The sequence below is a fragment of the Alosa pseudoharengus genome, unplaced genomic scaffold (genome assembly GCF_046254945.1).
Source record: "Alosa pseudoharengus isolate Yale_2024_CS ecotype anadromous, Long Island Sound unplaced genomic scaffold, YU_APseudo_1.1 YU_APseudo_1.1_scf_1, whole genome shotgun sequence".
Lineage (NCBI taxonomy): Eukaryota > Metazoa > Chordata > Actinopteri > Clupeiformes > Clupeidae > Alosa > Alosa pseudoharengus.
In genome coordinates this window covers 8,759,466-8,879,865 of record NW_027468564.1, presented here as the reverse complement: position 1 = coordinate 8,879,865, position 120,400 = coordinate 8,759,466, and the positions used below count along the sequence as shown (strand labels likewise).

Here is a 120,400-nt window from a genome sequence, read left to right as displayed (position 1 = left end):
GAATAATTTGAGGAATGTTTCATTTGCATAGAACGTGTTGTGTTTCTTAACGCCGTCATGCACCTTCACGTGAAGTAGAAAATCGATTCCGATGCCAACTAATTCAGCACCTTCACTTGGGACAGCGCCTTTGTAACGTCGAACGTAAGAGGCATCGTGTTAAAAAGCTTCCTACGTAAGAGGCAGCGTGTTAAGAAGCTTCCTAAGGGACACTTCGGGGAACACACTTATTTTGGGTCTAAACCAATGAAAATCTGTGGTTTCACCAATGTAATTATGCTTTGCTACTGATTGGATCCTGATGACCCAATCAGAATGCAGTTATGACCTGTAACTTGATCTGAGAGCACCTCAGACATCAAACAACACAAGCATGGCTCTGAAGCTAGATAGGAACAGGAGTAAGCATCTTTTTTCCCTCATCAATATGAATTTATGTTTATGATAAATAAACCAATTTGCACTCAGTATAATTCTAACCATTGCAGGTGATGATATTTGAAGTTAGTTTGAATATATTTCATAACAGTGTAGTACAGGATTTTTTCAAAGTTTAATGTCCATCCCAATGGACACCAGGTGTTGGGAGATGTTAGCCAACACTCATTTAATTATTGTCACCAGGCAAGGTTCTGACATCCTCAAGACCCAAGCTATAATTCTAAATATATTTTTTATTTCAGCTTTTTTGGATGAATGTGCACTCATTTCACTAAAATGTGTGGTCGGTTGTACTAAATCGTCCTCTCATTTTACTAGATTGTGCACAGAATTTAGTACATTGTGTGCCCGGTTTACTAAATAGTATCCTCATTTTACTAAATCATGGACTTATACAACTACATATTCTGAGCATTTAGCTAAATTGTGCTATTTTTTGTGCAAAAGTGTGGAAGATTTAGTAAAACGAGCACACTATGTAGTAAAACGAGCGCAAAATTTAGGGTGCGTTTGTAAATTCAATCTGACACTGAGAATAGCACTCTGAAGTTAGAAAAAGACAAGCAGTCTAAATCTCTGTGAATTATTTTGGGTTACAAACAGTTTGGTTTAGGCCTACAATATGGACACCACTACATCACTTGTGAAACAGTGTTTAGGGCCACTTCAACCTTAGGCTGCTTCAACCTAGCCTGACGAGCCAGATCCACATTATTTGCTGCCGCTAGGGTGTGTCTAGATTTCTAGGCTAGCTTCAACCCTCTCTGGTATAACACTCTCTCAGCCTACTGTGTGATGTCATGCTCTGCCACTCCATCCCTTCAGCTGGAGTGCCCAGAGTACGCACTGAAAGCTCCAAGATTGTGACACTCTGAATAAACGAATAATCCGACCCACGCTCCGAATTACAAATGGTTAAAAGTTTCAGTGTGTGCATTTGGAGTTGCAATTTAAGAATGCACTCTAAGTAAAATGAGTGCATAATTCAGTAAAAACAGTGTATATTATCTTGATATACAAAAACAATCTTGCAATGACATCTCCTGGGGTGTGTCATTGCAAGATGTTCTATGTATTGAGAAAACATACACTCGTTTTACTAAACCATGCGCTTGCTTTACTAAATTGTGCACTTGTTGTACTACATTGTGCACACAATGTGTGTATTGTGCTCTTGTTCTCATTCTGCTAAATTGTGCACTTGTTATACTACATTGTGCACACAATGTGTGTATTGTGCTCTTGTTCTCATTTTGCTAAATTGTGCTCTCATTTTACTAAAAAGTGCACTCATTTTAGTAAATAGTACGCTTATTTTACTAAATTGTGCACTCATTTTACAATGTGATGTAGTGAAATGAGAGTGGAATTTAGCAAATTAGCCCACAATGTAGTAAAATAAATGCACTGTTTAGTAAAACAAGCACAGGGTTTACTAAATTGAGCAAAAATGTAGGAAAATGTGAGCACAATTTAGTAAAACGAGCGCACAATTTAGTAAAGTGAGCAAACAAATATGTTCCAAGCATACCTCTGGTGTTCTGTATTGGAACATGTAATTACCGGTAAACAGTTCAGTTCACAAGACTGTGTGAAAACAACAAAATGCAAAAAAGTGTGTATTGAAAACGGCTAAACATTTAGCACTAGCACCACAGGTCTATTGTGTGGACACAATCCGGCACATTACTTTTTTGACCTGCAAAAAAAAAAAAAAAACTCTTTGAACCTAACAAAAAAAAAAACATCATTTGAACTGTTCAAGTTCATGTTCCATGTCATGTCAATGTGAATTATAAGACAAAAAATAGGTATGAATGTGAATTATAAGACAAAAAATAGGTATGATGTTGTCATATGATGTTGGTATTTTAACAACTGTTTGGACCCGATGTCCATTGAAATGGACAAAAAAAATAACAATTAAAAGGTTGTGATAAAACATTTTTTTTTATTGATTCTCATTTATGGTTGCATTAAGGATGGGAAAAAATCATTATTATATTTTTCACCACCTTGGAACAGGGTCTGAAGGGGTTAAGAACATAAACAACTTTGGTAAGACCGGCCCCAGATGTCTATATGGCAGCCATACTGAAGTTAAATAAATGGCCACTGTAAAATTTAAAATCTAAACCCACACTGTAAGGGTCAAAGAATCCAATAGTGCTAGTTACACTCTACCATATTAACCCTTCGATGCATGAGTAGGTAACATATGACCCTGTGTGGTTGTTTTCTTTGTAATTAAAAGTGTCATATTCCAGCTGTTCTTCAAAAAAAAAAATAAAGTCTTTTTTATATCACTCATTAAAACATTTAACATTTATTGTGGGAATGATTACAAAGACATGCACATTGCAAAGCTAGTAGAATGGGTGCTGAGAGTGATCCACACACAAAGTAGCCTGGCTACATTATGCTAATGTTTATTTGAATTTTAAAAGCCATTTGATAGTCTTCCCTACCAGGGGAGATTAAAAATAAACAGCAAGGCAGATGAATATACAAAATAGTCACAGAGAAATAACTCTAGTAGGGTACCAAATAGCCTATTTAAACTCCCCACAAAGTGGACTCGTAAAATGTAGCCAAGCCAGCTGCCATGTCTCAGAACTATTTGTTCTATTCTGTGTGGTCTAATCTGGGTAAAATGTAGCCAAGCCAGCTGCCATGTCTCAGAACTATTTGTTCTATTCTGTGTGGTCTAATCTGGGTTTTGGGATAACTTTTTTCTCTCTCCCAGTGCTCCTGGAGTAAGTGACGTGCATGTCAGGGCCTGGCATGTCATGTCCCCTGTATTTTAAGGAATAACATGTATTTATTTACAATTCATTCACAAAGAAAATTGGTGTCCTTTAACTCATTGAGTGCCAAAAACTTAATATTACGTTTTTCCTTCCCATGCGTTGAGTGCCAAAAACGTAATATTAGAAAATCTGTGGACATGGGATGCTAAATGATAACTTGCAATTGCTATTAAGCATATTAACACAGCTAATGTCAGTATTAACAGGCATTACTAAGACACTTTATCACATAGAACATGTTTAGGTAGGTTAGGTAGCAAGCAAACATGCTAATAGCTAGACCAGCCATGAGAACACAGAATAGGGCTTATCACGGTTTACAGTTTTTCTCAATTGCTAAAAACACAATTTCTGAAACCTTGCTCCGTTCTCTTAAAACATTAAACACAAAACCTCAGTTTCAAGCACTATTTACAAAACCTCTGACTACTCTTGCAAAATCAAACTTTCGCCTCAAAACAGCTTTACCTGTGCTCAAAATGAAACTTTTTTTGTACTACAGTGTCAAATAGAAATCCTTTTTCTTTCCATCCTCCCCTTCCTCCTTGTCCCCCACCTCACATATGCACTTGCCCGTCGTCCTCTCACATAGTTTCTTCTATCCATTCTCATTCCCACATTCAACAACCTGTTTGCTCTCTGAACTGGCTTATATTGGTTTTGTCACATCATTTGAAACAAGTGAAATCAATTTTGAGTGGTTGTGTTTATTCAATGACATGTGTAGGCCTATGTCTATTTCTATTTAATTTTTGCCACTTGTGTTTACCAGTATGGATGTATGTGCATTAGAGTGCAGAAAGTGTTTTGAGAATGAGAATGTGTTCAAAGTTTTGCTAAAAATTGTAAGTGAGATCTGCAAATTGTGTTTCTCTCTCTGCTTTCCCAGGCTCTCTCACAAATAGACTTAGTTTTTCTCAGGTCAGATTGGTAATTCTCAAAACTGATCAAATGCCATATCATCTTATCATGTGTGCACATCATTGAAGCAGTTTCTGCTTTTTTGAACAAATAGGTTTCATGCATCTTTACAACTGATTTTTGTACAAATGTCTACTTTTTTATTATTATTTTTTAATATCATAAATCAAATTGGCCTTATTTCATCGCTTGTGTCATGACATTGAACTAGTTGTCATAGTCTGTGTAGCATGTAAATGCATGTGACCTGACAGACAGGAACATCAGGATAGAAAGATGTACAGTGGTGCACAGTTCTGACCAAAGATTGTTTTACTGTATATTGCTTCAAACGATAAATGATGTCCACCAATATAAGCGCGAGTGATCAGCTGATCAATCAGCTGGGTAGACAGCTGAGCAGTTAGCCATGGGCATGACTCTGTGGCCTGCCTGAACTAACGCTATGCTCCATTGGTGGTAGAATTGTAGTGTTCTTACACAAGGAATGGAAATAGTTATAAGGAACTAAGTATAAGTATATATACACTTTTGATCCTGTGAGGGAAATTTGGTCTCTGCATTTATCCCAATCCATGAATTAGTGAAACACACTCAGCACACAGTGAACACACAGTGAGGTGAAGCACACACTAATCCCGGTGCAGTGAGCTGCCTGCACCAACAGCGGCGCTCGGGGAGCAGTGAGGGTTAGGTGCCTTGCTCAAGGGCACTTCAGCCGTGCCTACTGGTCGGGGTTCAAACCGCCAACCCTCCGGTTACAAGTCCGAAGCGCTAACCAGTAGGCCACGGCTGCCCAACTGTTGTCAGATGTGTCTTACCCTGGTTGCCTTGGTGACCAATACCCTCACTCATCTACTAGCAGGCTACAGTATGGATGCGTGATCTTAGTTATTATACTGCTGCAATACACTCATATGAAATGAGAGATGACCTTGGTGGCCAATGCATGCCATGACCAACTCACATTTGAAGAGAAAGTTTGAAAAAGAAAAAAATACATCCTCAATTTTGTTATGGCATAGAAAACAAAAAAAAATGACAACAGATTCATCACGTCCTTTCAGAATCTTTATTTATTTTAAAGGCAGAAACATATTTTATGTCAGAAAAACAATCATGTTTTATAGTTCTGTGTCAACACATATAAATACACTGACACCTCCGATCAATCATTTTTCAAAGAAATTCAGCAAATACAGTGGGTACTAGTTAAAAATTGACACTTCATTCACGAAAAACGTGATTCATGCAGCTGTGTGAAATGTACAACTGCAGTCCGCTGTGGCGTTCCTTGGTCGAACCGGACGGAGCATTTGACAGCAAGGTCTGTGATTGGCCGAGTTTTCAGTGTGTTGTTTGTCAGTGTTTTTAGCAGTTCCTGCAACATGCTAGTCCACTGTAGCCTATACGCTTTGTACATAATGTCAAACATAGTTTTGGATTCAGTGGCAGGATTTCTTGATTGTACAGTGCCTGTCTCTCAGTAATGTTTTAAAATGAGAGCTTCGTCAGCTGGCAGTAGGTTACTTTGTCGGCATTCATGAGAAGTTCACTTGCTAAGAGAACATAAATAGGCCTATAGCGTCAGTAACATTTCAATTTCAATTTATTGTGCTTAGGAAGATCAAACCTTATCTGACACAAGATTGGGCTACTTTGAAACTTCTGCGGGGTAACAGGAGCATTTGTTTTTAAAACATAACTTGCATCTTTCCATTCCAACCATTATTAGGCCTACGCCTATTTTTATCATTTTTTTTCAAGGTGTTGCTCCTGGCAAGACTTGTTTATAAGACATTTGGTGATTAATTGATAGCTGTTTTTGGGACACGTTAAACTTTCTTTATAATGAGCGCACAAAATGACTGGTTGCCATTTTGGGACATTAAGCTACGTTAAGCTTTTTCACGTTAATAATTTTATGTCCTTAATTTATTTATATATTTAGGCTACTTGTGCAAACCCTGGCATATGAAATGTTTAATGGATTATTTTCACTCTTGAATCTTAAAATGTGATGAAATTGTATGGTAAAGAGCTGTACATCTCAGAAGTTAACTGGAGCCACTCTAATTCTTATTAAGTTGTCTTGAATATGTGTTTTCTGTATTTAAGTGTCATTTTGGGTAGGCCTGTCTTGAATATTCAAAGTGAGCAGTGTTAGGTTACACCACCATCTTATCACAGCTCCCTGAATCACTTTAATCTAGAAATACATCAATTAGTGATACTGTATGAACATGTCTGTATCAGGAGAAAAGGAAAAGTCCACTGATGAGAAATATCTAAGCCCTGATAAACCTTCAACAGAAGAGAATTCTAGAGGCCCAGAAGAAACAGTCTCTCGTGAACGAAAGCTTACAGAAAAAGGCAAACAATTGTGTGAAGAGGAAGCTAAAAGGCACGTAAAGGTATTTTTGAGAGCTTATGAATTTTGGAAGCAGATTACACGAGAAGCTAGAACTAGGCTTAACAAATTCTGTTTGAAGGAGGATCTTGATAAAATAAACCAACACATTCAGAGTGGATACGACCGTGTAAGTCAAAAGTATGAGCCACTTCAACGCAATTCTCTTAGCACACCAGAGATTGTGCTGAAATTGGATGCTTGTAACACACTGACAACAGAAATATGTGACCTTGTGAGTTAACGGCTTGATGTAGGTCTAGTTCAAGAGACCTTTAAAGGGGAAGCTAAAAAAGAAAGAGTGCAAATGATTTTAAGTTGTGAAGAATATAAATCTGTCGTTGGTGGGACAAGCACTGAAAGTGTTATTTCAGAAAAATCCATAAAATTAGATTACCTGTCAATCACAAGCTCTAAGGCTTCTAGCAAGTGAGCAGATGCAGAAACAGATCTCGCAGCCAAATTAGAACAGGCAAAGTTTATTGAAGAGATACAAGCTCAACAGGCCAAACTTGTAAAGCTGGAAAGTGAATGGAAACTCCATGAGTCACAAATGCTGATAGAAATGAAGCAGAAACAAACAGAAGTGGAGCTGAAGTTAGAAGAGGAGAAAACAAAGCTGAAAATGTTGCAAGCGAGCATGGATGTGAAAGTGACTGCAGCTCGAGTTAGAACTTGGAAGGTGATGTGGAGAACATGGTGGGAGAACCCAATACAGCCTCTGTTCTCAGAACCACTCCAGACTACTAGATACGGGAATCTCCCTGTTCCAATCGCAACCATCATCTCAGAGTGTAACAGCCAACTTAGCTGAAGCAATTGCAAGTTCATTAAGTCTAAATCGTCTGCCTGTTCCTGAACCAACCATGTTTGCAGGTGATCCTTTGAAATTTGTTGACTTCTGGATGTCGTTCACAACTCTGATTGACAGGAAACCTATCTCTGCTAGCGAAAAAATGCTCTTCTTGAAAAGCTACCTCTCAGGAGAGGCATGGAAGGCTGTGGAAGGATTCTTTTACCAGAGCTCTGAGGATGCATATGAAGGTGCTTGGGAAGTTTTAAAGGACCGGTACGAAATCCATTCATTGTGCATAAAGCGTTTCAAGATAAGCTGATGAAATGGCCTAAGATTAGTCCTAATGATTCTCTGGCACTTTGCAGACTTTTTAAAGAGCTGTGTAGAAGCTATGCCCCAAGTGAAAGGATTTGCCATTTTAAATGATTGTGAGGAAAATCATAAGCTCTTGAGAAAATTACCAGACTGGATTGTACGCAAATGGAGCCGAATCGTAGTAGAGCAGCTTGATGCATCTGGATAATATCCAATCTTTGAACACTTTACTAAGTTTGTGCTGAAGGAAGCCCGCATAGCCTGTAATCCCATCACTTCTTCCTTCTTGAACTCCAGCTCAGTACATGAAAAGTTTCCCAAGAGGGCAAAGGCCCTCAGTAAAAGTGCCCAAACAAAATCTCATGCATTTAAGTCAGAAAGTTTGTCTCCCTTCAAGCCAAAGCTGCCATGCCCTGTCTTTAAGGATGAGCTGCACGGCATTGCTAAGTGCCCAGTCTTTGCTGCCAAGTCTATGGGAGATAAAAAAGCATTCATACATCAAAATGATCTATGCTTTGGATGTTTGCGTAAGGGACATATAACTAAAGATTGTAAAATGCGGCATGTCTGTAGCCTGGGTTTTCCCATCCTGCCTTACGCGCGCGATTTTATCCCAATCACAAATCATTTAATATTACAACAATAAAAATAGCTTGTGTACTGTCTTGCTTGCATGCTTTACGCACAAATGATAGCCTAGGGCAACGAGAATGGACATCTCAACATAAGGATACATTAGACGATGATGATTGGTGTAAACTTTGTCACACAACGTTATAAGCAGTTCTGGCGCTTAAAAACGCAACGTTCTATTCAGTCATAAATCATTCAAGCGTAGGTCTAGTGCTCGTCATGAAAAGAAAACAGCAGCTTAATATTTTTCAGGTGTTCAACAGTAGGCCTAGGCGCACTGTTAGCAGTTATGCCGAAGGCAGTGAGTTTATTAGGCATTGCATCCTGTCACTCTATTTGGAACATCGCAGTTCAGGTTGATAAGATTCAGTTAATGCGAGTATGGATCGTCTCAAAGTTTGGGACAACCAAACAGCAGAGTAGGCAAAGCAAATCCTAATTGTTAGGTTACCAATAGCTGTATTTTCTCTAGGCCTAGGCCTATCGGAAATCGCTACATAAGCTCATTGGTTTCTTTTTTCTTTTCTTTCTTGTTCGCGTGTTGGGTAAAGCGATAATGCATTTAAAGCAATGTACATCAGAGCCGATATGGCCAGAGCTGCTGCTCTGTAAAGGTATTTCTGTCCCACCCAAATTTGCTGAACCACTTGCGAAGTAGCCTATTCATCACAGACATCACATGTATCACACGGAAGAGCTTTTTCTCAGCTTTTAAACGATGCGCCCGTCTCCCTACCCATTCATCTTGGTGGAATACTTCGCAAACACATGACACATTATATCAGAATAAACAACAGACCTTACCAAACACAAAGGTGTAAAGCAGCGGTCCCCAACCACCGGGCCGCGGCCCGGTACCGGGCCGTGGGACATTCCTAACCGGGCCGTAGCCTACGACATGAGTTGCAAAAAATGCATGCAAACTAAATTAAATTTAATTCGCAATAATGTCACGTTTTTACATGACATATGCCTATATGCAGTTGTTTGATTGCACGCATGTTTGCATTTTGCAAGGTCTATTTTCTTACGTCTGTCTGTCCCTCCTTCAACACTTTTACATATTGCCTTCAGCACTGCGCAGCCTCAGGTCAGGTCACTTCACCTTCTTAGCGAACGGTAGTGTCACACGAAGTTAGCTAAACTGCTAGAATGAGCAACAAAAAACAAGTATCTTTAGCAGGTCACTGGCCAGAGAGTTTGAGTTGCGAGAGCCGCTGCAGAGATTTCTTACAGAAAAAAAGTCACCGTGAGCTGCACATTTTAGTGATGAGGACTGGGTGTCAAAACTCGCTTACCTGTGTGACATATTCGGGTTGCTTAATGACCTCAACCTGTCACTCCAGGGGAGAATGACGACTGTCTTTAAACTGGCAGATAAAGTCGCTGAATTTAAAGCCAAGCTTGATTTGTGGGGACGACGAGTGACCGGGGTGTATTTGATATGTTCCACAAACAGTAGTGGGGGTTTTGGGAGAGACTGAGGCAGGGCCCTTTCCCTCGCAGGTGGTGCGCGATCACCTTGTTGCGCTTTTAAATTAGTTTGAGCGTTACTTCCCATCCTCCAAAGATCCACGGCAAACCAATGAGTGGGTCCGCAACCCATTTGTCAATATTGAATAGTTCTAACTTGTCAGCGCAGGAGGAAGAGCAGTTGATCGAAATTGCAAATGACGGTGGTCTTAAGAGTGTGTATAAGGAAACCTCTCTGGCGGGTTTTTGGATCAAAACCAAAGCAGAATATCCCGAGATAGCCGTAAAAGCGCTGAAAACGTTGCTACCATTTCCCACCACGTATCTATGCGAGGCCGGGTTTTCGGCAATGACTGCAACTAAGACCAAATTGCGCAATCGACTGGACATTTCAAACACACTGAGGGTGTCACTGTCTTCCATCACCCCCAGATGGAACCTTCTTGTTGCAGGGAAACAAGCACAGGGCTCACACTCATTATATTCGTAATGCACGTTTAGTTCCCATGTTTTGTTCCCATATTTTGTTAAGCATGTTCACATTTATAGATGTAGCTTCAAGTTGTTCAATATTCATAGTTCATATTGTTCAATTTTCACTTCTTCAAGTTCACGTTTTACACATGTTTAAGAGATTGTTACCTTCACTGTTCATACATAACTGGAGCTAGTTCTTTTCAAGTAATGCGCATGCACAACACATATGGAACATGGAACATGGAACCCCCCCCCCCCCCCCGCCGGTTCGTGAAAAAAAAATAGGAAACAAACCGGTCCATGGTACATAAAAGGTTGGGGACCCCTGGTGTAAAGCACTCCCCTGTACATTTAGCCATTCCAGAGTAATCCGGTTTTAAACTTGCAGCAATGTCTCTATGTCTCCAACTTTGGGGTTCACAATGTGTTTAAATTGTTCAATAGGCCTACATGATTTTATAACAGGCCAAATACAAAATAAATGTTACAAATATCGCCTAGATATCTGTAAACATTACAATCAGAGGATATACATATAGGGCAGACAGACGCTCATGAGTTCATGCTTTGTTTTATCGCTGGATTTTAGGATAGCCTTTTATGGCAACCGATTGCATTCCAAGCTACAGTCAACTCTAGCAGGCATTAAATGACTGGGTCGGGTGGGTGCGGATCGACTCTCCTGACAGGTCGGGTGGGTGCGGATGTTAAAAAACCTTAACCCACACAACACTACTCCACACATATCCAGGCAGGTGTGCATGCTGTGAGGATGTCATTGTGCGCGCCTATCGCGTGGTTTAGACTCGATGATTTCGGTTGAGTATGTGGGGATTTTTTCGGTCGCAATTGGTTTGCACATTAAGTGACAAAATTCAAATTATAAATAGTGGTGGGGACATGTCCCCCTTTCCCCCGTAATCTACGCGTATGCTGTTAGTTCAATAACAAGTGTTGCTTGTTAAAACATATGACTAGTGAAACTCAAATGATTTTAGAAATATTTAGCCAAAGCCAAAAAGTGTTACTCTGTGCCCGCGCTCCCCCACTGCTTGTGAAAGAAGGGGGTGGGGGAGGGGGGCTTAACGTGAAAAAGCTTAATGTCCCAAAACGGCAACAAGTCCTTTTTACTCCCTGCAGGTCTTCATAATGGTAGGCTAGAGGAAGTGGGGGGAGGGTATGGGATGACCAGAGCCGTCTTCGCTGGAGCTGGACTATGGACAGACTAAGCCTATGCGCAGAGTTCCTGACACAAGAAAAAGTGTGTGGTCCACCATGAAAGCCTTATCCCTCACCCGCGCATCCTAAATGGAAAAAAGACTATACCATTATGTCATTATAAGACTTAGTTTTCTGTCTTTGACTTAGCCTATTTTATGGAAACAATTGGGAAGAACATTTGTGCTATTCAGAAAGCATCTTCTATCATCTTTCCAGGTGCGGTAATACTTTATAATAACTACACGCAATTCATCATTTATTAAGCCTTTGTTACTTATTAGTTAATGGTTTCTTCATCATTAGTAATTTCTTGTTCATACATAATTTATCATCAGTAAAGCATTTGTTCACACAATTATAAATGGTTTGTTCATTGTAAATAAGCCTATCCAAAAAATATGTTTGTAAGTACATGATTTATACTTAATAAGTAATGAAACAACCACTTAAAATGAAATCATTTTCTTATTATAAACCACTTGCAAACTATTACAAAATGCTTTGTTCATCATTTGTAAAGCATTGTTCCTATGTTAATTCTTATAAATAAAGTATTTGTACACACAGTTATAAATGGTTTGTTCATAGTAAATAAGCCTATATCTAAAATATGCTTATGAATTATTGTTAATACTTAATAAATGTTGCAATAATATTTTGTTGATGACGTAATATTTCCATTATTTAACAGTTGTTACATACACATGCACTAATGATTAGTTAGGGTGAGGATACATATTTTATAAACCACTTCCTAATACTATAATTCATGATTTCAGGAGTTACAAGTGGTTAGTTAATGATATTTTGTAAGCTTATCTAAAGTGAGGACTTTCTATGCCTTGTAACACATTTCCAAATGAGTTGTAAAGATTACATTCACATTCATTCATTTAGCAGACAAGCGACGTACATGTCAATTAAATTGAAGGCCATTGGCATAACAGTGAAAGCCGGGAATCGAACCCCGAACTTTTCAGGCTACTGCATGCTAGTCCTGCGCCTTATCCACTACACTACCTTGGCCCAGATAGAAACCCCTACAACTATGCAAGAGTTTCTGTTTTCTTCTACTACACACTGTTATTAAACATCTGTAAACTATTATTAAATGCTGTATTCTTTGTTTGCAAAGCATTATTCCTACATTTATTCTCATTTGTAAATCATGTTTACACACAGTTAAAAATGGTTTGTTCATAGTAAACATGCATATCTATATTATATTTTTTAATTGACTGTTGTAATATCACTGGGCAGAGGTAGTGTAGTGGATAGGGAGCCGGGTTAACATGCAGTAATCCATAAAGTTGGGGGTTCAAACCCCAGCGTCCACCTTGCCTTTTAATTTCATTGACATGTGTAAGTCGCTTTGGGTGAAAGTGTCGGCTAAATTAATAAATGCAAGTGTAAACTTTATAGCCTGGAAACCAGACTCCTTTGTAAATGTGTTGCAAGGCATAAAACGTCCTCACTTTAGATGAGCTCACAAAATATTATTAACTAACCACTTGTAACTCCTGAGTTAATTATGAATTATAGTATTAGGAAGTGGTTTATAAAATATGTATACTTACTTAATCAAAAACATATTATTGCATAATTTATTAAGTATTAACAATAATGTATACAAATATTTTAGATATAGGCTTATTTACTATGAACAAACTATTTATAACTGTGTGAACAAATGCTTTACTGATGATAAATTAGAAATTACTAATGATGAACAAACCATTAACTAATAAGTAACAAAGGCTTAATAAATGATGAATTGTGTGTAGTTATTATAAAGTGTTACCCTTTCTTATACTAAATAGGAAATGCAAACAATGACATGCCCAACCCTGGAACTGACTGACTCTCTGTCTCTCTCTCTCGTGCATGCGCGCGCTCTAAGCAGCCTACGTTTCAAATTATGGTAGCCTAAGGTAATGTTCAAGTTAGATCTGCTGCATGAAGGAGAGTGAGAGGAAACCCGTGTCCTGCTTTTATATTTGACAAATAGGTCCACCTCTTCTCACAGTTCCAATGATCCGAATAATGGTATATTTGTTAGTCAACTTTTCAAAATACATTCGAGGCTACACTCGAAACATTCGGGGCTGAAGCCCCGGCAAAATCGGCTGGTGACGCCACTGATAAGATATATAAACTCACGCTATTGTATTATCATATATGTTTGGTAATGGCTCACCTGTCTCTGATTGTTAAACTGACTTGGACTGACTTGGAAACTGCGTCATGGAAGCAGTAAGTCAAGTCGCATCAAAAATAGTAGTGGCAGAACTCCCAAGTGACAACTTGTGGTTGTTTGTGTCAACTGCAGTTTGTGCCATTTCTGCCGAGAATATGGTGTGCGCGATTGATGCAGGAAACCGTCCAAACTTAACTGATACCCACTGTAACTAAACTTTAAAATAACTAAACTTTAGAGAGAACAGAATACATAATATTGTTGTAGCTGAAACATTCTCATAATCCACACATTAATTTTAAGGAAAAGAGCATAATATAAAGAAAGCAATATCAGCATTTGTTTAGTTTCATCAAAACAGTAGTCTATATATGAATATATTGTATGCGACTTATATCTGAAAATGTATATATATAATTGAACATGTTTTTAAATGTTAATTAATTAACTGACATGAACCTACATTAAACATTACCGTCTACAGCCACGAGAGAGCGCTCTCAAATGTACAAGTTCTGTGCACTTTCAATCAGAGATTAGTGCTTGCACTATACCTGAAACACACATGCATACCTAAATCCTCAAATTATGGTTCGGGATTCTAGCCGGGCCTCATTCGGACAAATATAGGCCAGTAGGTCTAATATTGTAGGAGGAGGAGCTCATGTGTATGTAGTAAGTATAAGTATAAGTAGGAAAGTATAAGTATAAGAGGGAAATTTGGTCTCTGCATTTATCCCAATCCGTGAATTAGTGAAACACACTCAGCACACAGTGAACACACAGTGAGGTCAAACACACACTAATCCCGACGCAGTGAGCTGCCTGCTACAGCGGCGCTCGGGGAGCAGTGAGGGGTTAGGTGCCTTGCTCAAAGGCACTTCACCCGTTCCTACTGGTCGGGGTTCGAACCGGCAACCCTCCGGTTACAAGTCCGAAGCCCTAACCAGCCACGGCTGTCCCTCAAGCACAGGGACACTGAGGAGCCAGAATAAACATAAAACCCTGGATAGAGGGGCTCAGTGAGTGTGAAGTGGAACGTGTGCAGGTGGGTGAGTGTGTCAGAGGAGACGCTGTAGAAGGACAGAGTGCCGTCCGGCCAGTCCAGGTAAACTCCTACTGTTCTGGAGCGGGAGGAGGGGGCAGGTATGTCAGTGCGTTTCTTATTGTGGTGGACAGAGTAACTGTAATCAGGAGAGCAGATCAAACTCCAGGACTTGGCATTCTGTCCCATTAGGACGTCATCAACCCACCCTTTCCTCTTGATGCTTTTATAGGCCACAGATATCTCAGCTCCACCTCCACTCCACTCAGCCTCCCAGTAGCAGCGTCCAGTCAGACCCTCCGTACACAACACCTGATGCCTGCAGTCAAATCTGTCTGAGTGTTCAGGATACGGCTGCTGCTCACTCACAAATGTCACCTTTCTGTTCCCCTCAGAGAGAGAGAGATTTCTGTTTGCTGTGTTTGCGTCCAGTGTGAGATCACAGGCATCTGCAGACAAGAGGAGAGGAGACAATATGAGAACACAAACACACACACACACACACACACACACACACACACACACACACACACACACACCCAGCATTTCACAGTGGGGAAAACGTTTTCTCTCTCTCTTAAGCGAGTCTGTGTAGCACTCTAGAATCTTTGTTACACAAACAATTAATCAGAAAGGGTTAAAGCGGTAGTAATCAAGGATCTTTGAATTAATGTTTGAATTCCGCATTGCTTAGATCTTTATTAGGCGAATGGCACCCAGCCATCATCCTTGTCAGCAGCAAAGTGAATAGACTGCTAGGCTATTTATTTACCAACCATAGTCATTACAAACTGCTGCCTGCTGTTGTCCAGTAAAGACATGCAATTTAGTGCATATCATATTGAAAGTGAACAAGTGCACTCAGGTATGGGTTTATGCAGAAATATTTAGGCTATCGGTTGCCTAAAGCCCTCCTTACACTGACATGGAAAGACTTTGGAAAGATTTGCAAAGATTTGGAAAAGATTTTTGAAAGACTACAGTCTCAGACCCTCTCACATCTAAAGACAAGTAGTAGAGTTTTAAGTCACAGACTATGATTTTGCAATGACTAGGGATCTTGCAGGGTCACTATTTACAAGACTGCAACTAGATTCCTTTAAATTATTACCCATCATGCAATAGATAAACAGGAACTGAAACGATAGCCTACTAAACTCAGACTAAAGTCATATTTTCATGTTTCTGCAGCATTGTTTCATGCGTGACATCCCTAACCGATATAGAGTTGTTCTGTCACGTGGAAGAGCCGACTAAATATGTATAAGAAATGACAAATATTATAAGAATAACAAATAATCATATAGGCTACAGCTGTCGCCTACTTTGCCCCTTCCTGTTTGGTGTTGGAGAGAGGTCACTATTGGTTTTCATATTGTTCACGTCACTATTTGCATGAGCCACGACTCAAAAGACTTGTGATAATATCAAACATGTTTGATATTGTCGTAACAGCAAAACTAGAAAAAGACTGACTCCGACTGACTTAAAACCGCTAAGATTGGCCCCTTACACTTAACGATCTAGTTGACGGGAGCGCGCCGCGATTCCAGTACAACTCCCATGATTTCTGTCCGACTTTGGAAATTTAGTCGCTGACTGTGAAAACAGACCAAAATCGTACAATGTAAGGCCGCCATAACTTGTGTTAACCCTTTAGCCGCCAGGGTTTAAAAAAATAAATTGGATTTTTACATCAAAATTTCAAAAGGCCATGGCTTGTAAGTGGTCAGAGATAAAGTCCTACTGTAAATGTGAAAATCATTGAGTATGAACAGAAGTTTATGAAGGGGGTAAATTTACTCATCTAATTTGCATATTATGACGTCACTGGATGGTAACCACCGTGAATTATGCACATTTCAGTAAATACTAGATGTTGAACATATTTGAGCAGTTTTACTTTCTTTTTTTGTAATTTCACCAACATAACAAATGAACAGGAAAACACATGTGTCACATGTAAACCAACAATAGTAAACTATTACTATAATTACAAACCCTATGCTACTATACAATAAAGTAGCCTGGTCAAATCAGTTCCATATCGCGGGTGACTTTCTTCAGAGCTTGTATCGCACCCCCTCACTATTTGTTCACACAATCTGTCAATCAAATCACATAGTGGACAGCGGTAGGATACGGTAGTAGTCGAGAACGGTCGGGGAAGGAGAAGCAGAAGCAAATAATAAATGATAAAGTAAAATGTTATAAAAGACACTGGTAACACATGTGGCCTTGCCTTTTAATTTCGTTGACATGTGTAAGTCGCTTTGGGCGAAAGTGTCTGCTAAATGAATAAATGCAAGTGTAAACTTTAGAACTCATTTGTAAATGTGTTGCAAGGCATAAAACGTCCTCACTTTAGATTAATCATGAATTATAGTATTAGGAAATGGTTTATAAAGTATGTATCCTCACCCTAACTAATCATTAGTGCATGTGTATGTAACAACTGTTAAATAATGGAAATATTACTTCATCAAAAACATATTATTCCATCATTTATGTAAGGGATAATGTATAGAACGCCGGTCATTATGGAGAAAATAAGTCCCGACAGGGCGAACCGGACCCCGATGCGCCAGCGGAGGGGTCTTGTTTCGCCCTGAAGGGGCTTATTTTCCCATAATGACCGGCGTTCTATACATTATCCCGCTTATTATACGGCTACTTGCCAAAACGAAAAAATAAACTCCATGATATGTCTCTTTACACTTATTTGTTACCGTTTCGTCGTGGCTTTTGCTGAGAAACAAATAGTTCGCAACACACGCTGAACTTGAATCAAACATTCTTTAGAACACAGCTGATCAACCGTCTGCTTTCACTTTTGAATGAAGTTCCAAGCGCAAACTCCGTTGCCATTGACAGCGGTCATTCTTGTTTTCAGAGGTCCTTTCCCAAGAAATAATGACCGCTAGAACTTTCGGAAATCCCATTCAAGTCAATGGAGCATTCTACTTGCATTGTGAAGAGCCGTATAATAATAAGTATTAACAATAATATATAAACATGTTTTAGATATAGGCTTATTTACTATGAACAAACCATTTATAACTGTGTGAACAATGCTTTACTGATGATAAATTATGTATGAACAATAAATTACTAATGATGAACAAACCATTAACTAATAAGTAACAAAGGCTTAATGATGAATTGTGTGTAGTCATTATAAAGTGTTACCAAGACACTATTATTTTTAATTTGTTTGAAAATAGTTAGGCCTTCAGAAAAGGCGGTCTGCCACTGCTATCAACACATACACAAACACACACTCACACACACATCTGCAGACAAGAGGAGAGGAGAGAATATGAAAACACACACACACACACACACACATACACACACACTTCAACACAAACACACACAGAACACATTTGAACATCCTCATCAGAATATGGGGAACACACACACACACACACACTACTTCAACACAAACACACACTCCTACACACCCTGCCATCACATACACAAACACACACACACAAACACACACTCACACACACATCTGCAGACAGGAAGAGAGAACATGAGAACACACACACACCAAACTCAACACACACACACACCACATAAACACAAACACACACACACACACACACACACACCGCTACTCACCCTACAAACACACACACATACACAAACACACACACACCACTTCAACACAAAAACACTCTTATACACCTTACCAACACACACACACACACATACACACACACACAGCTACTCACCCTACAAACACACACACACACACACACACAGGCCATGTCAACACAAACAAACACACATGCACTTACTCACCCTACCAAACATAAACACACACACACAGAAACACATACACAGGACCACAAAGAACCACACACAAACACACACACAAACACAAACAAACACTGTCACACACACACACAGTCATACACACACATTGCTATTAGACAACCGTTCACACATTCAAGCATACCATGCTAAAACACGTGAATGTGAATGATCACAAATACTGAATAAACAATAATAAAAAATAAAAATATCTTACATTTCTGCAAACGTGGTCGTGCTCTGCTTAGAGAAGCATGGTCAGTTCTGTAAGAAAAACTAAATGTCACACACATGTACCATCTGACAGATGTCAACATTGCTGTTTTTCTGTTTGTGCCACCTGTGAAATATATGGTGATTTTTTTATCCCACAGAAAAGTCTGCTGCCATATGTTTCCCCTGATATAAAGTAATGAAGTAACTTTCTTTCCAGCTGTCTTTTTCACATTCAACCCACTTGTCCCAAGGTGCCACTTCAAGGCCCCTCTAGTAGAGACAATCATGAAGTAAAAATCCCTAACACTGTCTGTCCTGTACTAAGATTTGAGTTAGTGAGCAACCTGAGGAGTATAAGTATTAGGGAATGGCATGATTAATCGATGATCGATAGTTGATCATTAGGAATTTTGTCTATCATGTTAATTTGTTGTCGATTAAACTAACGTTAGTTCACTGCAAACACTGCGATGCAATAATTGCCTACCAGTATTATTTGTGCACGACCAATAAAATACATTGTTTCGATTTAACTCAATGAAATGAGATCTCTTCTTAATATTTTATATTGTCGGTTGGTTTAATACCTTGTTGTCAATGAAAAGTCATGACTGGAGGCATTCCAAGCATTCCTACGAATTTAATAAAGTAAATCATGCAATTGAAACTTAATTTAGGCTACTTGGCTACGCAATAAGGTTTCCATTACAGCACAGTGCACGTTTTAAATGAATGAAAGCGGCTGCCTTGTCTCACAATAAACAGCGGGTGAAAATCTCGACTCTTTCAATTACTATGAAATGTAATAGTGAGCCATCAAATACCCCCCCCCCCCCAGATGTCTGTGCTCATCAGTCCCAACATTGAGCAATTGAGCAATATAATCAAACTGTCCAAAAGTAAATTAAATCCCAAACCAAACAGAAAATCTTCTGTTTTTGATAGCGGTATGCGCTCCAAACGAAAACTCATGTCTCACAATAAAACGCACATAGTAATAAAGGCCTGCTCTATATAGCCTATGCCTGTCCCAAATAAAGCCCTGTGCTTTGAGCAGTCTAAGTAAATAAAAGACCCTGGCCATAATTTGAGGATGTACGGTAGTTATTTTTTTATGAGGCTTTGTTAAATAGCCTAATTTATTGTTATAGGCTAATCTCTCACCCTCTTTCTCGACTCCGTGCCTTAGATAGTTTTGAGTTACATTTTGACAAAACCTGTCAGATCTAAGCATTTTTATGTTTTTGGTTAAGTTATTGATTAACATGATTCTTTTTAAGAATTTATTATTTTGGAACAAATGAGGGTCTCTGTTTAATCTGAATGCCGGCTTGTATTCCGCTGCTTTAGAGCTCCGCAGCGCTTAATATCTTCAAGTTTAGCCTAACCAAATGTCCAGTTTAACTGCCACAAGTTATTCTTGTGATAAAGATAGGGTTCCCACTCTAAGTCAAATGTAAAATTCCATTCCAGGACTTTTCCCTGACAAAAAAAAATAATTTCCATGACTTACTATGGTACAATATACCAACCAAATATTTCAGAGCAGGAGATGAATAAATGGGCATTGAATAAACAAAGTTGGATTAACCACAACTACTTTGGGAAATTTGGTCTCTGCAATTATCCCAATCTGTAAATTAGTGAAACACACACAGCACACAGTGAACACACAGTGAGGTAAAGCACACACTAACCCGAAGCAGTGAGCTGCCTGCTTCAGCGGTGCTCGGGGAGTAGTGAGGGGTTAGTTGCCTTGCTCAAGGGCACTTCAGCCATGGATGTTGGCATAGGAAAGCAGTGATCAACCACTTCCCCTGCCCACATTTTTCCTACTGGTTGGGTAGCCCTATCCAGTAGGCCATGGCTTCCCTCAAACTACCTCTGAATAACAAATACACTTTCCAAAAGTGAAACTCCATTATTTAATGCATGATCAGGGACCAGCAGCAACACCTTCACGGCCCACCTGTGGGTCACGGATCACTTGTAGGGAACACTGAATTAATGATTGTTTGTTGTACAACTTTCTTTGGTTACTGTTGTTACTGACAGTGATTAAATTTGATGTACTTCATGTACTCCCGATATACAGAATTAATAGCCCCCCTGTCAGACAATCAGAAAATAATATTTCTTGTCTTCCAGAGATAAACAGCTCCCTGTCCTTCTGCTCACCTCCCTGTCTTTCTGTTCATCTCCCAGCCTGGAATCTGACAGGCATTCAAATTTGGAAAACAGTGATGAATGTTTGTGGCAAATATGCAAATATGCTCTCTCTGAACAGCTACAAACCATACAGAAAACTGTTTGCAAAGGTTCCTTAACATTCGGCTATGCTTTCGAATTTGAATGCACCTCTATATATTTTCATTATTAAAAATAGGCCTCTACACTCGGTATGGAGAAACAACTATGGTCTACACAATGGATACAATATCTAAATGTGCAACACTGAGGTTTCTCTCTGAACATACTTAAGTATCTCCAGTTTACAGACAGGATCCTCCAGTCTAGCAGATAACAGCTTCAGTCCTGATTCTCCAGGATGATTGTAGCTCAGATCCAGCTCTTTTAGATGGGAGGGGTTTGAAGTCAGAGCTGAAGCCAAAAAACCACAACCCTTCTCTGAGATGAAACAATCAGAGAGCCTGTGAGAGAGAGAGAGAGAGAGAAAGAAAGAAAGACAGATAGAGAGAGAGAGATATACAGACTGTAGTTAATTTAATATGATGACTGTGATGCGAAGTATGGAGGAGATATCTATTGAATTAGTACACTCTCCTGTTTAAACACATTTGCTTTTACAGTTGTCAACATTTGGCTGAAAAAAACTTCCTATCAACACTATACCTATTCAGTACCTAAATTACATTGTTGTGCAGTGGATTTTAAGAACAGGCATTATTATTATTATTATTATTATTAATATTATTATAATAATATGATTATTATTAATACACATTATATAAAATATCAATAAACTATAAAGCTGCTCCATGCTCTAAATAAATGTTCAGGTACCCTGTAAAACACACTGTAACGGATGCCAGCTAGCTTAGCTGTGTGTGTGGAATGTTGGTAAACCTCACTCCCTGACGCCTCAAGAGTGCTGCTGGCATGAAAGCTAGTAGCCTGGGCTTTTAGCTTAACACTTGGCTGTGATTTGCAATTAGGCACGAGGCCAGAGGCCAAGTACAGTGTGTTTTACATCAGTGTTTCCCAAAGACTGGGTCGCGACCCACAGGTGGGTCGCAGGAGATTTTATTTGGGTTGGTATTTATGTTGTCTAATAGGCCTAACTTATACCATTTAGCCTGGAAAGCTATCATTTTTCTATTAGGATAGTTTACCACAGTCACGGCCCTCTGTGCAATTTTGCATTTAGAATAGCTCTGAAACTGGGGGGCGAACACGTCGCAGAGGGGACAGCGTGGACATCTCACTCGCAAAATGAAACATTTCTGTGGGACGCCTGTCATGGACCTCACAGTTGCGAAATGCAAGGGACATGAATCAGCCTATTTGCACGAACATTAACGGACACCAGCTCTTCAACTTGACCAATTAAAATCTACATCCGTATACCGGACATGGCTATTCAATTTGCGTCATAGGCTGTAGATAGTTTCGATTGTAGATGCAGTCTTTAAAATTAATAGCAACCTCCTCACATTCCTTATTATTTCGGATTTAAAACGTTCAACAGTGCATTATATTAGGCTACAATTTAAATGGACATTTTAAACACTATTATTTCCTCTCATTTTTCACCTCGCAAACTCTATACTGTAGGCTACGGTAAAGGCGCATTATCTTTTGACTATTGCGCAAAAGCCTCTTGTTCTGATATTTATTCATTTCACATTCTTACAACATAGCTTGTCACAACATACACGGCCTTGGTATACGGCCTACAAACCAACGTTTAACTCCAGAGGAAAATGCGGATTCAACTTTCCAAATAAAGAAACCTCCACAAATAGGCTACAATATAACGACTTGAGTTACTTGCTATGATTACATAGGAATTGACGGTGTTATGGATCCATTTGTCTGCAACGCAACGTAGCCTACAACATCACTCTTTAGAAATACAGGAACAGCTTACTATGCAGAGTGACGACTGCGTAGCATGCAAGAATACCCCCAAGAAAAGTTTGAGAACCTGTGGCCTAAAACAATATGGTTGCATGCAGGTTGCATGTTAGATCTGAAGAGAAATGGGTCGCGATGGTCTGTCATTTTTAAAAAGTGGGTCCCCAGAAAAAAAGTTTGGGAAACACTGATCAGCAGTCTGACTAGGATAATTATAAAATGTAACCTACCATAATATGTGTATTTTGCAGTTAAAACTGGACAGTCCTTTGGAGAGAAGCTGAACTCCAGAATCCCCCAGATGATTGCAACTCAAGTCCAGCTGTAGCAGGGAGTTTGGTGATTGTAGAATTGAAGTAACAATCTCACAGGACTTATCTGTGAGTTTACAGTCAGCAAATCTGCAACAACATTCGACAGAATTATGACCAAACTCAACATACAGTATTACTATGCAAGGTTACTTTGAATCAAATCGACTAAATTTTGTGAAATGCACAGAAAATGATAGCTGTGTAAACAGTGTAGTCGGTGTGGCATTTAGATTTGCTGATTATTGATTGATTCATGATTCATTTGCTACCTGTAAGCAAGTAGCACTATTTTACTACATAGTCCTTCTGCAGTAACAGCAACAGGTCACATACTGAAGCCTACTTGTTAAGCAACACTAGAATTACATTGAAAGTACATTTACTCCTGGGTTTCCCGCTTATTGTTGTTTATGGTATCTGCCATAGGTTGGAGTAAGTCACACAAATGCAAGTCACAAGCAAGTCTCAAGTCTTAACCTTGTAACCCCGTCATAGCTTGGGCCAAGCAAGTCAAGTCAAGTCATAGCTTGGGTCAAGCAAGTCAAGCCAAATCATTCATGTTCATGATGTGAATCAAATTCATGAATCAAATTCATGATGATTTACCCACGTTTTCATTTTAAAATAAGCTACAGTACGCTAGTTATGAACTGCTGGAGTTTTATTTGTAACAAACAAATAAACATTGCATTCATTCAAGCCACATACATCTGAGCAGTTTATAGAATGAGATGAAATGTATACAAATGAAAATAAATGTATTTCAAGTAGACCTATTATAAAATAGCCTATTATTGTTTCAATATGCCTCAAATATTAAGTAAGCTACATCAAGTCATGAAAATATATTCAAACAGTTCAAGTTATACCTGTCACCTCGAGGGACCCAATAATGTGGAGAATGTAAACTAATCAATGAATCAAATGCTGCCGCCGACGTCACTGCCAAACTTTGACAAGCGCGATGGCGCAATGGGTTTTAGTAGGGTTTAGGACTGTCAGTGCTGTATCATATTATACATGAGCCTAACGTGAAGTAAGGTACTTTTATATGCTGATTGCTGGCAGTTAGCTAGGCCTACTGACTGTTGTTACTACTAGGCTGTAATGTATGGAACAGGGACATGTTTAAGAGGGAGGAAGAAAGAGAGGCGCTTACTTTAGGTTATATTAGCAACATTTTCACTAGCATATCAATATTAAACTTAGACAAGAAAATGTTTCACTTTACTATTTCACACATTTTAACCTAATATTGTGTGAACTAAAAAGCATAATAGATTCAAAGCCAATCCATGCCTTAACATGCCTTCAATTTGACATTAGGTTTCTAACACTAATAACTTCTGATGGATAAAAATCGACGTGGTGGTGGTTATGTCGCTAATTTGCACACTTGTACACTGCTGTTCATTTCTCCTTTGAGTTGTCAGATAAATCATCTGTGTAGCAAAGCATTATTATGTTTTGGTGTAAACATAGAGCCTTCCATATTTGCAAGTTAGCCTACTTCAGTCTGTCTCATTTGATCTGGCACTTGCTGTTGGTCTGTTGCATCACTTGGTAACAATGGTTTGCTTACATGACATATGCAACAGCACCTAAGCATATTCTCTAAAATTGTAAAGTTAACTCCTTAATATCTATGAAAAAATAAAAAGTCAAGTTGTCTCAAGTCTAAGTCAAGTCTCAAGTCATGAATAGCAAGTCATAGTCAAGTCAAGTCTTTTATATGTTGAAAAAGTTACATGTTTTTGTTCAAAATAGTTTTTTGCTTAAAGATGAACTGAACTGAAAGAATCAATGTTGATAATGTGTTGATTATGACAATTAAAAATAAATTACACAAAAAAGAAAAAATCAATACGTAGCCTTTTTTAAGCAACACAAACATTCCGTTTGTTAGCATTAGAACGCTGCCAGTTTCGATGACATCACTGGCATGGTAGGGCCTGAAAAGTTCTATAGGCAACAGCTGCAGCATATTATATATACACGAAAATTAGTAATTTTAATGGCATGGGTTACACAATTGAGCCTGTCTGACTACCACTAGATGGGGGACGATCAGTTTCAGGCTCCAGCTCAACCTTCAGTAGGATTATTTGGGTGAAAATTACTGTATGGGCGCTGCTGGAGCATGGACACTGCTCCGGAATCTATTTGTTGCAAAGCAGTGGCGAAACATAGGGAAAATGTTCGAGGAAGCCAAAGGAAAAAATATGTCTATTTATGTATGTGTTTATTTCGGGGTATACATTTTGCGCAGTAGAGCAGCACAACATACTGTAGGCCTAGCCTACAGGCCATGTAGAAAAACTGGACGAAGACACTTGTGACAGCAACACGCCCGCTGTCTCTGTATCCCTCCCTCCCTCACACATCACCTCTACATTAGGCCTATGCGAAGGCTACGGTGCATATACGAATACGCTAACACGCATTGTCACAGCAATGTAGGCTAACGCAGCCTGGATTACTGGCACTCGTAACAGCAACTCACACGGATGCTCTCTCTCCCTCCCTTGAAACTCTTAAAAACTTAGTTACTCCAAGTTGACCACAGAAACACGGAGGATTAACAAGTTTTGCTGTTTACTTTAGGCTTACGTTAATGGAGAGTTGGCAGATTTTTACCTTGTGGATGTTGATATTGCACGGGTCTCTTGGAATTAGCAGCTGTTTCTGCGAGTTGAACTCCCTCTGCATCAACAATCTGCTCTGATATGGTGAACAACTACCTTCAGGGTGATTAGAAAGGGACATTGGATTCTGTTTACAGACCCACTGTGGTTTAGTTACCAGCTAGTAAACAAATTATTATCGATCTGTGATATCGTCAAAGTCATGGTTTATACTCTCTATGGTCGGAGTGCTAGCTTGTGGAGTTTGACATAAGAGTGTTTCCAAGGTGTTTAGCTGCTAGCCCTTTCCTATAGGTTGGATAGTATGGTAGCCTATCTAACACTGGACCTCATCTGAGGCTACTTCGAGATATAATTTCAAAGGGGACAGATGGGCTACTGCACTTAAAACTTTAAAAGATTGAACAAACCTCCCCGGACTTTGTAATTGCGACCCGTGACTGGCATCGGTGAAAGAAGCTTTCGAAGTTGAAACTTAGGCTCCATGGCACAGGAGAGACTGTGGGCTCGCCCTTGAATTGAAAAAAGCTGGCCAATTACTGAGTTTGCGATAAAGTAAGCAAGAAAAGGTTTTTTTAGTTAGGATATGGCGAGTGAATGCCATTTATTCGTCCAAAGTTACAGACCAGTTTCCATAGTGCACATCTTATCAATAGTTTGAATGTTGCGTGTGTTCATTGTCAAAATAGCGTTCAGTACAATGATTCATGCCCAATTAAGTACCGCTGTTAAAGTGTTTGCTTTTGTTACACTAGTTGGGTTTCATTTTTATATGAGATTTCGTCTGTTTTATAACCCAGAAGGATGTACTTGGTATCAAATCATAGCTCTGAGTCTTCTCTTTCATCCGGCATATCTATCCGATCACGGGTCCGCGAGTATTTCAAACGAGAGTAATGGGTGTGCAGCATTGGTTTGTGTATGTGACGTTATTATTTTGCAGTTACTTCGTCTGTTTTTATAAGCCAGAAGGATTGATATACATGGTACCAATAGATAGCCCTGTGTCTCCTTTTTCATCTGATATGCTTGCCATATCGATGCGATCACGGGTTCGCGAGTAATTCAAACGAGACATTAATATGAGAACAAGTTTTCTGTAATTTAATGTTTACATATACAAATAGACATTATCTAATTAAATATGCGCTAATTTGCATACATTTTAAAACACGAAAACTGAGAATTGGATACAGCCAGGTTCAAAATTATGTTTTCATTGTGTTCAGATATTAGATGGGGGGGGAATTACAGAGGGATTTATGTATATCTACTTTTGTTATCCTGTAAATCAGAATATGCTGTCAATAGCCTTAAAAAATCGCTACAATTTTTGCTACATTTTTAGGCATAAAATGTCATGTAATGTCATGGAATAATGTATCAACAAACCCTTCTGTAAAAATCTTCTAAATATATTATTAGAAGACATAACTAGACATAAGTCTAGAACGTTTGGCGTATGTACGTACTTCTGAAGTGGAGATTTCTTGTTCAGAGTGGGAGAGGAAACTCATTTTGAGAAAACAGCCTTGAAAGACAGTCAATTAGATTCCGTTCTCAGCTAAGACTCGCCTTTGAACTTTCCTGATTGGTTGCTGATACAAAGGAAGTGTCCATATATGGATCACATAGCGTGATACAGGAAAAACAGAGCTTTCCAACGGTACTACACATGATATGTTTTGGATCATGGTCGCGGGAGTGCATGCAAGGTTAGACTAACTTTAGGCTAACTTTGGCTGAATTTAGGAGAAATAATACAGGCACGGGTAGACACAATATTATGAAATAAACACCTAAATGTGTAAATCAGACTTTTTTGTTGTAGTTGTGTGATAGAATACATACTAGCTCAAAATCTCGAAATTGACCAGTGCATGAAAAAACAATGTTTTCACCTGCCGTGTCTCGCCTTAAGTCTGCCAATCAAATGTTCTGTTCTGTAAAATTACACAGTAGCAATTTCATGTATCCTCACTCATGTGTGTATGTATGTATGTATGTATGTATGTATGTATGTACAGTATGTATAAATAAATAAATACATAAATAAATCCAGACTACAACTTGATGTTAATGATTCTCTAAAGTACATACTGAAGTGTTTCAACTTTGCGATGAGGATCCTCCAGTGTAGCAGATAACAGCTTCTGTGCTGATCCTCCAGGACGATTGTTGTTCACATCCAGCTCTTTCACACAGGAGGGGTTTATCATCAGAGCCAGAGCCAGGCAAACATAACCTTCATCTGAGAGACCACACTTGCTGAGCCTGAGAGAGAGAAAGAGAGAGGGAAATTATTTTATAATTAAAAGCCTGTACACACCAGATAGGTCATGAAACTCCAGAGTGAAAAGTCTTACTTAACACTATATCATGTCGTATGATAGCCTATGCCAGTGCAGTCGAACAATGGAACACAATCGGTTGAGCCCATCAGGTGATAAAAGTCTAGGTAGGTTGTGGCGTAAAATGACTTTATTGTAGGCTTAGCTGTTAGTTTGTTGTTCAGTGGAACATATTTATCTAACAACTGTCTCTTTTCCCCCCCTTCTATTTCTGTTAGGTGCCGCTTCACTCTGTTATTGTAGGATCAGGCTGACTGCAACTGCTATGGATGTAGGGCTGCTCGATTATGGAAAAAATGAGAATCACGATTTTTTTGGTCAAGATTGAAATCATGATTCTTCAAACGATTCTTTTTGAGTTTGAAAATAAAATGCATTTATTTGGCATTTCGGCAAAAAAAACTTACTGTAACTGAGAGTTTTCAAAATTCTTAAACTACACAAAATGTTCAAATAAAAAATAGAAAATGTTCTTCAAATTGAAAATAATGTACAAATAAATATGTATCCAGCTGTTCTGTAATTTCTATAAAACTTTCAATGAATAAAATAAATATACTAGAAAATCAAATAAGACAGAACAACTTAAATACACTTAAATTAACTTTCTTGTGTTTAGCGCATTTTTAAAGTTTTTTGTAAACAACACTCAACAAATTGCATCCAGTAATGGATTAAGGCTGGAAGGACTGGCCCGGCCCATCATACTCAGAACTCACTGAAATTAACTTGTCTTGAACTTCAGCATTTTCGGTGAATATGGCACATACTTAAAGGTTTTTTGCCAGAAACACCAGCCTGTTAATATGATCATGCTTCAGAGATGAGCGCAAGCAGGAAGCAATATTTCCACTAGTGCTCGCATTATACAGTGTGTTTGAAATGGACGCATTACACAGTATGAAATGGATGTCTGTACTGATGTCGTCAGGGTTGTGGTCTTGTCTTTTTGTTACTTTACTAATTCGTCGTAAGCGACTTTGTGATTACGTCTGAGGCAGGGTTGTGCACAATTCGAATTGCAATTCTGCTTCCTGTTTGCTACCTCAATTGAAATGCAAGTGAAATTCAAGAATTGAATTGGAATTTAAGAGCCAGTTTCAATTCAATTCTGGAATTTTGCACAAGCCTGGTCTGAGGTGATTGAACAAGATTGTTGCGTTGCCAAGGGGTGCAGATATCACGTTGTAGCACCTTTTGCACAAGCCTGTGCCTCGTCGGATTCTTCAAATCCGAAGTGTTGCCATACAAGAGAACTTGTTTTACCCTTTTTATCGAGCAAACAGGGCTGTCCTCCCTCTGCCATCTCGCTCGCGCTGTTTTCTGAATAAGATGCTGGTGCTGCAGGTCACCACACACACAGCTCGCAGGACCACGTTGGATGCTCCGGGGGAACGACTGAATTGCGCATGCGCGTTTCTTCTTTTTTCTTTCAGACAACGGAATATGCCAAAAGAATTGTTCCAACTCGATTTTATTAATTTGGAGATCGTTTGACCCAAGAATCGAAATTGTGATCAAAATTCAATTAATTGCACAGCCCTATATGGATGCTATACTGAATAGATGGCAGGAAAGCACAGCACAGGTAATTTTCTAGATGAAGAGTGAATAAATGCACTTGATTAACTGACAACAAGTTGCCAATGGTTATTTATGCAAGCTTGTGTAATCTAAACCAGACATACAGTGGGCAGTGCTTCGACTTGGCCAGCTTCACTCACGGTCCGCGCGTGGGATCACGCGGTGTCACGCGACTTTAATTTGTATTTTCCCAGTGAGACGCTGCAACAACCCAAACAACCGGTAGATGGCTCAAGTGAGCAGGGTGTCTCGTAAAAAGAAATGGAGCCTGGAAAACCCTACACAGACTTCACTACAGACTTTAGCAGACTGGTTTAGAAATAATTTAATAGCCAGAAATATGCCTGCCCTGCCCTAATAAAGAAATATTTGGTTAACTGCGAGTGAATCCCGTTTGCAGCTGTAGAAGAAACGCAGGACAAATTAAACATTCTGGTTTTCTCCGAGTGCAACGATGATAGACAGACATCATTTGGACAAAATATAGAGCATATTAACCTCCGTTGCTCAGCCAAATGCCTTCCTGTTACGTCCTGTTATCACGGAGTTACAGGCGATAAACGATTTTTGATGGTCACAAGTTTACTTCATTAGCGGTTTATTTTTTTGATTATTAAAGTGTTTTTCATTTAAAGGTTTGACTTTGTGCTTATTCAGAGCATTTAGTGCTCTTCCCAATCCCAGACGTTCACATTGCATGTTAGTTTGTAATGGATGCAACCGCGAAATAGGCTACGCGTTTGACGGCAATGAGTTGTTAACAGACATGAACCAAGACATATAGCCCAGCAGCAATCTAGGGACTGTTCGTTATTTATTGAAGGGGCCACCGGAGGAATTTTGAGTGCTTCAGTCAAAAGTTGCATGACCCTCCCTTGCCTGCTAGAAATTGTTCAATAACCGTCCGACAGAATTGTTAAAAAAGACATGACCCTCCCCTGCCAATTGTCGCTGTCTTCCGCCCGCGCTGCTTTGCGCCACAGCCAAACACTGTGATAACGTTCTTAAATCAATCTTTCCCGTGAGCTTGCATGCTACCAGTCCTTCCTTTTCAAATGTGTTGCGCATGTTTGCACAATTTCACAAATAATCATATGTGATTAATAATATGACAAATAATCCCTGTGCACGGGGACCGAAACAATGCATGCCAACTTTTTCCGTGTTTCTCACGTATTTTAACTTCCCCCCGCTGTCTTGCCGTTTTAATGTTTTCCCGTAGAATATCCCATATTTTAATACTCTCATAACAGCCCTGCCATCGGGCCTGTCTCTGTGTTGCCCTGTTGCTACCCCTTGCCCTTCCAACGAAACAGATGTCTTCAAATCATAGTTTTCCTTGCTTGAAGGCGAACTTAGAGTGATGTTAACCTATTTAAGTTTAACGGCGTGATTGTCGTGAGAGCACGATTCATTGGCGCTTGCATGATCGGCCTTATGTCTACGTGCGCACCTGAGGCTACTCAGCTACTAGAGAAATAATTTCCCCTGTTTGTATGTTCACTCCAAGTTGGCCTACCATAACTTACCAACTCTGCACTGTAGACCCTAACTGGCTATTTATATTTTTCTGTGAAATAAGCAAATGTATTTGTTCAACTTTATGCAGTAGGCTACAGACTAAACCACATGTTGCTTTCTCTGCTTTTAACCTCATAGTCATAGTTTTTTCCCCATGCATTTATTCTAGGCTACTGTCAGTGACTGCCGTGAGAGAAGCGGGTTCTGTGTTTCGTTTATGTCAGTGACTGACGCGAGAGAAGCGGGGTCTGTGTTGCGTTGCATTAATTTATTTTCAATTGGGCATGGCGTGCCGTGTCGTCCACAGCTCAGTTCTGACAAAGCCAAAATTACTGAAACAATGAGTGCGCGCGCAGTGTTGGGAGGGTTACTTTCAAAACGTATTCCGTTACAGAATACAGAATACATGCCCAAAAATGTAATCTGTAACGTATTCCGTTATGTTACTCAATCTGAGTAACGTATTCTGAATACTTAGATTACTTCCGCATCAAATCCTGTTTAGGCCTACTAAACAGGGCCCAGTTCCCCTTAGCATCTTAAACCTAAGAGCGTCGTAAAGTCCCTCTTACGAACGTCTTAAGATTTGCCGACTGTTTCCCGAAACCATCGTAGCTTAAGAGCGTCGTGAAAACACTCGTAGATCTACGAGTGCTCCAGAGTACTCGTTACCGGCTAAGAGCGTCTTAACAGTACTTCTCACTGAGGTCACCAACAGGACATACAGAGGAATTACAACTTAGAATACATAATCCAATTTACGTTCCCATTCTTTATTGTGTTTACCTGTGATGAATCAGATGTTAGCGTGCAAAATAGCCTACATTTAATGGTCATAATAATGTGATGAAAAGCGGACAAAAATGGAATCAAGTTATGAAACGAGACGTTGCCAGAATAGTTTGACATTATCTTTGCTAAGTGAAGGCTATATTTTATTAGGACTATGAGGTTAAAAGCAGAGAAAGCAACATGTGGTTTAGTCTGTAGCCTACTGCATAAAAATCTAAGCCTACACATTTCCTCTCTTTCTTACTCGACTTCTTTATTATCTTCAAACGTGTTCTTAAGTGACACCGCGAAAAATTATTGCATGGTGCACCAATCTAATCTTAAAATAATTACAATTATGTATGTCTCTGTGTGGTAGGCTATATAACCTACTTGGGATGCTTACATGCAGATGTCAAAGTGTTTCTATTTTCGTATTGATGTGAACTAATGTGTAGCTCCGAAGTTTATCGGTAGGCCGATAGCTGTGACGTCCAGTCACCTGACATCACCATCAAATTAGAGGATATTTCAGAACTATTAACGTGGACAGCTCCCCTTAAGAGCATCTTAAGAGCAGTGCACGCGCGTTCACGCTACAAGCATGTTCGGGAAACAGTCGGAAAAACCAAACGAACGATCGTAAGATGAATCGTAGAAAACCCTCTTAAGAGCGTGTCTCCGTTGTTATCGGGAAACTGGGCCCAGGCTTATTCTGGTGTGTTCTTCTGTTCCAAATGGCTGAAGTGTTAGGCCCACATAGGAGAATGTAAAGTCAACTAAACTACCTGATACAACTTTAAAATAGCAAGGTGACCACTAAAACTACAGCAGGCGACTAGGCTAATTAAAACAAACAAAATAAATAGGCTATTTTAAGGGCGTAGCCAGAAATTATAATTAATATATGTGTAAAATAGGTGTGCCTGTGAGATTTTTCGGTGGCATCAACCCAGTACAAGTGAGGGGCGCATATGACAGGTGGAACGCAAATGACCTGTAAATGTAAACACTATAGGGCTACTGTAACATATATGGGCTACTGTATATCAGTGCTCTCAAAATGAACGTGATCGCGTAATGACAATCAAAAACTGCACGTTAAAATATGCTAGGCCTTCTCGCAACAATAATTCTTCAGAGGCTGCACCATATAATTCATTTTAAAACGTAAATGTAGATCTAATTAGAAAAAATAATAATCCATAAAGCTATTTTAATTTAGAATAAAAAACTTAGAATGCAGTGCCTATTTTAGAGATTGGTTTTATTGTAGGTCTAAATCAACACGTGAACTAGGCTTTGCTTATTGCTTAGCAAACTGTGTAACCGATTGGCCGAAGTAGCCAGAGCTATTAATACTTGGGAAATATCCTTTGAACAGACATCAGGAACCACGATCAGTGAGGAACAGGAGTTACCTCCACTTACTTTACTCCTAATTTTAAGTAAGTAAGAAGTATCGTCATGTAATCCATTGATTTCAACAATGTAACTATATTCTAAATACCAACTATTTAACTTGTAACTGTATCGGAATACAGTTACTCATAATTTGTATTGTGAATATGTAACGCCGGTACATGTATTCCGTTACTCCCCAACACTGTGCGCGCGTTTGTATGGTTATATTGCTTGACAGGGGGGATCCCAATCAGCTTTCAGCCATAAGGCTATTGAGAACATTTCCTAATTCACCCGACACTAATATTCAAAATGTTGAAAACTATTTCGGCATAGCCTATTAACTGACCACCAGATTCACGTTGACTGGGGGGCAGGGGGGGGCATCAGACATTTGTGCCCTGCCCCCAACAAATCACACCTTCCCACCAGCTGTGACAGCTTAAAAGAAGTCATGGGACTCCTAACTCACAAACCGGTTTTGTAGCATTTCGCCTGTTTTGAAATCCTATGCGACTACAAGAGCTTCCAATCGTGAGGAAGCAATTTTGCATTGTAGGCATAACTAACATGCAATAACGCCACCAACAACCAAAACTAGGCTACTCATTCAACATGTAAATTAAATGTAACATTATTGTGAATCAAATTAAAATGTTCTCTTTTGCAAACGTAGGCATAGGCATAGTAACAGATTAGTTTAATAATGTTACAAAGATACTACATCAATCCGTATGTTTCATTAGGCTACTAGGCTATTTGTTTTGCCTTACTCTTGATTCATTTAGGCTAGGCCTTTTTATTCAGTTATTTATCATCTTCTGTCCTTGTGTAGCACACGCATTCTCAGACCTGTCACCTGCCACTCATCGTAAGGGAGGTGTTTGGAATCATTCCCGCGTTACAATCATCAGCCAATCAAGGTGGTCACTTCAGTCAAGCTCGTGCATGAGTAATAACGTCATCCATAGCAACGAAGACTGACTCACTCTTAGACTGTTAGTCAAAGATTCTAGAGCGCTCAGCTCCAGAATCTGTTCAGGAGTTGTCATTTTCCCTTACTAAGAGTAGCCTAGGTCTGAAAGGCTTTGTGAATAACTTAATAAGAGAAACTCCTATAGCTAAAATCTTTTATTGCTATTTAGGAGTAGCCTACTCCTAGTGGTAAGATAAAAGGCTTTGTGAATATGGCCCCTGGTGTCTAACCCAATGCATAGCCCATTTACACAAAATAATGGTCGAATATTAGGCTGATGATTATTGTTATTTAAGAACACGCAGAGCACCAAAAACATCTTGCTCGTAAAAAATCACCATACCGCACATTGTGGCGGGTCTGTTATTTAACCTACTTACTGTAGGCTGCGCAAACCTTTATTTTGGGCAAGCCTGCATTCAGGCAGGCCTTCTGTTGAAGAATTTTATATAAAGCCTGCGCTAACAGTAATCCTCCTGCCCCCGATACCACAGCTGTGGATAGTGTGGAATGCAAGTAATAAAACAATCCAATGTGTGTCTCAATTGTCCCCTGCTGACCACCTCACACATTTCTCTAGCTTTTGCAACGACCTTACATGACACAATGCCATAAAATGCCAGTGTTTAGGACACCAAATAATGTTTGTAATTATACCAGTTAGGCCTACGTTCAACAGTAACATAAGTGTAACGAGCTATTCATTGTCGAAGGTGCATGGTCAAGTGAAATTCTTACTTTGGAAAACAAACATTTGCCGATATCATTGGATAGGGACTAGCCTATGCCTACTTGTTTATTTTTTACGTAGCCTACAATGGCCAGTTCAGACAAAGCCAAACTCATTTTGAAACATTTGTATGGTTATATTGCTTGACTTAAATCCCAGAGAGTAGGCTAGGCTACCGCACCCCACAGTGATGGGCCTAGCGGTCTTACGCGTTCAGTGTGGGGTATACTGTAAACAAGCTGAGAATTTAGCGGTGTCACGTCTGCCTGTCACAGACGTGGGGAGCTGAAGCTTGGGATACAGTTACTACAGTAACAGTATTTTATTTTACTTCTTATGGAATATTTTTTGTTTCACTTTTATAAAGGCTTTGTTTGAATGCTGTTGGAACAAATAGTAGTTGATTATAAAGGCAACTTTCTGTTGCAATATTCTGTGTGTTCTGGACTGCAGGTAACTTGTTAAGGCGAGACACTACAGGTGAATAGGGTAAAATTTTTAACAAGCAGATATCTCTATGAAATCAACTCCCCAGTTGATTACTTACATTAATATGAGAAAAAAATGTATTACAAGTTTGCTGTAATTTAATGTTTACATATGCAAATTAGGCATTATCTAATTAAATATGCGCTAATTTGCATAAATTTTAAGGCACGAAACCTGAGCATTGGATACAGCCAGGTTCAAAATTATGTTTTCATTGTGTTCAGATATTAAATGGGAAAACATTTACAGAGGGATTTATGAATATCTACTTTTGTTATCCTGTAAATCAGAAAATTATGTCACTAGCCCTAAAAAATCGCTTTTTTTCATGTTTTTAGGCATAAAAGGTCATGTAAGTCAGGCTAGGAATAATATATCAACAAACCCCTCTGTAGAAATCTTCGACATATAGTTAGGCATAAGTCTAGAAAGTTTGGTGTATGTACGTGCTTCTGAAGTGGAGTTTTTGAGCTCAGAGTGTGAGCGGAAACTCATTTTGAGAAAACAGCCTTGAAAGACAGCCAATGAGATTCCGTTCTCAGCCTAGACTCGCCTTTGAACTTTCGCGATTGGTTGCTGATACAAAGGAAGTGTCCATATATGGATAACATAGCGTGATACAGGAAAAACAGAGCTTTCCAACGGTAGTACACATGTTATGTTTTGGACCAGGGTCGCGGGATTGCATGCAAGGTTAGAATGCTAACTTTTGCTGAATTTAGGAGAAATATACAGGCGCGAGTAGACACAATATAATGAAATAAACACTTAAATGTGTAAATCGGACTTTTTTGTTGTAGTAATGTGTTAGAATACATGCTAAGGTAACATACTAGCTCAAAATCTCGAAATTGACCAGTGCATGAAAAAACGATGTTTTCACCTGCTGTGTCTCGCCTTAAGCCAGTGGTTCTCAAACTTTTTCTTTCATTCCCCACTTTGATCAAGGAGGCATTGACTGATGATAGTGGAGATAACGTGTTATCCCGAGGCCTTTGCAAGTCAGCATCTCCGACGTTAGTCTACCCTATTAAAAATATACGTTTTCGATGTCCCAAACGAAGAGCCATACTTTATTGTTTTAACGATCTCTATGCTACTCACCAAAATGTAGGCATGGGAACATGATGAAGTATCCAACTGTCGTGTGTTAAATTATTGTGATTACGAGCCAGTGGTTTTCAAACATTATGCGTGACTCGGGCATCTATGCAACAGACTCATATCGTCCTCGCATTCGCAAAATGAGGACATACAGACTGCTCAGATAACAGGTGTAGCCTACCTCCAGTTATGCACGGTTTTAGTCAAGTCATTTAAATGTGCTGGTGAAACAGTTGTGTACTCTGGGCACAGTTCTGGGCACAGTTCTTCCAGAGCTTCGTGCCAAGTAATAAGCGTTGAGTCGAGATGTTTGTGTGAATGAAGCGTAGCCTATAGGCTATAGCAGACAGAAAAGGAAAACACCGCTCACGATCAGATATAGGCTATGCTACGCACTGAAAGTCCTACGGACACGCGAGAGCTCTTTCCGTAGCTAGTTACTTCGATCTAGCCCTACTCACTTCCACTGGATTCATGCATTCTGGCTATGGGCAAAAGCGAGGGAAAATTAATAAGGGAGGGCCAAGTAGCTATTTTGGGAAAGCCTCAAAACTCTGCGCGTCGCTTGGCAACGACCCATAATGATGCGCATAGTTCAGAGCAGAGCAGAGTTCTGAGTTGGTGTTTGCAGTTTGCGCTTAAAATAAAATGTCTCTTTCAACCCCAAAACGTAAAATTACAGATGAAAACCGTCGACCCAACGTGGACGGACAGGTACCTTTTTATTTTGCCATCCGCTGCAAACGCAAAGCCAATGTGTTTGATTTGCAATGAGTGCATTACCGTTCATAAAGAATATAATGTCCGTAGACACCACATTGAAAAACACGCGGCATTCCGCACAAATTTCCCCCAGGGCTCTTCGGAGAGGGCTGTAAAAGCACAGAGTTTGATTGCATCCATGCTGTGCTACCATGGTGCGGTCATGCACTGCACAAGAGAGGGCTACAGCAGCTTCACTTCGCGTTGCATTGATATTGGCCAAAAAGAAGAGGCCATTCACTGACTCCGAAACCATGAAAGACTGTATGTTGGCCGTGGTGGATGAAGTGTTAGTTGACGCTAAAGTTAAAGCAAGTGTGACATCTGCTATTAAAGACGTTCCCCTGTCAGACACTACAAACATTCGTAGGGTTGATATTCTTGCCACAGACGTATTCGAAACACTGTTGGGAGAACTTAAAAAGGTTGATGTCATGTCTGTAGCTGTAGACGAGTCTACGGACAAAACAGACATTGCACAATTGTGCATCTATGTCCGTTTTTATGATGGCAAACGCTTCCGAGAGGAGTTGCTCGGCCTACTGCCATTGAAAGGACACACAACTGGCGAGGTAGTCTTTGGGAATATTTCCGCATTTTTTGAAAAAAATGGTCTGGACATGAAACGTGTGTGCATGCTTGTGACAGACGGTGCTCCATCCATGGCCGGTAAAATAAGTGGTTTGGTAGCACGTTGGTCTGCTATTGCTCCTCAGTTAATGCATTTACACTGCATTGTGCATCAGACGGTGTTGTGCGCAAAACTAAGCGGGCAGCTTAAAATTACTATGGATAATGTGATGGCCACAATCAATTTTATTCGCTCCACATCAAGCCTGCAACATCGCTTATTTCGCTAGCTGCTGTCAGATATGTCTGCAGAGCACAACGACCTGCTTTTACACAACGATGTCAGGTGGCTGTCAAAAGGCAGGACACTGGAGCGCATCTGTGATCTCCGAGAGGAAATCGCAACTTTTCTCCGCAGCAGCAGGCACAAAAAAGCGGAGGCACACCTGGATCGCATACTAGACGACACCTTCATGGCTGATGTGTGCTTTCTGAGCGACATATTCAAACACCTGAATTGCTTAAATGTGGGACTGCAAGGCAGAGACAAGACTGTCATTGATCTCGTGGAAAAAATGCACGCATTCCACCTCAAACTGGACCTTTTCGCAACGGACTTGACAACAGGCCGATTACTGCATTTCCCGACGCTCCGCAAATGCATATCATCCCCAGCACAAATCACAGATGTGATGACCGATTTCATTGCGAGGCTGAAAGAGAACTTTGCAGGTCGACTGGATGGACTTGTTCTGCCCACAGAGGTGATGGGCTTTGTCAGAGATCCCTTCATTGCTGCAACAGACGGAGACTTATCTGCCAGAGCAAAGGAAGCCGTCCCTTCCATTGATGAGGGGAAATTCATTCTAGAAGTTGTTGACTTGCAGTCATCCCTGACCATGGCTCAAGAGCTTAGTACTAAAGGTCCAGCAAAGTTCTGGAGTGATGTTAACATGCACCAGTTCCCCAACGTTAAGAAAGTAGCAATCTTTGTGCTCAGTATGTTTGGATCAACATACACATGCGAATCAAGCTTTTCACACATGAATGCAATCAAAAGCAATTATCGTTGCTCCCTGACTGACAGTAACCTTCACCAGTGCCTTCGGATTGCAATGACGTCTTATGAGCCAAAAATCACTGAACTCATTCAGACTAAAAAATGTCACTTCTCCCACTAAAAAATCAGCAGGGTAGGCATAACTGCTGCTAGGCCTATCAGCATAATATGCTAATGAAAATTAATGATTTAAAACAGTTAGCAATGGGTGGATAACCTTCTCATTCATGCGCAGCAGATAACTTTTACTTGCTTTGAGTATTATTATTTTGGTTTCAAAGGGGAAGCAAATGTTAGGCCTCTTATAGGCTCTATTTTTATGCACTTACCAGATACCCATGTACCAGGGTATTTTTTTTCTTCGGTTTGTTATTTAAAAAGTGTAAAAAAAAGTATTGCTACTAGGCAATACTAAGTATTGCTACTAGACTTTTATTGTTGAAGTGACATTATTCATTGTTGCCAAGTTGAAAGGTCAATCAAATAATAAACATTGCTTTTGTGTTGGTTTGAATAATTACCTCCTGCTTTCTGGTCGCTGAAAATGTGTGGCCCGGCTCAAGTCTGTGGTTTTAAAATGTGGCCCAAATGAATTTGTAATTGAATAGCCCTGGGCTATAGTGTGACATGCGTGTTGGTTGTTTAGAGTAGGCTAAAAAAAAATCGGTTGGTCTTAACGCAAGTTTACAACCGGCAAGTCGGTCGGACTAAAAGGGGAAAAAAATAAATATTTGGGTCGGTTCTAAATTGACAGGGTCGGTCGGGTTACGGCAAACGAAAATATTTTTAAGGATGGCCTGGCAGTGTTTTGTTGTGCGTCTGCAGAAGTCAGCCAAATATGAATGTAATTCTGCGGCATAAAGCAGATGTATTTGTTTATTGTACTGAAAAATACAAATGACATGTCAAGCAGTCAATTGACTACATTGCAGTCAAGAAGTAGGGCAAAATAATTTACGAAACCAAAACATGGGTCATATTGTCTAAGCCTCTATTGTGTAGCCTGTTAAAAACGTCGCCAGATAGTATTAAATCGGCAACGACATTGTTTTCTGCAGAAGCCTATCCAAGGCTACAGATTAATTCTGAACAGTTATTTCTCTACTGGCTCAATTATCACACCACTGTTTTGATTTGCGTAGCTGCGTTACCCCCAACACTGACAATAATGTAGACAGCAAATTTCGATTTCGATTTTCGTTACCACCGTGTAGTCAAGCCTTAAGACATACCCAAGTAGCCTAAATCGAGGTAATGTTAAATTATGCATGATTTATTTTGTTATTGAATTCGTAGGCTGGGATTACTCTCGGCAAGTCTCCTGCTTTTTCAGAAGGGGGGCGGCAGGCAGAGCGATGTACAGTGGCAGAGCGACGCACAGTGGCTGAAAGTGGTACTAAAGCTTCACGCAGCTTCACGGCCTCGTAATGCGCTAATGAAGGGGTCATTTGAAAGCGATGCCCACTGTACCTAGGCCTAGCCAAGAATGAGCAGTCAACACCAACTGAAAGCCCCGTTTTGCAGGTAGCCTATTGCAGTGCATACATAGGCTTTCTTTGAACTACATTTTCCAAAGGCCAGCTTTCGTGCTTTTGTCACAACTTCAGAACGGCTTGACGCAAATGCTTCAAATTTGGTATGAACATTTGTATGGACTCAATGATGAAGTCAAGGTCAAACCCACCATGAGTGTGATATCTCAAGAATGCCTGTCACACAAGGTTTTTTGGTACAATGGTTTGTATGAACTCAAAGATTAAGTGATTCAATATTTTTTTCCGGGAATCTTCCCACCAACATTAAGCCAGCAGCTTTTATTCCACTATTGCAATTCCTCTGGCATTACATTTCTAGTTTTATATTGTTGGTTGGTTGTACTGTTGTCAATGAAAAGTCATTGTGCTACACCATGGGCCATGGGTACCGCTTTTGAGCTTGCGAGAGGCTGAAGCAGTACACATTTTTACAATTGTTGCCGCGACTCAAATTTCGAATTTGACTCGAATTTAATAATAAGTAAATCATGCATAATTAAAAAATAACTACATTTGGGCAACTTGGCTATGCAAAAATAAAGGCCTGTGCTTTTTGCAGCCTATAAGTACATAAAAGACCCTAAATTGAGGATTTACGATAGATGAGTAAATAATAATAGGACTACAAGCTAATATATAACTCAAGCAAATTGTTTTCAATTATAACATATCATTGTGTTAAGGGTAAGTGTGTCGAGGCGGGCTGAGCAAAAGGTGGAACACTCTCAGGAAGGACTCAAGGTGGTTTTTGTGGAAGGTGGGAATTTTATTTTTCCCAAAATAAGGCCCGTAGGCAATTAATTCATCATTAAATAATAACAAAGCAAAAAATAAAAATATGGAAAACAAAAACTTTTTCAATAAAGAAAATAAACTGACATGATAGTCAAAAAAATGTCTAGACAATAATCAACACAGACTTTGCACCAGTCAACAATACCTTAGATAGGAGAGCTACAAGACTCACGTCTGTCCATGACCTGCTCTCCCTACCAACTCACTGGGGAGCTTAAATTAGGCCCAAGTGCCCCTCTAAATTGGATCATACCAACACTGTCAAAAATACAGGGGGTAACACAGGTGGGCTAACAATAAATGTGCAAAAACTGCTAGAAAACACTCTCCAAATATCTGGACAATTGTAACGACATATTTGTAACATCTTACTTCAAGTTGGCGTAGCCAACATTCTTTTAACAGCCTATACAAATTAATTTATTAAAACACGGGTTCACTTCCGGTGAACCCGGAAGTCACCGCGTTAATAAAACCCGGAACTAGGCACAGGGAAACTTTGACCAAAACAAACAGAAGACGAGACGCTGAACGCTGGTGAGACAAACATTTTGCAATATGACTTTTCTGCTGTATGGTTTTAACTTAAAATAAACACAACATTAGTGTGACAAGACAAGTTTGACGAGTGCTTATTTTAACGTAAATGACAATGAATGGAAATGTATGATTTTAAACTGTAAAGAGTTGCAATGGATAAAAGTAGCCCAGGCAAATTCACCATTGTGTTGAATGTTATAAGACGTCTAATTAACAGCAACGGGAATTACTGAAATTGTCTGATGAATGACGTGGTTAACAGATATGAAACACATAAGCAGATGAATGGCATGGAAGACAGACATAACAAAAACGTAAGCTGACGTTCGCGCTCAGTCTCAGTTAATGTAAGCAGTGTGTCGCTGCGGTGGCGGTAGCTATGCGCCCCGTCACACATTGCACAAATTAAGTTCAACGTTTAGATTTATCTGGACGTGTTTTAAGTTGGCTACAGCCTGTAAATAATGATTTTTGAAAACAAACTTCTGTGGTCATATGCATTTCACATAGGCAAGCAGGACAATTTGGAAGGTTTTGACTGCATGGAAACGATAATAATTAGTGTCAAGCACAGTTGTGTTTAGCCTACCACTTGCGTTTATTTAAGTTATGAACACGCTTAAGTAAAATCTTGACCTTACATTAGTGATTGATAATATCATATGCACTGTGTTTAAGCAGGCTGTGAACAAAGGGTTAACTTATAGCTTTCGGGTAGAAAAAAGAAAAATGAAGATTATATAACGTTAGGTAAGTCAGTTTGCCTGCTAGCTAGCTTAACAGTATATGGTCTCCCAATGGGATTTTTAAGAGATCTATATACCAGGGGCCGCTAAAAGTAGCTCCTAAGTGGCGAATTTAGGAGCAACTCCTAAAATAATGGGCGTGTCACTCCTAACTTTAGGACTCCTAGTTTTTTTCACTAAAAGTAATTCACGAAGCATTTTAGACCTAAAAGTAGCACCTAAGTCTGGGAGAGCTTAAAAGAAGTCGAGATGACTCCTAACTCACTAAGACCTATTCACAAACAGCGTTTTGTGGTATTTAACGTGATGTTTTGAAATGCGTATGCGGCTACAGGAGCTTCCAATCATGAGGGAACAATTTCGCATTGTAGGCATAAAAGGGATGCAATAACGCAACCAACAACAACCAAAACAACTCATTGTCAACATGTAAATTAAATGTAACGTTTCATTGTGAATCAAATTAAAATGTTCTCCTCTTTGCAAACGTAGGCACATGGTGACAGATTAATTTAATAATGTTGCAAAGATACTGTATCAATCCGTAGGGCTATCTTTCATTAGGCTACTAGGCTATTTGTTTTGCCTTACTCTTTATTAATTTAGGCTAGGCCTTTTTATTCAGTTATTCATCATCTTCCGTCCTTGTGTAGCGCACACATTCTAAGACTTGTCACCTGTCACTCATCATCGTAAGGGAGGTGTTTGGAATAATTCCCGCATTACAATCATCAGCCAATCAAGGTGGTCACTTCAGTCATGCTCGTGCATGAGTAATGACATCATCCATAGCAAGGAAGACTCACATTTTTAGTTTAGGAGTTGTCATTTTTCCTTACTAAGAGTAGGTCTGAAAGGCTTTGTGAATAACTTTTAAGAGAAAATGCCTAGCTAATATCTTTTAGTGCGATTTAGGAGTACTCCTAGTGGTAAGATAAAAGGCTTTGTGAATATGGCTCCAGTGCAGTAGCTACATTAGGGCCTCTTTGTCTAAATAATAGGCCTATATACCTTAAGCAAAGATCCTCAACTGCTAGTCACTTGTTAGCGCATAGCTGTATTGCCATAGCTAACATTGCTGCCATCCACTTGTATAGCTTTTTACGCTAGCGTTAGCTAGCTAGCTCGGTTCCACCAATACTACAGACAGGGATGTAGCTCAGTAAGTAGCAGATCAGTCCCTTAACACAGGAGACCAGGATTCAATCAGCAATTTTGAAGGTGCATTTCTCACAGCTTAACCGAGCTTGATAGATAGATACAGTAGAATAGAGATAGAAGGTTGGGCTGGTGGAACTATAGGCTACATGGTCCTCGCTTTAGATTGGGGGGCTGCAGGATTTTCTACAAATAGGTAAGAAATGTCTTATAAGCATATTAGTTATCCACCTCTTTGTCTTATACACCATTAACAAGCTGCATGTTAACTGTTAACAAAGAAGCTTGTAATTTACTTAAAAGGCTGCTCATTAAGCTGCATGTTGACAGTTAGTTAATGTTTTAAAAAGGTTAACAACAGTTAACTAACTGTTAGTAATGCATTGTTAACTGCTTATTATGCACTGTTAATACCTAAAAAGCACATGTTATTCTAAAGTGTTACCAAATAAATAAATAAACTCCAATTAACATATTCCAACACGCCACAAAACTGTCATAGCCTGGCATATGCACCTCACAAAACCATTTTTTTCAACAACACATAGGCTATGTTGAAAGTCTGCTAAGGAGCAGAAGGCATAGTCTCAGAGACTGATCAGCAGCACCTGATAGCAATATAGCCTACAGTATATAAAACTTGGCTGAACTGCATCCTATGGGTTCAAATGCCTAAATGGCCTATTCTTTTTTTTTTTTCAAACTTTGTTTATTAACCCTCTAACCGTCCATGTCGCAATATTGCGACAAGCGTCATTACTGAATAAAACAGACGATAGACGCGAGTACAGTGTAAAATCTCATTTGTACTCTTGACCACTAGTGGGCACCCAGAGCTTCGATTCAAGCTCAACCTTTTTTTTCCAAGTTTTCAGGAAGCATGGGAAAACACACGAAGAAGACGTGCATTTCATCCATAACGCGGAAGCGATGTGGCCCATAGTTTTGCACAAATTTAAGCAGAAATACACCAAATGTTGAAAAAAAATTTCACGTGTGATGAAGTCTTGGATCTGTTATTCACCTATTCTGATTCTGAAGGAGAATATCTGCCTTTTGGAGAATATGATCGATCGTCTATTGACTGATAGTCACGGTGCGTCTGTGAATGGAGGTACGTCTTTGCGACAGTGTCCACTAAGCATACCATGCTTATTTCGCCCCTCTGCCCAACATAGCTGGAGGTGCCAGTGGCAATAGTGATGATAGTGTCTGTAATGGACGTGGTATAGACAGCAGGGGTTGTAAAAATAGGGCTCTGAAGAACTACAAAGTCACCCGCGATATGGAACTGATTTGACCAGGCTACTTTATTGTATAGTAGCATAGGGTTTGTGATTATAGTAATAGTTTAGTATTGTTGGTTTACATGTGACTGTATTCCTGTTCATTTGTTATGTCCGTGAAATGACAAAAAAAGAAAGTAAAACTGCTCAAATATGTTCAACATCTAGTATTTACTGAAATGTGCATAATTCACGGTGGTTACCATCCAGTGACGTCATAATATGCAAATTAGATGAGTAAATTTACCCCCTTCATAAACTTCTGTTCATACTAAATGATTTTCACATTTACAGTAGGACTTTATCTCTGACCACTTGCAAGCCATGGCCTTTTGAAATTTTGATGTACAAATCCAATTTATTCTTTTTAAACCCTGGCGGCTAAAGGGTTAAGCAAAGTGATCTCAGACAATGTTTCACATTCATTCTTTTTTTTTTTGAAGAACCTAAACTAACATGATGCACAACTTCCATTTCTGTGAATGAACATCATTTTTTCTTTTCATGCACATATGTAACCTGACTCTCACCAGATGAATTTCGTTCCGCCTAGCTCCACTCATCCATCTGGAGTGGTGCTTCAGAAGGCTGGGCCTTATTAAAAAATCCTTGCATAAGATTGGATAAGCCACTTGTCCATCATCTATTGACGTGCTACTTCAACCACTCACATTGAAGCCAACCCGTGACGCTGAGAACAGTCTCACAGTCGCTTCTACACTACGCTATCTATGAAACCCCCGCCCTGCGTCCTGATTGGCTCTACCATACAATCTTGTGCTGAAATCACTCTGAACGGAACCGATCCCAGATGGATGTGAGTGGAGCTAGGCGGAACTAAATTAATCTGGCGAGAGTCAGGTTAGCACAAATGTGCATTGAAAAGTTCTTCGTTCATTGTTGTAGTGAGATTTTATTATTTTTTTTCTGTTGAGTGTGAAATGATTTAGGTTAGGTTAAACAACATCATACAGGCCTATTAACCCTTAGAACCCGATTGACGCAAAGTGCGTCAAAAAACACACCCTTTCTTCTCTGTTACATTGCTCCGGAACTGTTCATCGCAGCGAGATGAAACCTTTATTGCATGACAGAGCAGAAGTGGGGCTTTCCAAAGAGACTACACACTTGTCTGTACGATGAAGTGTGAAGAAAAAAAAAATTAAATTAAATCAAATTGCATCATATTTACAGTCTATACTTCTCTGCGTTCACCTGCTCATTTGAATTACTCGCGAACCTGTGATCGCATCGATACGGCAAGCATATCAGATGAAAGAGGGGACACAGTGCTATCCATTGGTCTGTTTATCGATCCTTCTGGCTTATAAAAACAGATGAAGTGACTGCAAAATAATAACGTCATGTACACAAACCAACCTGCACACTCATTACTCTCGTTTGAATTACTCGCGGACCCGTGATCGGATAGATATGCCACGCATGTCAGATGAAAGAGGAGACTCAGAGCTATGATTTGATACCGAGGACATCCTTCTGGGTTATAAAACAGACGAAGTGACAGCAAAATAATAACTTCATATAGCTGGACTGCAAAGTTTTTGTCTGTTCTTGTGGCAGCATGTTTATAATCCAACGCTATCATGTGTTTCTCTATGGCAAAGCATGTTCATAATCCGGTTTTGAGATCCTAGCAAATTCCTGCATGGCATCCAATTCAAGCCTCACATTGCATCCCAATTTTTTCAACAAAGAAACACCTTTTTGCCTTTACTTTGTTCATGGCAATGCAGTAAAAAGTTGAGAATCATTATGAGTGCATACATCATAGGCACGCAGGCTAACACGCAACCTCGGGTCAAGTCAGGTCAGATCAGTTCGTGTCACAGATATGGAGCGCAGAAAGGTCATTTTTCATCACTAAATAAAAAATGCCATTTATTTCCGTAAATCACACACCACATATTTCTGTAAATTGCTCAGCCCCAGAGTATCCCTCCAACATGGCAATTATATTGCCCGATTCAGGACAGTCTGCCCTACACACACATTAAATGCATGTAGAGCTATGAGCTTGCTGTGGTGAGATACATGTAGAAATATAAGAATTTTTATAATACGCTTTTTATATTTTAATTCTTTAAAAATCCAAATAAAATCAATGCTAGTACTAATACATGACATGACGGCAGATCTGGGTAGCCTAGACTCTGCTGAAAAAAACAATAAGTGTGTGTGGCACTTACAATGACCAGAATAAATCCATATGAATAAAGGTAGTGAAAATGCCCTAAAACAGCTTAGGGTTCTAAGGGTTAATGAGACTAGCCATGCAAGATCATACATTGTGTCAGCTATTTCTGCTTGTCGTTTTACTTGAATGAGTACAGACTTATTAGAATAACTGTATTTATTAACCGTCCTGTTGTGTTCGCTGTCAAATAATCACCGAAATAGAGCAATTATTTTCTCTCGGAACATAAAGTAAACATAAAACGAACACAACAGGAGGGTTAATCTGCTTAATTTTGTGTGAATTTCATCTCAAAAATTGGACAGTCTGGTGTGGACAGGCCTTAAAACACATATAAAACACCAACCAAATAATAATGTGCCATGCTAGTCTTAATAATAATCCTTAACAAAGTCATGTCTAACACCAACCTTAATGTCTGCAGTTTGCAGTTAGGACTAGACAGTCCCTTAGAGAAAGCGTGAACCCCAGAATCCCCCAGATCATTGTGACTCAGGTCCAGCTCTATCAGGGAGTTTGGTGACTGTAGAACAGCAGCCACAATTCTACAGGACTTCTCTGAGAGTTTGCATTCAGCAAGTCTGCATAACAACATGAATAAAGACAAAATATTGCAGAGATAGATAAATGAAAGGGACAAAAGGTGCCTCTATCAATCAACACAATCAAGTGATATTTTGCATATAATTTCCATGGCAAATCACACACACACACAGGGCTGGAGTGGGGCCACTTTTCAGCGCGGGAGTTTCAGGCCCAAGACCGGCCCACTTTTTCCATGGTGATGGAAATTGGATAAATAAAGCAACAGTTCAGCTCTTACTATCCTGTAGTTTTTTTTAGTACCATGATTCAACAAATGTGTAAAGGTTATAAAAAAATGCATTTAAACTGAGCATTTGCATTTAAACGCAATAAAGAACATTTCACTGCGATGAACAGTTGCGGAGCAATGTTACAGAGAAGAAAGGGTGTGTTTTTTGACGCACTTTGAGTCAATCGGGTTCTAAGGGTTAATTCATATAGTTTACTCTATATCCTCTACTACTTGTCCCTGTAGTCATAGCTAATTTCGAGCTCATCATTTTTAGCAGGGGACTGGCTGATCTGCTTTTTAATGCATACACAGGTCGAGTTTTGTTATCAATATTTGCATAATAATTGCAAAGTCTATGAATAGCCATATTGGATGATACAAAAAGGCTAATATTTTAATTAATTTAGTATGTTGCTAGAGAATAGGTTGACAATGCTACAATGGCCAAACCTAATAGCCTAATTATGCCGATAATAATCATTGCCTAGGCCTATAGGCTATCTCTCCTTACCAGTTGCCACCTATGTCTGTTCTCTTCAAAAAAAAATCTGGAAGCCTTGCACATTTTCGCAGAATTTTCTTCAATGTGTTTTGTCTTTTTACCTGCCATTTTCAGTCCCTCCTGACCTCTTTCTGCCATCCATCCTCCCTGACGCTTATCGCTTTTCGCTACGGTAGTGCTGGCCCGGCTATGGCATCTGAGAAAACTTTTTGGAAGAGATATGGACCCAACCAACTCTTTTTGGGAGGGGAGAACTCCCTCACATGGTAGGCTATAACCCATGCAGAGGCAGCGGTGTTAGGTACAGAATGCAAAATGTGTGTAGCCTACTTTAAGAGAAGATAGACTAACGTGGCAAATGTCAATATTTTTCCCTCGACTGGCCCAACGTGAAGCCCACCGGAAATTATCCCGATTACCCACTCCGGGCCTGCACACACACACACATCAAGATGTGAAAAAGTGTCCACCATCTTGCATTTTTAAAACATTAAAAACAGTAAAAAAAATTAAAAAAAATGTTCTTGTGTATAATCTCATAATAGGCTATATAATTAGAGATGCACCGATTGATTGGCTGGTGACTGGAATTGACCAATTTTGATGTGGTCGGCCATGACCGGTCAATCTGAGACATGCCGATTTATGTCGGTCAAATGCACTCACTCACCACACTTGAAACAACATCACCCAGCTGAGTTTGCAAAGTGTGACGAAGCTAGCAAAGACCAACACTCAGTTTAATAACCTGCTTCATTTTGTGTGAATTTCATCCCAAAAATTGGACTTGATGTGGACAGGCCTGAAAACACATATAAAACACCAACCAAACCATAATATGCCACGCTAGTTCTAATTATAATCCTTTGCAAAAACAGGTCTAACACCAACCTTAATGTCTGCAGTTTGCAGTTGGGACTAGACAGTCCCTTAGAGAGAGCGTGAACTCCAGAATCCCCCAGATCATTGTGACTCAGGTCCAGCTCTATCAGGGAGTTTGGTGACTGTAGAACAGCAGCCACAATTCCACAGGACTTCTCTGAGAGTTTGCATTCAGCAAGTCTGTATAACAACATGAATAAAGACAAAATATTGCAGAGATGGATAAATGAAAGGGACAAAAGGTGCCTCTATCAATCAACACAATCAAGTGATCTTTTGCATATAATTTCCATGGCAAATCACACACACACACACACACACACACACACACACACACACACACACACACACACACACACACACACAGAGACACACACACACGAAAGATTTGTAATGTTATAAGAGGACAGAATTTTATTAGCAATTTATTACGCAAGTGCCACAAGTTATGACACATGATCAACCACAATGCAGTAATGAAGATGGAATATCTCCCTTCTTCATCAAGATGTCCACCATTTTGCATTTTTAAAAGATTAAAAAGAGTAAAAAACATCTTCTGTTCTTCTGTATAATCTCATAATCTTACAGTAGACTATATAATTAGAGATGCACCGATTGATTGGCTGGTGACCGGAATTGGCCGATTTTCACGTGGTCAGCAATTACCGGTCAATCTGAGACATGCTGATTTATGTCGGTCAAATGCACTCACGCACCGCACTATAACAACATCATTTAATGAAGCCAGAAAAGACCAACACTCAGAGCTGGACGTACAAAGACAGTGCTAATACCTAGTTCTTCTATGTGTAGAATGCGAACACTGCTTTAAAGCCATTTTGCGTGGAATTTACTAAGATTTCACTTCATTAGGCTACGTGAACAGCGCTCATCACAGCTTGTCCCTGCCTCTAATTGCGTGCCCATAGCTGAAACACAAATGCAGTTGAACAGAGTTAACCTAAAAAAAAATAGCGATTGAGCCTACATAATAATGAGATCAGTGGCGTCATGGCCGTTGAAGTGAAGGGGGCCCTCGGATTTTTCTTCCCTGATCGTTTTTTTAATCACAACTTTGCTCCATAATAAGCCAGAGCCTATAACGACTCAATGTATTCTTCTGGATGTGTAATAAACCGTACCAAAACAGCTGAAGTGTCTGTGTATGTTCCCATACAGTAGCGGCTCCTGGGTTGACAAATAAGCGGGGCAGAGTCTGATGATCAAGTTTAGAAAAAAAAATTGGCATAGTTCCAGGTCACCGGCAGCTGGACGCACACTAAGGGCGGTCCACGGAGATTTTGTTCATTTTTACAGCTCTTTCTTTCTATGGCTAGGCTATGAGCGAAACCTGGGGAATAGAATCCCATAATGTTACCAATTGCGGTCAAAACACTGTTTTGTTCATGCATTATTAACCTATGGTTAGCCTACTTAATGTTATTTTATTCATAAGAAGTGAAGTTTTGAAATTTTGAGATTCCAGACAAATAAAAGCTACAAGGTAGGTACCGGTAATCAGCTCATTAGCTCAGATCAGTGGAGAACTACTTTGGAGGAAAAACTCAAGATGGAAACAAATTAACCGAGAATTCGTTGCAAAATCAAAATTCCACTGGAGCTCCAAGCATAGGCTTCACGCCGCCTTACAGCACTCAGCTCTCATAGTCAAGTTCAAGTTGTTTATTGTCATGTAGGCCTACTCATAAAATAAATTATATGTAACGAAATGATTGTGTTCAAGAGCCAGATCAACTTTAAAGAGTAAATTAAAAGTAGGCTATTCATTAAAAAGGTAAATATTCTGTGTGTATGGAGGGGGGGTATACCATGGAATGAGTGCTTGCGTGTCCACCATGGTTTGTATAGAAATTAATATTCAGTGAATGAAAATCTGTCGGTGGCGGTAACTATGATTGTCACACACTTCATAGGCAATTTGCGGACCAATTTGCGGACCTGTGCTTATCCTGGACACTGGTATGTTTTGCACAAAGGCACGGGACATCACGTAGGCCTATCGTTCTCATGTTGGCCACAAACTTGTCTGTAACCCTGTGTTCCTCCACTGCATCAATTGCTCTTTTCTGCAGCTGTGCATAGAGCACACATGGGGCATGATCTTGTAGAACAGGTCTAAAAGGAATAAAAACTCGGGATCTAAGAGCATTCGAGAAAACCCTTTAGCCTCTCTAACTGAGATTGTATTAAAATCTGCAGATGTTTCAATTATTTCGAAACACTCCAAAATTAGCTTTTAAATCTGTTTGGAGATCTTGTGAAAAAAGCGGAGAAACCATAAAGATCTGAGAAGAAGACACACACTGAGTATGCTGCTGACGCAGCCTTTCCCATCACCAGGTTCAATTGATGTGCATAGCAAGGGCCTACACGTCTTGCACTTTCTTACGCACTCCACCAGATGCTCCTCTCATGACACTAGCCCCATCAAATGTCTGTACAATCAGCCTTACTTTATCTGTGTCGCTCTGGTGAACAAACTCGTACACAATTTCGCACTTACACTGTAGCCCTCATGCAGTTGTGCCCCAGCATGGCTTATTTTCACAACTCAGATGCTAGCCTCATGTTTTTTGCCTTCTCTGAAAAATGTTTCATGTCACACACACCTACACTAGCCTACTCCAAACATCCCCATTTCCCCCAGATGATCGGAAAAGCAGACATGGAAAACAGAAAATTGTATTGCGTTCAGGACAACTAGAGCTTCTTATCAGACATATGGCCTACCACCAATGTGAAAATGTGTGATTAAATGACCGACTCCTGTCCTTTGTATGTTGAATTTAATTCATCATAGTTTTTCATTCTGTTGAATTGTTTAACTGTGAATGTAATTTGATTTTACATTCCTTGTGTTATTTTTCATGTAGCCTATGTTGCGCCGATCTGGCTAATGGGCTTGATATTGTAAACATTTTTTTACGTTTACATTTACTTTAAAGTTTAGCTTCAGTAGCTCACTGGCATAGCATGTTAATGGGAAAGTAAGAAAGATTCTAAAATAGCCCTCAGTTGAAATAAGAACTTATGACTAACTGAGATTAAATTAGAACTTAAACTGAGTTAACTCAAGACAATAGAAACTAAATAGCAAATTAAAGAGAAACTTTAATTGAAATTAAGTTGGAGGTTGCCTACTCTTGAAACCAAATAGGTTTGAGTCAAACTGAAAATAAGAAGATAGTATTTCTTTTATTTTTCCTTCCAAGAAAAAGTTCAACTTCAATTAATAAATGGCATATGAATGGGACGATTGTGTCTATGTTATGTTCATGTGAATTGTGTAAGTAAACTGTCATTTAGTTGGTACCAGTAACTATTTCTACCTGCTTCTAAGTCTTTTCTACTCTTTTATATAAATAAGCCGGCATTCAGACTTACTTTTTGGTCTGTTGTATTATTATTTAACTACAAACTGTTCCTCCGAACCTAGAGCCTGGTCCTGACTTATCTACTAATTGTAGTAAGGGCTAAAAATGCAATTAAACAAAATGCTTCTTACTAATGAAGTTATGTTAAGTAAGCATTAACAAATGAGTGGCAGGACATGACTTTACTTGGGGGTACACAAAAGTGGTAGGTAATAATGAACTCCAACTGAACAAATGTTTATTACTGGTGAAGTTATGTTAAGGACATGACTTTAATCGGGGTACACACAAGTGGTAGGTAATTATGAACTCCAATTGAACAAATGCTTATTACTGGTGAAGTTATGTTAAGTAAGTATTAACAAATGAGTATCAGCTGGCATACAGTAGGACCGATGAAGTCTGAATAACATTGCATTGCATTGCCAATGAAATAAATGAGCAGTGTTGGGAGGGTTACTTTCAAAACGTATTCCGTTACAGAATACAGAATACATGCCCAAAAATGTCATTTGTAACGTATTCCGTTACGTTACTCAATCTGAGTAACGTATTCTGAATACTTAGATTACTTCCGCATTGAATTGCTTTTTATAAGTGTAGGAATGCAGCCATCAAATCCTGCTTAGGCCTACTAAAAAGGCCTATTCTGGTGTGTTCTTCTGTTCCAAATGGCTGAAGTGTTAGGCCCACATAGGAGGAGGTCAACTAAGCTACCTGATAGCAAGGTGACCACTAAAACTACAGCAGGCGACTAGGCTAATTAAAACAAACAAAATAAATAGGATACTTTAAGGGCGTAGCCAGAAATTATAATTAAGGTGTGCCTGTGAGATTTTTCGGTGGCATCAACCCAGTACAAGTGAGGGGCGCATATGACAGGTGGAACGCAAATGACCTGTAAATGTAAACACTATAGGCTACTGTATATCAGTGCTCTCAAAATGAACGTGATCGCGTAATGACAATCAAAAACCGCACGTTAAAATATGCTACTCGCAAGAATAATTCTGCACCATATAATTCATTTTAAAACGTAAATGTAGATCTAATTAGAAAAATAATCCATAAAGCTATTTTAAGTTAGAATAAAAAACTTAGAATGCAGTGCCTATTTTAGAGATTGGTTTTATTGTAGGTCTAAATCAACACGTGAACTAGGCTTTGTTTATTGATTAGCAAACTGTGTAACCGATTGCCCGAAGTAGCCTGAGCTATTAATACTTGGGAAAATATCCTTTGAACAGACATCAGGAACCACGATCAGTGAGGAACAGGAGTTACCTCCACTTACTTTACTCCTAATTTGCTGTGCAAACAGTAATTTCAGGGTCTCCGATGACGCGTCCATAATGCGCGCTGGCTGCGTTTTGAGGCTAGTGCAAGACGGCGGGGCTTGGATTTAAACATGGAAACAATTTCATCATAGATTGCTTTCAGGAGTTTCTGGGAAATTGAGTTGCCTTAATTTATTTAGAGAGTGAATAAACTACCGTGGTAAAGTTGGTTTTATATTGGACGTTGGATATTCGACACATTCGAAAAATCTATTTAGCACTGACTACGAGGGTCGAGTTTGTGTCAAACCAACTGTAATGTGTTAAAACAAGGCCTGCCTATATTACACAAAGCTTCTTTTGTCCAAAAACCCATGTTTTGATTTTATGAATTTTTTAGGCTGATGAAAGATTTCAATCTATTATGCGGCTTCACCTTTTGACTTACCCATACTAAAACACATCTCCTGAACTCGGCTTACTGCCCTTTCTAGTACACAAAGCTTTTCCCCAAAAATCCATTCTTTGATTTTATAAATATTTTTTAATGTAAAAAAAATGCTTTAAATGCTTTAAATCTATTATGCGGCTTGACCTTTTGACCTAACCATGCCAAAACACATCTGCTGCACTCGGCTAACTGCCCTTCATAGTGCACAAAGCTTCTTTTTTCCAAAATTGCACTCTTTGATTTTATATTATTTTTTTACTATTCAAAAATGCTATGTCAAAACACATCTGCTGCACTCAGTTAACTGCCCTACATAGTACACAAAGCTTCTTTTTTTCAAAAACTTACTCTTTGATTTTATATACATTTTTTACTATTGAAAAATGCTATAAATCTATTATGCGGCTTCCCCTTTCGACTTACCCATGTCAAAACACATCTGTTGCACTCAGCTAACTGGCCTTCATAGTACACAAAGCCTATTTTTTTCAAAAACTCTTTCTTTGATTTTATATAATTTTTTTACTATTGAAAAATGCTATAAATCTATTATACCACTTCCCCTTTCGACCTACCCATGTCAAAACACATCTGTTGCACTCAGCTAACTGCCCTACATAGTACACAAAGCTTCTTTTTTTTCAAAAACTCACTCTTTGATTTTATATTAATATTTTACTATTCAAAAATGCTATAAATCTATTATTCGCCTTCACCTTTTGACCTACTCATGTCAAAACACATCTGCTGCACTCAGCTAACTGCCCTACATAGTACACAAAGCTTATTTTTTTCCAAAGCCCACTCTTTGATTTTATAGATGTTTTATTATCAAAAAATGTTATAAATCTATATTATAGATTTATTGAAAATATAAAAAAATCCAGTTGATTTACACAGCCAAATGGAACTTTGGATGGAAAACAAAATATAGTTAACTTAATAAATATAAACTAGAAAATGTAATTTCGAGGAAATTACCAGTGCATGAAAATATAAACATACTGTATATTAACATAAAATGCCAAACAAACTTTTATTGGGAAACAGTTGGCAGGAGTCATAGTTGATAACAACTGACAGTTGAAATGGCTGAACAGTTAAATAGTTGAGTAGTTTAAATAGTTAAATTATTTAATAGTGAATTATTGTAGTGAGGACATGTATTTTGAAACAGTTGTGGGCAGAGGAAATAGTAGTCTTAAGAGAGCCAGATTGTATGCTTAAAGCCTGAGACAGAGTATATAGTTTAAAAGTTGAATGTAGATAGTGTAATGGATGTTGATAGACAGAGAGTTGAATGGATGTTGATAGGCAGATTGTTTAATGGATGTTGATGTATAGTTTAATGGGTGGATGAGTGAATGGTTTGAAGAGGATGAATGGATAGAAAGTTGGATGGAATGTGCCTTATATCCTTGTAGAATGGAGAGACACAGAGAGAGTTGGCCTAGTTAAGCAGAAAGCAGTTGATACAGGTGCAATCAGTTTAACTGGCCCTTTGATGGGTCCTAGTAGTGAGCAGATGGAAGTTGATACAGGTGCAAATCAAGTTAATTAGTCCATTGTGATGTCATAGTGCTAATGCAAAGTCTATGGGGAAAAATAAGCTTGTTTTTTATTAATATCTCAAAAAGTATGAAGTTTACAAAAGTGAAAAATACATTCCCCACGTGTCCTTTTCAAGACCTACGTTACAAATTTGAACGAAGTTTCTACGTTAAACGGTTAAAGCTGAATTAGACGCAGAAATTTGGTGGGAAGAAGAAGAAGAAGAAGAAGAAGACTTCGGATAACAGAACTTCATGCACTGTAATGATGTATGTCTACCTACAAAGAGGTAGCTTGTTTTTTTGCATTTTTGAATAGTAAAAAAATAATATAAAATCAAAGAGTGAGTTTTTGGAAAAAATAAGCATTGTGTACTATGTAGGGCAGTTAGCCGAGTGCAGCAGATGTGTTTTGACATGGGTAGGTCAAAAGGTGAAGGCACATAATAGATTTATAGCATTTTTTAATAGTAAAAAAAATATATAAAATCAAAGAGTGCGTTTTTGAAAAAAAGAAGCTTTGTGTACTATGTAGGGCAGTTAGCTGAGTGCAACAGATGTGTTTTGACATGGGTAAGTCGAAAGGGGAAGCCGCATAATAGATTTATAGCATTTTTGAATAGTAAAAAATTAATATAAAATCAAAGAGTGAGTTTTTGGAAAAAATAAGCTTTGTGTACTATGTAGGGCAGTTAGCCGAGTGCAACAGATGTGTTTTGACATGGGTAGGTCAAAAGGTGAAGGCACATAATAGATTTATAGCATTTTTTAATAGTAAAAAATTAATATAAAATCAAAGAGTGAGTTTTTGGAAAAAATAAGCTTTGTGTACTATGTAGGGCAGTTAGCCGAGTGCAACAGATGTGTTTTGACATGGGTAGGTCAAAAGGTGAAGGCACATAATAGATTTATAGCATTTTTTAATAGTAAAAAATGTATATAAAATCAAAGAGTGAGTTTCTGGAAAAAAGAAGCATTGTGCACTATGAAGGGCAGTTAGCTGAGTGCAACAGATGTGTTTTGACATGGGTAGGTCAAAAGGTCAAGCCGCATAATAGATTTAAAGCATTTTTTAATAGTAAAAAATTAATATAAAATCAAAGAGTGAGTTTTTGGAAAAAATAAGCTTTGTGTACTATGTAGGGCAGTTAGCCGAGTGCAACAGATGTGTTTTGACATGGGTAGGTCAAAAGGTGAAGGCACATAATAGATTTATAGCATTTTTTAATAGTAAAAAATGTATATAAAATCAAAGAGTGAGTTTCTGGAAAAAAGAAGCATTGTGCACTATGAAGGGCAGTTAGCTGAGTGCAACAGATGTGTTTTGACATGGGTAGGTCAAAAGGTCAAGCCGCATAATAGATTTAAAGCATTTAAAGCATTTTTTTTACATTAAAAAATATTTATAAAATCAAAGAATGGATTTTTGGGAAAAAGAAGCTTTGTGTACTATATAGAGCAGTAATCCGAGTTCACCAGATGTGTTTTGACATGGGTAGGTCAAAAGGGCAAGCCGCATAATAGATTTGAAACATTTAACATTAAAAATTGTATAAAATCAAAGAGTAGGTTTTAGGGAAAAAGAAGCTTTGTGTACTAGAAAGGGCAGTTAGCTGAGTGCAACAGATGTGTTTTGACATGGGTAGGTCAAAAGGTCAAGCCGCATAATAGATTTAAAGCATTTAAAGCATTTTTTTTACATTAAAAAGTATTTATAAAATCAAAGAATGGATTTTTGGGAAAAAGAAGCTTTGTGTACTATATAGAGCAGTAATCCGAGTTCACCAGATGTGTTTTGACATGGGTAGGTCAAAAGGGCAAGCCGCATAATAGATTTGAAACATTTAACATTAAAAATTGTATAAAATCAAAGAGTAGGTTTTAGGGAAAAAGAAGCTTTGTGTACTAGAAAGGGCAGTAAGCCGAGTTCAGGAGATGTGTTTTAGTATGGGTAAGTCAAAAGGTGAAGCCGCATAATAGATTGAAATCTTTTATCAGCCTAAAAAATTCATAAAATCAAAACATGGGTTTTTGGACAAAAGAAGCTTTGTGTAATATAGGCAGGCCTTGTTTAAAAACACATTAAAGTTGGTTTGACACAAACTCGACCCTCGTAGTCAGTGCTAAATAGATTTTTCGAATGTGTCGAATATCCAACGTCCAATATAAAACCAACTTTACCACGGTGAATAAACTTATGAAAAAGAGAAGTATCGTCATGTAATCCATTGATTTCAACAATGTAACTGTATTCTAAATACCAACTATTTAACTTGTAACTGTATCGGAATACAGTTACTCATAATTTGGAATACGTAACGCCGTACATGTATTCCGTTACTCCCCAACACTGTAAATGAGGTAATTTACCAAGTAACATTGGGGTCATTCCATGTGAAAACAGCCAATATCGGGGTATCATGTACATGGTACCTCTCAGATTTTACTGAAAAGCTGTGAAAATATGCCTTATGTTACCAAACTAGGGAATCTGAAGTTTCAGGTCAAGATATCAAAAGGTTTGCCCGTGCGTCCATTTGAATCTCGGGTGCCACGGCCCTAATTGACACATTAGAATGTCACATTTCAAGCCCATAACTTCTGTTCTAATGTCCGGGGGATGTGCTTTAGACGTTCCAAAAAATGGGAACACATGTCGCCAGGACGTTATTTTGTTTTTGGCTCTGCGGGGAGTTCCAATAACCTGTCATCTCGGACTGCCCGCTCACAAAGACACATTTGCAAAAATTCATTCAAATAAAATGGTGTCCTAAAAAAGTGCATCTTCACACAAGACTATTTCACCTTTAGGTTACTTTAAAGGTTTTATACTGTCGGCCAAGATCAGTAGTAGGATAGCCTGGGTGAACCAAGACTAACTTTAAATTTGCTCTGAAGATCAGACTGATCTCTGAAGATCCCTTTGACGCCTGTGTCAGAACTTTCTATTTCATGACTTCTACAGACGTAACCAGCAATGAAATTCAACTTACATAAGTGCATTAAAGTCTACCCAAATCGTTTCAGAAGTGCAATAAGCACATCTTTCTTGTAAATGAAGGTTTTAAATGTAGTTATGTACTCAATTTTAAAGAACTAACATAGTCCTGCGATTCAGGAACAGATGCCAATGGCCTCCTTACCAGACTGACCTGCAGAGCTAATTCAAATGTATTAACAGGTTAGTCTGGGTTCACCCCAGTTAGTAGTAGACCAGTGACTTAACATTATATGCAGTCGCTATCAGCACAGTCTCACCATCAGAAACTCACCGTGCCTTTCTGCAGCACCTCACAGCTGGGATCAGTCTCCTGCGCCCCTCATCTGATGTGTTGTATTTCTTCAGGTCAAACTCATCCAGCACCTCCTCAGACATCAGAAGTATGTGGGCCAGTGCTGAACAGTGGGCAGGAGATAACTTCTGTTTGATGTTCTTTGGTGAAGACAAGTATGTCTGAATTTCTTTGTGCATGGAATCATCATTCATTTCAAATAAGCAGTGGAAAAGATTGATACACCGTTCAGGAGAAAGACCTTTTCTGTTGAGTTTCTTCATGTACTGACATGTTTCCTTGATGCTATTTGAGCTGTTGTGTGTGCGGCTCAGTAGACCTCGCAGAAGTCTCTGATTGCTCTCCAGAGAAATGCCCATAAGGAAGCGAAGGAAGAGATCCAGGTGTCCGTTCTGGCTCGCTAAAGCCTTATCAACTGCACTCTTATGTAAAACATGCAAGTTGTCTTTTAATCCTAGTGCTGATTGAAGAGAAGATAAAAATGATGGATTGAGTTCATCTCTCTGCTCATCAGTGATGAGGGATTTCAGCGCTTCAAGGTTCTTAGCCAAATACGAGTGAAACACAAACACAGCTGCCAGAAACTCCTGGACACTAAGATGCACAAAGCAGTAGACCTTCTTCTGTTGAGATTCCACAGATTCTGTCTTGAAAATCTCAGTGCACATGCCAGAATACACTGAGGCTTCATTGACATCAATGCCACACTCTTTCAGGTCCTCCTCATAAAACATGAGGTTGCCATTCTCTAGACTCTTGAAAGCCAGCTCTGCCAGCTTCAGTAGTATTTTTTTTTGTGATTCCATGAGCCTCTTCTTATCTGTTTCTTGTCTTTCTTTATATTTCTGATCCTTCCGAGTTGTTTGGATCAGCAAGAAGTGTATGAACATCTCAGTCAAAGTTTTTGGAATTTCTTGGGTGTTGTCCTGTCCAAGCATCTGCTGAAGTACAGTGGCTGCAATCCAACTGAAAACTGGAATGTGGCACATGATGTGGAGACTTCTGGATGCTTTGATGTGTAAAATGATTCTGTTGGCCTGACTCTCATCCCTGATTCTCTTCCTGAAGTATTCTTCCTTCTGTGGGTCATTGAAGCCTCGTACTTCTGTTACCTGGTGGATGTACTGAGCAGGAATCTGACTGGCTGCTGCTGGTCGTGAGGTTATCCAGATGAGTGCAGAGGGAAACAGAGTTCCCTGAATGAGGCTCGTCATCAGAACATCCACTGATGATGTTTGTTTCACATCAGACAACTTACTGTTCTGTTCCAGATTCAGAGTCAACCGACTCTCATCCAAACCATCAAAGATGAACACAACCTGACAGTCTTTGTATCCTTCACCATCATTCAGCTCCTTCAGTTCAGGGTGGAAGTCAAGCAGGAGCCTGTGAAGACTGTACTGATCATTCCTGACTAAATTCAGCTCACGGAAAGAAAGGGGGAACATAAAATCTACGTCCTGATTGGCTACCCCATCTGTCCAGTCAAGAATTAACCTTTGCACTGAGACTGTTTTTCCAATGCCAGCAACGCCTTTGGTCATTACAGTTCTGATGTGCTTCTCCTGTCCAGGTAAGGGCTTGAAGATGTCATTGCAGTTGATTGGTGTGTCTTCTGTGTTCTGAGATCTGGATGCTGACTCTACTTGCAAAACCTCATGTTCCTTATTGACCCCTTCACTCTCTCCCTCTGTGATGTAGAGCTCTGTGTAGATCTTATTGAGGGGTGTCTCAGCTCCTGGTTTGATGATGCCTTCAGATATGTTCTCAAACCTCCTCTTCAGACTGGCTTTGTGATTCTTTATAACTCTCCTCAGATCATTATCTGTTTAAATATGTCAAAACAATTAATTAAAAAGTCATGATAACAGTCAATAATAATAATAATAATTGAAAAATTAAAAAAACACGGTTATAACTAGATGTACCGCATAGCGGTACAAAATATGACCGCCGCTCAGTCCTGTACATCCATTCCGCGAAAATAAATCATATTAATGAATTTGTCTCCATCTTCTACTCCACCCCCCACTCTTGAAACTTTTGTGTATGCTTGTTTGGAATGTGTGTTTGCACACATTCCGCACACAAAGTAGCCTACTGGCGCTGCAAAGGTGAATAGATTTGTTTCTGGGCCAAAAAATTTGTAGCATTGTTATAAAACCTTTAAAATCTCTAAACAATCACAAGTAGGGAAGTTCATCACAGTCCATCCATTGCAACTGGACTGATGAAAGGTACACCTGTAGGCTACATTGTATTTGGGAAAAGCAGAAGGTAGCAGCATAATGTATTTATTTATTTATTATTATTAAACATAACAATCCCTGTCAGTTCCATGCAGTTTTCAACAGCTATCAAGAAGAGAGGTCATGTCATGGATTTTTGTGAATGTTTCTTCTTCTACATATGCATAAGTTTAGTCATCTAGTTCAAATGATATTCAGCTTTATTGTCAATGCACAAATTAAATACCAGTAGTCTAGAACAAAATACCGTTTTACCCAGTGGTGCAAATAACTGACATGTCCAAAAGGGCCTTCAATGCGTTGCGAGACTGTTCATACACATTTTAACGGGCAAAGTTGAAGAGCTACTGTCCGTTATTGTTTGTGCAAATAATATGCTGATTCATGTTCCCTTGCATTTTGCAACTATGAGGTCCATGGTTAAGCTCAATCTTTTGACGCAATCTTTTGATTTTCACCCAGCCTAGTCCATGGTAGGCGTCCGATACAAATATTGTTTAATTTTGCGATTGAGATATCCACGCACTGGCGCCCCCCCTGCGACGTGTTCGCCCCCCGGTTTCAGAGCTATTCTAAATGCAAAAATGCATAGAGGGAGTTATGACAAAACCGTGACTGTTAAACTATAAGCTATATAAGGTAGGCCCTATGCTAGGCCTATTACACAACACTTGTCACTAGGCTATGCAGGCGACCCAAATAAAATCTCCTTTGGAACCAAAGGGTTACACCTTACAGTATCAAGCTGCCACCTCTTGGCGAAAAGTTAATAGTTTTGCATATCAGTAATACATTTCACGTAGCTGTGTTTATCACGGAAAGGGCGAATGAAGTGGACACTTCTAAATGAAACCCAACCCACTGTACAGTAGCTCAAGGTATGTGGCTAAAGCAGCCATAATGAAAGCGTTATCATTGTTTGGATACTTCACACACACGTGTTTTTTAATCGCATAGACTACAACTACCAAGCTGGAATCAAAGCACATCGACTCCTCTCTCACACCCTAAACACGCACTTCGAACAAACAAAAAGCGCCTCAGTCTCACGGAATAGCCATAGGCAAAACTGTATCTGACCGGTGTAACGTTGGTACTAAATCATCCATCGCAAAGAATGATTTTTGTAGCACGTGCAACAAATATGTGTAGGTACAGCCCTGCCCTGAATACATCTCAACGTGCGCTCTAAAACATCTGGTTTAAATCATAGGTGCCAACTCTCACGCATTGGCCGTGAGACACACGCATTTGATTAGTTTCACACGCTCACACGCCACACCCCCGATTTCTCACGCTGAAGTGTCAACCCGGTCGGTCAGATGCCTGAAAAATGAGTTTAGCCTATAGATCTACCTGTTGAGCCACGATTATGCTTTCAGAGACGGTGAGAGGGTTCAAGAGCACCCCCTGTCTGTGGAATTTTCTAAATTTTCTCTCATTTGCGATGCTACTTCAGAAGCCATCCCAGGCGCATCCCCCCCCCCCCCCCCCCCCGCATTTCCCCGGCTTCAGGTATGCTTTGAGTATTATTGAGTATTTTTCACGCTGAAGTGTCAACCTGGTAGGTCAAATACCTGGCAGATGTGGTTCAACTAAACTAAACCTATACATATGATATCACACATCACACATGTGAACGTGCGGAATCTAAGCTTTCCAATGATACTAGCGCCAAGTTGCTGTGATAAATGGTTCGCGAGAGAATTAACATTGAACCGACGTGCAATTTAGGCTAATCATATTTGCATTTACCCATTACTCTCGGTTTAATATTTCACTAACCCTTCACACAACACGTGGAAAACCCTATTTCACAATAAACAGCAAACCTACCGAATACGAGGATGCTTTATGCATGCCTCTGTGCAATAAGTGGTTCCTGAGTAATCCGGTTTTGAAATTGCAACACATTTCTACATAGCCTCATTGGGGCGAAATTATAATGTATTCTAATGTTAACTATTTGTCAGTAGGCCTACATACATTTTTGTAAATTGCTCAGCCATAGATTATCCCACTATCATGGTTCTTATATTGTCAGGTTCCAGCCAATCCCATTACAGATAAATGAATATATTTATATTGGCATGCTTCCTATTGACATTAATGCAAAAATATGAAGAAAATCAAATAACGAGACACAAATATTGATATAAAGCCTGACATAAGCCATATGCAAACATTCACATCATGCAGATATGGGTACATCCTGAAAAAGGAATATCATGTAGGCTATAGGCTATGGCCATTACAATGACCAATATATTATCTTAAATAAACTAGCTGAATAACACAGGTGACCACTTCTGCATAATTTCATGGAGTGCTGAAATGTACACACATTTCTGAACTGTGAAATGTAGCATATGTTTTTGTGGTTGTGAACTTATTGCAATATCACCATAACTATTCCACCTGTGTGTGCATGGTTATAATTCTGAAGTGCAAAATAGCTTAGGCTACAGCACAAATATTTCCATAAAAATAAGCAAGTCTGACCTCTGAATTTATTTTGAAAGTGCATCTGATTGATGCAAAATATACAAACATTTCTTAAATTCTTACAAAACACCCACCCACTCTTTAAAATTGTTAGTTTGGACCCCCCACCCCCACTTTTGCCGTGTGAAATACCAGTGCTGTTTTCAGCATCTGTTTAGTGCTTCATTGTCATTTTCATTGGATTCTCCCATTTTCGCGTAAATCGCTCATACATTTTTTGTTACACGCATTCTCCCATTCCGCTTCTGTCACACACACAGTGACAAGCGCCAAATCCCCCGCAGTGTTGAAGAGATCAGTCGTCCCCCTCACTTTTGATAAGGTAAAAAGCCTTATAGGTATGCCAAATAAATAATAACCTATAGGTTTACGCTAGGCTATGTAAAACTCCCCATTAACAGCATCACGTCACTAACCACAGCTAAGACTGCACAATCTCTATTCACTCTGTTGGATATCTGAAGCCAGTTTGTCTACTTAGATACTGTATCCTCAAATTATGGCCGGGGTCTTAAGACAGTACAGGCCTTTAGGGGCAGGATTGTATTCGAGACAGCCCTTTATTTCTTATGCGAGTTTTATTTTGAGACATGCGTTTCTTGGAGCGGCATACTGGTAGGCCTTCTAAAGCATGACATTTTCGGTTTAGTTTGATATTTAATTTACTTTTGGACTGTTTGATTATATTGTTAAATGTTGGGACTGATGGGCACTGAAATCTGGGGAGGTATTTGATGATCACTATTACGTTCCATGTGTCGGGATTTCAAACAAACCATCCGCTTTCATACGTTCATTGAACGTCCGCGGTGCTGTAATGGAAACCTTATTGCGTAGCCAAGTAGCCTATTGAGTTATTTTTAAATTATGCATGATTTACTTTTTATTAATTTCGTAGGCTGGCTTTATTTTGTTATATAGAAGTATCTAAATAACCTGTTAAAATGTACCAGAATTCTAGTCCAAAAAAAAATTTCTGGGGGAGGACCCCCATACCCCCCGCTGAAATGTCCCACCCACTTTCACAATGCCTCCGACGCCCATGGTCCTAGTAGTAGGCTAGATCCCTTTGATACCAATGTTCATATAACTCTGGGACCCTGGTCCCAGGGATGGATTACTGCACGGGCCTTCCGGGCCCAGACCCAGGGGCCCAAGGTGTCAGGGGGCCCTGAAGCCCAAGCCTTTGCATGGAATCATTGCCTCAATATCAACACATCAGGATGTAGGCTATGAATCTGATTGAATTTAGTATTGCCCATCCCCAAAATGCACCAGAATACAGGAAATCACATTAAACTAATTAAAAAAATTCTGGGGGAGTACCCCCAGATGAATATTTGGTTTTCCTTTATGATGAATATTTGGTTTTCCTTTAATCCTACTGAATTTGTAATTATGTATCGGCCGTTGTAATTGCCGATACTGATGTATGTGCGTTCCTGTGTGTGTGTGTGCGTGTGTATATGTGTGCACCACCATCTACAGGCCAATGAGTGTACAGTCACAAAATGTACACATAACTTAATTTTTTTAGACCCCCCCATCTTAACTGAAGAGAGGGGCGATTAAAGCAGAATGATATTGCATTTTATTTTTTTACCGGGGGGGTGCAAATCACAAATGAGTGATTATGGGCTAGGTTGATGTGGGCCCTTGAGACCAACATACCATAAAAATTTCTTCATCCTCGGTGCCACGGTTCAGGTAGTTATTTAGGAAAAACTGCATTTTTTGGGTTTCGGGGGGCCTAGCGCGGAGGGGGAGTGGCCCCCGGGGACCAAACGAAATTTTTCCGTAAAAGTCTAGTGGGGCTACATACCCACCAAATTGCATGTGCCCCGGTGTTTCGGTGCCCCGGGTATCGTTGACCAAAATTTCAGGAAGTAGATGACGGGAAAAAAAAAAAAAAAACTTTGACAATCCCTATATGACCGCTTCGCTAGCGGCGGTCATAATAAGGTGCCATAATAAATAGCAAACTAGTCATTACCTAACCCTTTGTTAACCCTCTAACCGACCATGTCGCAATATTGCGACAAGCGTCATTACTGAATAAAACAGACGATAGACGCGAGTACAGTGTAAAATCTCATTTGTACTCTTGACCACTAGTTGGCAGACACCCAGAGCTTAGATTCAAGCTCAACCTTTTTTTTCAAAGTTTTCAGGAAGCATGCGAAAAACACGCAAGAAACACACGAAGAAGACGTGCATTTCCTCCATTAAGCGGAAGCGATGCGGGCCATAGTTTTGCACAAATTGAAGCAGAAATACACCAAATGTTGAAAAAAAAATTTACGTGTGATGAAGTCTTGAATCTGTTATTCACCTATTCTGATTCTGAAGGAGAATATCTGCCTTTTGGAGAATATGATCGATCGTCTATTGACTGATAGTCACGGTGCGTCTGTGAATGGAGGTACGTCTTTGCGACTTTGCGTCCTTGCGATTTTAGTGTCCACTAAGCATACCATGCTTATTTCGACCCTCTGCCCAACATAGCTGGAGGTGCCAGTGGCAATAGTGATGATAGTGTCCGTAATGGACGTGGTATAGACAGCAGGGGTTGTAAAAATAGGGCTCTGAAGAACTACAAAGTCACCCGCGATATGGAACTGATTTGACCAGGCTACTTTATTGTATAGTAGCATAGGGTTTGTGATTATAGTAATAGTTTACTATTGTTGGTTTACATGTGACTGTTTTCCTGTTCATTTGTTATGTCGGTGAAATGACAAAAAATAAAGTAAAACTGCTCAAATATGTTCAACATCTAGTATTTACTGAAATGTGCATAATTCACGGTGGTAACCATCCAGTGACGTCATAATATGCTAATTAGATGAGTAAATTTACCCCCTTCATGAACTTCTGTTCATACTCAATGATTTTCACATTTACAGTAGGACTTTATCTCTGACCACTTGCAAGCCATGGCCTTTGAAATTTTGATGTACAAATCCAATTTATTCTTTTTAAACCCTGGCGGCTAAAGGGTTAATATTTGTTAATTGTTACTAAAATATCTATTTGGCACAAGTTAATAGTTTTTTCATCATTAAATTAGTTGTTTGCATAAAATCTGTTAATGCTCTAACAAATAGAAAACAATCTATTAACTAATAGGTAATACATTATAATAACTACATACAATTCATAATTTATTAAGCTTTTGTTACTTATTAGTTACAAACATATTTTTGGATAGACGAACAAACCATTTATAATGTGTGAACAAATGCTTTACTGATCATAAATTATGTATGAACAATAAATTACTAATGATGAACAAACCATTAACTAATAAGTAAGCCTTAATAAATGATGAATTGTGTGTAGTTATTATAATGTATTACCAACTATTGTATTAATATTTGTTAATAGTTAACAAACTGTATTTTTGGCACTAATTACCAGTTGTTTCTTACATCATTTAAATGTTAAATGTTTATTTACAAACTATATGTAAATATAAAAGTTAATGACATATTATTATTAATTAAGCTTGACCAACTTTATTGTAAGGATCCTATGAGGAGTGGTTCATATTGAGACAGGCAGAAGCACAGTTTAATAACAATTAGGGACTGTTTGTTATTTATTTAAGGGGCCACCGGAGGAGTTTTGGGAGCGTTAGTCAAAAAAGACGTGACCCTCCCTCGCCAGCAAAAAATGTTTCTATGACCCTCCAAAGTGATTGAGAAAAAACACATGACCCCCCCCCCCAACAATTTATTGATGCCTTCTGTACTGGGTCAATTTGGGAGCTTGCATGCTACCACTCCTTCCTTGAAATGCCTTGAAAAGGCTGTCGTTTGCACAATTTCACAAATAATCACCGGGACCGAAACATACCTGTCAACTTTTTCTGGGTTTATCACGTATTTGAACTTTTTTCCCCGCTGTCTTAGGAGAAGCTTTAATAGATGGTTATGAGGAGCAATATGAGAAAGAAATTTGATGATCATTGATCGTTGTTTTGGGACGTTAAGCCTTTTCCATATGCGTCAGTGAAGGAGATTGAAGAAACATGCTGTCACTTCAGGTAACCTAAAGGTTCTTAGTGATGAGTGAGGAACAATATGAGAGAAATTTGGTGATCACTGATCGTAGTTTTACAACATTAAGCCACGTTAAGCTTTTTGCTTAGGCTACAATAGGCGTTAATGAAGAATAAACGCTTAATGTCATCTTTGGCCAGGTGCAAGGCCCATCAGACACGAGGCCGATGGCCCAACTTTTGCTGTTTTCATGAATACAAAAGTTGGGTGACCCTCCCTCCTAGAATAAAAAAATGGATGACCCTCCCCTCAACAAAGAATAAAAAGACATGACCCTTCCCTATTTTCCTCTGGTGGTCCATTCCATAAATACATTAGTTAAATAATAATAGTAATTAACTTTTATATTAACATATAGTTTGTAAATAAACATAAATGATGTAAGAAATAACTGTTAATTAGTGTCAAAGACATTTAGTTAACTATTAACAAATATTAATACAATATTAGTTAATAGATTGTTTTATATTTGTTAAAACATTGACATACAGGTTTTATGCAAACAATTCATATTTGATTAATGATGAAAAAACTATTTACTACTACTACTACTATTTACTACTAACTACTTGTGCCAAACAGATATTTTAGCAACAATTTACAAATAATAACAAAGGGTTAGGAAATTACTAATTTGCAATTTATTATAGGACTATGAGACATTATGAGACTCAAGGTAGGCCTATATCTGACTGGCACTTTGGGTCTTTCAAGAGGGGTCTATAGGCATAGCCTATCTAATCAGCATGCACTTAGTTAATTAAGCGTTTTTTATGAGTTATGGTTTGTATATTATAGACTAGTATACTATGCTGAGATAACCCTGATTAGATAGATGGGATGCTACCTTGTCTCAATACATTTTTACTTTGAACTCTGGCCAAAGTAGCCTTAAGGTCTGGTTTAGCACAGCCCCACACATTGTTAACCCACTTATTATAATGTTCAGTGGAAAACATGAAGCTAAGTTTAATCCAGGGCTTAAAATTCATTTTTCAAAATGGGGGGGATTCCCCCCTTCAGTGCTTCACATAGGGCGACTAATGCAGTTGGGGGGGTACATTTTACAGACTGAAATCCCATTTTCCTTTAAGGCCTACAGGCGTCAATGAGAGAAGACTTACACTTACATGATTTTGGTTTTGATTGATATGAAGCATCTTTTACGTAATGAATGCGCACTCTAGAAAGTGAAAGTAGCCTAACCTAGGCCTATATGCGCTCTGTGTCTGAGCTGTCTGTGCACGTCCGCAATTGATTACGTTCCTCAAATGGAGAACACATCAATCCCATGGTATTTGTTGCCCTAAAATGCATGTGACATGCAAGTTCAAAATCCTGCCGGTAGCCACGTTACATCTCCGTTTCATATTTGCCTAGGCTACTAGCCTACAATAAATTAATTGAACGAGCTCAACTGACAACAGGTAAATCTACTGATTCGGTCATCGAGACTCTATGAATACAGTACAACAAACTTTCTGTCTTTCTGAAGTTTATTTTTGTATTCCGGGGTACAGTAGCCTAATTGCGTAATGTCTTGACAATAGTTTTTCTTACCGGCTTGCTGTTTAAACTGACTGCGCCGCTCTTTCCTGCCAGGTTTATGACGTAAACCGCTACATCTCGGCTCTGGCATTGCATAAACTGATCGTGTGGGAAATCAGATTATCTGTCAATATTGGGCTTTGAAATAAGGGATATTTGCTCAGTAATAGTAGCCTGCATTTTGTAACATTCATAGAGAAACCGGGGGGAGGTTAAATTAGAAATTAGAATCATTGGAAATTGAAAACACATACAAAAAAAGATTTGGGGCTTTTGAAAAAAGATTTGGGGCCCCTCGCTCCGCCAATGAGTGTTACCAAACATACTGAAATTATTCATATACACATGAACTCACTGCAAATATCTGCAAGCCCTTATAAAGAATAAATAAATAAATAAACAGCAATATTTGCAATTGTTCAGTCTGCTAACAGTATTTTACTTCTCAGAAAACCAGATAAAAAATGTAACAAGCCAAAATGTATACTCACCTAGTTCACTCTGTCTGTCTGGTGTTTGTTCAGTGTGCAGGTGTCTTCTGCTGTTGATCATGCCTGTGTGTTCACCCTGTGTGCTCATATCTGTGTGTTCATCCAGAGGAGGCTGTAGAGGAGGTTGAGTTCTGCATGTCTTCCCACACTGGGGACAGGCTTGGTCTCCTGGTAGTCCAGGCTGCTCCCAGTAGCTGCTGATGCACTGCCTGCAGAAACTGTGCCCACAGGTGGTGATGACTGGGTCCCTCAGTACCTGCTCACACACTCCACACCTGGACTGATCCTGGATCAGATCAACACTTAATCTGCAAGAACATCAGACAAAGAATACTTGGAATAATGCAGTAATAGATCCTCAGACAATTCAGTATTCTTTAAAATGTGTAATATGCACATTTATTCTATTCTGAAAACAGATGTAAAGGATCCATTTTACAAAAAGACAGACGGCCCAGGTCTACTACTACTACTACTACTACTACTACCTCTGACAAAAGAATGGAATTTCCATGAACTGCTATATAATGACCAAATGAAGTGTTGGATTGTTCACTCACTACAGTAATAGGGAACGTGCTGGGTTTAAAGACTGTCATGAGACAGGTTAGTTTTACTGATGATGTTTTTGCAAAACATGCTGTATATATATATTAGGGCTGTCAAAATAACTGATTAACTTTGATTAAAAAAAATAACTGATTAAAAAAAATAGCGCATATTAATTGATTCCGTATGACCTTTGACCCCGAGCCGTTCTAGTCAGTAACCATTAGACTGTAAAATGAAGGAGAGAGAAGAAAATGTGCTGCCTAGATGATTGATTGGAACATTTACTTTTAAAAAACGGCCTGAAGGTGTTGATAAAAAATAAAGTGTTGATTAAAATAAAGTCCTCTGCAATGTCTGCAGCAAGGAATTTGCATATCACCGGAATTCGTCAACTCTAAAGATGCACATCAATGCGAAGAAATAGTGTTGACATTGAGGGGAGTGTTCATTTATTTTCATTGTGTCCCCTAGGTTATATCTGTGGCCTGAAATGCCTTGTATGTAAAAAAAACTAATTTGCAAAGTACTTTTGAATTTATTTCCTCAGCATATTAGGTCATATCATAGATTGTTATGGCCATTATTTGAACAGTGGAAATAATAATAAAATAGTTTTTGAACTTTAATGTTACTAATGCTGATTATTCAATGATTCATTTGCATTGAAATATTTAAAATACTTTCACAGAAAATATTATATATCGGATTAATATAAAGCAAGAAGCGTCTGTGTGTTTGTGTGTCTGTGGCACGCATATCTCGCTGACCGTTTGTCAGACTGACCTAAGATTTCGTATGTGGCTCGCGCGGGGCACAAAGGTGTGCACTCTCGATTTTGAAGATTTTTGAATGCATATTTCAAAATATGCTTATTTACGTAGGACGTTTATCGCTGCACTGCACTGTTTCCAAGGGGACCAGTTTCAGGGGAGCTCCACCCCATGGATCGTGTACTGACAGTTGCTAGGTCCAGAGAACGGGCTCTGCTGTAGGTCTCACTTTGATGATAGTCAGTCGCAATTTAAAAAACGGATTACTCGGGATGTATGCAGTTTGCTTGCATAAAATGATTACACAGATTTTGCAACAACACGCCAACAAACACGGGTATGTAGTGACCACTCAAAATAAAAGTATGTGCAATAAACTGACGCTTCGAATAGCTTAGGCTACTTTGGACTTGAGACTTTGACTAAACAAACGACAATTCCGACGGCAAGGTCCCAAATTGAAACGAGCGATAGGCTAATGCCACATAGCTAACGTTAGACAACAACTTGCAGACTGAGCGACGTCACTTATCACGCCATCAAACACGGGTATGTAGCAGGGATGGAAATTAACCACCCGCCCCCCGCCAAATGCGGGTAGTTTTGTGCGCTGGCGGGTGAATTTGGTCAACTTACCAGCCACTGTGGCGGGTAGAGCTAGCGTACCACAAATAGTCAGATCCGGTCTAATTTTCATACTTATTGACGGTTAAAAATAATAAAGTGTCTGTAGGGATCATGTAGCCTAACGTTACCAGGGTAAATCGCGCTGATTTGAAGTTCTACAACTCATAGTGAGCCGCCACCGCAGCATAGCAGCACTGGTGCAGCGCTTCACTTTCACTTCACTACCATTAAGAAACTGTCACTATGCTTTCATGTGCCACTGCTAGATTATTTCAGGATGACTGCATAGACATAAATCTAGTGAGATCTGTGGATCTGCGTTATATCTTCACAGGCTAATATTCTCACGTAGGCTTAAATAGTTCTCTTTTGAATTGGCCCGTAGGCCTAGGTATTTTAATCCGGCCCGCGACACGCTGCTATTTAGACCTATGAGGCAGACAGACGGACATCTCCACACCCATTCGTCGTGAATGAATATCTCACAAACTTTTCATTCAAAGAAATTACAAACCGTATCAGAATAAACAGCAGAACTTACCGAACGCAAAGGTGTAAAGCATTCCCTTATACAAGTTATAGCCGTTCGCGAGTAATCCGGTTTTGAAATTGAAGCAAATGTCTACACGGTCTCCAACGTTGGGCTTTTGTCATATATGATAAGGCCAAATACAAAATAAATGTTAACAATATCGCCTAGATAACTGCACAACCAGAGTTTTTCCAATGTAGTTTCACAAAATGCTAAGCATGCATATTACGTTTCTTAAAGCTGAGCTGTGCTTAAATTGTTCAGTGTATGATTTCATTACGGGCCAAATAGAAAATAAATGCTAAATGTTAAATATAGCCTTGATACCTGTAAATATTTAAATCAGATGATGTGTACACTATAGTTAGATCAAGTTGGAGAGTTGGATTATAGGATGCTCCAGAACTCACACAAACGGAGTCTTAAAGGAGCCACACCACTTTTATGACAAGACACTATAGCATATGAATGTGGTTCTGTTGACCTTTAGTTTTGTTGCTACTGTGCTTGGAGGACAGTTTTAGGGCAAAACTCAGCACATTTTAGTCATATTGCAATAATGCCAATTACCGTGATCATTTTGGGTAGCCTACTATAATCATGATATCACATTTTCATGCCGTTTCTCTAGTGGCTGGTAAAAAAGTTGAGTGGCTGGTAGATTTTGGAATCCACCAGCCACAGTGGCAGGTAGAAAAAATATTTAATTTCCATCCCTGGTATGTAGTGACCACTCAAAATAAAAGTATGTGCAATAAACTGACGCTTCGAATAGCATTAGGAAGTTATTCAGTAAGCTATACACACTTAACTCAAAACAGTTGTAAGGCTTATGTCATTCTGATCTGTAGAAATGTCACATGCAGCCATGCCTAAATTTATTAGGCTACATTAATTATAGGCTATATTATAATATTCAGTATTCATTATTGAATGCTTAGCTGGAATGATGTTTCCCTATCATCATATATTTAAAGCAGGCATACCTGTGGGCATGTAATTGAGCTACGGGTTTTCTTCAGGAATGGCATGTTTGAACGGGCACTGCACTAGTCCGATTAATTTAGATCAGTGTTTTTCAACCTTTTTTGTGCCACGGCACACTTTTGACGCTTAAAATGTCCCACGGCACACTAACATCCTGTGTGAAGAAAAAAATAAACATACCATAGCCTAAAATTTCAAATAATACACAAATATGGCTTATTATGGCTTCTATGCAAGACCTGCTCAATAAAACAAGCGCCCTCTGTTTAATTTGTAGGTGACTTTATCTAATTTAATTGTTGTTATGAACTGGATATGTGATGATTCTGCGAATACTGGATATGGGGCCCCCGTTGTACAATGCCTGCATACCACAAATAGTGCAATCATACAATCAATGAGAGCATGTGGTTATAAATTATTTGATGCAACAGTTGCTCTTCTGGACCAGTGAGTGACATTTGGGCAATTTTCTGCGGCACACCTGATGATCTCTCACGGCACACTAGTGTGCCCCGGCACAGTGGTTGAAAAACACTGATTTAGATTATGAGTATGTAAAATTCATCGAATTGCCCATGTAGGAACAACTTACAAACAAGCAGATTTAATTCATGTTTGTATCTTGTTTAGTCAAAATGATATACTGAAACATAGATTTCAGCCTGGCGATGGCGGCCATTTTACATTTTTGAGCTTCATATACAGCAGATTTGGATTCAGCACCCCTTAATACCCCTAGAAATGTTGTATAATATAAATAATCACAAAATGCCTCCAGCACTTTAAATAAGCACATTTTCAGGTATTCTGCCTAGACTAATATGGTTGATGATGGACCGGCATCACTCACCCCACTTCTGGTCGTAGGGTATAAAACCCTCCTTACTGCCTTATACTTGTTGCAAAGCCTCCCACCTCCTCCCCTGCTCCTCCATTTCACTATCAGCTCTAAGCTCTAAATCACCCCTCATCTATAGGGGGTGTTAGCAGACATCAATCACATGTGATCTCCACTATTGGCATCCCAGGACCAGCCTACCAAGCCAAACTTGCTATTCTCTACACTCAGTCTAAGCAATCCAATGGGTGAACTAGTGAATCTAAGATGGCTGACTCACATAAAAACTACAGACTCATAACTACTCACTTTAGACCTGATGGAACTGGTTCACTGCTGAAGTTAGGCATATTACGTATGGACTGATCACTCTTCATGGACACACAGCTGGGCACTGGAGATGGAGGTCTGTGTGTCTGTGGTCTGGTTACATAAGATGACACAAAATACTGATGAACATCAACTCATTCTCTATGGAGTGATTACATTTCTTCACACTTAGACTAATATTACAACAATGCATTATACAAGAATCTCTCTCTCTCTCTCTCTCTTTCTCTCGCTCACACACACACACACACACCCTATACAGTGTATCCCTACCAGCATATGCATTTATTTTCTATAACACATGCATGTGTACATGATGTCCATCATTTAGAGCTTTGACATGGATAAGAAATTATGCCTTCTTACATTGACATGTTACAGTATCTTATCTCATCCACCTCATTTCCTAAGTGTGTGGGTGTGTGTGTGTGTGTGTCTGCGAGTGTGTGTGTGCTGGTGTTTGTGTGTGTGTATGTTTGTGTGTGTGTGTCAGTGTTTGTGTGTTTGTATGTTTGTGTATGTGTGTGTGTGTGTGTTAAATGATGTTTTCTAAACAAAGTTCGGGATGAGCCCATATGGTTGATTAACAGCCATCACTCACCCTACTTCCGGACGTAGGGTATAAAACCCTCCTTACTGCCCAATGGACCTCATTCACCAACCGTTCTTACGAAGAAATGTGTTCTTAAAACCCACTTACGCAGTTTTAAGAAGATTATGGTATTCACCGATGATGTCTTGTTCTTAGGTAAGAACAGAATCTATGAACACTCAAGAGCACTCTTACGCACATTTGAGAACTGAGTTGTTTGTGCAAAATCAATGGTTATTGCATTTTCATCATATCTACATGTGTAAAATATGATAGAATTTAAATTACAACTATATATTGTATCATTAAGGATATTTTTGAATAAAAATATTGGGCAATTCCATGGAAAATTACATTTTTGGTAACATCCATAACGCCAGTAAAATGTGATGGTATGGTATGATGTGAATGATTACATGAAATTTGAGCTTTTGCTATTTTTGGCTGAAGAATGTAAATGAGAAAAAATGCACAACAAATGAATGCTATCATTCACATCATACACATTCACAAATGCCAAGGCATTTCACTGGCGTTATGGATGTGACAAAAAGTCCATTTTCCGTGGAATTGCCCTATTATAATTATTTTTTCTTAAGAAAATAAATTCTGGACTTCTGGTGACGTCATGACCAAGGCAAAAGCCGGACTTCAAATCTCCTGAGAAGAGTCTTAAAAAACTAGCCAAAATGTAATTTTATTTCCCTTTTTAATTCAAAACAATCATACTAAGTTATCATTATGTCGATCCCTTGAAAATAATCGGAAAAGAAGACCAACAAACCACTGAAGACGTCTAAAGACCAACAAACTGAGTCTGGGCTAAGCGAAGAAAGCATGGCGGCAGTGCTGCGCACATTATTTTATTTTATGGCCCCCCATGAACGAAAATCCACGAAACTTGGCAAGCATTAAGAAGGTGTCATAATGATCCTACACTTTCAATTTCATGCAGTTTTGACCATGTCAGCCAGAGATATTGTGATTACAACACCTAATTTTTTGCTTTTTAATTTTTAACTAGATGGCACTATACATGAATTGAGTGGTAATGGGATGGGTTGACATGGCCCCTTAAGACCAACATTCAAAAAAAGTTGGTCCTCCTAGTCCTCCTAGGTTCTCGTTTTTTTTACAGAAAACTGTGTCCGCCCTACCCTCCTTTTGGGGGGTCCAGTCCAGCGGGGGGGGGGGGGGGGGGGGGTGCTACAGATCAAAACGAAAAACAATGGTTCCGTGTCATCCTTGTGGGGCCCACGAAGTTCCGTGCAGCCCGGTCTTTCAGTGTCCCGGGAACCGTTGAAACCAAATTACTGAAGAAAAAAAGAAGAAAAAAAATCTAGAAGAAAATCTTCCCGACCTGTCAGGTGAGACCACTATCAGAAAGTGCGAGGTCCAGTTCGCCAGATATGGACAGCCTGATCGTGTCATCGTGCTTGAGCAATGTGTTACACATGGTGTGCCAGCAAAACTAAGTTTCAAAAGGCAAGTAGCTAAGCAGCAGTGTTTGGAATAACGGCGTTTTTTCACTAACGGGGTAATCTACATGTAACTAATTACTTTTCCCATCGTTACAACGCCGTTAACGTTACTGGACGTTAAATGCGGTGCGTTACTATGCATTGATTGAATAAACTGTAATCCGAACGCACCCTGGCTCACAGCTAGTGAGGAGGTGGGTTAATAACGACGTACGCGATTATGATTGGCTAAGGCAGAGTCATGTTTCATGATAGCCAATCAGAGCCAGTGTTTCTATACACTTGCCAGCACAAGTGCCACACACACACACACCAACTGCTAAAATAGAGATTCGACGAAACAGCAGAGGTCAGGAGCAATCTGAAAAGTTGGACTTTTCAAGGTGGAGATATAAGCACTACTTCAAATTCATCAAGGCAAGAATGTGCATGTAATGTTTACATTATGTCCAGGAGCGAAGACTTTGTCGACATCCGTTGTAAGCAACTCTAATTTAATGAAGCATCTCACACACGCATCTAACGCTAGTGGCCAAAAACACCGATACCTCACTCCACCAGATGATAGCTCGCCATCCACTAACAAAGAAGGAGTCGGAACAAAGTCCTCCAAGTAGTAAAAGCTAGATCTTTCTGCCTCACAACAAAAACCTATGACACAGGCTGAAGTCAACCATAGGTCTGTCGATGTACAATATCTTGAATTTCCCCTTGGGGATCAATAAAATATCTATCTATCTATCTATCTATCTATCTATCTAATAAATATTGAAAGTTATGTAGCCTACAGACACCTGTCTGTTCTACTCATTTCAACTGGCTGCTCAAAACTGCTCAAAAAATCCAAAATCTTTGACATATAGCAACTTTTTTTTGTAACAGTAACGCAAATAGTTACTTTCCCTGGTTACGAGTTAGTCTTATCACAGAGTAATTCAGTTACTAACTCATTTACTTTTTGGAACAAGTAGTGAGTAACTATAACTAATTACTTTTTTAAAGTAACGTTCCCAACACTGCTAAGCAGTACTATGACAGATAAGCAAAGGATCTCCCGGACCTATGTATTGGACAGAGCATCAGGATGAAGCCTCTCCCGGGTGATAGGACTGGAAGATGGCGTCGCGGCGTATGCCTCCAACAGGTGGCACCTCGCTCATACCTTGTGGAAGTGGAGGGTGCCACATACCGACGCAATTGAGGACAGCAGAACCCGTCCCACCTGAGACTACACCTCTACAAACCTCCAACGACCCAAGAGCAACACAGAGAATTAAGAGGAACATCTCGTCCCACAGGAACCAAATCCTGTACCATCACCAACATTACCATCCACCCCCCAGCGAGCACACCCTGCAAGTCCAGCCCCAGCACTGATGCCTCCTGACGCCACTAAGCCACACAAGGAGTGGCAGAATCAGCAAACCTCCAGAGAGACTCAACCTATGAACTTACACACACACACACACACACACACACACACACACACACACACACACATAGCAAAAAGCGTCTGTGTGTGTGTCTGTGGCACGCATATCTCGCTGACCGTTTATCAGACTGACCTAAGATTTCGTATGTGGCTCGCGCGTGGCACAAAGGTGTGCACTCTCGATTTTGAAGATTTTTTAATGCATATTTCAAAATATGCTTATTTACGTAGGACGTTTATCGCTGCACTGCACTGTTTCCAAGGGGACCAGTTTCAGGGGAGCTCCACCCCATGGATCGTGTACTGACAGTAGCTAGGTCCAGAGAAAGGGCTCTGCTAGGTCTCACTTTGATGATAGTCAGTCGCAATTTAAACGGATTACTCGGGACTGTGGGTTAAGATGCAAGATGATTATCATGTCTGACCTCAACAATAAAGACTCCCTGTATGCAGTTTGCTTGCATAAAATGATTACTTGCAACAACACGCCAACAAACACGGGTATGTAGTGACCACTCAAATAGCCCAGGCTACTTTGGACTTTCAAGAGACTTTGACTAAAACGACAATTCCGACTGCAAGGTCCCAAATTGAAACGAGCGATAGGCTAATGCCACATAGCTAACATTAGACAAGTTGCAGACTGAGTGACGGCACTTATCACGCCATTAAACACGGGTATGTAGTGACCACTCAAAATAAAAGTATGTGCAAGCTTCGAATAGCATTAGGAAGTTATTCAGTAAGCTATACACATTTAGCCTTAACTCAAAACAGTTGTCATTATGTCATTCTGATCTGTAGAAATGTCACATGCAGCCATGCCTAAATTTATTAGAGGCCACATTAATTATAGGCTAATATATTATAATATTCAGTATTCATTATTGAATGCTTAGCTGGAATGATGTTTCCCTATCATCCTATTTTTAAAGCAGGCATACATGTGGGCATGTAATTGAGCTACGGGTTTTCTTCAGGAATGGCATGTTTGAACGGGCACTGCACTAGTTTATTAGAAAAGAAGCGACCGTCGTATAATCTTGTACTTCCTTGTCAGTTATTTGTGTAATCCATCTGATATATGTGGAGTATCATTAAGGTACGTCTTGGAATGTAATTACTCTGACATTCGACATTAAACAACCATACATTTAGGCAATGGGCACAGTCTTAGGGGCTGACACTTTGCATAAAATTTCTCCTCACTGCTTAAGTAATGCTTCAACTGAGTGTTGGAGGGGCTGTGGCTTACTGGGGGACCACACACATATTCTGGGATTGTCCAAAAGTATTAGAATATTGGAAAAATATACAGAGAGAAATAAAGCAATGCTTATGTATAGACCTACCGATGGAACCAATACATTTTTATTGGGCATAGTACCTGATGACTTCCGTTGCGTTTAATGGTTCCGTTTAAAAAGAAGCCGACTTGTTCAATTTGTTGTACAACTATCTTTGGCCCTATAACAGCGATGGCATGGACAGTTAACGTTAGCTTGTTTACAGTTGATTCCATTGTGGCGAAGCCTGCTTTTAGGCTCAACCGTCGTCCTACTATGGTTGTTATAGTTACCATTCGTAAGCATTGATATGAAACGGTGATTAAACTTTTTTTTACCAGATTTACTTCATACACAGTAGGTGTCCTGTTATTGAGAGTTAATAGGCACCCCACTAGCCAATCAGAAAAGAGTATTTCTTCTCTCCAGGTGATAATCAACCTTATGTAATATAAGAATTTGTTTTGATGCACTGTATGACTGATGTGAAAACAAAATATAAATACGTTTAAAAAAGAGGATAAATTCCACTATTTTACAATGTATTTTAGAATAAACTAGATCAGCGTTTCTCAAACTGTGGGAGACATGCCAGGTGGGGCGCGAACTGACGTGAAAAACAGGAGTTTTTTTTATTTATTTTTTTATCTGTAGCCTGGGCCCAGGTAGCACCCGATGCGCAATGGACACTGTGTTATTCACAGGGAAGCGCTCGTGTCAAGGCAGCTTAGTTAGTCCCGACCTACATGAGATTTTGAACGTTGTTGTGAGAGTGGTGAATTTCATCAAAACCCGGCCCTTAAAAGCGCGTCTATTCTCCACACTTTGCGAAGAGATGGTAGCTGACCAAAAGGCTGTAGGCCTACTGTTTCACAGCGAGGCAAGGTGGCTTTCCCGAGGGAAAGTGCTGTCGCGCGTGTTTGAGCTCCGAGTCGCCTCTTCTTGGAGGAAGAGCGCATGTTTGAATCTGCAAGCACGTTCACTAATGAACATTTCTTGACGAAGCTGGCCTATCTTAGCGATATATTTGATATATCTTAGCGATACATTTGAGTTAAATGTCCAGTTACAAGGCAAAGACAAGCACCTACCTCACCTAGCAAATAAAAACACTTGAGTATGGGACAGGCGCCTCGATCGCGACAGTATTATGCCTTTGAAATTTCTGAGCGAAATCCCTGAAACGTCTAATTGGGAGCCACTTTTGTGATCCCATGTATTAAACAGTAGGCCTACATCACATCCCTGCAAAGTTTATTTCAAAAATATTTCCCAACCAGCAGTGCTCAGTATGACTGGATTATGGATCCATTTAATGCAGCATGTTGGTATTTCATTGAATATATTGTACAATGCTGTAAAATGGCCTATGCATCCTAATATGTTGCTGGAAAACAGAAATATGTGTGTTATGTGTGTATTTATTATTATATCTGCAGCACCAGCTGATTTTAACTCTGTTGAAGAGGATATACTTAGAACTTGTCATTATTTCAATAAATTTAACAATTTTAAGCTTGACCTACCACTTTCTTAGAGCGATGAGGGACAGGTGGGGCTCGAGAATGCCCCCTTGATCAAAGTGGGGAATGAAAGAAAAAGTTTGAGAACCACTGATCTAGTTTGTTAACTACCACAGTCACGAGTTGGGTCGCGATAGTCTGTCATTTTTAAAAAGTGGGTCCCCAGAAAAAAAGTTTGAGAAACACTGAACTAGATGTACCGCAGAGCGGTACAAAATATGACCACCGCCCAGTCCAGCACATTTTTTTCCACAAAAATAAATCGCTGAAAGGCCTATATGATTCTAACTGTCTCACTAAATTGCATTATCCACACTCAATTCTCACTGGTATCTGCTAGACAACAAGTACCAAAACATGATTAGTTCATAGATTTCACATGTAAAATTCATTTTATACAACCCCACCCCCATCTTGCCTGTTCATAATTCTGAGAAATTCTTGAATTGTGTGCATGTGTGCGTGTACACGTTTATGTTTATGTGTGTGTGTGTGTGTGTGTGTGCGTGCTTGTGTGTTTGCCTGCGTATGTGTGTTTGTGCATGTGCATGCATGCGTACATATGTCTACTGTGTGAGTATGTGTCATACGTATGATTACTGTGAATGTATGTGTGTGCGTGTGTATCTGTTTATGCACATGTGTGCACATGGAATGGGTTAACATGACCCCTGGAGGCAAACATACGCATAAAAATGGTCCTCCTAAACCCTACGGTTCTCAAGATATTCACAGAAAACTGTGTCTGCCCTACCCTCCTTTCGGGGGGTCCAGTCCAGCGGGGGGGCTACAGATCAAAACGAAAAACGATGGTTCCATGCTATCCATGTGGGGTTACACGCCCACCAAGTTCCGTGTACCCCGGTCTTTCAGTGTCCCAGGAATCCTTGACGGAAATTTGGACATGCGAAAAAAAAAAAAATCTGACTAAACCTATATGACCGCCGCTTCGCTGCGTAGCGGTCATAATAATTGACAACACAAATAACACTATTTCACTTTTTATACTAGCTACTAAATATAACGACTCATTTACTGTTCAATTCCTGCAGTAGTGCTTTCACTTCAAAGCATGTGTCATATAAGGTAATCAAATTGTCTTGTTTGTGTAGTTTATAATATATGGTACTGACAAGTCAGGGCTGCCAGGTAAGCTCAAGCTGTGGTGTTTGCAGTTTGGTTTATTGCCTCGGCTAATGTGCCATTGACAGTTTATGAAGTTCCTCTGTCAAAGGTAGAGAGGTTGGAAAAAATTATCAATTCCTTTGTCAGAAAATGACTCGGAGTCCCACGCTGCTTTCAGTGTAGCCTTGTATGGGAAGGGCATTGTAGAGTTGCCAATATCTAGTCTGACAGAGGAATTTAGGGTTAGGCTTAGGGTTGGGATTCAAACCCTAATTTGGGATCAAATTGGCATTTGACGATGTGTACAGTAAAACATCGTGATGGACGATGATATCGTCGGGGTGGTGGGTTAGTGTAGTAAACAGCCTATAGGTATGTCTGTACAGAAATACATTTATAATGTTCTACATAAAAAATAAAAAATATATTATATAGGCTATACGGCCTGATGAAAGTGGACAGCTAAGAGAGACATACTGACCAGGCTACCGAAGTTGTGTGGAAGATCTAATCCAAGAAAATTGTTGTGAAAGACGGATAGACAATCAATCTGAACACTTGCGTGTGCACCAACCAGCGGAATATTACACATTGCCAGCCTTCGCTGGACCCAGCAAAAAAGCTACTTAAGACTATCATGGTCACTCATTTAAAATCTTAGTAGGCTACTATGCAGCATCCCACGTTATCAGGCTACCGTCTATGCTGGCTATGAGGGCGGCGGGAAGTGAAAGTAAAGGGCTGCAATCACGCAGTCCAGGCTATAGGAGGGCGAAGTAAAAACACTTTTACAAATAACGAATCCCGATTACCACTCCGCTGCTGTCTGGGACTTTTGCTAAATGCATGAAATACAAGCCTTACAGTGAAAGACGGATAGGCTACCTTCTGATCCTATAATTAACGAAAGAAATGGTTTATTTTAACACAGAGAAGAAGGGCGCATTTGGCGCTCACTGTAGCCTCGCAAAAATATTTGAGCGCTAGAATGTCCTAGTCGTATAGCCTAACAATAATAAATCTATATTTTCTGCTAAAACATTAGGCTACATATTACGTCCAATGTTATATAGGCCTGCGAGACATGTAGGCTACTAAAGGACAATTAGGCTACACATTCACGTCACAGTCAGGAATTATTTGAATAAGACGGTAGACTAATACGTGATAACTGTTTGGCTGACAGCCTTTAAAGTAGGCTCAATTTCATTTTCATTTTTATGTTTTAGCAGCAGGAATTAGTGACTGGCATGTGGAGGCGTGGCATCACGATGGTTGCTTTCCATCGTGATGCCTGTCAAACATCACGATGAACGATGATATCGTCCATCGGCACAACCCTACTAAGGCTAGATTGGAAATGACTCTTACTCAGTCCAAGGACCCAGTGGTGAGGAAAGTTGCACCCACAGTTAATGCAGGGAGGAAGTGGAACCCAACAGGCAGTTAAGCAAGCTCAATCAGCATTGAGGCATAGGGATATAATGAGCCATGTGCAGCACAGGCGGGGGGGTCTAGGGGTGGGTGCAAGTAAACCCTTGTGGAGTAAGGCTTCTGCAGGAGAAAAGAGGAAAATGGTAGTGGAGGAAATGCATCCAGTGACGTCATAATATGCAAATTAGATGAGTAAATGTACCCCCTTCATAAACTTCTGGTCATACTCAATGATTTTCACATTTACATTAGGACTTTATCTCTGACCACTTGCAAGCCATGGCCTTTTGAAATTTTGATGTAAAAATCCAATTTATATTTTTTAAACCCTGGCGGCTAAAGGGTTAACATTGAGGTCTATGGCAGAATCCAAGAATTTCCCAGAATTTGTCAAAGCCTTATTTTTCTGAGCAATGGATGCACATTTCGGACACGGTATCATGATCTCCAAACCCTCCTCCCCATTTCAGTAGAATGTCGTGCCAGTATGACCCTCCAGTCGGGAGAAAATCAACATTGATGAAGGTGTACACCAAGTTTGCTTTGTACTCCGGCTTCTGTCTGGCGTGGAACCGAGGCGTTCAAACGTCAGTCATACGTCAGTGACACACCCCTGTGCAGGCGGGAACTGAACCAGAGCCCATCACTGACTGAACTCCACTTTGCCCTCATAGACATGAAATTGGGACGACCCATCTTGCTATGCATTAATTATCTTTGGTTTACTTCATTGAACTCACTGTTCCTTGGGAAGACAGAGTGGAAGAGGCCAATGAGCTGAAGGGAGCGAAATACACTGAAATAGCAGAGGAGGCAGCCAAGCGAGGTTGGAGTGCACGATTAAGACCTATTGAAATCGGTGCACAAGGGACCAACCTGGCCAACCTTGACCATGCCAGGCTGGTTAAGAGTATTATGGGTATTGGATATTTCAATGTGGTAATATGGTGGCAGCATGGAGGGAAGTGTCTCCAGGACGCTGGTTTCACTGTTAAGCCTTCATGAGGTGTCGTGGGCCTAACTTAACGAAACATGATAAGAACAAAACTGCGAACGATTCTGAGGTTTAAGAACACCTTTGTGAATCTGCCTAAGAGTTTTCGTAGGACCTTCTTAAAGGACAATTCCGGTGCAAAATTAACCTAGGAGTTAATAACACATGTGTACCGAGTTCGACCGTTTGCTGGGCTTTGTTTTCATGCTAGTCGAATGTGACCAGTTTTATTGCAAACCGATAATTAGCGTTTAATGCTAGCCTTCGGGGCACACGTACCGTATTTTCCGGACTATAAGTCGCTCCTGAGTATAGGTCGCATCAGTCAAATTAGCGTTTAATGCTAGCCTTCGGGGCACACGTACCGTATTTTCCGGACTATAAGTCGCTCCTGAGTATAAGTCGCATCAGTCACAAAATGCTTCATGAACAGGAAAAAAACATATACAAGTCGCACCGGACTATAAGTCGCATTTATTTAGAAATGTATTTCACAAAATCCAAAACTGGATTATTGAGGCCAAAGAGATTAATGTTAATGAAGACGAAGGAGTGAGGAGGGCAGGAAGGTAATTGCAAAGCAAAAGATTCACTGAAAGAAAATGCCATGTAGTACACCAAAATGTATCTAAAATGTGGAGAATACAATGCAATCTGCATTTTGGGCGATGAGGAGTCACAAGCTGGCAGCAGATTAAACGCTCATGAGAGAGAAAAAAATGCAGTTTTAGACGTGACCGAAGCCATAGGCCTATAGGCCCGACGGTAATTGTAAAGCAATTTACAAAAGATTCACTGAACAAAAATGCTGATATGATACATGAAAATTTAGCTAAAAATGTGGAGAATGCAATGCAATCAAGCATTTTGGGTGATGTGGAGTCACAAGCTGGCAGCAGATTAAATGCTCACGATAGAGAAAAAGACGGTTTTAAAAGGACGTGACCGAAGAGGCAAGCCAGGCAATAGGCCTATAGGCCCGACGGTATTTGTAAAGAAATTTACAAAAGATTCATTGAACAAAAATGCTGATGTGGTACATGAAAATGTAGCTAAAAATGTGGAGAATGCAATGCAATCAAGCATTTTGGACGATGTGGAGATACAAGCCAGCAGCAGATTAAATGCTCGAGAGAGAAAAAGATGCAGGTTTAAATGGACGTGCAGACCGAAGCTGCAGCAAGCAGGTGATATTTAGAAATTTATTTCACAAAATCAAAGACTAAGAACAGACAGACTATGTAACTGTACACATTGAGGCCAAAAATATTGAGAATTCTACATGAAATGTTAATGAAGACGAAGGAGTGAATAGTGGCAAGAGGCAAGCCGAAGGCTGCTGACAAGGGCCCAACGCTATTGTAAAGCAATATACAAAAGATTCACAGAACAAAAATGCTGATGTGGTACATGAAAATTTAGCTAAAAATGTGGAGAATGCAAAGCAATCAAGCATTTTGGACGATATATTGGCACAAGCTGGCAGCAGAACAAATGCTTGCTGGCCACCTCCGAGAGAGCGCGAGAAAAAAAGATGCGCATTTAAAACCAGGGCCTAAATTTCAGCATAAAGTATTGAGCGTTAATCTAATAATGGAGCGGCCTGAATGCGGGACTATTGACTGGACGGACCAACTCTGACTTCAACTGAAACCCATGCAGAGACATACACACATGTGCGCGCAGGACCACTTTGGGGGTGCCTCTCTCTCTCTCTTTGCTCTTTCTTTCTCTCTCTCAGCAGGATTTGTCACCGCTGAAGTCAAATTATAACCTATACAGTAGGTGCTTCTACATCAACCGCTATCGACAGGAAAGGAAAACAAACGTTTAGCGATAAGGAACCGTGAGGAATTTTGCAAACACAGAAGCATGACAGCCTATAACACGAGAGAACATGGATGTGTTCTCCATTTGAGGAACGTTATAATCGATTGCGGACGTGAACAGACAGCTACAGACACGGAGCGCATTCAGTTAATATAAATTAACATTTAAAAACATGTTCAATTATAATTATATATACAATTATATATAAGTCACACCTGACTATAAGTCGCAGGACCAGTCAAACTATGAAAAAAAGTGTGACTTATAGTCCGGAAAATACGGTACAGTAGAAAGAAATCGCTATTTCTATACCACTAACAAGGCTCAAAATAGCACAACACTTACACAGTAGCACAGTGCCGGTTCAGACCTCCATGGGGCCCTAAGCAAAATCCTGCTAAGGGGCCCTCCTACCTGAACTCTGAGCGCGAAAATGTAACCATTTTTTTACAGTATCGTCTAACACCTCAGTGCTCCCAATACAATCATCCCACCCCATTTTGGATGTCTATGGAAGTTACCAAATTATAGTGTTTTTCCCTATAAAGGACTAGGAGACAGAAACATAATTGTGTGTGAATCACCTTCACACAGCAATAAATGCCCAGTTTCAGTGTCTGGGCTGTTTGCTTTTGATGCTTGCTGTACATATCCCCTTGCAAAAAATAACTGCAGTTTTTTCAAGATTCAGTTATACCACAGTAGGCTACAGTGCAGTATAGTATTTTCATGTCCAAAATACTGCATTTCTGTAGTAAAGTACAGTACTATGCAGTACAATGCAGTTTTTTGTGTCTAAAAATACTGCATTCCCTGCATAAGAACTGCAAATATTTTCTCCAAAACTGCGGTTTTCATACTCAGAAATATGTAGTTTGACACTTGAAGTAATGCAGTTTTTTATGTAAGGGTCTGGTTGTGCTAGTAGCCTACTGGCTGACTGTTCTTCTGACACCTGTTTGTCTATAGGCTATTTGCCAAAGACATAGGCTATGAACTGGCTCCCCTGATTCTCTTATTATTTCAATATTTTTTTTTAAAACGTAGACTATTTATGACCGCCGCTAGCGAAGCTAGCGAAGCGGTCATATAGGGATTGTCAAAGTTTTTTTTTTTTTTTTTTTTCTTCCCGTCATCTACTTCCTGAATTTTTGGTCAACGATACCCGGGACACCGAACCACCGGGGCACATGAAATTTGGTGGGTATGTAGCCCCACTAGACTTTTACGGAAAAATTTTGTTTCGTCCCCGGGGGCCACTCCCCCCCCGTGCTGGGCCCCCCGAACCGCAAAAAAAGCAGTTTTTCCTAAATAACTACCTGAACCGTGGCACTGAGGATGAAGAATCTTTTATGGTATGTTGGTCTCAAGGGCCCACATCAATCTGGCCCATAATCACTCATTTGTGATTTGCACCCCCCCGGTAAAAAATGAAAATGCAATATTATTCTGCTTTAATCGCCCCTATCTTCAGTTAAGATGTTCAGAACTGCACCAAATTTTATGTGTATGATTGACCTGGCATTCTCTGGGGGTATGCCAAGTTTCGTAGAATTTCATCCATGGGGGGTCTAAAAAAAATTAGGTTTGGTGTACATTTAGTGACTGTACACTCATTGGCCTGTAGATGGCGGTGCACACATATACACATGCACACACACACACAGGCACCCACATACTATCGGTATTAGAACGGCCAATACATAATTAAAAATTTAGTAGCATTAAAAGAAAGCCAAAATAAATATTCATCATCATCATCATGGCTGCATTTCCAGTATTGGCGATAAGTTGTCGTTTGTCCACTAGATGGCGCATCGTTGCAGTGAGACGTAATTTTGTTGGAAGTTAAAAGTGGGTTGGAACAATGGACGCTTCCTACAAGGACTAGTTTACCGCAGAGAACGTCTAATAAGGATAGGATGATGTTTACATGAAATGTAATTCCCATTTCTTCTTGAAGCTGAAATAAATCTGAGGATGTTTATCGGACATGCTTGGTTTTTACTGCAGGTAGGCCTACGTTAATCTTATAATATCAATAAGGACCTAGTGTTACCGTTAGCGTTGGTTGAGTGATGGAGGCCAATTTGATTGATTGCATTTGTAGAAAACTATAAATGCGGTTATACCAAGCAAATTGATAGCAGCACTGTAATTGTATCTTTCGACTGTCATTTGTTGCACGTGCTACAAAAATCATTCTGTGAAATGGAAGATTTACCAACGTTACACCGGTCTGATACAGTTTTGCCTATACATGCGTGAGACTGAGACACCTGTTTATTTTGTTTTAAGTGCGTGCAGGGTGTGAGAGGGGAATCGATGTGCTTTGATTCCAGCTTGGTAGTTGTAGTCTGTGAAATTAAAAAGCCCGTGTGTGTGAAGTATCCAAACAATGACACCTTCATTTCATTATGGCTGCTTTAGCAACACACCTTGCTACTGTGTAGTGAGTCCCATTTAGAAGTGGCTACTTCATTCGCGCTTTCCTTGACTCATTGAGCTGCGTGAATTTTATTACAACTTTTCGCCACGGTATGGCAGTTTAAGTCCGCTTGATACTGTAAGGCGTATGCCATTGATTTCCAAAGGAGATTTTATTTGTGTCGCCAGCATAGCCTATTGACAATTTATGTTGTAAATAGGCCTACCTTATAAGCCTACCTGTAGCTTAGGGAAGCTAACAGCTTTCTATTAGGATCTAGTTTGTTAGTTACAGTTTTGTCATAACTCCCTGATGCATTTTTGCATTTAGAATAGCCAGAGCGTGGATATCTCAATCGGAAAATTAAACAATATCTGGTGCATATGAACTAGGCTGGGTGAACCCAGCCTGATCTGCCCGCTATTTATTTTTTGATTTCTTAAAAGATTGAGCTTGGTCTGGTGAAAGCCAGACTAGCCATGGACCTCAGTTACACAATGCAAGGGAACATGAATCAGCCTATATTTGCACGAACAATAACGGACAACAGCTCTTCAACTTTGGCCCGTTAAAATGTGTATGAACAGTCTAGCGACGCATTTAATCAAGGCCCATTTGGACATGTCAGTTATTTGCACCACTGGTTAGATGTAAAACAGCATTTCGTTTCAGACTACTGTTACTTAATTTGTGCATTAACAATAACGTTTCAGACTACTGTTACTTAATTTGTGCATTGACAATAAAGTATTACATGAACTAAAGATGACTAAAATTTTATGTAGAAGAAGAAACATTCACAAAAAATCCATCCATCCAAAAATGACCTTTGTTTTTGATAGCTGTTGAAAACGGCATGGAACTGACAGAGATGTTTTTGTTTATAAATAAATAAATAAATAAATAACATTATGCTGATACCTTTTGCTTTTCCCAAATACAATGTAGCCTATAGGTGTAAGTGACCTTTCATCAATCCAGTTGCAATGGATGAACTGTGATGAACTGCCCTACTTGTGATTGTTTAGAGATTTTAAAGGTTTTATAACAATGCTACATCTTCTTTGGCTATTCTACAATCTATTCACCTTTTCAGCACCAGTAGGCTACTTTCTGTGCAGCCGCACACACACACTCAGGCATGCCAAACAAGCATACACAAAAGTTTCAAGAGTGGGGGATGGAGTAAAATATGGAGACAAATTGAAGTGTGATTTATTTTCGCGGAACGGATGTACAGGACTGAGCGGCGGTCATATTTTGTACCGCTATGCGGTACATCTAGTTTAAACAATTATTATGAGTTTTTTTTTTTTTCCCCCCCGTCATCTACTTCCTGAATTTTTGGTCAACGATACCCGGGACACCGAAACACCGGGGCACATGAAATTTGGTGGGTATGTAGCCCCACTAGACTTTTACGGAAAAATTTCGTTTGGTCCCCGGGGGCCACTCCCCCCCCGCGCTGGGCCCCCCGAAACCCCAAAAATGCAGTTTTTCCTAAATAACTACCTGAACCGTGGCACCGAGGATTAAGACATTTTTATGGTATGTTGGTCTCAAGGGCCCACATCAACCTAGCCCATAATCACTCATTTGTGATTTGCACCCCCCCGGTAAAAAATGAAAATGCAATATCATTCTGCTTTAATCGTCCCTCTCTTCAGTTAAGATGTTCAGAACTGCACCACATTTTATGTGTATGATTAACCTGACATTCTCTGGGGGTATGCCAAGTTTCGTAGAATTTCATCCATGGGGGGGTTTAAAAAAATTAAGTTATGTGTACATTTAGTGACTGTACACTCATTGGCCTGTAGATGGTGGTGCACACATATACACACGCACACACACACACACATGCACGCACATACCATCAGTATCGGCAATTAGAACGGCCGATACATAATTACAAATTCAGTAGGATTAAAGGAAAACCAAATATTCATCATAATAATAATTTGGCTGCATTTCCAGTATTGGCGTCATGTAGTCGTTTGTCCACCAGATGGCGCATCGTTGCAGTGAGACGTAATTTTGTTGGAAGTTAATCTAAAGTGGGTTGGAAACGCTTCCTACAAGGACAAGACTGTACAGTAGTTTACCGCAGAGAACGTCTAATAAGGGTAGGATGATTTCTGCATGACATGTTATTCCCATTTCTTCTTGAAGCCGAAATAAATCTGAGAATGTTTATCGGACATGCTTGGTTTTTACTGCAGGTAGGCTAGTTAATCTTAAATTATATCAATAGCCTAGGACGTAGGTAAAATAATGTTACGGTTAGCATTGGTTGAGTGATGGAGGCCAATTTGATTATTGATGTATTTGTAGAAAACCATAAATGCGGTTATAGGTTACCAAGCAAATTGATAACAGCACTAATTGTATCTTTCGACTGTCATCTCATTTGCTTATGACCATAACCTAGGCTACTAACAGGAGCTAAGTGAGTTAGCCACAACACGTTCGCTACGTGATGGTTTTCTAATGGAAAATATATAGGCTACCTGAAAGATAACCTGTCTATGATGCATCCTAAACACCGGGCTGGGACATTTCTGCTCAAAGTCTCAAAAAGCATCTGAGTCAACGTTTATTCCCAAACACCCATATAGGCTACTTCAATCCTCTATTTTCAAAGGTGATTCAAGTAAGGAAGAGCATGGCTCAAAGTAAAGTAACTAGGACTGAAATTACATAAATTCGTCAAAGTGAATAATTTGTGTCAACTCGCCGCAATGTAGATTTATTAACGCACCCGTGATAATCTACATCTCCATTTAAACCAAATGTTTTAGAGTGCACGTTGAGAGATGTATCCAGGGCAGGGCTGTACCTACACATATTTGTTGCACGTGCTACAAAAATGATTCTTTGCGATGGATGATTTAGTACCAACGTTACACTGGTCCGATACAGTTTTGCCTATGGCTATACCGTGAGACTGAGGCGCTTTTTGTTTGTTCGAAGTGCGTGTTTAGGGTGTGAGAGGGGAGTCGATGTGCTTTGATTCCAGCTTGGTAGTTGTAGTCTATGCGATTAAAAAACACGTGTGTGTGAAGTATCCAAACAATGATAACGCTTTCATTATGGCTGCTTTAGCCACATACCTTGAGCTACTGTACAGTGGGTTGGGTTTCATTTAGAAGTGTCCACTTCATTCGCCCTTTCCGTGATTCATACAGCTGCGTGAAATGTATTACTACTGATATGCAAAACTATTAACTTTTAACCATTAACTATTAACCAAGAGGTGGCAGCTTAAGTCTGCTTGATACTGTAAGCCATTGGTTCCCAAAGGAGATTTTATTTGGGTCGCCAGCATAGCCTAGTGACAATTTGTGTTGTGTAATAGGCCTAGCATAGGGCCTACCTTATATAGCTTATAGTTTGTTAACAGTCACGGTTTTGTCATAACTCCCTCTATGCATTTTTGCATTTAGAATAACTCTGAAACCGGGGGGCGAACACGTCGCAGGGGGGGCGCCAGTGCGTGGAAACAATATTTCTATCGGGCGCCTACCATGGACTAGGCTGGGTGAACTCAGCCTGATCTGCCGGCGATTCCTTTTCGATTTCTTAAAAGATTGAGCTTGGTCTGGCGAAAGCCAGACTAACCATGGACCTCATAGTTGCAAAATGCAAGGGAACATGAATCAGCATATTATTTGCACAAACAATAACGGACAGTAGCTCTTCAACTTGGCCCGTTAAAATGTGTATGAACAGTCTAGCAACGCATTTCATGAAGGCCCTTTTGGACATGTCAGTTATTTGCACCACTGGGTAAAACGGCATTTTGTTTTAGACTACTGGTATTTTATTTGTGCATTGACAATAAAGCTGAATATCATATTAACTAGATGACTAAACTTATGCATATGTAGAAGAAGAAACATTCACAAAAATCAATGACATGACCTCTCTTCTTGATAGCTGTTGAAAACTGCATGGAACTGACAGGGATTGTTATGTTTAATAATAATAAATAAATACATACATTATGCTGCTACCTTCTGCTTTTCCCAAATACAATGTAGCCTACAGGTGTACCTTTCATCAGTCCAGTTGCAGTGGATGGACTGTGATGAACTGCCCTACTTGTGATTGTTTAGAGATTTTAAAGGTTTTATAACAATGCTACAAATCTTTTGGCAAGTGCTACAAATCTATTCACCTTTGCAGCGCCAGTAGGCTACTTTGTGTGCGGCCCGCAAACACACATTCCAAACAAGCATACACAAAAGTTTCAAGAGTGGGGGATGGAGTAGAGGATGGAGACAAATTCATTAATATGATTTATTTTTGCGGAATGGATGTACAGGACTGAGCGGCGGTCATATTTTGTACCGCTATGCGGTACATCTAGTTTTAATACTTCATATTGGCCTAATTTACGATGTGCATTTATTGTCCATGCAGCACAGCGAATCAAACTTAATAAGTACTGTGACTGGGAAAGGCTGGCAAGCAAGCCGCAGACAGATCAGGGGATTCACTTCCCTGTTAGGTAGGCCTACAGTATGCTAGACCAGCAACACGCGCTGGAGAGACGCATGTACATCAAACCATGGAACGAACGCAAGTTTACCCGACTGCTGTTCCCGCTGTCATTCTCGTGGCGTTTCTTCCGTTTTTCATGCCCTGAATGGTAATTCGGTTTCATGTTCATCTTCTTAGGCTACCTGCAGACATTGTGAAGCATGGCCACCGAAGAAGAGGAGTGCCTGTGTTGTGAGTCTGAAGATTTGCCCTCATTGATAAACAGTAGTTGAAACTTTTTTCCATGTCCCGAAAAGAAATTGGAGGCGGCGATCCATACCAGAGGGACATCCACTAAGTAAGTACACTTTACAAGTTATGTTACATCGGAGCTATTATTTCTGATAGGCCTATATTGAGCAAATTACGTTTGATTTTAGTTCACATCGCCTGCCTGTAACCGACCGCCGTCATGCCTGTATATGTGAACCAGACGTGAACGGTAATGTGTTTCTTTTTAATAAACTGCTTGTACACTTACACAGTTCTCAATGCTTCGGTTTACATGTAGAGACCCTCATTGCTACTGTGTAAGTGTGGTGCTATTTTGAGCCTTGTTAGTGGTATAGAGATAGCGATTTCTTTTTACTGTACGTGTGCCCCGAAGGCTAGCGTTAAACGCTAATGAGCGGTTTGCAATAAAACTGGTCACATTCGACTAGCATGAAAATAAATCCCAGCGAACCGTCGAACTCGGTAACCCCTAGGTTCATTTTGCGCCCGAATTGTCCTTTAATGGAGAAAAATAATTCTGTGGAAATGCATGGATTCCAGTTGCTGCTACTGGAAGAAACTGGAATCCATGCATTTCCACAGAATTATTTTTGGAATCTGATCCCTTATCATACCTGTTCATTCTTACTCGTCGCTCGACTTATCGTGACTAAATTCAAGATGGCTGCAAACGCTAAACTTTGTGAAGATACTGTCTGTATAAATCGTCTTGTAAGTAAACTACCAGTGCTTACAAGTTCTCAATGTCTCGTTTTAAATGTCAGGGCCCTCGGAAGTCTACCAATGAAGTGTGGAGATACATTGAGCCTCGTAAATGGTGTAAAACAGTGATTTATTTGCATGGCTAGGCCGATGCCGAAGCACCACCATTGAAAAAGCTGTTGGTAGCATCGGCTAACTAGCGCCAGATTTTGGAGTGCAGGGGACAAGCCGAGATGGGCTATGAGACATACGTTCACACTCGGTATCATGTTTCAACACACTTTAGGTCAATATCACACCGGAATTCTCCTTTAAGAACACAGTTAAGAAAATTCTTAGGAAGATATTGGTGAATGAGGCCCATTACGTCATGTTGGAGTTGCAAAGCCTCCCACCTCCTCCCCATCTCCTCCATTTCACTATCAGCTCTAAGCTCTAAATAACCCTCATCCATAGGGGGTGTTAGCGGACAGCACTCACATGATCTCCGCTATTGGCATCCCAGGACCTGCCAAACTTGCTATTCTCTACACTCAGTCTAAGCAATCTAATGGGCAAACTAGTGAATATAAGATGTCTCTCTGTCTCACATAAAAACTACAGACTCATAACTACTCACTTTAGACCTGATGGAACTGGTTCACTGCTGAAGTTAGGCATATTACGTATGGACTGATCACTCTTCATGGACATACAGCTGGGCACTGGAGATGGAGGTCTGTGTGTCTGTGGTCTGGTTACATAAGAAGACACAAAACACTGATGAACATCAACTAATTTCGCTATGTAGTGATTACACTTCTTCACACTTAGACTAATATTACAACAATGCATTATACAAGAATCTCTCTCTCTCTCTCTCTCTCTCTCTCTCTCTCTTTCTCTCTTTCTCTCACTCACACACACACACACACACCCTATACAGTGTATCCCTATCAGCATATGCATTTGTTTTCTATAACACATACATTTCTACATGATGTCCATCATTTAGAGCTTTGACATGGATAAGAAATTATGTCTTCTTACATTGACATTTTATCTTATCTCATCCATCTCATTTCCCGTGTGTGTGTGTGTGTGTGTGTGTGTTGCTAAAATAACATGGCTGCCAGACACCACAAAAATCACCTAAGGGATTTTTTTGTTAGAATAACAAGATTCTAGGTGCAAGTTTAGTCAAGGTGGGGACACTGAAATGGGCGGGACCTCCTGTTGAAGTGAATTTAAATTTGTCTATCGCCAAATAATTGCAAACATTCCTTTATCGTAAGAATTGCCCTATATGACAGACTAAGCAGAATTGTAGACTGTAGGCAAAATACCTACTGTAAGCTATAGCCAAAATACCTAGGCTAGGGGATACGGCTGCAAATATTTGCCCAATTCTATGCAGTTTCTTATATCTCGAGAAGCATTGTTCTCTCTCTCTCTCTCTCTCTCTCTCTCTCTCTCTCTGTGTGTGTCTGTGAATGTGAAAGATAGCTTTTGTTTCTCTTTTTTGTGGGGTGTAAGTGTGGGTGTATGCATGTATGAATGCACAAGCTAGTATGTGTTTTATGTTGTGTATGTGTGTGTGTGTGTGTGCGGGTGTGTATGCACGCACAGTCATCATTTCTGATCTCTCTATGAAAGGTGGGGAGCTCTCTGCTGTAAGCCCAGTGGGTTTAGCACTTCCCTGGCACAAAGCCTAGAGGTCAACACACACACACACTAGGGTGTGTACCGGTCCATTTGTGTTTCATCAAGATCGAGACTTCGAAAACGGTGTGAATGTGTGTTTGAGAGAAAGAGGGTGAGTGTTTGAGAAGATGCCCGCCTCAACCGGGAGAATGACGTGATCATGCCAATATGTGTATGGCGCGTGTAGCAGGAAGTATGCACCTCCCAGAAGATAGGCTTTACGGCATAACACCAAGGGATCAGACTGAAATCCATAAAAAATCCATAAAATACACTTTTCTGTTTCAAAAACGTTTTAGCTATCTAAGGGACCGTTCGGTATTTATGGAATGGACCACCGGAGGAAAATAGGGGAGGGTCATGCCTTTTTATTCTTTGTTGAGGGGAGGGTCACCCAACGTGTTTTAGTCTTGGAGGGAGGGTCACCCAACTTTTGTGCTATTCTACCCTGGAAATCCAGAGTTCTCGCGAGAGCACAATGGAATTGTCTCTGCGAGACACTCTGGCAAAGAGCAATGATGCACGTTACTTTTACCCCAACATTCCAGGAAACCAGCTAAACTGATGAAGACAGTGCTGCAACGTTGGAGGGCAGTACACATTGGTCGTAGTGTTATCCGATTGCGTCGAAGTCCAAAATAATTCAGAGTAAACATGGTCTAGTGCAGACATGTCAAAGTCAAGGCCAAGGAATGAATTATCTACGGCCCCCGGGATGATATTTGATTAGTATTAAACCGGCCCGCAGGCCACAGCTGCCGGCTGCTGTTTTACACGCACCAATACTCTGTTCCCCACAATGCAACGGTAGCCCACGAACTCACTGCGGCGCCGCAAGTGGGCCTCGGCTTCATTATTCATCAGTAGGCTATTCAGTCAGGGCAGATGTCAACTTTCAGCTACCCTCCTCCCCAGTGTTGTGTCTGAACTCGTTCATATTTTGAGCGAACGTGAACTGAACGTACTGTATTACTACTGCCTGATGAACGTTACTGTGAACTCATTCTGGTGTCTGTGAACGGCACGCTCTTTCAGTTTAACTTCGTTGAATAGGGTACCAGATTTCTACAGAGCCTTCCACGCGAAAACTTGGCTAAACACACCGTAAAAAGGCCTTAATATGGCAGCATGCAGGTCACCATTTGTCAAACTATGGGCCGCGGTCCGCAATGTGGACAATGGTCTGCAGAGTGAAATTATTCCCGGGCCATCATCTGATAATTTGCTGCGCAATTGGCCAAGGAGCCGCGGACAGAAAAAGAAAACAAACATTTCTGCATTTAGTAGGAAATACTTCCCCACTAACACAAAACGTTAAGGGAACGTTCGGGAACGTTAGTGTATGGTTCCCTAAAGGGTAGTTCGAACCAAACCAAAAACTAACGGTTAGGGAACGTTACCTAAGGGTTCCTTAACGTTCCTAAACGTTAAGGGAACCAACCAACCAAAACGTTCTCCTATGGTTGCACAGTACCTTCACACAACGTTCCCGTTTGGTTGTTATTGGTTGTTTTTGGTTGTTCTGAGTGCTGTTTTGACATGTTTATTTTAACCAGCTCCGTTTAAGTTTTTGAAGTAGGCCTAGCATATACAAGGTTTGCAGTCACTTGATATTCACTAAAAATGATTGGCCTTATGTAATCAAATTAAGATAAGGAGTAAGAGAATATATTTATTTTTAGGCTGATATCAATTTTGCTATAAACAATACTTTTGTGCTTGATTTCAGTTTTGTAACCGTATGAAGTGAAAATGCTTAAAACACGAATCTATCAATAAAACAATTTTCACTTCTACATTTCACTTAGCTCAATATAAAAGTCCAACCGTTACACCCCCACGCCAGTAGGGGGAAGACAACGCCTGGTCTGCATTCAGAACCGATTGCAGTTTCACGTTGGATTAAACAAACAATAATACTTCGGTAAATAAAATATAAAATATTTTTATAATAGTTTTCTGCTATCACTAGAATACATTCAGAACATGTTTCATTTGTTCCTGTAGCCTACCATTACCATTTTACATTCACACATGTTACATTATTTGCATTCGAGGCTTCTGATTAGGTGGCAATGACGTCAATAGTAATGCGTCTCTATTCATTCCAATTCCATGCCGTGTTAAATGTGTTATATAGCATTGTGTGATTGATTGCGCCTCTATCAGCGTTAGAAACTGGAGACAATAACAACACAAGCTCCATTTCAGTTTTTGAAGTAACATACAAAGTGTTTGCAGTCACTTGATTTAGATCCACTCAAATGATTGGTCTTATAAAATCTAAGTAAGGTAAACATCATATCAAGATAATATTTATTTTAGGCTAATATCAATTTTACTAAATAAAAAATATATACTTTTGTGCTTTTTTTTACGTATTAGCTGAACTTTAAACAAAAATCTATCAATAGAACACTTTTCACAACTAAGAAAATTCACTTATTTCATTTCACAATTCACTTCAGTTCAATCAGACAGGCTCTCCCTTACACGTAGGCCTACCCCCACGCCAGTAGGGGGAAGACAGCGCCTCTGCTTTCAGGTGATCGATTGAAGTCTTGTCCTGACTTCCGTAAACGGTCTCTGTTTGAATTCCGTGATTCTTCAACACTGCTGGAAGAAGTCTTGGAATGGATTACACTCGTCTTGAATTCGATCTCACGAAAGTAAGTGGAATATGTTACAGTTTCATGATGTAGGCCTAGTGGTTGTAATGCAAGGGTTTGAGGTTTAACCTTAAGTCCTTTCACTTGTAGGGCTTTGTTATATTCCGATTCTGCCAAGTTTGTAATTTACCAGAGCACATTGCTCGTTCGTCTTTGTTTGAGCTGTTCTCAACGTGTTATGTTTTGCAGCATTGTATGTTTTGTGTCATCGTGTTAACCTGCTCACGTTGATGTTACAAATAATAGCACTAGGCTACCGTTTCTTTTAATTAGTTTTAGTGTACAGTCAGTCCTTTTAGGCAAGTCACTCGGCAGCAGTGGTGTAGGCTAGTGGATATAGGCCTACTGTATGTAGCTGGATCTAGGCTACTGTGATGTAGGCTAGTTAGCTGTAGTGGGTAGGCTATACTGTGATCAACCCCAAATGTATCCTAGTCTATTTTAAGTGGGTATACTGAGATGGTGAGGCGTTTTAAGTTGGTATAACCTACTGAACAGTCCTGCATATGTAGGCTACACTAGAGCCATAGAGATGGCTATAGTAGGCTACACTGTCGGCGGCCATTTTGCAACACAGTTGATCGGATAGACGATTCAAGTGAATAGACCTCTGAATTTTGCCTTCAAAAAGCTGAGATCCGGTAGCCTATCTTGCAATTTTTGCTATGGGAAAATAACATGGGGAGAGAATTATTGCACTCTCCCGTGGACGAAGAAGTCTGAAATGCAGACATTTTGCTCAACACACGTTTGTCCTCTGCCTTCGAGTGGTAGGCTAACAGGCCTACGTTAAGACAGCAACTTAGATTTTTGCTACCCCAGACCTAACTTGCAATGTAACTTGTCATAGGTAGTTAGGTTAAATTAACACCCAAATTAACATCTCCTTATAGGCAAAGATGGCAGTTTTGGTTCCTTTTTGTAGGCGAACTTCAGAGGTCTGAGGTCTACGCCCATGCATTTCTATGGATGCTGTGTCTCCCCATTAGAAATTCTCTGGGCTACAATACAAAAATCAAGTCAAAAGCTGGGCCAAATATCCAGTTAAGAAAATCTGGTTGTGTACAGATGACTGATTGCTGCAATACTATCAATAATAGTTTTCTCTATATGGAAATACTGCTTTGCTCTACTACTGGCTCACAAAAACGTTGTTCTCTTAACATAGATTCATACACCAAAGCTATGGAAAAATGTCAGCGGCTGATGGACACTTCTAGCATTGAGGCGGAAGAAGATGCGAGCGTCCACAAAAGGCAGTGCATGGTCACGTGATGGTAAGACCTCTTAAATACAGACTACATTATTTGCACAATTCAAATATTCTTTTTGCAATCAGTGCAGATTGCATGGTCTTTTATTTCAGATGAATCCGTTCCGCAAGCAAGAAAGCATTCCAGGATGGTGCGTGTGCCTGGAAGCCCTGTCTGTAAGTTAACATTTATACATGTATTATTTAAGAAAACCAGTTGAGTCATATTTCCTACCATGGAACTACTGACATTCATGTTTATTAACCTAGTGCATATCATGTTACTGTTCTGATGTATTTGTCTCTTCCTGCCTTTTATTAGGTCAGCAGATGTCACTGCCTCCACCACCTGCATGTGAGTTTTTCTTTTTAGCGATTGTTTAATGTAACAGCATAGGTTTATCTTTTGCAAATGTCATGTGCAAGAAACCTACCATAAATTAACTGACCAATATTCATATTTAATTTCTTTTTAGATGAGTCAACACCACACAGGCAACCAGCTCATTGCCCAGATCTGGATGGGTCTATTATAACGCCTGCCACTTCATCTTGGGACCCAGTTGAAGGTACAGTGTCTTTGAATTTTCCATTTCCAAGTAAATACAATTTCATGACAAGGAACTTGAGAGTAAGTAACTTTTTTGTTGTTGTAAACAGCACAAGTGACTCATCACACAGAGGGAGGTGGCTTGGCCATGGAGACGGAAATAAGAGGTAAGAACACTCACTTAATTTGTTCACATATGCAGGTATATAATGTATTTAACAACTAAAACTAACACCATCCATTTTCCATAGCAATAAGGACAACCATTACCGCATGGCATAGCGAATGGACGCATTTGAGGAGAAGATGGATGAGCTGCTCATGCTCTTAAGGAGCTCCCAGTCACCTCCCTCTGCTCCAGTCGATGACATATTGCTGTCGTCCTGCTCGACAGTCACTGAGCTGCAGGAGAGGAGGAACAAAATGCCCTCCCTCCAGGACTTGTACTCTGGGACCTAAGCGGGCAGAGACCATCACCAAAGACTCCACATATCCTGCACACACACTCTTTAACTTCCTCCCCTCTGGCAGGCGCTACAGATCCCTGCACACAAAAACAACCAGACACAAGAACAACTCTTTTCCCACTGCCGTCACTCTCCTGAACTGCAGATAAGTGGGGTCATCCCCACTTTGACCGTTTACCTGCCCATTACATACTTTATCATTCCAATATACGTCTTGCACTCTACATTTGCACTATTACTTTGCACTCAACAGCCCACTCCATGTGTACTTGTATTGGTATTATGTCTTTGTATATTGTGTTGGTATCTGCCACAATGTATATTGTTGTCTATTGTACTGTGTGTCTATTTGTTGAATGTAGCACCTACCAAAGTCAAATGCCTTATGTTAATATACTTAGCTAACACTAAGTCTAATTTATATATATATATATATACAGTGAGGCCTTTTATATTGTTTTTTTTGTCTTTTGATAATTTTATATTAAAGTTATAAGTTCCATCGATTTTGCCAGTTCATTCTTTCCTGCTAATATATAATAATGCATTCCTGCTCGTGCTGTTTAAAGTAATTAGTATGCAAAGGTTGCAATGTTAGGGGAGGGTTCCCTAAAGGTTGCAATATTTAGGGAAGGGAACGTTCCCTAAATGTTAGGGAACGTTATGGGAACAGTTAGGGAACGTTAGGGGAAGGTTTCTAAAGTTTGCAACGGTTAGGGAACGTTAGGGGAAGGTTTTTTAAAGTTTGCAACGGTTGGGGAACGTTAGGGGAAGGTTCTCTAAAGTTTGTAACCTTTAGATAACGTTAGGGGAACGTTCAGGGAACGTTTTATATAACCAAGAACTAACGTTTCCGGAACGTTCAGCAAACTTTCCATGGGAACCAAAACTTGCTCAAAAACTAACCTTAGGGTAACGTTTGGGAACCAAAAACTAACGTTTCCGAAACCAAAAACTATGGTTCCTAGAACGTTTTGGAAACCATAAATTGTTAGCTGGGTTGTTAATTTGGTGTCATCAAACATAGAGGCATAGAATTAAGTCGTGGTATGAGCGTTTATTCAATGCATGCGTGTGCACGTTGGTAGCAAAGCTACGCTTCAACTTATTGGAAGGCTATTTAATTATGAAAAGACATTTAATAGAATGACGTGGATTTATGCAACTTCCATAAAAAACAGCACAGACAAAACACTGTTTGGCATTAAGTATTAAAGTCAGCCAAAAGCTATTAATTAGTCTTAGTTAAAGATAGTTAAAGATCTCCAGATCAGTGATTTACGGATGATCTGATCCGCCATTTACCATTCACAAAAGCTGGTATTGTGTTTCCTGAATCCTTACATTCAGGCATTCAAATGAAATGTAATTAAATAGCATATAAATATTCTATCAGTGTATGATGCTTGCATGAGGGAAACATCCCAAAACAACGGCACCCATATAACTGTTGTTTTGAGAAGTATTTCTCATGCAAGCATCATGCAACAATGCAAAAACAAAAAACTATTGTAGGCCTAATTATATTTTACATTAGTAAAGCAGTACTCTGATGTGCATGTTTTCACAAACTTTTGTGAACAATCTTAGCACTTTAAACATTGACTGTTTTGAAGTGCATGTATAGCAATATAGTATAAAAATAATAATAATTGTGATATCATTATTATAATTTGATGGGGGGGTGGGAGGAGGGGGTGGGTTCATGTAGGTGGGCCCTATGACCCCAAAGTATGCCTTGACTGGGCCTCAGGTCAAAGAAGTTTGAGAAAGGCTGATGTAGACGACAAAGCAGCAAGGAGGCATCATATGATCATTTAAACAAGTTTTATGACAAGGTCGGTGAGGATGGGAAAAATCGTACATTTCTGTGCAAACGTTGCCCGCACTTCAGTCACAGTCATTATTCATTTAATCATTAAATAAAATACAGTACACGTCTTGGTTCAATAGGTTACGTGCAGTCATTTTAATATGTTTTAATAAACATTGAACCAGTCCGGCCCCCGGCTTGTAGCAAATTTGTTTTTTTGGCCCTCTAATGTATTTGACTTTGACATCCCTGGTCTAGTGTTATCCAATTGTGTGCAGTGAGATTTTTAAATGCATGCTTGTTGCCGCCCCTCGAGTTGGGCCATTACATTGTTCTTTGCCAGACCCTTAATCTTTCTAGATTATCAGGGTCTGGATTTTCCAGGCTAGTGCTATTCATGAATAAAGCAAAATTTGGGCCGTCGCTCAGGGCCTTGCGTCTGATGGCCTCACACCTGGCCAAAGATGACATTAAGCGTTTATTGTTCCTCATAATCACTAAGAACCTTCAAAAAATTTAGCATGAAGTCATAGTAGGCCTATGAACTTTAAGGGCCGTATCATGACAGTAAAAAGCGCATTGTCACTCGTCAAAAGCTTATTCAAATTTAGTAGGATGTCCAGTCCACATTGGGAGGGTTTTCGTTATCAAATGTCGAGTGCATGGCGCAACAAGGTGTTCCTAGGTTTCTTAAAGGAGAATTCTGGTGTGATATTGACCTAAAGTGTGTTGAAACATGATACCGAGTGTGAACGTATGTTTCATAGCTCATCTCGGCTTGTCCCCTGCACTCCAAAATCTGGCGCTAGTTAGCCGATGCTATCAACAGGTTTTCGAAGGGAGTGCCTCGGACATCGGGCTAGCCATGCAAATAAATCACTGTTTTACACCATTTACGAGGCTCAAAGTAGCTCCATACTTCATTGGTAGACTTCCGAGGGCCCTGACATTTAAAACGAGACATTGAGAACTTTGAAAAAGCACTGGTAGTTTATTTACAAGACGATTTATACAGACAGTACCTTGAGGAAGTTTACCGTTCGCCGCCATCTTGAATTTAGTCATGATAAGTCGACCGGCGAGTACGAATGAAAAGGTATGATAAGGGATCAAATTCCAAAAATAATTCCGTGGAAATGCATGGATTCTAGTTGCTGCTAATGCATTTGAGAGGGAGTTACAGTTATGTAGGTCCATTTTCATTGTCATTACAGAAGTCTCTCGCTAGCAGGCTACTTCAGCCTCTAATCTAGAACTGACATTATAGATCATGGCGTGAAAATGTGATGCCTTACGCTAAATAATACATTACTACTATGTAGGCTAATGTTCCGATGTCTTTATTCTGTGGCTAACAACACTGGTCGTCGCAAAGTAGCAAAGTGACGCAACCAACCATCCTTGGGGTCAAATCTCGCTCCTCTAACCACTGTGCTACCGCATTTCTTGCAAATAATGAAATTACAATAAGTTTTAACACTTAAAGCATCAGTTGCTAGGTTACGATAAACAAACTCAAATATCTTAATTCTTGATTTCGCTTACAAACTGACGGTTTTATGCGTTCACTAAGCAAAGATTATGGAAGTTAAACACCACTTTTCCATCAAAAGGCTTGTTGTAAAAAGCATAACTTGTCATAAACTCAATGTATCTGTTTTTGCATGTTTATTTTCCAATTAAAGGCGAACTATCAGTCTAATGGCCTTTTTACTGTTGCTCCCATGAACAATTGGAGTAATTTGAAACATTTTTGAAGTTTACTGACAACACAGACAAGGAATCAAACAATTCAAAATACAGACAATGAGGCACCAATGCACCAGAGAAGAACAGAGGTATGATGTGTACTGTATCTGTGTACTAACTTACCCTCCATCAGAGTGTGTGGGGACAGGTATGATGTGTACTGTATCTGTGTACTAACTTACCCTCCATCAGAGTGTGTGGGGACAGGTATGATGTGTACTGTATCTGTGTACTAACTTACCCTCCATCAGAGTGTGTGGGGACAGGTATGATGTGTACTGTATCTGTGTACTAACTTACCCTCCATCAGAGTGTGTGGGGACAGGTATGATGTGTACTGTATCTGTGTACTAACTTACCCTCCATCAGAGTGTGTGGGGACAGGTATGATGTGTACTGTATCTGTGTACTAACTTACCCTCCATCAGAGTGTGTGGGGACAGGTATGATGTGTACTGTATCTGTGTACTAACTTACCCTCCATCAGAGTGTGTTGGGACAGGTATGATGTGTACTGTATCTGTGTACTAACTTACCCTCCATCAGAGTGTGTGGGGACAGGTATGATGTGTACTGTATCTGTGTACTAACTTACCCTCCATCAGAGTGTGTGGGGACAGGTATGATGTGTACTGTATCTGTGTACTAACTTACCCTCCATCAGAGTGTGTGGGGACAGGTATGATGCGTACTGTATCTGTGGATTAATTTACCCTCCATCAGAGTGTGTGGGGACAGGTATGATGCGTACTGTATCTGTGTACTAACTTACCCTCCATCAGAGTGTGTGGGGACAGGTATGATGCGTACTGTATCTGTGTACTAACTTACCCTCCATCAGAGTGTGTGGGGACAGGTATGATGTGTACTGTATCTGTGTACTAACTTACCCTCCATCAGAGTGTGTGGGGACAGGTATGATGTGTACTGTATCTGTGTACTAACTCACCCTCCATCAGAGTGTGTGGGGACAGGTATGATGTGTACTGTATCTGTGTACTAACTTACCCTCCATCAGAGTGTGTGAGGACAGGTATGATGTGTACTGTATCTGTGGATTAATTTACCCTCCATCAGAGTGTGTGGGGACAGGTATGATGTGTACTGCATCTGTGGATTAACTTACCCTCCATCAGAGTGTGTGAGGACAGGTATGATGTGTACTGTATCTGTGGATTCACTTACCCTCCATCAGAGTGTGTGGGGACAGGTATGATGTGTACTGTATCTGTGGATTCACTTACCCTCCATCAGAGTGTGTGGGGACAGGTATGATGTGTACTGTATCTGTGGATTAACTTACCCTCCATCAGAGTGTGTGAGGACAGGTATGATGTGTACTGTATCTGTGGATTAATTTACCCTCCATCAGAGTGTGTGGGGACAGGTATGATGTGTACTGCATCTGTGGATTAACTTCCCCTCCATCAGAGTGTGTGGGGACAGGTATGATGTGTACTGTATCTGTGGATTAACTTACCCTCCATCAGAGTGTGTTGGTTTGCTGCTTTGTTGCACACAGCTGTGTGCTGCAGACTCTGGTCTGAGTGTCTCACTGTGACCTGCAGCCTCCTCTCTCTCCTGAGAGACACTCATCCTAGCAGCAGTGGGAGAGTCTCTCTGGGAATGTACATGAGACAAATGCAGCTTTACGTCTTGTTTCATGTGTCACCGCATACTATAGATAATAGCTGTAGCTAAACATGAACCACTATCTTTGTTTTCAGTATTCTGACAAGATGAAGACACAGAACAAACAGAAGATGATGAAAGACAATAAACATGCAGCTGTATGGCAAGCCATTTTTACATTTAAAGTAATTAGAACTAGATGCACCGCAGAGTGGTACAAAATATGACCACTGCCCAGACCAGCACATTTTTCCCACAACAAAAAGTCATGTTTGTCAAATTGTGTTAATTTCCTACTTTGTTCCTTTTTTGTGTTTGTAATTGAGTGTGTGCAGAATGTGTGGTTGTTTTTGTGTACTGTATATGTGTGGTTCTGTGAGTCTCTATTGAGTGTGTGTGCCTGCATGTCAGTTAGTTTTTGTGTGTGTGTGTTTTGTGGGTGTGTGTGTGTGTGTGTGTGTGTTTGTTTGTGCATGCAGGTGTGTTTATGTGTTTGTGTGCGTGTTTGTGCAGAGTAAAAAGGGGTAGGGTGGGGTGAGAAGGGTTAATGTAACAACATATTACAGTTATAGCACTTTTCTTGACACTCAAAGTGCTTCACAGAAGAGGCGGAATCTCACTAAGCACCACCAATGTGTAGCACCCATCTGAGATGCACAACAGCCATTAAGTGCCAGAATGTTCACCACACACTAGTTTCAGGTGGAGAGTGAATGAGTGATGAACCAGTTACACACTGGGAGGATGATTACACACTGGCCGTGTGTTTAAACTGATGTCTTACTCCACTGCTCCACTTATAAGGGATCAAGGCAGTATGTTTAAACTGATGTCTTAACTCCACTCCAGTGACTTTTCACTCACAGCTGAGTTTCCACAATGTCTCATTTCATTCTAATGTTCCTCATTTGTCTTTGTGCTGCTCCCTTCATTATTCTACTGAAAGACTTGAATGAATCCCATGAATTGCGCAATATTGATGCCTGTTTATTGAATATTAATTAACAGTTGTACACACGTGTTAAATAGAAATGTTAGGATGTAGGCCTATAGACTAAAGTCAATTCCTCAGTACTGATCAAGGGCTTTGGCAATTCTAGTTCACATGGCTTTAGGACAGTTGATTAGGAAATTCTTAAAGGCCACATCAACATCATACTGAGTCCTTACAGGAATAAAGAAGTGTTTCAATGCTGGACAGTGCTACTGTACTTTTCCTGCATGCATTTTCCTGCATTGAAGACTGTTTGAAAAGCCTGCAGCTTATCGAGTTGTCAATGATTACATTGACACGGACACCATGTTCTGTGCAAAGTCCATATTCTGCTTGAGGTAATATTCTGAATTATGTGTGGTTTACATGCACAAGTCCTTTTAGATCCAAAGCAAGTGTGTAACAGCCTATATGTTTTCACAAACCTTATTAACACATTTTTACTGAGATATGGGTAGGCCTACTTCAAATGTTTTGAGGTAGTTTCAGCATACGTTAGCCTAACTTACTCTATGAAGGCCCATTGTCTACATAGTGGGACATATGTTAGCCTAACTTACTGTGTGAAGGCCCATTGTAGGTCTACATAGTGGGATATATGTTAGCCTAACTTACTGTGTGAAGGCCCATTGTAGGTCTACATAGTGGGATATACATTAGCCTAACTTACACTGTTGGCCTACATTGCGTAGCTTGTTCTTGTTTTTTACACACCATACATTTGATTTAAGATACATCTGCTGTATCTGTATAATCAAAATATGCAAGTAGAGAGAGTCCTGGTGGTGCTGGTGTCTGCCAGCACAATCTGCTTCCTGACTCTCATGAGCACAAAAGAGCATATATAAAGAAGAGCATGTCTTTATATGGCTGACAGTATTAATAATGTTATTATATTTCTTCATTCTCATATTGTCTCATATGTTTCATGAAAGAGTGTAGCGCTGTAGCTGCCTGGCTGTATTAGGTGTATATACCCCCAGAGTGTAGCGCTGTAGCTGCCTGGCTGTATTAGGTGTACATGCCCCCAGAGTGTAGCGCTATAGCTGCCTGGCTGTATTAGGTGTACATGCCCCCAGAGTGTAGCGCTGTAACTGCCTGGCTGCGTCAGAGGTCACTTATAAGGAATCAAGTCAAAGCAGTGTGTTTAAACTGATGTCTTACTCCACTATTGAGAACTGAGAGTTTCCACAATGTCTCATTTCATTCTAATGTTCCTCTTTGCCTTTGTGCTTCTTTCATTATTCTACTGAAAGACTTGAGGGAATCCCATGAATTGCACAATATTTATACCTGTTTATTGAATACTGAGGAATAGTTGATTAGGAAAGGCTTATAGGCCACATCAACATCATACTGACTCCTTACAGAAATAAATTAGTGTTTCAGGGCTTGACAGCGGTACTTTTTTGCACACATCGAGGAGTCCTGCTTTGAAGACTGTTTGAAACGCCTGCAACTTATTGAGCTGTTATTGTCAATGATTACATTTACTTGCACACCGTATTCTGTGCAAAGTCCATATTCTGCTTGAGGTATATTCTGAATAAGGTGTGGTTTACACGGACAAGTCCTTTCAGATCCAGACAAGTGTGTAACAGCCTATATGATTTCACATACCTTGTTATCTTACCTTATCTTATCTTACCCCTCTCTCTCCCTCTGACCCCCACCACGCTCCCTCACTGACTGCCTTTCTAAAGTTATGGATGCAAAACAATTTTCTCAAACTCAACACAGACACTCTCCACTCTGGGAGGCAGGTCCTTCAGTGCCTTGGCCCCATAACTCTGGAACTCCCTCCCCCAACCTCTCTGTGACTGCCCTTCCCTTCCTTTCTTCAAAGCACATCTCAAGACCTTTTTGTTTAATGATCACTTCTCCTCTACACCCAACACATAGCTCTATACACATAGCTTCTCCTCCACACCCAACACATAGCTCCATACACATAGCTTCTTCTCCACACCCACGGAACACATAGCTCTATGCACATAGCTTCTCTGTTGTATTGTTCTTTGTTGTTTGTTTGTTTGTTGTTGTATTTTTTTCCACTAAGTAAAGTGACGTTGGGTTTGAGAAAGGCGCTATATGAAATAAACATGTGTTATTATTAGAGGGGATGCATCCCCTCTATTGAAATCCGAAAACTTCTTCTTATTATTTTTCTTTTTACCTTTTTGTGCGCGCTATTCAGCCCAAACCGCTTAACGTACAAATTTGGTTCAAACACCGTTCCGTAGATCTTCCAAGGCTTTACCGTCCTATCCGTTTTTCATTTTTGAGAAGTTTATACTTTTTGAGATATTTGTAATTAAAAGTGTATTTTTCCCCCATAGACTTGAATGGGGGCTGTGATGTCATAATAGAGCCAGCTGCGCTCGTTAAGTAGTTCTCAGAGCAGTTCCCAGGCTAATCAGAACACTGGCACAGGTGTCACCTGTGAGGAATTCAACTGTCTCAGCTTCTAAGCATACAATCTAGCTCTACCTGAACTACACATCATGTTAAAGTGTTTCCTGTGTGTCAAAATAAAAGCCCCAGCCATATCTCATGCATTCAGCATTATATCTCCAGAAAGGCTTGACGTACATGCTTCAAATTTTTATGGACTCAAAGGTGAAGTGAGTTGATGTTGGAGGTTGAAGGTCAAATGTCAAGGTCAAAAACACCTTGAGTGTGATATCTCAAGAATGCCATGTCACACAAGATTTAAATTTGGTTACTCCAAAAGCACCTTTGCAGGTATCACAATTACCCTACCAACCAGCTAGCAGCAAGCTCAACAGCCCCACCAACACCCTAACCAGCAGATTGCATCCCCTCGTGTAATTCCTCGGAATTGCATTTCCAGTTATTATTAGGGGTCCGAGCAGCGTAGCTGCAGGAACCCTATTGTTTCTGTACCGTTCATTTTTTGGCCAAAATTCTGTAAAAGTCATACTGCAGCCTAAACCGTAACTACAAAACTCTTGAAATTTTCAGGTATGGTTACCAGTACCCCCCTCTACCCATAACCCAAAATTTGGGGTACTGCACCCAAAGGTGGCGCTATTAAAAAAAAAAATAATTATGCTTATTTCTCCTTACCAGATTCACCTAGACTCAAAATTCTTTCATCATATTAATCTCTACATTCAGATGCATCTTTTTCACCCTGGTCTTATGCTCTAAAAATGTTTACTTCTGCCACAATTTCAGAGAAAAGCCAAACATCATAAAAAGTTTCACAGGCTTCAAAAATTATCAAATCTTCACCAAAATTTTCACAGACAATGTTTAGACAAAGCCTCACAAAAGTTATCAAAATAATTTGGATATGTTGTTCCATTTCAGAGATATAGGCCAATAAAGTTTGACCACTCAGCCTATTTATCCTATATCACCTATATTCCTATATGAGTATTTTTTTTTCTTGGATAACAAGCATACAGCCATCATTAGGTGGATACCATTAACAATGCACATTTTCAGATCTGTACTCTTTTTTATAAAGCCCTTAATTCTATTGTCAAATGTATGCTAGGAATTTTCTTGATGTTGTGTGTTTGCCAACACACATTTTCACCATGTGAATGTGACTACCCAATATGTAGGATTGTCAGTGGCTCAGTGGGATAATGCAGAGTGCTGGTGTTTGTTAGGTTGAGAGTTTGAATCCTGGTAGAGCTTTAGGCTCAACCTGCATATGCTATTGGTTATTGAAGATTCACACCATTGAACAGCACCTGAATGACATCAGGCAATCAACTTACACAGTCATTAGTTGCCAAGAATCAGAATGCTGAGACACTGACATTTAGGGGAACTTCTTTGTTTACTATGTTTCCTTCATCATTAAGTCTATCATATTTATATTTCATCCATTAGTGTTCTTCTCTACAAATGTCTAATTGCCCCAGAATATCCAAAAGTTTTCAGGTGTACTCTTTCAGGAAAGCCCTTCATTTTATTGTCAAATGTATACTTGGAGTTTTTCTTGTGTGTTTACAAACACACATTTTCACCATTTGAATGTGACGGCTGAATGTGTATGATTGTCAGTGGCAGAGTGGGATAATGCCTAGTGCTGGTGTTTGTTAGGTTGAGAGTTCGAATCCTGCAAGAGCTTTATGCTCAATATGCACATGCTATTGGTTATTGAAGATTCACACCATTGAACAGCACCTGAATGACATCAGGCAATTGACATTCACACTCATTAGTTGCCAAGAATCAGAATGCCGACACACTCTATGGCATATAGGGGAACTTCTTTGTTTACTATTTTTCCTTCATCACTAAGTCTATCATATTTATATTTCATCCATTACTGTTCTTCTCTATAAATGTCTAATTGCCCCAGAATATCCAAAAGTTTTCAGGTGTACTTTTTCAGGAAAGCCCTTCATTTTATTGTCAAATGTATACTTGGAGTTTTTCTTGTGTGTTTACCAACACACATTTTCACCATGTGAATGTGACTACCCAATATGTAGGATTGTCAGTGGCTCAGTGGGATAATGCCTAGTTCTGGTGTTTGTTAGGTTGAGGGTTCGAATCCCCGGTAGTGCTTTAGGCTCTAGCTCGAATACTATTGGTTATTGAAGATTCACACCATTGAACAGCACCTGAATGACATCAGGCAATCAACATACACAGTCATTAGTTGCCAAGAATCAGAATGCCGAGACACGACATTTAGGGGAACTTCTTTGTTTACTATTTTTCCTTCATCATTAAGTGTATCATATTTATATTTCATCTATTAGTGTTCATCTCTACAAATGTCTAATTGCCCCTCCATGTTTGGAGTTTTTCTTGTTGTGTGTTTACCAATACACACTTTCACCATGTGAATGTGACTGGCCAACATGTAGGATTGACAGTGGCTCAGTGGGATAATGCCTTGTACTGGTGATCCTTAGGTTGAGAGTTCAAATCCCACTTGAAGCATTAGTGGGTTGTGGATGTTAGCATACTACAATAGAATGCTGTTGGGTTGTGGAGGTTAACACACTATGACATTACAGCTACTTGTCAATATGGACTTGTAGTGCAAGGCAAGTATTACTAGCTGTAGCCTATAATTATTTGTTATTCTTATAATATTTGTCATTTCTTATACATATTTAGTCGGCTCTTCCACTTGACAGAACAACTCTATATCGGTTAAGGATGTCACGCATGAAACAATGCTGCAGAAACACGAAAATACGACTTTGAGTTTAGTAGGCTATAATTTTCAGTTCCTGTTTATCTATTGCACAATGGGTAATAATTTAAAGGAATCGTGTTGCAGTCTTGTAAATAGTGACCCTGCAAGATCCCTAGTCATTGCAAAATCATAGTCTGTGACTTAAAACTCTACTACTTGTCTTTATGGCGGCCTTACATTGTACGATTTTGGTCTGTTTTCACAGTCGGCGACTAAATTTCCAAAGTCGGACAGAAATCATGGGAGTTGTACTGGAATCGCGGCGCGCTCCCGTCAACTAGATCGTTTAGTGTAAGGTGCCAATCTTAGCGGTTTTAAGTCAGTCGGAGTCAGTCCTTTTCTAGTTTTGCCGTTACGACAATATTAAACATGTTTGATATTATCACAAGTCTTTCTAGTCGTGGCTCATGCAAATACTGACGTGAACTATAAAAACCAATAGTAACCTCTCTTCAACACCAAACAGGAAGGGGCAAAGTAGGCGACAGCTGTAGCCTATATGATTATTTGTTATTCTTATAATATTTGTCATTTCTTATACATATTTAGTCGGCTCTTCCACGTGACAGAACAACTCTATATCGGTTATGGATGTCACGCATGAAACAATGCTGCAGAAACACGAAAATATGGCTTTGAATTTAGTAGGATATCATTTCAGTTCCTGTTGATATATATTGCACGATGGGTAATAATTTAAAGGAATCTAGTTGCAGTCTTGTAAATAGTGACCTTGCAAGATCCCCAGTCATTGCAAAATCATAGTCTGTGACTTAAAACTCTTTTACTTCTCTTTAAGCCCTCCTTACACTGACAGACTTTGGAAAGATTTGCAAGGATTTGGAAAAGATTTTTGAAAGACTACAGTTTCAGACCCTCTCACATCTAAAGACAAGTAGTAGAGTTTTAAGTCACAGACTATGATTTTGCAATGACTAGGGATCTTGCAGGGTCACTATTTACAAGACTGCAACTAGATTCCTTTAAATTATTACCCATCGTGCAATAGATAAACAGGAACCGAAATTATAGCATACTAAACTCAAAGTCGTATTTTCATGTTTCTGCAGCATTGTTTCATGCGTGACATCAATATAGAGTCGTTCTGTCACGTGGAAGAGCCGACTCAATATGTATAAGAAATGACAAATATTATAAGAATAACAAATAATCATAGGCTACAGCTGTCGCCTACTTTGCCCCTTCCTGTTTGGTGTTGGAGAGAGGTCACTATTGGTTTTTATAGTTCACGTCACTATTTGCATGAGCCACGACTAGAAAGACTTGCGATAATATCAAACATGTTTGATATTGTCGTAACGGCAAAACTAGAAAAGGACTGACTCCGACTGAATTAAAACCGCTAAGATTTGCACCTTACACTTAACGATCTAGTTGACGGGAGCGCGCCGCGATTCCAGTACAACTCCCATGATTTCTGTCCGACTTTGGAAATTTTGTCGCCGACTGTGAAAACAGACCAAAATCGTACAATGTAAGGCCGCCATTAGATGTGAGAGGGTCTGAGACTGTAGTCTTTCAAAAATCTTTTCCAAATCTTTGCAAATCTTTCCAAAGTCTGTCAGTGTAAGGAGGGCTTTAGATGTAAGAGGGTCTGAGACTGTAGTCTTTCAAAAATCTTTTCCAAATCTTTGCAAATCTTTCCAAAGTTTACCTGCTGGGAAACCCTGTAGCTCCGGAGCAGGGGCTCAGACCAGGATAAATTGTTTGCTCGCCCTCAGTTCGCTCTTTTGTTCATCTCAACCCAGCACTCCAGTGTGTCCTGCTCTGTGTGCGTCTTTGAGTTAACGTAAGTCATCACTTTAATCACCCTCACTATGACTTTTGTGATGTTTATCAGTTTGTAGAGTAGCTCTGCCATCATGTGTAAAGTTAAGGTCTTTGTTTGTTGGTTTGGTGTGTTGGAGTCCCATGTGAGAGATGATTAGGTGATGTTGGTTGACTTGGGATGTCAAGTATTGTTTAGTTGTACCTTATATAGCCATATGATTTCAGTTTATTGTTCAAATGTCAATTGGTTTGTTTGTGAGTTGGGATCTGTACTGATTTACCCCATTTCACTGATTACTCCATTTTCTGTTTGTTTCCTCTTTGATGCAGCACACATACAAGTAAAGAACAAAAGAACAGATGAATTGAAACTCAAATAAAGTTAACTTGTGTTGCACCGAAACCTGCCATCTCCGTGTCATCACTCCATACCATTGAGCCTTCTGACCGAGGCTCTGCCTGCTCGCCACACACTCACTCTACCTCGACCCACATCGCCCCCTACAGTTCCTTCAGTTGGGTTGTGGAGGTTAGCATACTAGAATAGAATACTGTTAAGAATACTGTTGGGTTGTGGAGGTTGGCACACTATAACGTTACAGCTGCTAGTCAGGACTTGTCGTGCAAGGCAAGTATAACTGTATAATTAAGTGTGCTTGCAAGCACACTTATTGTTCTTAAGTTTTATTAGGGGTCCGAGCAGCGTAGCTCAGAATTTTGATATTTTGTTCCATTTCAGAGATGTAGGCCAATAAAGTTAGACCACTTAGGCCTTCTTTTCTAGATCACCTATATTCCTATATGAGTATTTTTTTTTCTTGAATAACAACCATACAACCATCATTAGGTGGATACCATTAACAGTGCACATTTTCAGATCTGTACTCTTTTTTTATAAAGCCCTTAATTCTATTGTCAAATGTATGTTAGGAATTTTCTTGATGTTGTGTGTTTGCCAACACACATTTTCACCATGTGAATGTGACTGCCTAATATGTAGGATTGTCAGTGGCTCAGTGGGATAATGCCTAGTGCTGGTGTTTGTTAGGTTGAGAGTTCGCATCCTGCTAGAGCTTTAGGCTCAAGATGCACATGCTATTGGTTATTGAAGATTCACACCATTGAACAGCACCTGAATGACATCAGGCAATTAACATTCACACTCATTAGTTGCCAAGAATCAGAATGCTGACACACTCTATGGCATATAGGGGAACTTCTTTGTTTACTATTTTTCCTTCATCATTAAGTCTATCGTATTTATATTTCATCCATTACTGTTCTTCTCTACAAATGTCTAATTGCCCCAGAATATCCAAAAGTTTTCAGGTGTACTCTTTCAGGAAAGCCCTTCATTTTATTGTCAAATGTATACTTGGAGTTTTTCTTGTGTGTACCAACACACATTTTCACCATTTGAATGTGACTGGCAAAGATGTAGGATTGACAGTGGCTTAGTGGGATAATGCCTTGTACTGGTCATCCTTAGGTTGAGAGTTCAAATCCCACCTGAAGCATTAGTGTTCAAATACTGTTGGGTTGTGGAGGTTAGCATACTAGAATAGATTGTTGTGGAGGTTAGCACACTATAACATTACAGCATTACAGCTACTTGTCAATATGGACTTGTAGTGCAAGGCAAGTATAACTGTATAATTATAGGCTATTTATCTTATTGACTCCAACACAGAACCCACCACCACAAATGCAATTCAATTCTGTGGGAAACACTGCCTTCCATTATCAAACCCTTCATCTTATCCACAACAAATAAATAGTCCTGTAGAATCAAGTATTGTTAGAATACTCTTGGGTTGTGGAGGTTAGCACGCTATAACGTTACAGCACAGGGTAATCCTAATTTTATGGATCAAATTTATTCCAATCTAACTCAAAAGTTTTGAACAACACAAAGGTTTTATCCAGATCAAAACCAAGAATAGATTATGTGATCTAATCCAATTTCAGGATCCTTGTTTCCTTTTGAACAACCCATTTTTAAGATTTGATCCAATCCGATAGCCGAAATCCGGTAACTGAAATCCGATCACCGAAATCCGATCACATTTCTTTTGAACAATTGTGCCCAAACAATCAAAGCATATGTAAAACTAAAAAGCTATGCTACCTCATGTTTGTTTTGCTCGGACCCCGTAAATCACCGCTTGCGGTTATATTTATTATTATTATTATTATTATTATTAACTTGTTTTCACCGAGAAATTGGCAGGTCTATTTCAAATGTTTTGAAGTAGGTACTTTAAGTGCGATATATGTTAGCCTAACTTACTCCGCAAAGGCCCATTGTAGGCTTACATACTGGGATATATGTTAGCCTAACTTACTCTGTGAAGCCTATTGTAGCACACCACACATTTGTTTTTGAAGATACATCTGCTAATATGATATACTGATCCTGCAGCAAGTGCAGTTCCATAACTGATAGAGAGTCCTGCTGGTGCTGTTGTCTACCAGCACAATCTCCTTCCCGACTCTCTCATGAGCACAGAACTCACTGATATAGACTATGTGTGTCACCACCTCTCTCCTCTGCTGCTACCAGATAAACTCCCACAGACACACAGCACTGACCTCAGCACAGTATGAGTCACCATGCTGACCTGCAGTCAGCCCTCCTCTCCTCTGGTAATATTAAATAAACTCCCACGAACACACAGAATTGACCTCAGCACAGTATGCACTTGCAGAATAGATAGACAGATAGATACTTCATTGATCCCCAAGGGGAACTCTGTAACTCACTGTAACTCCTGAATGAACCTTAACTCTTATTTCTATTTCTTTAATTTCTAACCAACCAACTTGAGCCATGTTAACTCCCACAGACACACAGTGCTGGCCTCATAAATCTACCATGTTCACTCCTCCAGACACACAGCGCTGGTCGCATAAATCTACCATGTTCAGAATCTGTCTTGACAGTCTCATATTTTGAGAATAGCATTTCTTTATATGTCTGGCAGTATTAATAATCTGATTGTATTGATGTTGCACAGATAGTTCTTCAGTCTAATCCTGTTCAGCCCTGCAACCATCTTACTCTATTTTGACACTAACCATTTGTATTCACTATGTAGGAGAATGTTGGGGTCAGAGACGATGCTGTTGGCCAGCCTTACAGTAATATCTCACTCTGATACGCTGATTCCTGGTTTGCCTACGATCTTTGAGAATACCTTTCTTTGCTGTTACAGTTTAGACTCTTGTACTTTATAATATCATAAAACTACAGAAATACAAAAATGTATTTACACACTCCAACAAAATATAAACTCCTATACAAAGTAAACACACTTACCTTGTCAATTTGAGCCTCCGTAGGTACGTTTCACACTGCTTCAGAGTGAACGTCAGAGTGTTCCTGTAACAAGCCGTTGTAAAAGGTTTACAGCTTAGATAACTAGAGAGCTAAAGTCCATCCGTCAGCCTCAAGATCATTTGCTTAAAGACACAGTAACATGGTGTAGGTGCTGTTGGTGTTTGGGACTGAACCTTTGGGTATACAGATCACATTCTGGACCAGAATCACTTTATACAGAATATGTGTGTATTCCCCCTTTATGTACGTACACTTCTTTATATCCAAGACTGCTAATTATGAGTTAAGTTGCAGTTGATAAAGAGATGCAAATAAAATTCAACAAGTCTCTACCTCTTATAACCCATCCCATCTTTTTTAAGACTGTGTTTCATGGTACAGTATACAGTGCCCTGGTGGTCTGTGAAGGCACTGCATTAAATAACAGTGGTCTTAGACACATTAAATAATTTGTGGTGTACAAGCTAATACAGTGGACATTCCAATGAATCTGACGTTGGAAGTAGTCAACCTAAACATGAGAGGTCAACAACATCTCCGACTTCACAATTTAATACATTTGTAAATGATGATGTGTCTCAGCTGACCTCTTGTGATTGGATCATGCAAGATATGTTCTAAAAACAGGCCCACGGACTCCTTCCACATCGCTTATCTGCTGGGGTAAATCATATCTGTATCATTAATTGTGCATTAGAACATTGTGCCATACACCTTAAATTAAGTCAAATGACTTTACAGGAAAGCTCTAAGTAAGTAATTTTATATACAGTGCAACCGGAAAGTATTCAGATCAACCGGAAAGTTTTCCATATTTTGTTATATTTCAGACTCATCTTGCAATGGATTCAATTCAGGGTTTTGTCTCATCAATCTACACACAATACTCCAATACTCCAAAAAAAAATCAGGTGTTTGGAGTGTTTTGTAAATGTATTAAAAACAAAAGTCTGAAATATTCCATTTACATAAGTATTCAGACTTTGTGTTATGACACTTGCAATTGAGCTCTGGTGCATCCTACTTCTATCAGTGGTCCTTGAGATGCTTCTACAACTTCATTACAATCCACCTGTGCCTAAATTAGTTAATTGGCCATTATTAGGACAGGCAGACATCTCTTTATATAAGGTCTCACAGTTGATGGTGTATGTCAGAGTGAAAACCAAGCCACAAGGTCGAGACAATTGTCTGTAGATCTGCGAGACAGGGTTGTGTGAAGACACAGACCTGGGCAAGGATACAAAAAAAAAAATTCTGCAGCATTGAAAGTGGCCAAGAGCATGGTAGCCTCCATTATTACTGGAAAAGTTTGGAACAACTAACAGTCTTCCTAGATCTGGCTGCACAGCCAAACTGAGCAATCCGGGACAAAGGGCTTTGGTCTGACAGGTAACCAAGGACCCAATGGTCCGTATGAATGAGATTCAGAGTTCCTTTGAGAAGATGAGAGAAGCATAAAGAAGGACAAACATCATACCGTCATATACACACAGATGTGTTCCATTTAATAGCCAACAGGCTATCAAAGTATTATATTACTTTTATTAGGATTTAATTGTTGTGATTTATTGGTTTCTACTGATGATGTAAAGCATATTGAATTGCCTTGTTATGAAATGCACTATTTAAATAAAATGGCCTTTCCTGGCATTGCCTGGCTTACCTGTAAAACGTGGATCCTATTGCTATTGCAAGTGATGTCATTTGTGATGAATTTACAGAAACGTATTAATATATGTTTTTCATCATCACTCACACTGTTGTTGGGTAGTGCTTGGGATTGGTAGAAATGAGCTGGTGTTGACAATAAAACCAACAACAATGATTGTTGCTCATGTATTAGCCAGGTGAAAGGACTCAGGTATGTCCCACAGATGTGCATGTTCACATGAGAATGCAGGATGAGCATGTTCTGGTCATTACTGGAGCCAACCACTAGAGGGAGCTCTAAGGCTTTCCCTATCCGAACTAATAGTGGGTAATTCAAAATAGTAGGCAACCACCTTTTATCAACAGTGTATTTAAAGCAACACCAAAGAGTTTTTTGTACCTTAAAATAATGTTTCCAAAATCGTTTCAGTCGTTCATCAACTTTTAACAGGGTGAACGGCACTTCTGCATTCGCTTCGCGGCCCTCTATCGGCTATAACCGCACTATGTAAGTTTGCCAGATCGGGTAGCGGATCTGTAGTTCAATGGAATGAGACATAAGAAACTACAAATTTGACTTGCATCTGATGTCGCAATACATCGTACTTTCATAAATTGTGCAACATATTCTACATTGTCTGTGGACATCATTATTTGCAAAGCCGGTGCTGGATAAACAAATAGCGTGCGTGCGACAGAGGGAAAGTTCTTTGGTGTTGCTTTAACATACTGGGGTTGTAGAAATTGCATAAAGAATACCTTGCGCGTGTGTGTGTGTGTGTGTGTGTGTGTGCACATCTGTGTGTTATGTGTGTGTTTACATATTTAAAAACACATAAGTTGTGTGACTGTTACAATTGAGATAAAAAAAAAAGAAAAAGGTATTTCTGCAGCTTCGACTTTAATT

The 120,400-nt window shown here is 39.7% G+C and overlaps 1 protein-coding gene across 1 annotated transcript; it reads right to left on the bottom strand.

Annotated features, from left to right (window-relative positions):
* Positions 1-11,567: 11,567 nt before the first annotated feature.
* On the bottom strand, positions 11,568-95,394 carry LOC143116912 (NACHT, LRR and PYD domains-containing protein 3-like). Its single transcript, XM_076278285.1, has 12 exons — positions 95,323-95,394; positions 75,077-75,190; positions 70,534-70,766; positions 60,092-61,426; positions 59,581-60,028; positions 49,642-49,812; positions 47,842-48,012; positions 23,106-23,276; positions 21,255-21,428; positions 18,779-18,825; positions 14,642-15,188; positions 11,568-11,580 (listed from the first exon to the last, which is right to left on the bottom strand). The coding sequence occupies exons 1-12, from the start codon at positions 95,388-95,390 to the stop codon at positions 11,568-11,570; spliced, it is 3,492 nt and encodes a 1,163-aa protein (XP_076134400.1). The 5' UTR covers positions 95,391-95,394.
* Positions 95,395-120,400: the final 25,006 nt, after the last annotated feature.

Coding starts and splice junctions, on each gene's coding strand:
- LOC143116912 (XM_076278285.1), bottom strand. CDS start 95,390: ATGAAGAGTGATCAGTCCATACGTAATATGCCTAACTTCAGCAGTGAA. Junction 60,029..60,091: donor TGAGCAGAGAGATGAACTCA/ATCCATCATTTT, acceptor TGCATGTTTTAC/ATAAGAGTGCAGTTGATAAG. Junction 49,813..59,580: donor AGGTGCTGCAGAAAGGCACG/GTGAGTTTCTGA, acceptor GTTGTTATACAG/ACTTGCTGAATGCAAACTCT.